This window comes from Larus michahellis, chromosome 11 (assembly GCF_964199755.1).
Source record: "Larus michahellis chromosome 11, bLarMic1.1, whole genome shotgun sequence".
Classification (NCBI taxonomy): domain Eukaryota; kingdom Metazoa; phylum Chordata; class Aves; order Charadriiformes; family Laridae; genus Larus; species Larus michahellis.
The window spans coordinates 3405679-3548431 of NC_133906.1; the positions used below are offsets into that span (position 1 = coordinate 3405679).

General features: G+C 45.3%; 1 protein-coding gene across 5 annotated transcripts; it reads left to right on the forward strand.

Annotated features, from left to right (window-relative positions):
• Nucleotides 1-13180: 13180 nt before the first annotated feature.
• Nucleotides 13181-88292, forward strand: FBXW11 (F-box and WD repeat domain containing 11). 5 transcript variants are annotated; one of them, XM_074603504.1, is made up of 16 exons: nt 13184-13313; nt 21885-21964; nt 24528-24636; nt 30275-30376; nt 52201-52263; nt 53373-53598; nt 63964-64150; nt 64952-65042; nt 77283-77420; nt 77997-78115; nt 79093-79342; nt 80507-80625; nt 81260-81370; nt 82403-82481; nt 83987-84175; nt 87628-88292. In XM_074603504.1, exons 4-15 carry the CDS (start codon nt 30326-30328, stop codon nt 84146-84148), a joined length of 1596 nt encoding a protein of 531 aa, XP_074459605.1. In that variant the 5' UTR covers nt 13184-13313; nt 21885-21964; nt 24528-24636; nt 30275-30325; the 3' UTR covers nt 84149-84175; nt 87628-88292. The 5 variants fall into 5 exon arrangements, with proteins under 5 accessions (XP_074459609.1, XP_074459605.1, XP_074459606.1 ...); XM_074603505.1 differs by lacking the exon at nt 24528-24636; XM_074603508.1 differs by lacking the exons at nt 24528-24636; nt 30275-30376 and having other exon boundaries at nt 13181-13313.
• The last annotated feature ends 54461 nt before the right edge of the window (nt 88293-142753 follow it).

The window sequence follows — 142753 nt, forward strand, 5'->3', positions numbered from 1 at the left end:
CGCTTGCAGAGAGCTACCCCCGCAGTCCCACCAGTTGGTGTAAGCGGGCATGGGGATGTATATTGTTTTCCAAAAAAGAGAAAAAAAAAAAAACCAAAAAACACACCACCCAGAAATATTTCTCAGTTAACCCTTTACCGGCACCAACAGCAAACCTGGTTTCTCGTTTTCGGTTCTGCGTTCCGAGGGGAAAAGGAGGAGCGGCGAAGCCCGGCTGCGGTGGAGGGATGGCCCCGAGCACAAACGCTCCGTGCCAGGTGTGCCTGGAAGCTGCTGCCTCCTCACGGGCTCATCTCCTGGGCTGGTTCCCCTTCGTGTTTCGGTGAGAAAAAACCCAAGTGTGAGAAAACACGGAGCAGCCGCCATCCCCTCTGTGCGCACCTGGCTGCGGGGGTGCTGGATTCCGCCTCCTCCCAGCGGCGCTTCCAGGTCCAGAGAGGTGAGGCTGGTGGAGAGAAACGCGATGAAACTCTTTCCTTCCTTTATAGCTGCTGAAAAATGGTCACCGGGTCCCTTTAACCCTGCAGAAAGCAGCCGCAGGCCAGCTTTTCGTCCCGGTTGCGGGGTCGGTGTCGGCGCTCGGAGCGTCTCTTGCTGATTTACGCTCCTCTTTTCTTCGCTTCAAAGACCGCGGGGCGCTTCGGCGTCGGGTCGGGTGGGTTCTGCCTGGCGCATAAACACCGTCCTCGCTCGCAGCACTTTCCCCCCGGCCACCCTCGGGTTGCAGCAACGTGGAATTTGGAGGGGAGTTTGGCGGGGCCGAGCTTGCGCCGGTGTCGGACGCGAGCGACCGCAGGACGCGGGTCTGCACGTGACGGCTCGGCCGCCTGCCTGCTGCACTGTGGGCCCTTAAATAATTATTTCCCCGGAAGGGACGTGTCTTGATTAGCTCGTAACCAAGAGGATAAACGGTGGCGGTTCCAGTGTGGCGCGTGGAGCTGCTTCTGTGCATCCCGGGGTGGTTTGAGGCGCATCTCGGAGGAGTTTAAGGCGCTGCTGTCGCATTTCACCCCTGAGGCTCTTGTGTGAGCGCTTACAGCGGGCGATCAGCTTCTGCTGGTTGCCCGAAAGAGGTTTTTTTTCCTCATGCCAAAGGGTTTGGCTCTTCTAAATGCTTCAACTGTCTCCCCCTTACCCCTCGCTAATACCCGCCGAATCTTTATTCTATATATACTAAGTCCGTTCCGCTCTTACTGCATTCCCCGCGTTGGTTTCAAGTTGGCGCTGCGCGCGCAGATGTTCTGATAGTGCTTTTTTTTAACCGCTGCTTTTTTTTTTTTTTTTTTTTTTGCATAGCTGTAATTAAAGACAGGATTTGCCCTTTATAACATGTTATTTCAGGAGCTGGAGCCCGGCCTGCGCCGTTGTTGCTCCCAGGCTACAAATGCCATTGTCCTGGGAAGCCCAGCGCAGCCGGCGGCGCTGGGAGGCAGCTCTGGAATTTCGCTCGGCTATTTTTAGTCGGTGGTGAAAAATTGCACTTCCAACACTTTTCCCCCACCCCCACCCCCCCCCACACAATTTTTGTCAGTGCTTGAATAAATCAAAGGGCAAACCCGGCCTTCTCGCTGAGGAGCGGGACGAGGAGGTGACCTGAAGCCGCTGCGGAGGCTGGAGAGGGGAGGAAGAGCCCCGGCTCTGCCCGGCCGGTCGCTGCAGGGGCTGCCGGGGCGGTGGGGCACGGCTGCAGGGCCACCTTGTCCCAGTGGTCCGTGGCCGTTGCTGTGCTGGGGTGGCTCCTGGCTCCCTGCTCTTCTCCCTGTGCCCCTCTCAGGGTCCGTCCCCCCACTTTGCCTCCCTGGGTCTGTCCCGTGGCTCCGCCATCGCCGCGTAGCTCCGTGTGTGTTCCGCAGAGCAGCGGCGGTGGCCACCCTGGACGTGGCAGCTCTTAGAAAGCCGGGACCTGGGGCAGGAGCTCCTGACGGACGCTGTCTGTAAGTCCGGGTGGCTGAACGTCAAGCCCTCGTGCGTTGGGCCATTCCCTTCAACCCCAACCCAGCCGTAAAGCAAAACCAGCTTCTAACCCGCAGTTTCTTCTTCTTAATGCCAGGGCAGGAGTTTTCTGAGCAGCTGCTTCACCTGTTTGGCCACCAAGTCTTCACATTGGCACAAAAAAACCCCCCTTATTTTCTGACAACGGGATCCTCGCGGCCGACTTTCCTTGTCTCGGTGCTCCCTGCCACGTGCTGGGACCAGTCCCAGGTGGCTGCTTTGCTGCTTCCTTTCCCTGGGCTCTGACTTCAGGACTTGGTTGGAATGGGGAGACCTTCGACTGGGCTTGCTTGGGGCTCCCAGTAGCCTCCAGTTACCTGGGAGCTGCTCTGCGCATCGCCCAGGCTCCTGCAGCCCAGCGAAGGTAAGACGGTGCCAAGCAATAGCTCCGGGAGGGACACGTGGAGTGACCCTGACCCTGGAGCGGCCGGAAAATCACAACCCTGCGGTGTCCCCATGGGAGGACACCCAGGGCTGGCTGGGGCTGATGGTTTCCGTGGTGGTGGTGGCTTCCATCATGGTGGTTTCCATCCTGCCACGCTGTTCCCGTGGGCACTGACCCCTCTCCAGGCTCCTCCTCCAGGGTTATCTGTCCTTTTAGGGATTTTCCTGGCTCGGGGCGGGGGATCTGCTCTGAGCACCTGAGCGTGGGCCCCGCGCCATGCTGGGAAGGAGCCGAGCTCCCGCAGCACCACGGGAGCTTCGCCTTGTCCCTGGCGCGGTGCCGTGCAGCCCCTGGGAAGCGGGAAGAGGAGCTTCACCCGGGCTCACCAAACCCCTCTGCTTCTCGGGAGCTGCTTTCAGCCCAGGCTGCCGTAATTTAGTAGAAAAGCCCCCGAATGCTCCCGTGTTGCCGCTCACGCTGCTCCTCAACCCCCCCGCCCCCTCACCCCGGCCGGGAATGCTGGGGACACGTCGGACAGTCACGCTGAGCTGCTCGCCGTCTAAACTCACCGAGGGGTGATTAACCATCCGATTTGGTAAAAGGAATCGCGCTTTCCACACGCGCAACCTTGTGCCTGCGGGTTTTGCACGAGCCATTCTCCCCACGTGCAGCCACGTAAACGCTCCGTCCCGTCCCGTCCCGTCTCGTCCCCTCTCCATCTTTGCTTCTCCAGCTCCTTCGGCCCTTCCCTGGGGATGGGGTCGTGCCGTGGGTCTCTCCCCTGGCACCGCATGCCCGCTCCAGCCCTTCTCGCTGCGAGGGGCCGGGCGCGGGATCTGGCCCAGGCTGCGCAGGTCTCGCACAGTTCTCACCCAAACCGGGTGGTTTTGGGGTTGCAGAGGAGGACGCTGAGTCGGTGTGCGGGAAGGACAGGCCGAGCACAGACCTCGGGGCTACCCCCGATGGGGCGCTTCTGCCTAGTCTAGTCGTGTCTAAATTTACCCGAAATAGCAGAGAAGTTTGTATTGTTTGAGGGCAGGAGGGGATGGAGGCTGGCAACTCGCCTGAAAGCTAAAAACGTGCGAAAAAATTCTTTTCCTAGTGAGGAAAATGGAAAATACAGAGGAAAGGAGTGGCAGAAGAGGGGAGGAAGGGATGGCCGGTAGCGCTGCTGTTGCTGGATGCTGTCTTTCAGGAACGGCTGTGAATGGTCGCCGACGTCCCCGGTGGCGGGGAACACTGGTGGCGGGGTCCCCGGCCGCGCTCTGGCAGCTGGTGCCTGGCTGGGATGGAGGTACCTCCCTCCTGCGTCCTCTGGCTTTGTTCCCTGTTGGCGCGATGTCCCCATCCGGGCGCGGGGAGGGGACGCCGCAGTTCTTATCGCTGGGCGTTTTGCGGGTATCGGCCCTTCAGCACAGCTCCCCCGGCTCCCGGGCTGAGACCTGGGCAGCGCTCAGAGAAACTGGAGCCTGGGAATATCCACGGTTATGTGAGGAAAAAAAAAAAAAAGTATTTTACTAAACAAACGTCATCCTGCAGGTCACAAACGAAATGCTGCTTTCCAGGGAGCGATGCTCCCGGCGCTGTTGGAGGCATCGGTGCCTTTCCCGGGACCATCCCAGGCCAGGACAGACCCAAACCCACGTACCCCAGCGCCGTCCAGCCATCCCCCGCCCTGAGCCAGACACGCTTCTGGGTATCGGCCCCTCCTGTGAGCTTTTAAACGCTGCTCCCTAAATTTGCGGCCCCTGCAAACTGGCTGCCGGCGGGAGGTCAGTCTGCAGCTCTCTCCGCCTCCGTCACCACCCTCTCGCCGGCCCGGTGCTCGGCGGGACATCGGCATTTCTGCAGCTCTGGAGGATCGAAGCCACCGGGGTCAGCAAGCAAGAAGGGGAAAGTTTACTTAGAGATTGTCTCTGTTTAAAGAAAGGGGTTTCTTATCTATTTAAAGAGCGTTTGGCAAGGCTTGCTTAGTGCTTGGCTTACGCGGAGGTATTTCGGAGCTGTCTGCGGGGGCAGGCGATGGACAGAGGGACCACTCGCGCTCCCGGCACCAGCTTTCATTCAGAAAAAAAAAAACCAACTCATTTCTACCCCGCCTGCCAGGAGCGGCCGAGGAGGCTCCCGCTGACTCAGTGCCTGTGGAACGCGGCAGGTAACCAGCCGAAAGGGCCCTGTTCCTGCTTTGCGAACGAGATACAGCGTGGGGACTTCCCCCGCGGAACGCCAGCGTCGGAGGCGCAGCAAGCGCTTGCCGTAAGCTGAAGCCGGCCGCCCTCGCTCAGGCACCGCTTGGGAGCCAAGAACATATTTCGGGAGGGTGGGAAGGGGGAGGGAGGATGCTTCCAACCCGCGTCACGGGTGGCAGCGGGCTGTCCTCCCCCTGTTCCGTCACACATCCGACGTGCCCTCTCTTCCTCACCCTCTGCCTTTCGCCACACCGACTTCTAGACTCAGCGTAACCCGCTGCCTTTCTTATGCTGGGGTGCATTTGGGCTGTGTCTGCGGCTGAGTGGATCTCTAACGCCTCCCTCCCGTGTCCTCTCTGCATCCCGCGTTGGACCAAGGTCCGCACGGTTTTCCCGAGTGCCTTTAGGGATGGTGAAGACGCGCTTCGTGAAGCTGGGAAGGCCGGGGGGTTGCGATTCCACAGCATCCTCCTGGCTGCTCCTGGCTTGGGTGGGCGTACGCTTCGCTGGGTGAAAAACTGGCTGGAGGCCGGGCCCAGAGAGGGGTGGTGAATGGAGTTGAAACCAGTTGGCGGCCGGTCACGTGTGGCGTTCCCCAGGGCTCGGTATTGGGGACAGTTCTCTTTAATGTCTTTATCAATGACCTGGATGAGGGGATCGAGTGCACCCTCAGTCAGTTTGCAGAGGACACCAAGTTAGTGTCGACCTTCTTGAAGGTAGGAAGGCGTTGCAGAGGGATCTGGACAGGCTGGATCGATGGGACAAGGCCAGTGGTGTGAGGTTCAACAAGGCCAAGTGCCGGGTCCTGCACTTGGGTCACACCAACCCCATGGACGCTACAGGCTGGGGGCAGAGCGGCTGGAGAGCTGCCTGGTGGAAAAGGACCTGGGGGTGTTGGTCAACAGCCGGCTGAATATGAGCCCAGTGTGCCCAGGTGGCCAAGGAGGCCAACAGCATCCTGGCTTGTATCAGTCCCAGCAGGACTGGGGTGGTGATTGTCCCCCTGTACTGGGCACTATGAGGCCCCATCTCAAATACTGTGTCCAGTTTTGGGCCCCTCACCACAAAAAAGACACTGAGGGGCTGGAGCGTGTCCAGAGAAGGGCAACGGAGCTGGTGAGGGGTCTGGAGCACAAGTCTGGTGAGGAGCGGCTGAGGGAGCTGGGGGTGTTCAGCCTGGAGAAGAGGAGGCTGAGGGGAGACCTTCGCGCTCTCTACAGCTCCCTGAAAGGAGGGGGCAGCCGAGGGGGGGGGGTCGGTCTCCTCCCAGGGAACAGGCGATGGGACAAGAGGAAACGGCCACGAGTTGCACCAGGGGCGTTTAGGTTGGATATTAGGAGAAATTCCTTCACTGAATGGCTGCCCAGGCAAGCAGCTGAGTCACCATCCCTGGAGGTATTTAAAAGCCGGGCAGACGTGGTGCTGAGGGACATGGGGTAGTGGTGGACTTGGCAGGGCTGGGTTAATGGTCAGGGCCACCTCCCACCAGCCCAGGTTGCTCCAAGCCCCGGCCAACCTGACCTTGAATGGTTCTGGGGATGGTGCATCTTCCACCTCTCTGGGCAACCTGGGCCAGGGGCTCACCACCCTCACAGCAAAGAATTTCTTCCTCAGATCTCATCTAAATCTCCCCTCTTTCAGTTTAAAGCCTCGTCCTTTCACTACATGCCCTCGTAAAAAGTCCCTCCCCAGCTTTCCTGGAGCCCCTTTAGGGACTGGAAGGGGCTCCAGGGTCTCCCCGGAGCCTTCTCTTCTCCAGGCTGAACCCCCCCAGCTCTCTCAGCCTGTCCCCACAGCAGAGGGGCTCCAGCCCTCCCAGCATCTCCGGGGCCTCCTCTGGCCCCGCGTCCTTCTGCTGTTGGTGCCCCAGAGCTGGAGGCAGCCCTGCAGGGGGGTCTCACAGAGCGGAGCAGAGGGGCAGAATCCCCCCCCTCACCCTGCTGCTCACGCTGCCAGGGCATTTGGAGCTTCTCACCCACCAACACCCCCGACTCCTCCTCCCCAGGGCTGCTCTCCATCCCTTCCTCCCCCAGCCTGGACTGATCCTGGGGGCTTCCCTGACCCTGGTGCAGCACCGTGGGGTGCAGAGGGTCAGGCGTTAAAACCACGCTTTGGAATGGGCTCTCCTGGCTCTCTCTAATCTCCAGACCGCAGAATCATGTCCTGCTTTCGCACGTAGGACGTGTCGACCGAAGCAGCACATCCCGCGTTGCTGGAGGGGGCGAGCTGCAGCCCTGACTCGAAATCCCAGCGCCGCAGCTGGCAGCCCGCTGCCCACACCTGCTTCTCCTCCGCCTTGCTCCCTGCCTTATCTCCCCATCTTTCTCGAACGATCAAAGCCCCAGGAAAGAAAAACTGGGAGCCGTGGCCCTGCGAGAAGCAGCCCTGAACCCCCCACTAACCGCGACAGCCACGTGGCTTTTGCTGCTCCACGTCCTCCCTGGTCCTACAGCAAGCGGCACCTCCTCCTCCACCCGAGGATGCATTGATATTTCATGTTCCTTATTTATAAATAAATGGTATTTTAAGCCCCCCTCGCTCCTAACCTCGTTATTTACGTGCTGTAGCAGAGCTGGGTAAGGACAGGCCACGTCTCGCTGGGCGGCGGCAGGGTTCATGCGCCTGTTACTGGGGAGGGGGTGAGAATCGTTACGAATCTGCTCAGTTTTTTCCAGATCTTTTTAAAAAAAAAAAAAAAAAAAAATCATCAAACCTAGTGTGTCACCCCATTTTGGCTACATCATATTTCTTTGAAGGAAGAATAAACGTTTTCATACTTTAAGTGCAATCATCCCTGCCCTAAGGAATTGTTTATTTATATCTTAGTCCTACCAGCGGTAAATTCCATAATTATTCTTCCGGCAGGAGCGTTTGAAATGTACCTGCCCTGGCTTTTCTCGCAGGGTAACTCGGTACCGGCCATTGAGCAACCTCTGATCCCTATCCAAGCAGCCAAATAAACCATCCTTTATCCTGAGATGAGGGGTTTAGCGCGCAGACTGTGTTAGGCAGGGGATTTCGGGAAGGCATCCGAAGTTTGGGGAATGGATACTCATGGAGCTGCCGGAGGATTTGAGCAGGTAGCTCCCGCCGGCTCCGTAGCAAATCCCAGAGATTCTGTCGTTTTGCCACTGCCTGTCTTTTATTTTTCCTTTCTTTTTTTTTTTGTTTTCACCCGTCTGCAGCCTTGCTGGGTCCGCGGTGGGACTGGGGGCAGCGTCCTTGCCTGTCTGGGGGGCACCCGCAGCCGGTCACTTTTAGGCTCATCCAGTGGATTTTTAACACCAAGGGGGATCCCTGAAACGCCGGACACGCTGCCAGGATGGTTGCCATCCGACCGGGCTATTCAAGGGCCCCCCAGAATTGCAGAAAATAGAAACAAGCTTAGAAATAAATCACTTTATCGTACAGAAAATATTCGGGGAGAAAAAAAAAATCGAATCGTGTTGTAAGTGGGAAATATTTCTACACTGCGTCAGTCCTAAATACCCTCCCCCAGGCGCTTCGGGGTGCTGGTCCACGCAGCCTGAGCCGCAGACGGAGCTGCCCGTGTGGAAGGAGAGGTCGGAGGGGTTTGGTGAGCAAATCCTCCGTGGGGCGGGCGGTGTGGCTACCAGCCAGGCTCCCCCCCCGCCCCCCACCGCTCCCGAGGGAGCCTTCGCCCTCTCCGCCTGTCTCTGATGATCACGGGTATTTCAGGGCCCTCTGGAAAACATCTGCTGGAAGAGGAAACGGGTGCATCACGCAATGAACTTACAGAAAATGGGGACTTCGCCTCACCGCCGAGTTTCGGGAGAGGTCTCGGCTCAGGGGCGGTGGTTTGGGTTGGGGCAGCACCCCAGCGCGCCGGGGCGGCCTCTCGCCCCCCTCGCAGAGCGGACACGGCGACTCGGATCCCCACAGCTTTCGGAACGGTGCGTTGGGACCCGCGATCCAAGCTTTTCAGGGTATTTTTAAACACACGATGACTTTTGCTTCAATACGGTGAGCACGACATCAGCCTCAATGAATTCCTGCCCCGTTGCACAAGGGGAAGGTATCTCCGGTTCGTTGGCGCCGGGGCTTTCCCCCTTCCACTTCCCTCTTCCATTTCCTCCTTGTCCTCATCCTCGCTGGAAAACCGGCCGAGGAAAACTGGCAGAGTGAGTCCTCTCAGGCTGAAACTGCCCCGGTGTGCTTCCACCTGAGCAAGGGCATCATCAGAGCTTAACGACGGGCTTTGTCCCTGCTTTGCTGACGTGCAGGTGCGTGACACAGATCTGTCAGCAAAGGGCGATCCGCACACACGCCCCCGGCGCAGTTATAGATACAGCGGCGTGTTCGCCCGCATTCAGAGCACGCGCCCAGAGACGAGCTCCTTGAATGACCCCAGTCGTGCGGTGCGCAGTGGGAATACAGTGCTTGGCTTCATCGGAATCCAACGTTTTTCTATCTCGGAATAAATTTATCAGAAAACGGATATTTTCATCCGTATTATTTGACCTTGCCTTGGACGTTTCGCTCAGTCCTTATGAGCTGCTCAGAAAGAATTTTACTTTAATTTGCAGATACAAAGCTCGATATCCCCTGCCCTTGCTTTTCCTGGTGTTCCACGCTAAAGCCAAAAATTTCATTTTTTTAAATAATGCTTTCCCTAATTATTTTCAACATTCTCCTCTTTCTTTCATACCATAGAAACTGTTTTTTTTCACACCTTTACAAGCAGATTACAGGAACTCAGGTTCCCTCCGACAGCTCACGCTCTGGTTTCAAAGACCCGCGCCCACTTCTGTAACATCCGTCAGTGCCATGCATTAACCGCTCAGGCTGCCACGGATTTACTCTTTCTTCAAATAAATGGAGTAATTTTTGCCTGTTTTTTCTCTTTTTCTTTTTTTCCCCCCTCTTTTACATTTTTTTCGTCTCTTTTCTTTGTCCTGGGCACTCCTTTCCGTAGTCAGAAAACTCTCCTGACTGCCCAGCTGTACTTGGGAAAGCGCCACGTAAAATAGCGTCGTGCTGGTCAGCAAATCTCTTCCCTGCGTGTATTTAGACTGAGAGATGCTGATTTTTCACTTTGGCATCACAAACAAATACCTGCTGCCGGGTTTGATCCCCGGAGCCGGCGGCTGATTGCAGGGGGAGCAAAAGCAAGCTGGATTTTCTCCCACCTCGTTCCCGGTGACCCCTTTGTCAGCTTGCGGAGGTCGGTGGCGTTGCGCAACGCGAAGGACGGGGTGCGGATTTGCCCTGCGAGTCCCGCGTTGTAGGTCGCGGTGTGAAGGTGGAAAGAATTCAGCTCAGCCGTCAGCCGGCTGCCCGGGTTTGAAGGAAAAGGCGCTGGGATGTTTGTTCATGTGGAAACGGAGTGTGTCTGGGGAAGGGTCAGCGGGCGCTTGCGCAGCCCGAGCTGGGGTTAGCACCGGTGTGCGAGTTTGGGTTTTGCAGTCTCAGTTTGAGGGACTTTTGGGGCAACGGCAGGTTTGGTATTCGCTTTGCCCAGAGCCATATAAACGGGGCAGCTCTCGGGGCGCAGCAAAGCTTCACCCCCAAACTCTGAGCAGCAGCAGTTGTTTGATGGGGAAGGAGACCTGCCGCTCTTGGTTTGTGTTTTTAAGTGCTATGAAAAGAGTTTAGACCTCATGATAAGTATTCTTTTAAGCATTTTTCAATGAATAAAATACATCTCTGCTGACATGAATGTCCTGTAAAGCAGGTGCGTTGTCAATAAGAAAGGACTTTGCACCATTCCCATTTGTTCATACTCCATTTTTTAGCCATTTGGCAGAGATTTAAACAGATAATGGGAAAAAATGCTTAGGGTGAAGCTACCGAGCCCATTTTCATCGCAAGCAGAGTCGGTCATGCTGTGCTGTGACACCAGATTGCTGCTTCTGGCAGTTTTGCTTCCAATTTCCACTGCCTTCGGTCCCTGCTGTGTCATCAGACTGCGGCCAGCGTGCCCTTGGTCACCCAGGGCACCTGAGCTCTCAGTGTCACCGATGCGGTGACCCCCACTTGAGGCTCACTCCAGCTGGCTCCCAGCTCCCGGTCCCTCTCGGCCGCGGTGGCGGTGGAGGATGGCAGCAAGCCGCTGTCTGCCAGCAGGACGCAGAGCCGAAGGGCTGGAAAAGCTGCTGGTTGCGAAGGGTTGCGATGTGCTAGGTGGAAATGCCACCACCGCATCCACGTGTCTCCTTGCAAGAGCCGCGCGTCTCCTTTTCCAGCTTTTGGTTTTGGCCCTTTCTGGCTTCGTCTAACCGAGACTGAAAGCTTTCTCCGGCGAGGACTCTCTGTGTTTATTTTCCAAACGCCGTGCCTGCCGTCAGGCAGCAGTCGGGAAATAATCCCATTTCGGTATATCCGGGATGGGTTGGACCTCCGTGTGGCTGGCCCCCGGAGCAGCTGGACTACCAGAGCAAGCAGAAATAGGTACTCAAAAGCACAGACACGATTGCCCGACCGAGCGATGCCAGCAAGGTAAACCCCGAGGCACACGACTGGACAGAATGGGACTTATTAAATAAAACTGTTTATTAAATAAATAGTACGGCATGCAGAATCAGCGCCTGGTTCTGCGTATCGTAATGCTTTCCTAATTCAGTACAATTTGCCGAAGCTGGTATTTTTCATGGATTCCGTTTTCATTTCTTAACGCTACTTAAGGAAGAAAAACAAACAAAAACACTAGGAAAAAAACCACCACCGCTTAATAGTTGGGTAATTCTAAAAAAATCATCACGCTAACAAGTTTCTGTGTATTCACTGTTTTATGAGCGAAAAGGTAAAGATAAATACTGTTGGTGCTTTATTTTGTTAAGTCCCACTCTGCAGCCTCGGGTCCCTACAGACTGATCCGGAGCCCTGCGAAGACTCAAGGCCCGGGCGGCGATGCCACCTCCCTGTCACACCTCGGACCGTGCAGGAGCTCAGGCAGGGACGTTTCTTATTTCCCAAGGCACCGTCACAGGCTGCAACTCCTCTGGGGTTTTTAACGGTCATTTTGAACTCGGCGGGTAACACCCAGCTCTGCCGCCAAGAAGAAACTCGGTCAGAGGTGCTGTAATGGTTTGTGGCAATTAGACACAAAACCAGCCGAAGTATCACTCTTTAGGAAAATGCTACTCTCCATAAACCCTAATATAAACGTTACTGTGACACGGACAAAAGCTTGCCAGTGTAGCACCTGACGTTTCCAATGGCTTTGAGCTCCTCCTCCTTCCTCCCCAAGTGTTTCTGATTTATTAATTGAGAGAACATAGTCCTCAGGTGTGGCACAAAGACAGGGGCCAATTTCCTCTTTGGGCAAGTTAAAAGGATTTTAGAGACACTTCCTTGTGTGTGTTTGGGAGCTGGTGCAGGGATTTTCCTTGGGAGTGGCTGCTGAGAGGCTTTGCTCTCCCTCCCTTGGTCTAGGTATTGGAGTAGAAAAATGAAATTAAGACAACTCCTGGTTCAACAGTAGGATATTAAAACTGTCTGAGATAATTGTGAATGGGATAAAGCTGTCGATTTGTTTGTAGATTTGACAAGCAAGACAGGACAGGGAAAGCAGCATCCTGGCCTGTATCAGCAATACCGTGACCAGCAGGACTGGGGCAGTGACCATCCCAGGCGCGGCTGAGGGAGCTGGGGGTGTTCAGCCTGGAGAAAAGGAGGCTGAGGGGAGACCTTCTCGCTCTCTGCAAGTCTCTTCTCCCAAGAAACAGGTGACTGGACAAGAAGAAATAGCCTCAAGTTGCGCCAGGGGAGATTTAGATTGGGCATCAGGAAAAATTTCTGCACCAAAAGGGTTACCAAGCGTTGGAACACGCTGCCCAGGGCAGTGGCAGGGTCACCATCCCTGGAGGTATTTAAAAGCCGGGCAGATGCGATGCTGAGGGACGTGGGGTAGTGGTGGTGGTGTCAGTGTTGGGTTGATGGATGGACTCAATGATCTCAAAGGCCCCTCCAACCCAGACGATTCTGTAAGGTGGGGGGGGGTCAGGGCAGCAAGACACGGTACTGTGGCAGGAAAGGACGGGGCGAGCGCACAGGGGTTTTCCAGCGCTTCTGACTCCCCCTCGTCCCACGCCGGCCCCACACCATTTCCTCTCCCCGCACAGCCACCGCTAAGGAGCGCAGCAGAGCGGCCTTCACGCTCGTTTCGCTCGATTCTGGGAAAGACCCCGGTCCCCGGGAGCGCGGCCGGAGGCGGTGCCGCCCTGCCGGGCCCGCCGTTAGGCCTCCTCGCTCCTCCCGTCACCCCGCCTTCGGGCCGCGGCTCTTGAGGAGACAGGGCCGCACCAACGACGGGCACCTGGGGGACACCGGTCCCGGCTGAGCCCCGCGGCAGTTGCTATTCATGCCGGGGGTGTTCCCGGGGTCGGCGGGCCCCTTGAGCCGCTCCTGGGCGGCCCGACAGGCCGTGGCGGTACCACTGTCCCCCGTCATGGCGGCTCCGCCGCTCCCAGCACCCGCCGCGCGGGCCGCGGGGCACGCTGGGAGCCGCCGGCAGCCAGTGGCGGCGCGGGGCCGCGGGGGCCGCCGGGAGTTGTGGTCAGCGAGGGCGGGCGGTGCCTCTCCGTCTTCCGGGCGCCGTGACGTCGGGGAGGACGTTGCGTGCGTGCGTGCGTGCGTGCGTGCGTGGGGCGGGGGGGGCGGGCGAGCAGCAGCGGCGGCGGCGGGGCCTGGCGGGCGGCGGGGGCGGGCGGGGCGCCGCGGTGGAGGAGCTGCCCGCCGCTATGGAGCCCGACTCGGTGATCGAGGACAAGACCATCGAGCTGATGGTGAGTGACCCCTCGCCTCCCGCGCTGCCCTCCCCCCCTGGCCCCCGGCCCTCCTCCCCCGGCCCGCCCGCCCGCCCGCCGCCAGGCCCCGCGGCCTGCGGGGGTCCGCCGCCGCCCCGCCGCTGAGGTGACTCCGGCCAGGCCGCCCTCGGGCCCGCTCTTCCCGCCGGGGGAGGGGATCCCCTCCCCACCTCCCCCGCGGCTGCCGGTCGGTCCTCCCGCTGCAGGCCGGGGTGCGACCAGCGCTTTGATTTCATTAAAAAAAAAATAATAAAAAAAAATTAATTAAAAATAATAAAAGCCCTGTTAGGAGGCAGAGCCGGTGTGGGACGCGCGGAAAATCGCGCCTGGTGCCCGGGTGATGCGGGCACGCTGCAAAAAAACCGAAACCAAAATGCCCCCCGGGGCTCCCGCCGCCCCCCGCAGCCGCTTGAACCCGGCCGGGGCCGCCCCGCGCCCCCCCGCGAGCCCTCCCTGGGCCGCCCCGGTGGCGGTTGCGGGAGGCCGGGGATTGAGGGGGCGGATCTGGGGCTCCTCCAGCCGCGGGGGGCAGCTCCCGTCTTCCCGGGGCCGCACCGGTGCTGGAGCTCCCGGCCAGCAAACACGGTATTATTTAACTGGACCTAATTGGTGTGTGTGTTATACCCCCTCATTAACGCTTACGCCGCTAAATTCGGGTGAGTGGAGAGGCGGCCAGATGGAAGCGATAGAAAGAAAAAGTTCAATTTTTAATATGAGCAAATCTTAGGTTTCTGTAGCCAAATATTAGGGGGCCCTAATTTTACTGCCTTTAGGCATGAATAAAATTAAGTTGGGAGTGCAGAGAGAGTAATTATTACTAAGTATTTTCTAACTTATTTGTCATAAGCATAATTTGCTTTCATGTACAAAATTTCATGCAATACTGCGACATTGGGTGGTGAAACACAAAGATTTGCTTTTAAGGCACTCTGAAGGTGAGTTGGGTTCGGTGGAGGCACTCAATGGGATTTTTAGCCAGCAGAGTTCTTGCTAAACTACCTGGTCTGGAAAATACAAACTTTCTTAGGGTGTTACCTGCTCTCAAGAAGCAAAAATTAAAAAAGAAAAAGTAAAAAAAGGCAAGCCCCAAAAAGCTTTGTGATTCTTTCAGTATGTGATCACTGAGGCCAGAAGCTTAAAAGCTGTTCTTAGTGAGCCTCCTTTCCTGATCCCTATCGATTCGGTGATCTTGCACTAAACCATGGGTGACATCAGAAGTGTTTCCGCGTTAGTGGACTGCAGTGTGGAGGGGAAAAGCTGGGGGCAGCTCTGCGGGTATCCGTTACAGGACGAGTCTCCTACAGAAAAGACGTCTGCTAAATTTCCGAGGTGTGACATGAATTGTAATGGCTTTTCTCCTACCTGGAACGGAGGGTTACTAATATTCCTCAGCCTGGGGTTATGGGAGGTGTTAAAATAGCATTTGAGGCTGGAAGGTACGTTTGCCTCACTCAACTTTCTTGCTTGTCTTTTTGTAAATGCTCTCCCTTTTTAGAAGTCCTTTCTGTTTGGGCCCAAATTGTTAGCAAGCAGACGCAAATGTGCCTTCTGCTGATAATTGTGCCCTCTGTTTAGAGAGAAATGGGAAATTTGCTAATGGATGCAAGTATCAATGGGGTTATTCAGATTTTTATTACGTAGTAGGAGATTTAAGAAAGAAGTTTTTCTTTCTTTCACAAGAAATTAATAAATATGAAAATGTAATAAGATGAACAATTCATTCTGTAGTTTCCACTAGAAAATAGTACTCTGTAAAATGGAGTTGGTAGTTGAATTTAATTTCAACCTTAGTGAAGGCTTGCGTAGAAACATTTTGATTTCGGTGTAAATGTTTCACTAAAACCCTTGAAAGTCACTCCTAAACGAAGACATGGCTTGGAGGTTCTGCCTTCTTGTGTGTTGTAGGAGATAAGGTTCTCCAGAAGATTTGTTTAAATACACAAAGCGGAAGCCGTATTGACAGAGTTTCCAGCCAGTGATTTCAGTATTGTATGCAAACTCTGGTATCGGTTGTTAATGCTGATGGCAAACATCCCTAAACCAGGGATCATCGTAGCCTGTCAGAGGTAGTGGGATGCTTTTCTTTGGCAGAGTGTTACTGTTTACTAAAAGCAGGATGTTTTATGCCTCTCTTTGATGCAGGAGGTTGGTTTTGGTGCACTTTGGGTACTCGATTGCTTCCCTCCATTGCCAAGGATAAATCTGTAGGAAATACAGGGGCAAACGTGTGATATAAAAGTTCTGAGGAGCGAATACAGTGTTGTTCTGAGGGGCTGATAAACAAGAGAGAATGTGTCCACATGTTAATTGCATGGAATTTTCAGAACACGATGTTCTAGCCCTCAACTGTGCCTTCACTGGATAGATCATTTGCATTTATGTAAAGAAAAATCAGTCATGGAAATAATACCGATCTATTTTTAAAGCTGGAATCTAAGAGAAGTATTTTAAGTTTCAGAGTGACAACTTTCATTTGCCGTATGAAGTTTTAGCGAGTGTTCTGAAGTCACGGTATCTTTTAGGGCAGCTTAAGGCTTTACATGTCTTGTTCTGGTTTTGTACATCGTGTCATCTAGCTGTTTTAACGGTGATGAGCTATTGATTTAGTTATGACGTTTCATTTGTAGATGGTATCTAACTACAGGGAAGGTACCCGTTGCCTGTAGAGGTGATTCCAAGAGGCATGAAGCCTCGAAGTTTAACTTGTGTTGGCTGTGGGAGGTTCAGATTTAGGCTAGCAGGGAATGTGACGGGGGTTGTTTTTAGTTTAGGTACCTTCGTACTTCACGCTGTCTCAGTTAAATGCTTTGCGTGAGTGGGCAAACTATTAGAAAATGAGTAGTAAGGAAGTAATCCGGAACAGATGGAGGGCTAGCCAAAATGACTGAAAGGGCTCTTTCTTCCCCTGGTTTTGATTTTTCTCTGTGAAATTAGATAACTGTAACCTTTTTGCTCTTTCAAAGAACCAAACTTTTTTTCTTTCTTAAGGTGAAGTACCATGAACAATGCTTTGGGAATTAGTTTTGGTTTTTTTTTTTTTTACCTACAAATTCATAGTTGTGTCTAAAATCCGTATTGTTCAGTTGTAACGAACCTGTTATATGAGTTTGTCTTCAATACCTGCTAAAGGCCATTTTCTGAGAAAGCTTCACTGATGCTATACTTTTGTTTTACCAGCAGACTGTCAAAGTAGGGGGTAATTAGCTGCTTAGTTTGTGTTAAAGTGGTTGTAAAAGAATACGTAAGTATTTGCAAATATGTTTGGTTTTTTTTAATACAGGTTAAAAAGTTATGCGTTCATGGGGTGAACTGCGTGCAGCATAAGATGTGGATAGGATTAAAAAAAAAAAAAGGTCTTTTTGCTCCCAGGCTCCCACCAGACGCCTATGGGACATGGTTGCTGAAGCAGGAAACCAACTGTGTGTAAATTCTCTCACTTACTGAGCTTATTATCCTCGGTCTTTCCGCTGTGTCCTTGGTGCGCATGCTGTCCTCCCAACAGATCCCCCTGCTGCAGAGTTGGCAGTTTAAATTCAATATAACACCGGTCCCTGGTAGTAGCATGAAAGGGTTATGGAAAGACCATGCCTAGGAATAAAACCGGCAAGTGCTTATTTACATTGAATTATCACTTGTATCTTAAAGTTATATATATGGAAAATATTCTTCATAATATACTACCTTTATTGTCTTGAACGTCTCTCTCTCTGTCTTTCATAAAAGTGTCCAGTGTTTAAGTGCCTCTGTAAATAATAAATGAAGAACTCTAATTGAATATCTTGCCAAAAGTCTCTCAGTTTTTCCTGGCAGAACTTTGATGTGAGCTGAAGGTCTTCAAATTCAAAAGGTAACAATCTGAGGATAAAGTGTTTCCCGTAGGCATGCCTTGCCAGCAGCAGCTTCTGTAAATGGTGCCAGCGGTACCTGGTGCCTTGGGTTACTGCAACTGGAGATGGCTGTGCCCCCAAACTATTTAAAGCTTTACAGTGCAAAATAAATCTTAGCATTCTGTTTGGAAACTCAAATACTGCTGCTGTATATATCTCAGTAGGGATACAGTATCCTGGCTTTTTTCTTCCCTTTCTGTCTCAATCTTGCCTGCTAAGCAGGCAGTTACATTTTTGTGATTATTTTTTTTTCTTTTTTCTTTTTTGCTACATGTTCTTAGAGGAATCCCTCAAAGAGTTTACTTTTGTTAGCGGTAGAGATACACAGACTGACCAGGCAAGGGTCATCTTTGCATCTGAAACAAACGAAGTAGTGTTCTAGCTAAAATGTGACGGGTTCTTAATCAAAGGCAGGGAGTAAGTAGATGGAGAGTTAGTAAGATGTTTGTAAACCTGTGCGTAACCTAGTTGTGCTTTCTTCAGTAGGATAACAATCTATTTGCTTTGCAGTTATTTTTTTTTTTTTAATCTTCAATAGCTAAATTAGAGTTGGGAGCTGCGTGTCAGACGTTTAAGCACGCAGTCAATGGCGTACTGGATGGTTTCCTACACGGGGAAGAAAAGCAAATGGCTAGAGCACATCTCTAAAGAGGTGGTGGTTAGGTAGGAAGGCACAAACGAGCCTTTGGGGCAGGGGAGGTGAGATCTGTGCTGCTGCAGAGGCCATTGCAGTGACAGTCACATTTCAGGGAATGCCTGTAAGAGGAAGGGTACAAATATAAAGAGAATAGATTGCTGTGACTTTGGCAGCGGTGCAGAAAATGGGAAGGAAGAGCTGAAGAAAACGAATTAGAGCAAGGCAACTGCATTTAGAGCCAGCAGTGATGATGAAATGAGGGAAGTGGACAAAGAAGGGTGGAAAGCTGTATCTTTTGGGAAGGGTTAGATGAAACAATAGACTGAGTGGGGAAAGGGGGTGGCAAAGGAAAGAAGGAGAATACACAGACGGGCAAAGAGAGGTTACAAAGAAAAAAGTTATCTGAAATTTGTGGTTGTTGAGGCGACAGCCATCAGTTTATACAGGTGAAGGAAAACTGCAGATGCTCCACTTGTAGGGAGAATTCTAAAACTAAATTGCTTTTAGTTCTCAACAGGGGAAACTTTTTGTTGAGTTTCTTGGGGAGGCTAAGTGTTGGTGTTTCATCGAAGGCTTTTTAAATCTCATTCGAGATTCGGAGCCTTTTTTTGCCTCATTTTCTAACGTTACTAAACTTTTTTGACCTTTGCAACAATGCTGAGCAAGTAAGATGCAGCAGAGAAAGTTCCCTTGCTGCCCAAAACATGTGTGTAGCTTCCTGTGTGCGTGAGCACCTCTGGGTAGTTCCCAGGCCGCCCGGTTGCCTGTGAGCTCGGGCTTGGGCCTGGGAGGCCCTGAACTGTGCTCGTAAATCCAGTGTCCAGGTGTCACTGTGGAATGAGATCCCATCTCTGCAGGCACGCTGGTATGCGCGCCAGCTGCCTGCTCTGAAGTGCTATTGGATTGCTCCTTTAAAAAAGTTGTAAAGCACGCGTATGCCATTTCTGCATTTCAGCCCGCGCTGACTGTATCCCTTGGGCAGAGTTGGTGAACGTTGCTAAAAATTTGGGTCGCCGATGAGCGTTGCAGCAGCATCTCAGCAAAACAAACTGTACCCTCAGAGAGACTTGGGAACGTTCTTTGAAGGATGGATGTACCTTTTCATTTCATGTGTGTTTTCTAAAACACCTTCACTACTTGTTAAATCAGCTTGATATATGTCTTTTGATGCGTTATGTTTTATTGCTGTGCAGTTCAGAGGTCACCGTTGCTTTGGCATTTTCAGTTTCATCTTCCCGTGCTGCTTTGAGTGCTTGTGCAGCAGCGTGCAAAGTGAGATTGCTGATGGGTTTAAAATGAAATGGATGTCGCAGCAAACGTGCCAATGCCAGAAGAATGATGTGTGGGAGAGACTAAGAGACCATGGTTATAAGAGGGCTGCTCTGTGACAAGTAATTTTTTTCTTGCAAGGGAGAAAATAAATTGAAGGGAACTGAGAATGTATACTGAGTTGTTTAAACTAATGCTGATTAATAACAATACTTATGTTCCAGTGTTTTTTTTCTCTGGTGATGTCGTCTTTGTACTAATGCTACTGTTTATGTTGTTATATAATCTGATTTCTTGGTTTGATTTTTGTAGTATTGATAGTGCCTCATTATTTGCAGAAAATCCACTTTTTCTGGAAAATCCCTTCCTTCCCCAGTTTATTGGTGTGTTTGTGAGCTCAGCGGTGCGACATCTGACAGACTCCTCCATTTGCCTGTCCTACATCCACACATTTCCCAGTATGAGTAGTGCATGATCGAGACCAGATAATGCAAAAATAACGCAATGCCGTTTGTATTTTAACAACAAAAAAGCACTGACTCTTTTTAGAAACTTAATTTGCCTCTCATGCAGGGTAAATTAACAATGGGAGCGTTTGGCGGCCTGTAGTTTCTTCATTGCTTTGTTAATCCAGGTCCCCTCAGGACTTGCATCTCTGGGCTTCTACCCCAGGAAAGTAACATTTTTATTGGTGACCAAAGAGTATTTCAGCTTCCCAGGCCCATTTTTTGTACGAGTACGGACAGAAATTTGTAAGATGTAGGTAGGTACCTACTTGCTAGGAATAGGGACTGATGCGCTTTCTGGGTAAACTGGTAAAAGCTTTTCGGGTCAACTTTTAGCTGTGTCAGCGCTACAAGACTTTGTTTTGTTCATTGACGTAGAGGAGAAACACAACTATATATTCAGTGTCACGAGTTGCGGGGCTGCGTTCTGAGCGTCATGCTGTTGAGAAGTTCTTGAATATGGAGTTTTGTTACAAAAGAAGTCATGACAACTTGCCTTCTTTGCCCTTTTGTGAGGCCGATGTTTGTATGTCAGGATGCCTCACACGATGATGTCTTCTTCAGATCTTCAGTCATGCCAATTTAAAGTTTTCAGACAAAAATATGTACAGCTTTTTTGAAATCTGTAGTCAGAATCTGTTTGCAAAATCTAAGTTACAATTACAGCTTGTATTTGATAGGAGAATCTTTTAGGCAATTCTGTTTGGGCAACAAAGGACTAGCTAGGGCAACTTGATATTCAGGCTGTCTCCGTCACTCCAGTGCTTCTCGAGACAAAAACTGGACCTGTGCTGTAACACTTGCAAATATTTTTCAGGAATAGCCTCCATGGTGAAGCGCCTCTCCTTCCAACACCCTGCTGGCTCTGTTGTGACTTAGCAGATCAGTACATTTATATAATTTTGATAGCTGGCTTCTTACTGAGCTGTATTGTACTCTTAAAATTCTGAGTCATATGCCTTGACATCTTATCACTTTACTTGGCAGCCTTAAAAATCCTAGATTGGACACAATATCAGGCTTACAGTGCTGCTTTGTCCTTGAAATGTCACCGTATAGTCGACTGTTGCTTTACCAGTGGTAGAAAAGCAGAAAATCACCCTGGGATGAGGATGCCCCTTTCATGGGGTAGCTCTGGGACATCAGGGCCGTGACTGTCCTCATCGACAGCTGGGGAGAGTGGCAGTTTCTCCCACCCTTCTCCAAGCTGCTGGCGCTTTGAGATGTGGGGCACGGTGGCGTAGGCTGAAGAACGCTTGGTTCAGCTCTGCAGAGGGGTTGGACAGCAGAGGAAAGGGTGAGAGACAGAGGTGACATATTCTTCTGTGGATGTGGCAGCATTATGTTCTAGAAAATGTTGCCGTTGCTTCTGGCTGCTGTTAGGGGAAATTCTGTAGGCTGTATCTCAACCTTTTTGAAGATCTGACTGGTAGGTGCGCAGTCTGGTCTCTCTAGGATATACTTTCTGCTACACACGTAGTATGGGTTTTCTTCAGACTCCATCTTCTCTTAGGGGTTATTGTTAAAGCTGCCTTAGATTAGTCACTCTAAACATACTGCTGAAAGTGTTGGATGAAGGCCTTTTATCATCTTGCTCAGTAAGAGGTGACTTTTTCTCGTCTCAGGAGTAGCGTGCCTTGGCTTCCTCTCTCCTAGTTGTAGATTGTTTTCCAGAGACACAGCGATACTGAAAATTTACTGAATTCAGCACTGCCATTCGGATCATAAGCGTCTTGAAGACTCCGTCTTGGTGCTGCAGATAGGTGAGGCAAGTCAGGTCACTTTGAGTCTGGAAACAGGGAAATAAGCATTGCAATAAAACGCTTTAGAGCATGTCTGTGGCAGATTAGGAGAACTGTATTGGACTGTTTTGAAGACCTGCGTATTGCTGTGTTGGCAATTGATGGAGTTGTGAGGTGTGAGCTGGCGGTTGAAGCTTTAGCATTTGCTTTGTTATTTGCGTTGTAGTTTCTTCTCATCTTCCTTAATCTTTGCAAAGTGCAGCCCCAAAACATTGGTTGTGCATTGGGTGAGTCAGGGCAGGGGAAAGAGCAATTTCTTGTCCCTAAATCCATTTCTTTGTCTTAGATCCACCAATCCGATGACCCCACTAACGTAGTTGTTACCGGACTGGTAAGGTGTCTAGGTTGCCTTGTCTCTCTAACAGCATTAGGAGTACGTAATTGGGATTTCGTTCAAGAAAGAAGTAGATACACCAAGCTGAAGATGATTGGCTGCTCTCTTTTAACAGACAAGTCTGAGAAGGAAAACCCATTCGAATCCCCTTTCATTCTGGATTGGTGGATCTGAAGCCCAGAAACAAAGTTTCAGGTAAGAAGTCACCCTGTACTATCTCTTGCTGCTTCTGCTTAGATGAGTTTGTCCGCAAATTCAGTATCTTGCTTTAACTGCTTGATGTCCCTAAAGCGTTAGAACACACCAAGTTAGCTGCTGAGCTCAGAGTAAGAAAGGGCGTATTCAGTAAATGCACATGCAGTTTATTAGGAAGTTGCAAATCTACTGTGGAAAACAGGCCTAGGAACACAAGGTAAACTTGTCTTCTGCGGAGCTGGGAAGCAATATCTACAGGTACAGGGGCACTAAGCCAGTGGCTTCTGAAAGGAGAAAGCAGCCTTACCAGTGACTTCGGTGAACTTCTTACTCAAGTTCAGGGAAGTAACAGCTCTCTGCTCTGACTTCTAGCTGTGTATGAACCTCTCATGAGTTCATCAGAAATGTAGAGAACTCGTCTAGTTGTTCGTAGTACAAATTCCAGTGGCTTTTACCCTGCTAAAATGCAATTTGAAGTTCTGTTGTGGGCAGCACTTGGAGTCAGCCTTTTAAATCCTTCATGAGATTTCAACATAAAGTTCTGTTCCGAGTTGTTTTCAAAGCATAACTGAGCCAGTTGCAAGGCACGGTTTTCAAGTGGAGCTTTACAGTTATAGCAGATTTATTTCAGAGTAAGGGGAGTATGGTCGCACTTTGAGTCACATTCATCTGAGACTTTGAGATGACTGTAAAAGGCTACAACATCTAATCTTAAAGACAAGTTTGGAAGGTATTTGTGTGCGTTAGGAAGGAAAGCCGGGTCCCTGGCTTATAGGGATATAAACTTACGCGAGGTAAATACTTGGTGTGAAGAGGAGACCTGCAGCTCTCGTAACGCCCAGCTTTAGTGTAAGGCAGTGCTTTAATGAACTTGGCAACTTATTTCTAAAGTTAGTAGGAAGCAGTATGCCTCAATTCCTTTTGATATTAATAGCAATAACACTAAGCCGCTTGAGTGTTCTCTTTTATAGACAGCTATTAAAGCGAATGTTAAGGCCTCAATACTTAATCTACTGCAGAAGAAACTCTTGTAGGAGCTGTTGATCTTGTGTATCGTTTTAGCTCTGTGTTTGTTTTGCTGGCGTGGTATTTTGTGCAAAAATTATACTTGAATTTAATTGATGAATACATATATAATGAATTATTTGCGCACAGGGTAGTGTTGTTTCCTGGTTTGATTTTTTTTTTTGAGTACTTTATTTGGTTAGGGTGGAGAAGTCTTGGGCATGCTTTTTTAGGATAATTCTTTAAAAAAATCGGAGGGAAATACTCATTAACCTTAGTCTGACACATTTGGTGCAGTCTTGTCTGATATCAAATTGGATTTGTCCCACGCGTGAACCAGACTCACCTTGGAGTTAACACTGCAAAATAACATCTTCCCGTGCAATATTTGCTGTTCAGGGTGTGCCTTTTTCTAAAATGAGAGAATGGGAAGGCAGAAGTGGACTTGGCATCTTTAATGACGAAAACTGAAAAGGGGAAATAATTTAAAATACACTGGGGGGGTGGGAAGGGGAAGCATAAATGTGTACTCCTGATGATTAAGATCCCCGATGTTATGATATTTAATATTGCTTAACTTTTTGAAACATGAAACAGTCCTATCAAAGGCAGTAGAAAGCTAAGTTGAACTCGAGTGCAAGTATATGCAGGTTGGAGGCTTAGTCCTTGCCCAGGTTTTGAATCTTACATTTCAAAAGGCAAAATGTAAGTCAGGTTTCAAAGGCTATGTAAATGTTCCTCTGCAGCATTTGATGCACAAACCCTGAATGTGAACTTAGCATTTTATTATGTGCTGAGCCCTGACTTCATATGCATTACTCGTTGAGTTAAAGTGTACGCTGCCTTGTCTATGCTAATTTTTAGATGGGGTTAGTATTATTTTTAGATTGTGTTAGGCCTCATCCTTAAAAACTTAACGCAGAAAAAGAGTCTAAGACAACTTTTACCATCTTATACAAGTTTCGGCCACGTTTTTCTAAGTGTTTACCTTATTCACTCAAAGTTTCTATTGCTTCAATTGGCAATGCTAGGTCTTTTTTCAGTACTTCTCTTTTTTTCTCTCTCTTCCCTCCCCCCCCCCCCCCCCCCCCCCCCCCCCCGTTATGATTTACTATGAGCAGGTGTGCTGCTGTCTGTAGATGTCTGTAACACCTCGGTTCCTGCTGCATAAAAGCTTGGGAAAGCCATTTTTCTTTTGAAATGGCCTTTTCTTTTTTTTTTTTTTTTTTTTTTTTTTAAGGATACGTTCATGCAGAAAGGAATATCACACTTCTGGAGTTTCGAAGCAGTGGGAATTGGGATGCATGTACATGACGGAAGCAAGGGTTAATCTAAATACTGTGTGTTTTGGAAAGTTTAGATGATTTCAGTGAACATTCAGAGTGATTTATGTAAACGTATCAGGGTTTTCTTCCTAGTCTTTTGTGTCTTCCTGGAAACGAGCTATTGCATCTCATAAGTATTACCGTGATGAGTAAATTATAACTGAGTAAGATTGTTGTTATATTCAAAGAAAGCATTTAATCTTTTCTCCACTGAATCCGTATTCCTTTTGTAGCATTCATTTTGTTGTAGCAAGCGCGTACTTTGATCTTCAGGAGCAGAGCGGGACTGCATTACCGATCACCCTTCTGTGAATTCATTGTCCTATCTAGAAGAACGGTGTGGTAATGAGGAGAATTCATCTGATAAATTATTTTCCCTTTGTCTTGCTTTAAATTTCCTGATTGCTCACTTAGTATTTTTCCCCAAATGCAAGAAGCTTGCGTGCAGAGCTTGAATGGCTATTGGAAGGTTGTAACATTGAGCGATTTTTATTTTGAATGGCAATCATTTAGCTAAACAGACTTTTCTAATGGAAGTGTGACTCAGCTGTTGGCTACCTATTTTTATTTTTTTTTAGAATGATCTGGTAACAATAAAGGAATAATCAAAAACATTTCACAAGTTAAAATGAGTTTGCCACGCTGTGGATACCTATTTTTGAGAAATTCGCTTTTGCATTCATCGAAGGACAGAAACGCAGGAGTAAATTACATCTAAGACAACTTTCTTGACCTGAGAACGTAGCTGTTCTTAAATTGAAGCAGAACACTGGAATGCGTATGTAAAACTCCGTGGGTTTTGGAAATACCTTGTACGAATGGTACTCAAAAAGCCTTCCAAATCAGACACTCAAGACTGGACGTGAGATTGCATTTTGGACATGGAAAAGGTGGTGATGTGACGGCACCGAATCCAACAAACTTGTATGGAGCATGTGAATACACTGCATCTCTCAAGGGACAACTTGGTTTTGAAATGAGAATAGGAAGAGTACAAAGTGCTACTATTGGTCTGCCGTAAATTGTTTCTTTGTTTTGGGGTACCTCGGCAAAGGTATTAAATGTCGTACCAAAATGCGTTACCGTGCCAAGCCAGGCTGTCGCTTGTGGAACACCCATCTTTGTGTTGTGTGCATGCCCCCACACTTTATTGCTGACTAAGTGCTCACACTTAAGACTGCACTTCGACATTTTTACTTTTTCACCTCTTGCAAATAATCAGCCTGCTCGTTCCGATATCTAGTTGGTTCAACACTGTTCTGCTTGTCACTGTTTTGAATAAAAATCTCTTAAAGTAAAAACAGCAGGTAAGATCTGGATGATATCCCAGCTAGCAAAAGGGGACAGAGTTTGAGTAGTTGGCAACTATTCCCTGCCGAGTGTAAAATAATACTGAAGGCCTTTGAACAGTGTTGCTGCTTTCTGGTTTTTTTAATGTCTGATTATCGTTAATGCTGATTTTTGAGAAACTGAGATCTGAGCTTGATATTAAATTTGATTTGGGAAGCATATAGCTTTCATAAAGGGGCATGCTGCCCTCAAGTCTGAGTTTGCTTTTCAGAAGACCTCTGTCCCACCATTCGTTCTGAGCTACTGGGAAACGTGTCTGGCATTCCCAGCCATAGAGAGTTTTAAGTAACGGCAGTCACCCTATGAATTTATCAATATTAAGTGTTAATGGAAATAAAGAAGTATCGGTTCTGTTAGTCCTGGCCTAAATCACAGGAAACTAAACAGTAAATTAAAATTTCGGATAGCACGCGAGTTTCTTATAGCTTAAAAACCTGTAGAGAATTCAGAATGAAGGTTGGAGTTTTTTGGTTGTACCTTTTTTGCCCATCCAAATCTCTGTTTGTAGCCCTGTGGACACCCAGAACGTGAACTAACCCTACTGAGGAGCTGGTCTGTCGTCAGGAGAACGTTGGGAAAAACATTTCAGACTTTAGGATTTGTACACTTTAATGATTTGTTAGGTTCTAATGTTCAATTTAGTTTTGTAATAAACTGCATAAGAAAAAAGTTGTTGCAGGAGGAGTGAATTAATGTAATTAGTCATGCTCTTTGAAAAAAAATGGAGTCAGTTAGCTCCTTCATTTGTTTTACTGTGTTTTTCTTTGAAATTCCAAAATGCCTCCCCTTGCCAATCTTTTTTGGGCTCTGTCTAGAAACTGATTTTTCAAAAGCAAGGATATTTTTGCCTTAAGAACAGAATTTCCCAAACTGTAAACGTACCAAAAGATTTTGATTCCTTATGTTATCTTGTACAAATGCAGTGAACGCAGTGAAAAGTTCTGAGGCCGTAATTTTAATACTTTATAAAACTTCCAGCATTTAGGCTTGGTTATGTAAGTGCTGTCATTCTTAATTATGACACTGCAGTGTTGCCATCCCTGGATATCAAAGATGTATTAGTTCCATCAGGAGCACAAGCTATAGTCCGTATTCATTTCTTGAGCAATTTAGCGGGCTTTATAGGATAAATGGGTGATTTAATTTTTTTTTTTTTTTTTTAAGGGAAAAGAAAGTGTGAGGATTTCTGGGGGACGTAGCTCCTCATTTCAGATGCCCTGAAATGAACGGTTTCTGGACGTTTTACAGTGCGTTAACAAAACGGCAGTGCTGTACACCTATGAGAAGTCCAAAGTGAATGAAAACTTTGGATTGTTCAGGGGCTGATAGGGGGTTTTTTTTTTTGTTTGGTTTTTATTTGTGTGCCTCTATTCTAAAAGTTACCACCTGCGAAGTTGATTTATTGGAAGAATGCTGTTGCGTACTTTACTATTACTATAAGAAGTTCTTAGCACCTGGCCTTTAAAGGCATTGAAGCATATTCCTTTTTTGCTGATACTACTGAGAATTCATAGTTTTGAGTATAAATGCAAACATTTGCTTGGGTTTCCTAAATTTGAGATTTCGGATTGAAACCTAAATCTCGAAATGTAATTCCTGAGGCTGGACCGCCAAAGGAGTTCTCTGTGTATAGAATTAAAATCAATCATCTGATGGTAAAATTAATGTATTAATCTTCCCAAACATAAGGCATCTAAAAGGTCAGATGAGGGTTTCTCTGTTTGTCTTTACTCTTTCAGCATCATTTGCTCCTTGCCATGAAGCTGTAAAGCTCCTCCCCTGCCCGTAGTGCGTTCAGATGAACACACAGCGATCCTAATGGGAGTCGATTAAAACTCTGCATGGCAAATTAGTACGTTCCTTAAAGTTTGAGTTTTGATTTGCCTTATCTTAGGCTGTACGCTTCTATTGCCTGCCAGCAGGATTGACGCTGTCTTACGTGTGCATTTAATATTCTGCCTGTTGGCCGGGGTCATTTTCCCTTTCCCAAACTTTATTAAATGGCGCTTATTAAAAGGCGGGTGGAAAGTGAAGGCGTAAGTTCAGGCTCTTGTTATGCGAAAATTAAATCTTTAGTACACTATTATGCTTTTATTCATGACAGTTCCTATGCAAGCAGGGTCAAGAAATAACATGTCAGTGAAGCACACAAATATTTGCACATTCCTCTTTCAGTGTGAAGTAGAACGCAATATTTAATTTGTAGCATTGTGCAATATTATTGCTACAGCTAAGTGTCCAGTGATTTTTATAAATCCTTTTATTCAGGGTTTTGTAATAGTGTGGAAAGGTTTTTGTGTGGCTTAAACTTGGCATGGAAATGGCCTCTGTGTCTAATGTATTTTGAACTAAATTAAAAAATTGTTCTCAAGTTACTCATATTTCTCTTAAGTTCTTACAATTTGCCTTACTTGGCCAGAGCAGTTCCTAAAAGAAAACACAGTCTAATAACCTAAACCAGTGATTTTTAGCTTATGATTTGTGGCCTCCTGTAGGTGTAGGTTCGTTATACAGATTATATGCACGCTTTTGTACATCTTACCTGGAAATCTTAGGAGAGAATTTTGTGGTGTTTCTTAATGAATGATTTTTACTAAGTGATGTGAACAGAATTCAAATTTTTTTTTTATTGGGCCTGTATGTTTAAAAATGCAAAAATTTATCGGGTCTTTAACAAATACCTGCAGCAGTGCACTGAATTTCGATGGTTCAGTGTTGCGGAAAGACCATTTGGGTATTGTGTCAAATAAGATTAAATAATGAAACAGATAAGAAAGGAAGTTTTTTGAGTTATATACGCTTGTTTTGAAGCAGAGTTGCAAGCGGTCTATATAAGATCCTGCATCTTCAATATCAGGATCAGTGGGTTTGAACAGTATATCCTAACTTTAAAAGTATATAAATCCTTTTATTTTTTGGTGTCTCGTTGAAATTAAGGTAGTTTCCCTAATGTCACTGGTTGACTGTCTTAGAACAATTCTGGGAACTAAATTTCGAGTGTTTGTGTGAGGACGTGTCAAAGTGAATTACTGCCAAGTAATTATAGCTATGTGGGATTAATTACTCGATAGCTAAGTGAAAAACCATATTTCTCTAAGCTTTTAATAATATAAAACTGTGATTTATTTTGATATTGGAGGAAGAATACGCTGTAGCATAAATATGTTTATTTTTACCTCTGTACATAAGGTATATACACCAAATCATCACATGACAAATGCATAGTACAGAATATCCCTATGGAATTGCAGCCTTCCTGCTGGATTAGAGGAGAGAGAATTCCCGTGTGGCTTGCTGCTGTTAGGGTCATTCTTCTCCTGATTTTGCTTTAATTTCTCTCCCTAGCGCTGAGATGAAAATATTAGGCTTTCTTTTGTTTTATTTCTAAGATACAAACCAAACAAAAATAAGGTTTTTAAACTCTTCACTTGCTCCGGGCTCCCTCCTTCCCCTCGGCGCTGGCACAAACCGCTGTCCCCGACTCTGCACCTCCCGTTATTCCACTTACAGCTTTCATCTCTGTGGGATTTTTCTTTTAAAGCTTTGGTGTTTCTTATAACTAAATTGGAAGCCCGGGTGAAAAATATTGAAAGCTAAGTCTGTGCCAAATTTTAGAGCTGGGTTTGTGCGCTGATAGTGCTTAATTGAATCCTTTTCCCGAACTTTATCTGATGGTTATGTAGTGCATGTACTGTTCTGTCCTTAAAAGGAACTGTGAAATAACATCATTGAGCTATAAAAGGTTTGGGGAGTCTGTCTGCATCAAATTTCTTCAGCTTCAGAAAAGAAACAAAAAGGATTTCCAACCTTTTCCTAACTCCTGGTGTCAGCAATGTGGAGTCTGGTAGTTAAGCTTGGTTCTTTCTGGTTTGGGTGGTGTAGCGAGTAATAAATGTAATTAAGGTATAATTTGGCTTTAGGATACCCTCAACTGAGAATACAATTTATTTTTTTTTCCCAATAACCCATTTAATCAGGGTGCTGTGCATCTCGACTAAGCAGAACTTGGTCTTGCAATTTGAACGTAGCTAGGTGTTGGCCCCCTTTAAAAATACTTAATTTTTTTGGTTGTGTCAGGGTCCCAGGTAACCTCAGACGTTGCTGTCGGCTTTGCTGTCAGAATAAACACGCCCAAATGGGTTGAGAAAGTTGAGACAGTGCGGGCTGCCAAACCTTAATTACCCAAGCTCCTCCGGGTTGTGTTCCAAAGACTTTGCCACCCTGATGACGAGCTCCTGCCCTTCTGTTCCTGGCGGGCGGCTGCAAAGGTAAAAAGGCAATTTTGGCCGGGCGGGTTCGCTGGGGGAGGCGTCTCCCAGGGATGCTCAGCTGATGGACCCCAACTCTAACAACTCCAAAACGACTGGTAGGACGTCACGATGTTGAGCTGGGCACTAAGAGGTTGCAAATGAGGAAAATCAGCTCGTTCTCCTTGGTAGGGCAGAGGGATGGCTTATTTTCTGAAAAGGATCTTCAGTCGTTATTTTACCCTTGGCCTCTAACCTTGTGATTAATGTAGAAATAACATAGATAAGTACCCACGTTAACATACTAATGAGTTGCCTGCCTTGAGTGATTTGTTGTGGCATCTAACTGCTTCTTCTCTTCCTTCCTTTTTGTCACCCTGCAGTGTTCTGTGCCAAGGTCTTTGTGGCTAGGCTGCTCCAACCTGGTAGAGAGCATGTGCGCACTGAGATGCCTGCAGAGCATGCCCAGTGTCAGATGTCTCCAGGTGCCTTTCTTCTTTCTTGTTGTAAATGTTATGCGTATGCTGTTGAACATTTGTTTAAACTCTCAGGACTCTTGTTTAATCAAACTGTTAAGTCTGCTAAATGTTTTTTGTGCATCCTTTTCTGAAATCTTCTACTTAACTGCATTCTAGGAGTGAATCTTAAGAGGGCTTTCTGTACAGTAGGCTCTTGGGGGGGGGGGGGTGGCGAGCTTTTGTGTTTTATTGCCTGTTTACTGAAGTTGTGATATAAGTAGCATAGTTGTGCATGTTGCCTGCTACGTTTTGCTTTCTCATTTAATTTAAAACAAAAATAACGAGCTTTGCCATTTCTTTTAAATTGCAATGAACTGACTGGCCTGTAATATTTGTGTGATTTAATTCAGAGAGGATAAGCTTTTTATTTTCTACTAAGCGGGAACCTGGTTATAGCCTTACCTTACAGTCGTTGCGCATGTTTGAATGCAGAATAGTTAGCATGGAGTCCTGGAGCTCGTTGGGTTACTCTGTCAGCTCAGTTTCTTAACTCTTTAAAAGTGAAGAACAAGGGATGGGGGGCTTACTCTGCATAGAAGACCACTGAATCTCGAGTTCTCTGTTGTTTTTCTTCTAGTAAAGCTGTTGAAGCTGAGCCTGCGTAATTTATAGATGGGGGAACTGCTGCTCTTTCTTCGCTGGTTTGGGAGGGATTGAAAAGTATAAAAAGGGAGATTTTGATACCAGTTAACAATTTTGAACTGCCGGGATATTTACCTTGGAAAGAAAATGCAGAACATGGGTAGTAACTGTGCGGCACTTCCTACAGTGTTTCTGAATGTAACCTTTTTAGCAGAACATAACTATTATTTAATAGTAGTATCTTTTATAACATAATAGCGTTATTCAGTGGTTCAGTCTTTCATGTGTACGAAACGAATACTTAAAAGAAATTGCTTTTGTGAATGAAAACTTAACACGAATGGAGATTTGTTTGCAGTCAGTCCATTGGAGTTCAGACACTGGATAACGCCAATGTCTTGCCTTAAGAGAGTAACCGCCTATTTCAAAACTTCTCTTGCCTGCAGAATGTGGCCGCTTGAGTTCCAGCAAATTTGAGTTTCAGAATTAAAAATGTCTTCAAAATTTCTGTTAAAATACAAACATGTGTTTCTGTTTGAATGCTTTCTGTTTCCGATTTTGCAACACTATTCAAAGGGCTGGGGGGGGGGAACCCCCGTGACCAAGACAGAAATATAGATGGACAATCCAATTTTCCAGAAATTGCCACTACCTCTTGGCTAAACAATGGTTGCAGTAGATGCTTATAGTCATGGCAAGGCAAAGTCACAGAGGTTTGCTGTCTGTCTTGGGAATATTTACAAGCTAGTTTTAATGTAAGATCTTCCTGCTCTCTTTGCCTGATCCTCAGCATTCACCCCCTCACTGGAAAAGTAAAACAAAACTTTTTTTCAGTGAGAATTCTGAATGTTTTTCTCCTTGGACCTAACTTGTCAGTGCCCAAAGAGCATGTTAGAATTTTTCATCAAGCGATCGTAGTTGTTTTTAAGATGGATGGTGATGTTGAGGGTAGTTTGGGTGGAGCGTGGTGGGATGGGCCGGGAATCGTTTCAAGGCTTGTTAATGAACCCTGGCGAGGGACGTGAGCAGGGAGCTGGAAACAACTGCTGCTTTGCTGGCACGAGGCTGTTCTTTGGTGCAGCCCTGGTTGCAATCCTACACTTTCTTGCTTAATTTTTTTACCTTCTCTCTGCCAGGCTTTTGAATTTGTGACTTATGCCTAACTGTATTTAACAGTTTGAGAACTATTTCAGCAAAAGGAGCAGTTGTGCAGTTAATAATTGTCTTTTAAATGGTAGGTGTAGGTCTTGGCTTCATGGGCTACAGGCCTCGGGGAGGGCTGGCTGCTGGACCCCCACGCAGGGAATTCCGAAAAGACTCGTCGGGCTAGGAGTTTCCTTAAGAAGCTCAGGTTCCCTGCTGCAGGCAAGGCAAGCAGCTCTGACATACCTGGTTTGGGAATTGCAAGGACTCCTTAATGACGAATCTGAGAACTTTACGACTACCCCAAGTTTCTTATAAATCAGCTCTTTGGAAATTTCTCATCAGTTAGTACATCATGGCAAATGAAATGTTGTTTGGTTTTTTTTTTTTCCCCAACTGAACTTCTTATTAAAACAATATTACAAACAGCAAAATCTACATATTCAATTGAAACAATAGTGAACCTGTTTCTTGTGAACGCTTTTTTTTCTTTCTGTTACGGTATCTGTCATTAAGTACTTAGTAGTTAACAGTAAACTGAAACAGTGAACACTCAGACCAGGCTGAGCTGTAGGTTAATTGATGCAGAATACATTGTGTTACAAACTTCTGTTGGTAATACTGATTGCAGGATAAAATACAAAACAGTTTGTTCGTGAACGTACTGCTTTATACAGCAGAGTTCTGGAAACCTGTTATCACACAGATGAAGTGTCATATATAATTAAAACCCATAGCTAATGCAGCTGTTATGTCAGAATGTGTCACTGAAAAATTTCTCAAACCTGTATTGTTTTCCGCAATTGTTACAGATCTGTCAGCTTTCATAAAAACCACGTTTGAAGTACTACCCATTAATTTGTGTAGGCTTTTTGCTCCATGTAGCTGTAGCAATTTAACAATCCCAGAACATTTTTAACTGTATGATAGTTACGGCTAATAGGGTTAACAAATTTTAGTAATAGTAAAGCACTTGCAAGGACAACCGCGTTCTTCAGGCTGGTGGGATTGCTTTGAAGCTTTGGGGAGGTCAGGGTTTGGAGAGAACAAATTTTGTGTCTCCAGCCTGTGAGGGATTTCACCAGGGTGTTTGGCCCCTCTGCGTGTTGCTTTTCTGCTGGCTGCACCCTCCTGGTGGGTGGTGTAGAGAATAAGAGGGGTAACTGTCCTGAGCAGGCACTCGTGGGGCACACTGCTTGGTAAGGTGTAGAAAGAGCTTTGTTGATTTAAATTTTGTTCCAAAATAAAGGTGCTTTTTTTTAAAAAAAAAAAAAAATCTGATTTTTGTAGAAGTGCAACCAGGAGTAAGAGGTTTTGAATCTTTTAGAAGCATCTGTGGGAGATACTTTTAAAAAAAAAAAAAAAAAGCTTCTCCTTTCAGGCGTGTGACTCAGTGATGCCCGAAGGGGAATGTGGAAGTGAAAGTGGCACCAGCTGCTTTTCCCCGTTTTGTATTTTTGGTACCATGACTTGCCCTTCATTGTTTCCTGAGCTATAAGCCCACATGTAAAAACAGGTCGGGCATATGTACCAGGAGATCTTTGTTCTGTAGCACACATTCAATTAGCGTCATGATGATTAATAGGAAGTTTAAGAAGGGAAATATAGAAGGCCTTCAGTGATTCACAGAAGTTATCTGGGAGCTGTATCGGTGTGTATTCTATGTCTAGAGTAATTAGTGAATGGACCAGAAAGGCGGGGTGGGGGAAATCCGGAGCCTTGTAGAATTTCTTCAGGAGGCTCTTGTTCAGTCTTAGGGCTTTTTCAAACGTTTAGGCTTCAAGAATAATCTACCATCAGTCTAAAAGAAGAAAGCAGAGATTAGATTTACTCTTGCCTTTCCACCGTGTTGTTAGCAATCATAAAACCTAATTAGGCTCTTCTGAAATCAAGCTGTAACATTTAAGCCACTGATGCCAGCGAATTTGAGGTAGTGTTCCAATTCTCCACAATTAGTCTGGCTTTTGTATTCTGTGCTTTTTCTCAAGCCATAAAATACCTTCATAGCTCCTGTAGTTTACTGCAGAAATACTTACTTTCTGCAGTCCGTGAGCTGTTAGTGAGTGGAGAAAAGAAAGAGATTGTTTATTAAAAAATATTTCCATTTGTGATACTTGAAAGTTTACTCTCATCTATTCTGATTTTCAGCATAATTAATGTTATTTGGAAATAAAGTCCTTGACACTTACTATCACTTGTTATTGTTGTATTGAAAAATATAGGTTGAAAGCCAGTTTATAATACTTGAAACTACTATAGATTCTGAGGCCTCATTTTTAACTCCTTAATTATCTTTAATAATGTTTTTGTACCAAGGAGCTTACCATTATGCACACACTTGGATTCAAATAGCTAGTGTTTTCATCCTCTCTCTGATATGGATTTGACTGCAAGATTAAAAGCATACTGGTCTCTTATTTAGGTCTTTAGACAAACTGGTTCCATTACCAGTTGTGTAACGCAGCCCTATGGGTGCATCACCTTCCGTAGCTTCATCCTCGTGAAGCGTCGCCGTGGTTTTGAAAATATTTTGTCATGCTGATTTGGGAAATAGCTCTAGCAGTGCTGTCACGCAAAGAGAAATGTCTAGGGTTCTCAGTCCTGTGAGTAAACATCTCCAGTGTGAATTAAAGACTAATCATTAAACAGCAGAAGATAAGCACCCAGACGTCGCTTTGAATTATTGCATAATGTAGCATGTGGTGAAATAATGCTTTGGTATAAATTATTAGAGAGATGTAATGAAATTAACCTACTAACCAAGTACTGCTCAACTGACTCTTTCTTCCGTGTATTCACTTACGCTTTTCCTTGACTTTTTTTAGAGACCATCGTATCTCTATTCTTGTATCGTATCTTCTTGCTTATTTAGACCCCACCAATTTGTTGGGGCTTTTTTCTGCACCTTTCCGTTTATTGTCCATAACATTTTCAGCTTAATTGTATGTAAAGTCCCGCTCTTCCTTTTATGTTCACGCGTGGGATGTGTAGCTTGGAAGCTTTACCAGAGCACTGATTCGCTACAGGAACAATGAAATTCTCGCTTCCAGTGTGAGAAGTCGGCTTGTTCCTCCAGAGGTCAGGTCTTACAATTCACGTAGCGGCTTTCTCAGGCTCGGAGCTACCCTGACTCCTCCCAGCCCACTCACCCAGTGCTCCGTAGGCGATAGCGTGCTTCACTTTACCTGTCCTTTATCCTTGACTTCTGCACAATGGGATGTCCAGCTCTAGAGATTTTCCTTGATCTGCATTTTCATTCTTACACCACGTGTCCTGGTGATGGACAAGCAGTAGGAAGGTGACATTGACTTAGTTCTTGCCGGTGTCATTCCTGCTTATAGATTAAGACAGGAGTGTATTGATTTACTCTCCATAACTGGAAGCTGTCTTCACAAAAGTGCGGTCCTAAAAAGCCTTCTGAATTGGCCAATTCATAATTTATTACTGTTCAGAAGAACCAGAAGAACTGACTATTTGCCAGTGGCAAGTGGAGTTCTGGAGCATTAGGGTTGTAATATTTATTCCTTACAATAGCGTTCCCTGCGGAGGAAGTTATTTGTTAGCACTAAGGAATCTCGGTGCTATCACAGCTGAGCTGAGGCGCAAAGGAGGAAGTTTATCTTTCTATTTATTGATAAGATACGATTTAGCATTCACTTGCTTAAGCTTCTGTTTGTTATTCTTGACTAATTTTGAGCTTTGGTTGGTTGATATTTCTATTTAGATACCAGAAGGAAGTACAACAGAAACTATAGTTGGAAAAAATTGTGTTTGAAAGCTGAGAATTCAGATTTATTGACATGAAAACTTCATCGTCCTTTTTTCACAGTACAAATTCGGACACAGACATGATGCGGTCTTCTTAAAAGACAGTGAGTGTAGTAGATGCACTCTGCTAAAACCTTTTCCTATGGTGCATGAAATCACAGATCGGAAAATGATGAAAAGCCTGTCGCTGTGTAGTCCGCATCCTTTTGAAAATGTTATTCTTCTGTGCAGCTGTTGAAATGAGTTGTCATAGCCAGGCAACTGCTTTGCTTTTTCTGTTAGGTTTGAAGTAATTTACAAATACTTCTTTGACATGTTTTCTGTTTTTTTGCCTCAAAACAGAGGGACCGTTAACAATTTCTTTTTGGAAACAGGCCAACAGGTCCATTAGAAAGAAGAGCATATTTGATTCCTTTTCTTTAAAGGAACAGAATGTTCTCTCCAACATCTGAAATATTTGTGCTTGTCCCTCTATTTTAAACAGACTTCTTTCTGAGGCAGAAAGCTTTAAAACTAAGGGTAAGTCTTGTAGAAGCAATTAAAGATGCCCATGCAGTAGGGCTCTTGCCATTTTGTGCCATGAGATGGCCTGGATTTCCCGGTCTATGGATCCGGTGGAAGAAGGTCCACTTCTCCCTCTGTTCCTCAGCAGCTTCCCAGTATTGTTGTTTCTTCTGGCTGAAGCTGGAGCCTCCTCTCAAAATTAATAGCCGTGTGCATTTTGTTTTCAGCAGTTTCTCGTAATAAGTTTTTTCTTTTTATTTTTTCTAGTTCTTACTATGTGTTGCAGACCCTGAGGACTGACGTGACAGCTCAGTTGGGTGTTAGTTGCATGTATTGCAAGTGCTTTGCAAAGGGTCACGTTGCATTTTACCCCCTTCCCTCCCCGCCTCTCCCCCCTCCGGCTCCTTGTGCTCCAGTGCCCGGCCATCCTGGTGGTCTCTGCCAGACCACATTCCAGTATCCCGGTGTGTTTCTTTTAGTGGAGTGCCCGGAACTGGGGCTCCCCAAGAGCCAGGTACGTCTCTGGCTGCACTCTCTTACGGTGACAGCAGCTTCTGGTGGGGCTTCCCGGTGGTGTGGCCGTGGCTCGTCGTTAGGTCTAGGCACCGATAGGATAAGTAAAGGTAAAACGCAGGGATTGTTGTTTTTCTAGGCATGATTTATTGTCTGAAGGAAAGTGTTATGATAAGCCTTTTTTCAGTCATCCTTTGTGTAGCCGAGTGCTTTCAGTTTTATGACTTTAATTATTAACTAAGCCTGTTTTTTCTTAGGGTCAAGAGGAGAGCCCTTCTCTTTATTGGGTCAATTCATACTGTTTATTTTTGAGTAGAAGAGGGTGTTTACTTACTAGACGACTTTAAACTTCAGCCAGCGAGCTAGTATTGAGCTACAAACCAGAGCTCTTCTCTGGTTTCCTTAGCTGAGGAGCAGAAGCGTGTTCCCTGGTGTCAGAAGGCTAGCAAATGGAGTAAATATCTGTAAGTTTTCCTTCCCGGTTTTCCCCAGACGCGCTGCGCATCAGTCACTTGTAGCTGACTCTGGCTTCTGCTGCAGGGGTCCGGCTTCGCAGGAAAGTGCTTTGCAGGTTGGGGTCATCTGCAGTGGCCTCTCCGCAGGGGCTGTTTGAGGGCTGCCAACCTCTAACCTGTCTTTCTTGTGGGTAAAGGGTTTGGCTGGTGTAGGCAACTTAATACATAATGAGTGCTTTTTATGGACTTTGTTGATTTTAGAGAGCACTCAGGATTGTACACTTCATCCCCAAACTTGCTTGAGCAGAAGAGTGATTTTTTTTTCAGGAGCCTGGTTCTCTTTCTGAACAGCTTTCCACCTCTGGCTGTTAGTTGGTGGGCAGTTCTCTCACCTTTGTCTTTTCTTCAGAAGTCGCCGGTATTCAAAAGTTAGTAATTTACTTAATCAATAGTCTTTATCACAGAGATTAGGAGGAAGTGGTGATATGACTCCCTCTTGAGATATGTCACTAAGCCGCTGTCTGCTGCAGAAGGGACTTCCGAATGTAGAAAACGTAACATGAGCTTGGAGATCCGGTCCATATTCCTTTGGGTGACTTGCTTGCCTGCCTTGTGCTAGTGTTTCTCTCTTGTACCATTTAGAGATCACAATCTATCGTCTCTCAGACCGGGAGGGATGTGTCCCTAAGGAGGCAAGTACATTTCTTCCTGATGGATTCATGTATCAACGCAAGATACTAGACCTTGCCTTGGTAAATCCGGACTTGTTGCTTAGACCCGCAACAGATGAGCGTTATTTCAAACATAAATTTATTTTCCTCAGAAAAGCAAACACAGTCACACTAAGCTTAATATATTTCATGCATAGTGGGCAGGAGCTGTTATCCCTGATACCTCTTGCGATGCATCTGCAGAAAACTACATCTTTGAGTGGAGAGATGTTGTTGGCCATACCTTCGTGTGTGTGCTTTCTCAGTTGCCTTTGGAAAAGAGGATTTTTTTTGCTGTCGGATCCTGTTACGGTGCCAAGAAATTTGCTAGGTAACGTGCCTTGCTCTCTGCCTGCCTTCTAGTAGTGCCACGGCTGCGCTGGGAGGGAATGCAGTCTGTCTCAGGAGAGGAGCAGGAAATGCAAGGCAGTCTATCCCAGGTATTTTTGATCTGGTCCTCTTCCTTACAGGTGTTTGGTCGATTTCCCAGGGAAGAATTTTCAACCAAACAGAAAAATATAATCAAATATTTCCCACTAAGGTTGAAATTACATTTCTGCGGTGTCCTCGCACAGCACTGTCAGACTTCTCATTAGAAACATCACAAGTAGGAGGATCGCATCCCTCGCTTGTGGGGAGTTAAGCAGCAATCTTGGTACCAGTGTTAGTAATGATTTTGCTGATATTAATGGTTCCACTCTAAGAATAATCGTCATAAGGACATGTATTCTTTCAGTGTGAAAAGTTCCTGGGGCGCTTAGCAGTCAGGCCGTTCCTAGGTTTGCTGATGAGTTGTTCTGTAGGTCTTCAAGGCTGTGGCACATGAGAGTCTTCACATTAGTGGTTTGGTTTTTGTCATCCCTTGAAATGGTGGCAGAATCCAAATAAATCAAAGGAGGCGTCGGAGTGAAGAGAGGACAGCTGTCTACAAACCCACCAGCAGGACTGAGCGTATCTTGCCAGTGCCCATCTGTCAGGTATGGAAGAAGTGGTACGGCAGAGAAGGAATTACAACCAAAACCTTTTACTTCTTTGCATAATATTTCTGTGCCAAAATAGTCGTGTTTGCAAAGCCCCGCTACAGAAAGGCACAGCTTGGTCTCCCAGTGCTTTGGGCAAGTGGATTTTACAGATCCTTCAGAAGTTTGAGTTGCCTTTGTTGCCCCAGAGAAATAATATAAAAATAAATCAGCTTCATCCCAACCTTCTCACTTACTTTGAGAGTATTGAATTCCATTCAGGGACATTGCACCGGTGGCTTTAGAAACTCTCAGCTGTTGAAGCTGAACTCTTTGCTTTTTAATTCTTACATGATTTTGGCATTCCTCAAGTTCACACACAATTTTTGATGCAATTATTTAGCCAGGCTTTAGGGATGATCCAAACTACACTTCTGACCTGGGGTTTTTTGCATCCATTCCACCTTTTTATATTTTTTTTGAATAAGTAAACTGCTAAATATTTACTATAAAGTGTATGAAAACAAACATCTTTGGGCATGTCTGTGGACACTTCAGCTGGGTTTCCTTGCACATTATAACTGATAAATGCCGAACGTCGTTGTACTAAATGGATTAGGCCCATTAGAATTTAAATTTGATAGAAAATACAAAAAAAATCTAAATTAAATTTTTTAAAAGATTACTAATGAATGAAACGACTTTAAAGTTCTCTCTCTCTGGGTGACTCGGCAGCTAATAATTAAAAGCCCTACTTGAAAAAATCACTTAAACAAGGATCAAGTGAAGATGTCTTTAAAGTTGTATATATGGTTGCAGAATTTGAATGCACGCTTGAACTTTGAAAATCAGAGTGTCTGCTTTTGAAGATCCTTGAACCAGAGAATTTATTCAAGGCATATAATACTGAAAAAATATTTACCATCATGTTGCAGGGATGCATGTACAGTTCTGTACACTTGAGGTCGGGTTGTTAGAGCAAATGTAGTCTGAAAGTCTTAAGCTTATATGTAAGTACGTGTTGTTGGGGAAAAATGATAAGAATTAGGCTAAATGCCTTTGAATTCAGTACCTGAATAGTAAAAAGGTAGGATGCCTGCTGCTAAGTGATTGTCATCGCTCTACTGCAGAGGCTTTTATGTTGTCCTGCAGTATCTATTAAATTCTTTTTGAGCCCTGCTAACTTCAAAGTGGTCCTTCAGCGGATAGATGTTCAGAGGGAGAAGAACCGTACAGCGGTTTTCCTGTTGAAGTGACATCAAAGCCAGCTGCCTTCAGGAAGCGAGGAGCTGGTCGCTGGCACGCCGCGGTGGTCGCAGCTTGGGTTTCAAGGCTTCGTTGCACGATACGTTGGTCTCAGCTGTCCCCTGCCTTTGCCATCCGCTGCCCCGTGCCACCTTTCGTTTACGCCACTACGAGATGGTGTGCTGTAACGTAAAGCCAGGCACTGACGCGGTACAGATTAAAAATAATCTTCCACAAAGAGGAACCCGAGACATTGAGCAACTGTTCCTCCCGCTCTCAAATCCTTTTCTGGAGAGTATTATAACGATGTACTTCTATTAATCAACTGTATCTTGAAGTCACAGGGGGAGAAGTGGTGCTGGCCTTACAGGTCAGGAGCTTTTAGACATCCATTATATAAACCATGTGAAATCTAAATTATGCAATTGCACATTCCTTTTAATACCTAGATAAAACCAGCGCTCGAATGCAGAGTGTCTGGCTAACCCCAGGCAAGGCCGAGTTCGTATTTGAAAAAAAAATCATTTGGGTATTTTTTCCACATTGTGTATTCCTGAAGGGTTCTTTCTTCAGCTGAAGTTAGTCTGCAGCCTTTTTTGAGTTAAGGTTTTTTTTTTTTTCGCCAGGTTTTTGGTTGCTTGGATATCGGCAATTGGAAAAACACAAAATTGAAATTGTGTATAAACAAAAGATTGTGTTTCGGACAATTAATGAGTGATTAGGATTTCCTGAATAGTTGACATGGATTGATATGGTTTCACGAGTTGCCAAATCTGGAATATGTTGCCCTACATCTTTGGAGGAGAAAAATGGACTTACAACAGCATGGGAGTCTCTTGAAGTAGCCGACTGGTTTTAGGCTTTAGTTTTATTGAATATTTTGTTGTGGTGGATTATTTTTCTGTATTTCGTGTGCAAATATCATCTGTTTTGCAAAAGACAAAATGGTTGAGGGATACTGCAATTTTATTATTTTGGATTTCTCAGTGTTTTTTGAATCACCTTTTTATAACTTTTACAAAAAATGTTCGTATAGAAGTCTTCAAAATCTGGTTAAATTTTTGCTGATCCTTGCGGAAGAGTGAAAACTAAAGAATGAGAGGAAATCTTGATGTAGTTCTGGTGGCAAGAAGGGATGTAGAGAAAGGAAGTAGAGATGAAGAAGAAAGACGTAGAGAAAGAAGTGCCAGAATTCTTAGAAAAATTAGAGAAAATACATATGCATGCTTGGAGGAAAGTAATGAATGTTTAATTGAAGCTTAAAACTTCTTTTTGTTCTCCAGTCCTAGTGTATTAGTATTTAATGCCAGGGAATTTGTGGCTGTGGGCTTGTAATCGTTTGGACTCGCTTATTTTTAAATGATTCTTCAGTTATGTGTGCTTTGATATGTGGTGTTTGTTGCTCAGCCACTTTCCTTAAGCTGGAAGTACTTCCATTTTATTGGTTTGCTCAAGGATTAAAGGGCTGCAGATCTTTCCTAGATCTTAGGGGAGGAAAAAGGTAACGAGCGCCAGTGGATGTGTTCAGCAGTGGCGCATATGAGGAAAAAAAAGGCTTAATGATCTGGATCTTTAACTGGCTGCAGTCTCGGTTATTTTTGATGCCCATAAGTGTCCTGTCGCTCAGGGACGTTACAGCTTTGTAGACACTTTGGTGTTGAGGGTTGTGCTTGTCTGCTGGCCGGCACGTCGAGGCAACTAATTTTGGATAGAGCTGGTTTCACGTGGAACCAGCAGCAGAGATCTGAACCTAAATTCCCTCTGGGAATCTAGGAATAACCCTTGAAGTAGTTTAACTTTGCACCAGGCAGCCAATGTAGTTAATCTTAACACAGGCCAATTTATTTTTGATGAATCTGAAGTCATCTAATTACTAGCTTAGCCTAAAATTTGCTTCGGAGATGTTACTTACCCTCCCTTTAATCTGAAATACTGTTAACGGGCTTTTGAATTGTGTAGGGGAAAGTGGTGTGTTTTCCGCCTCGTTTACCCATGCAGAGGAAAACGTAGGACTTCCAGGGCGAAGTGTCATTTGAATTTTGCCGTCCACCTGGCTCGGGGCGTCCACGCAGTGCGAAGAAACGCTTTTGGTGACGATACTCCGCTTGGGCTCCTTGGCTTGTAGGAGGCACGTCAAGCTGGCTGGGGGCTTTGGAACGGGAGCGCTAAGGCAGAAATAGTGCCTCGTAGGGGTGCATCACTTGGCTCCGAAATGTCTCGGCTGCTTCTGGAGTCCCTGAAATCGGCTGCTGTCTGTGTGCTGAAACTCCCTGGCTTGAAGTCGTTCCGATGGATGGACTAACGGGAGCAGTCAGCAGGGAAATGCAACTTTTGAAATAGTTTGTTTTCCTTTTTCCAAGTCCTATAAATGAATAGATGAGTGAAGCTGAAGAGGTATCTTTGCATCTGCTCTGGAAGGAAGAAAAGTTGTTATAATGTTGAGCCAGTATTTTACCTTCAGGTTTTCGTTTGTGATCTTTTTTTTTTTTATATGGGAAATAAAAGCTAAAGGGGCTCTTTACTAGACATTAGGAAAGTTTCTAAGGTAGTAAATACTACTTCACGTTGCCATTATACCAAAAAAAAAAAAAAAAAAAGCTTGACATAGCTAATCCTCCTAACTGCCTAACAAAATCCAGTTATTTAGGGTAGCTTTTGGTATAGTTGTAGATGCAAATGGTCTGAATAAATCTGTAATGTGGGACGAGCGTCTGCGATGCAGCGGGAGCTCTGAAAATTGTTGCGTTTTCTTCAGTAGTTTCAAAGAGTTCGCTGTGTAGGTAACGCCACTTGAAGTTTCCCTCGAGTCTTAAATGTACGGAGGAAAAACTGTTTTACTTCGTGATGGATGGAGATTAGAAGTGCAGATAGGTTCTGCCTAAGCAGGTTTATTTGGAAAATTAGTTAGATGAAGCTTTAGCGATATTGGTAGTGCAAAACCAGTAATAGTAATTGTAGCTGAGAACTTCAGGTAATGTTTCTTAATTAAAAAAAAAAAAAAAAAGGAAAAAAGAAAATCAGTACCTTGCTCCTAGTGTCTGCGAACCTTTCTACGCCCAGTTTGTCATAGCTGTATTTCTGATGTAAACATTTTACCGTTATAATTACTATTTGCAGATGGAGAGGATTTCTCTTTTGGGGTATTCGTACTCTAGAGTTGCGCAAGTTAATTCAGAACTGGTTCAGGACCGTGATCGCAACCGTTTGCAGTGATATCAATGATAAGCCTGGTGCTAAGCTTTATAATAAGCTTTAATATACTATTTAAATATTGAGAATTTTCCGCTCTGGCCAAAAGTGTGGCTTGCTGATGGCCTGCACGCATACCGCATCTGCCAAGAAAGCTGAGCGAGCGGGTAGTTAAAGGCACGAACTGAGACAGCTGAAAACCAAGCAACGCTTGTAAGCTGCAGGTGTAATTAAACCTCCTGTCAGGCTGGGAAAGGCCTGCCGAGTCCAGCTGGTTAGAAAATAAAGCCAGTTTTCATCTGAAGGCAAACAAGATCAATGAGCCTCCGGCGGGGCAGTGCAGGGGGACTTGCTGGCTGCCCCTTACTGCTGGATGCTCTTTTACAACCTCAGAATTATTTTTTTTTTAATTATAATTATTGATTCAGTTTTTGGTTTGTTTGGTTGTTTTTTTTTTTTTTTTTTTTCAGCTCCCAGCTTGAGGGGAGCAAGTAGGCACTGTGGAAAATGTTACAGCAAGGCTTAACGCGGTCCCCGACCACACCTTGCCTAACCGAATTTAAAACGGCAATTGCCATTTTTATTTAGTAAGCTGAGTCTGCGTAAAACCTGGTGCTTTCACTTTTATGGGGCAGGTGGAGAGAAAGTGATTTTTAAAAAAAATAAAAATATATATATATATATATTTGGGGCAGTGTAAATATCTATATTCAGCAAAATAGTTTGCATGATGTGCAAATCCTTCATGCTTCGGTGCTGGGAATGGTGCAGGGATGAGTCATCAAATTGCTACAATTACACAATTCGGTACTCGTCGTCCTTGTAAATACGACATATTAATATAGGATGGATACAGGCAGTTTCTTGATTACTGACTCTTTACTCCAGACACTCGGAAAATTGAATGACGAGTTGGGGTGTGTTGGAAACAGTTACGCAGGGAATATGTTAGGCATGATCCCGCGGTACCTGTTGAGGTAAGCCCTCGCCTAAAAAGTAATAACCTACTGCGTATTTACAAAAAAAAGCCCCAACCACGGAGAACTTAAATAGACTGATGGAACAAAAGCATCCTCCCCATCTAATTTTAGAAACTCTACCTGCTGCTGAAAACACGGGGTGTCTCTTGGGACTGTAATAATTGTATTTTTTTTTCCTAGCGATGTCTGTTTGCCCAGTGGGAATACAGGCGTGCTGGAAGATAGCTGGTAACTCGGGCAAAAGCAGCACTTTTTTTTTTTTTTTATTATTTCTTGTTACATCCTAAATCGACTGCTAGTTTAACCAGTGAATAATTTTATTTTTTTTCTTTATCCTAATCTTGATGAGAATCTGTACTGCGCTATTTCTGAAGTTCTAAAAGCCAGCAGGGTGATTTGCTGTCATGGTCCGTCCTTCATCAGCAGTTGTGCTTCGCAGGTTGGGGTATGAATTACCAAATTAACTGCTCCGCTGGGTAATTTGAGACTGCAGTTTGTGCCTACAACTGCCTATGAAAAGGATGTGCCGTCACCAAAAGCTCTGCGGTGGAGTCGGAGCCCTTCTTTAGAGCTTCGTGGAATTGGATCAGAATAGTAATTCTCAACTTCCCATTGTTTTCATGTATAGTATCATTTTCAAAGCAAGTTACGTAGCTCAGTCCTCTGCGGACTCGGCCCACGCTGGTCTGACTTCTGAGATTAACGTCATGTTAAGTCAGACATACTGAATATTAAGAGACAGGTGGTTACGTATTTACCGAAGACCGGCAAATTAATTTTGTAATGAGGTTAAGGTGAAGACTGGTATTTTAAAAACAAAGTTAAAGTAGTGGTACTAATTGCCAGTCATCAAAGCATTAGCGATTAAACAAGACACCCTGTTTGCTACCTGCTCGTATTCTCTCGAACCTGCAAATATAAGTGTTCTGTAACATTTCGGTGAAGAACGACTTGAGATTTTTTTGTTCTCTGAGCAGAGAGACAGGAGCAGGCAACTGGTGGTTTTGGGGGATTTACTGATCCGGACAAAACTTCCTTAAAAGTAGGCCCTTGAGACGTGTCAAACTGGGTACGTAAAACCATTAGGTATCTTTTAAAAACATGACATTTACAACTTGCGGTCAATCTACGGTGTTTGCTTTTAGAGGCTTTAAACACAAACTGGATAACTGTCTGCTGGTACTAAATTTACCCTGTCTTCCTGTAAACTTCTTGGTGGTTAGTCAGAGGCCAAATAAAAAAGCTGCCTTATTTTCAGGACGAGGGTTTTTTTTTCTAATTTTGCCTTCAGCTGTTAGATCTTGGTAGACTCTTTTAATATTTCAAGTATATTTTTGTTGGAACTTCCAGCAGTAACTCTGCTAAAATAAAACCCGGCAACTGGGAGAAGAGCTAGCTAGGTAAGAAATGAAGCGTTTTAAGCTTAATTTGTGCAGATCCCTAGTGCTTACATAAATAGTTTCATTTAAGCTGAACCAAGCAGTTACCAATATAGATGTCATGTATAGACATGTCCATGGTCAGCAGAGTTAACTTTCAAGTTAGAATCGTAGAATATCTCAAGTTGGAAGGAACGCGTGAGGATCATCGGGTGCAGCTCCCTGCTTGTCGCAGGACTACCTGAAATTAAGTCAAGTTTAACTTGATGAACCTTGGAGCTTTGTTTTCAAAGTGCTTTATAGTGACTGTGGACAGCGGATCGAGTTTATCTTCCATCACGTGTTTTCAGAAACCCTTTATTTGGGAAATCATTTGGCCACGGGCTCTATTTTGTATTTTTCTCGAGGGAAATTTTTTTTTTTTCCCCATAAAGGTATGACTTGATTATTTCAGTAAATTAAGAAAAAAAAACAACCTTATTTTATCTCGTTATGTAATTACTGGAGAAATATTGCAAGGAACCATTTTCTATAGGCAACCCGAGCGAGGTCAGACCCATAGCTGGAGGCGTGTTGTTGCTGGTGATGTCTTCTCTGTTGAAGCCAAGCATCTTTATTGCCCAGATTTAAATAACTGTCCGTACTTTTTTATGCTTACTCCTTTGATACAGGAATCTTTTATGTCGTTCCCTTCATATATAGCCCCTATCTATGCTTCCAAAGGAAATGTTTGAAGCGATGAGTCTTCGCAGTGGTTGGGATAAGCAGGCTTTGTCACTGACCGCCTGTTTCTGACCTGGCTTTCGGAAACGCTCTGGTGGTTTTGCATTTCTTTGCAGGCTGGTGCATACGGATTTTGAGGGGTGCGATGAGTAGGGGATTCGGTCCTTTCTTTGAGAAGAGCTGATTCGCATCTTGTGCAGTTTCAAGTTAGTGGCTCTCCAGCTTCATTTAGTGTTTGTGCTACAGTATATTTATGTTAGAAGTCTCTCAGTAGTTAAAAGGAGAAGATGCCCTCCTGTCCCTGATCAAGTATCAAGATATTGTTAATAAACGCTGTTTAACAGGTTCCTGGATTAGAAAACGGTGACCATTACATCCGAAGGAGAGGCTTGCATTCATTTTGAAATACTTTAAACCATTTGGGGTTTTCTAGCTATATTAAAAGCAGGAAGCCATGAGGGACACATGCTCATTGCTTTTAGATAGTAAAGATGGTTACCCAAGCTCTCTGCCTTCCTGATGTGGTCCAGCTGTCGCTTGGGATGGTGGATTCCTCTCCTCCTCTGGCTGAATCTGTAATTAATACCTTCAGCAGCCCTTGCGCTGGCAGAGCTGGTTTCGGAAGGCAGTTAGAGCGTACAGAGCTCCAGCTTAACCTGCTGTGTGTGACTTCAAGATATCCAAGTATGTATTAGTTATTTTTTATCGTTTCTTCAACTTCTCTAAAGTCAGATGTAGATGCGATTTGTTAAAGGAGATCAGAGCCTGTTTAGCTGAACTGTTTTGCTTATTTTGTAATTTTAACCGAAACTTCCTGCTATCTTTTACAGTGAGTGGGAATTTTGTCAAAAATTACATTTTAAAGACTTAGCTTGGTCTTCAACGCAGGTCAGAATTATTGGTATAGTCTCAAGGGCAGTGGGAAACAGAAGTTCTTGTTTTCTATCACTTTCCCTTTCATTATAGCTGAAAACGTAGTAATTGAAGGCTGCTATTCTGTTTCTCACGGTAGCACAGCTATTGCCTAGTTTTGGCCACCCATCCTTTGTATCCTGTGAACCCGTTCTTTGGAAGGGAAAAGCTTCTCATGGAAGGAACTTAGCAGTGTTGTCTGCCTTGCTAGGTGCTACTGCTGCTACTTGTGTGTCTTGTCCCAGTTCCCAGGATTACTGCTATCGCTCTGTAATTGCTCTCCCGATACTGGAACTAAAACTGGGTTAAAGAACAAAGCTGCACCATGCTGTTTCTCTTCGGAGTCAATTAAGTGACTAAAGGCACTCCCAAGTCCCGAAGCACGGAGCAAACCCAAGCGTTACCTGCCTGTAGCTACCGCAAATCTGGTAGAAATCTGGTTAGCCCGTACAGGTTTGATAGATTTCTGCTAGAAAAGATGCAGCTTTTTTTTTTTTTTTTTTCTTTCCTGTATCTCATGAGTGAGATGAGCCTTGCAGGCCGAGTGCCATTTATTTACGGAAAAAACTAAGGTGCTTTTGCACCTGATGTCATATAATCATACATATGTGGAACTATTATGCTGGAGATGGCGCTTTTAGTTGCTACCAGCTATCTGAGGATCTTAATTGAAACTGCAATTTCTGAAGTTTTGTAATACCTAATTTTTTGCCTTTGGGGGTCATTCATGGTTGTTCTTATTTTGGAAGCTTTTCAGAATCTCTAAAGGAAATGAGCTCTGTGTAGTTACGCTTGTCAATACCTCTTTTTCCCCAAGTAACTTTTGAACCTGTTTGCCGTGTTCATCTGTATCTCACAGAAATTCCAAAGACTTGAGGCCTTGCGTAGCAGAAAGGCTAAAGCAGCCTTGAAGTTACTGCAGAATCAGGCGAGGAATACGGGATGCAAATCTTTGGGAAACAACCTTTTAAAATTCTACAGCTTGTAAAGCAGTTTGTAAATTTTACTGCTGTTGCTGGTTTTACCATTCGGGAAAATAAAGACGAGCTTTTCTCAGTGTAACTTTATTCAGTTGGGTTATAGCAACTATAAGGCAACGGGAAACGTCTCTGCTTAGACCCATTGTTATCACTTCGCTCTCGCTGCCGTTCCCGGTAGGGGATGGAGAGCGCTTATTCCAGGCTGACTAATTAAGGAATGACAGCTGCTTGGAAATATCATCCCACTTTTGCAAGAGCTGTGAGCAACTTAACAAGAATCTCTGGGGGAAAAAAAAACGAACTTATAAACAGGATTAATTGATAATATTTAGAAGCTAGGCTTCCACTGTGAGAAGCTGCTCAGCTCTTGTGGTTGTGGGGGTAAAAAATCGAGCCCGTTATTTCAGAGTCTGCAAGTGCAGGTCAGCCGCAGGGGTTCGTGGCCTTGCCGGAGTCACTGAATGAGGGAGGGGACATCGCTTGCACCGGGTCAAGCTGCAGGAAAACGGAATGAAGTCCGTGTTAATGCCACTTTAAGGCTACTTGGGAAAGCTGTGGAGGCGGCCAGCACGGCAGCTTTATGTAGAGGGTGGGTGGGGTGAACAACAAGGTGGAGGGTGAGAGAAGGGAGCCAGCATGATGAAGGGAAGAGCTGGACTTTTAGATGCCTATCGTCCTTCTTGCTCAAGAGCGGGAGGCCTTCCCCAGCAAGGACTGATGACACCAGCTCTTAGGAATTCTGAAATTATTCTTTTGCCGAGTGCTGTGGATGTATGGGACAGATTAGAGTTGTCTAATTGCTTCTTCCAGACAACACGACAGGATCCACCTAGTCATCTTTTAGGCTTCAGTTAGTAGGCTTCAGTGCTTTAGAGACACGTTAGAGTCTGTGTACAATGTGTAATATCCGTTGAGTTAGGATGTATGCGATGCGGGGAATAACCCCCCAAAATTAATTCAGACAAAAGTAGAGAGAATTTAATAGGAAGAGAAGATATAATAGGGAAAACAATCTGTGAGTAGAAAGAACCCTCAAGCTCTAAAATATAGTGAGAAAATGCAGAGTGAGTTTGGGATGGGAAAAGAGAGGAAAAAATGAATAAACACCGTAGCAGATACAGTTAAATTAACACAGCTGCCTACTTCCCAATTAAACACATGAATACAATAATAAATTTCCAGCCTAAAAATCAATCCATGTAGCCTGCCCTCACATCCGTGGCCCGGATGTTGAGAGGTGATGGAGATGTCTCTCAGCAGCAGCAGCGGCACTGCCAGGTTGCCCAGTAGTGGATCTGAGACCCTGTCCTCTTAGCCGAGGCTGTGCTCTGGTGCTCTGAAGGAGGAGGGACAAGTGGAGAGGGGCGGGAGAAACGCAGTCGTCCTACTTTTCCCTTGTATCGGTGGACATGCCAAGGATGTGGCATCTCCTCAAAGCCTGGTACCCAGTTCCCCTTCCCTAGGCAGCAGCAGAGGCACAGGAGAATTGAGTAGGTGCACACCGAAGACAAAAGCTTGCTCTGCAATCAATAGCCTGGAGTGAAAGTCGGATCACTTTGGTGAAGTTTGTGTTCTTGCACACTTTGCGTTACGGCGCTGTTCTGCTATGGTTTTATTCTGTGTTCCTAGAATGAAAAGACGTAACATTTAGGAGACAGTTCTTAGCCTACGTCCCAGGGAGTTAGCAACGAACTCGGAAGCATTTCCCCATAAAGGAGCAGAAGAAAGCAATGGTAGAGACTCGCCGTGACCTACCGAAGGAAAGTTAGATTGGGGTTAAACTGATGTAATGTGGGATCCCTGCTGAATATATTAACCCAAGCCATCCACGTTTGATATTCCCAGTGAGAGTTGCTGTTCCTTGCTCTTAGCTCACAGGATAAATGCATGTATTTATCCTTCAACTACAAAGGGAGATGAGATACTCCTTACTCATTTAAGCACATAGTAAATTGAAAACGCAGTTAACAACGTGTAATCACTGTAATGAGTATTTCTACACATTCAAATTTAAAACAAAATTAAAAAACCCCTGCGTAATTCCCTGGAGTAGTGTTTGCTGGTGTGGGCCAGTTGGGTACCAGGAACTCTGTTTGTGCTCCCTCTTGTGGCACCGTGCGGTGGGAGAGCATCATTCGCCCATCGTTTGTGCATCAGCGATGGTGCTGGTCGTGAACAGCGTGTAGTTATTCATCACCGGAATGACCCTCGAGACTATAATTTTGAAGATGTCGAAAGGGCGGTTGGCTTTTTCAGTGTTACTGTTCTATGTATGTGAGAAACACTAAGATATGTGTTTCTCTGGAGGAGCACAAAACCTTTACTGCCTTTGTCCGTTTTTGGATTCCTCACTGGCCATCTCCTGGGCTTGTCTTTGTCATTGTTACTTGCGTCATAACCAGATGGACGTGAGTTTTCCCATCACCCAGTGGACATTGTTTTCATGATGCAATCTTCTGTCTGCTTGGCGTGTTTTTTCATACCGAACCACAAGGCAGAAAGGGGTTCAAGGTAAACGTCGGACAAAGCACTGTAGTCAGGCGGTGGAGGAAGGCTTGTCTAGAGGGGTAAAACTATTAATTTTTCAAGTTTTCTGACATCCCTTATGCAAGAAAGAGGAGGAGATGAAGCAGTGAATGCTTTTGAGGTGGAATTGTGTTTTGAATGGGGGTTGGATATAGTTATTCAGGAGTTAATCGGTAATTTGCCACGGCAAGAATAAAGGAATTGTGTGATTTATTCCATCATGTGTTTTACTTGAGCGCGTTGTTCCTCTTTCTGTTGAGACAGCGGATAGAGGGGAAGAAGGCTGGGATAAATACAATGTTTTAAGACATTCGGTTTTTCATCATAGCCCTCTGGCATGTAGCCAGGGTCTCCTGGGCATGAATAATGGGGAGGACAGGGTTGGTGGGAAGCTAAACGAGCAGTAATTGCCTAGGTGTGGGGTACCTTTGAGTAGGTAGACGGTAACTGTGGTACGGGCAGCAAAAGGGAGCAGATAATTCAAAAACAAAAAGGGAAGAAGCGAGTGAAAGATTTTGGAGAAACTGAGGTGAGCTCCAAAACTAACATTTGCAGCAGAACGTTTGTAGAAATTCTTGCATCTTGTTCTTGAACAGAAGGGAAGAAAGCAGCAGGGAGGAGCAGTTATGGTGCGGGGAGGGCGCTGTCATTAAGTCAGGGTGAAGAAAGGTGGGGACTGCCAAGGGCTATAGGGGACAGGCTGTGGCAGGGAATTGCGGAGACGTTCAGCAGAGAACGGTCCCTCTTCCGTGTGGTAAGCTAGAGCTGGAAAAAAAATTCTATTTGGTTGCATGTAAGTAGAGTATAGTGATTTTTTTTTTTGTTTTGTTATTTTTTTTCCAACTAGACATATGCAATTTAACTTTGGCAGAAAGCGCTAGTTGATTACTTTGACAGGTTTAATTACTTTGGCTTGAGTAGGATGAAAGTGCATTTATTTCCCGGTGAGAAAAGCATTGAAAAGCTGCATGAAAACCTGTCAAAGGAAATTGAAGAGGGGTTGGGGAGTTATCTTTACAGTAAATGGAATTGCTAAACATGTCAGTTAAAGGGGGAATTTATTTATAATACCCAGGCTTTGTGGCCAGAAATCTTTGATAATTCCATTCACTGGGAAAAAGAATTTTATCTGTTCGATTGATTTGCTTTTTCATAATGCTTGTAGAACAAGGAATTGCCATAGCATAAAAAAAATTGAAGTCATAATTCTTTTTTTCCCCTAGAACACGTCAGTAATGGAGGATCAGAATGAAGATGAGTCTCCAAAGAAAAATACCCTATGGCAGGTAGGACTACCATTCGCTTAGAGAGACAGCTGGCATGTTTTTATATGTTCCTGCTTTTGAGAAACTTCCAAATCTGGCGTCTGCGTAATCATCTTGTATGTATCTTTACTACGTATGTAATGTATCCTTGACTGTATCATCCTAAAATTAGCTCAGCCTTCAAGTGAAGGATGACGCCGATGAATAATACTTGGGAAATTACTAGATCTTCTCAGATTTTGTGGTTTGTGCCGACCTTGAAAGGAGAATTCTGCGTCAGAGGATACTTGGGAATACAGTTCAACCTTTCTGAGCACATGACTATAATTTAAAAGGAAAAATTCAACACCTTCACATGGCAAGGAGTTGCAACCAATTTGCTTTGAAGAAGTTTGGGAATATTTCAGAGAGCTGTCAGTTCCCCAGCAGCCCACTTGGTCTCCTGAAGGGCTCAGAAGAGCCTGGCATCAGTCTTTGGTTCTATTTACTAATTAGCAGTAACTCCTGGGGTGTTCTACTTGTAGCATCCCTATTTGTAGCGAAAGCTCCCAGGATTTTAATGATGTTTTTAGGTGGATGTCCCAGACATTGACGTGAGCTCTTGTACAAAAACAAAAGAAGCCCTTGATGTCGTGTAATTCTCAGTTTTCGTTTATGGACGAGCAGCTCCACGCTGACATGAGGGTCTTGAATTGTTGTGTTAATTAGATTATTAATACCCAACTTTGGTATGCCTCTAAATGCGTATTATTTTAACTGCTGGAACCTGTGTAAATAATTTGTGGAGCCAGACTGCAACATGCAGCAGAAACCACTGGTTTAATCTGGAAAAGTTTATTCTGAGAAGAATTAAGTTCCTTGCTGTTTAAATGGTAAGAGGTGTAAGGGAATCGAAGTCTTTCAGTGTAAGAAGTAGCTTAAAATTATGAGCAAGGTCCTTTCATTCATCGTTGTCTATGAAAGCAGAAATTTGCATGGCGTAACTCATAGCTTTAAGAATGTATTTTAAAATTTAATTTTGACGATTATTTCTTTGCATCTTCTCACGTTTTCTTCCTCGGGAGAGTTCTTATAAAGCTGTTCCTTTGCTCGTTCGTATTTGAATACTGATACTCCTTTTCTAAAAACAGATAAGTAATGGAACTTCATCTGTGATTGTCTCAAGAAAAAGACCATCGGAAGGAAACTACGAAAAAGAAAAAGACTTGTGTATTAAATATTTTGACCAGTGGTCTGAATCAGATCAAGTTGAATTTGTGGAACACCTTATTTCACGAATGTGTCACTATCAGCATGGACATATTAACTCTTACTTGAAGCCCATGTTACAACGGGACTTCATCACTGCGTTACCAGGTAAATTAATAGTTATTTTACGAGAGGTGCATTTATAAACGCTTTTTTGTTTGTTTGTTTAATACTTCGACTATATGGAAACTTTTGGGAACGTCCTCCAGATTTAGCTTGTCTCCTATGAATAAAGTGATGCTCCCTGGTCACAAGAAGTGCGGGAGGATAGCTGCAGTCATTCACTTCTGTGATTAATTGAATCGGCCACTGGATGCCAGTGTTGTTCCATGTAAAAGCAGTTGCGAGTAGCACATCCTGAAGAATCGCTCACGTTTAAATTAGAACTGAGTCACTGTAAAAGTCGTATCTCTGCCATCTCTGGTCTAAATTCTTTTTTCATACAAACCCCATAGGTGTAGCAAATCCTACAGAGGTGCTTTCTTTTGTGAAGTCTCTATTACATCTTAGTTTTGTTCTAAGTTTTCCTGAATCGTAACTAAAAAGCTGCCTGCTTAGATGAGTGAATCTAGTTTGTCTGGTCTTGTCGCCGACTCAAGCGAAAGCAGTTGTGGATTTTTATTGCATACTCCAGCCATGATTCCTTCCTTCAGTTGCTCAGAAACTCTTCTGCCATCAGTCAGTGTAAACCTGTATCAATAGTTCCAATATGAAGTCTGTTCTTACACTTGCTATATGCATTTCTTAAAAAAAAAAAAAAAAAAAACACAGAGCAGTAATAACTAGGTATATAGAATTTTTAGCTTTCCATCTCCTGGTAAGTTGTATATATTTTTCCATTAATTTCTGGAAGGAGTTGTATCCGTGGATTTTTGCTGCTGGAGAGAATGATTCATTTGATTTTTTTTTTTTTTGAAAGGTAAACGTGTGGACGTTGTTTCCAGAGCGGGAAATAAGCATGAAATAAGCGGTCAAAATGTTCCGCTTGCCACTGGTGGTATGATAGGACAGACTGACACCTGCAGTGAGTCAGTGGATGTTACCCCAAGAATTCCAAGACATGAGAGTGAGAGCTCAGGGCGGATGAGGAGGCGATAGAAATCGTAAAGGGAGTTGGAAACTGGGAATTTTCTGAGCACAGGGACCACTGAAGTAAAGCTCCTTTAAAATTTGGTCACGTTACAAGCTCTGAAGCTTTTGTAGCAGTTGGTGCGCTCGGGTGGTCTCACATCTATGGGCTTTCCTGGCATCTGGGACAGAATGCTGCTTGCATGTTACGGGTTTCTCTTCTCTCTAATGCCGCTATATTTTCATATAACCTGGAGGAATTCGGCTTTTGGAGGTGATGGGAGGATTTTGGCTCATTTGTCAAGCACGGTTGAAAGAAACTTAGTAGTTGGAGGGGAAAGAAGAACATGGGGTAGGACACAGGAAGGGATACGGAATCTCATATGTGCTCTATTTTCTTAAAAAAAACAGGCTTAAAAATGTGGAAGAGGGCTATGAGAGGGAGGGGGTGTCCTTTTCCCCCACACCTCAGTTTCCCGGCAGTTATTTTATAGAAGACTTAGCTCGTCTGGCCACACGCATAAAAATGTGCTCCTCATTTTGACTGGAGAGCTGTCTCCTTTAGCTAGTGTGGGTGTTTCTTCCAGCCTGTTTTCAAAATACCGAATTTTGATTTCTCTAGAGAGTTATCTGGAGTTAACTAAAAAATAAAGTGAAATAGGCGGTCATGGTCATGACTGCAAGTATGAGCCTCAATTATAATTTTTTGTTTGCTTTTATTTCATACCTCAGGGCTGAAACCATGGGGTTATACAGTTCTTTCATATTATATATTTATTTCTAAGGAATTTTGGGGAGCTGCATAAGTTAGTGCTTATTTGCACCACATTTGTGTACATAAAAATATATTTATATTTACGACTCTTTTTGCTTTTGAAGAGGTAAATACTGGGAACTCTCCCCGTACTCAGCCTTTCTTAAAGGTGAAGGGGTGTCTGTATAAATTTACCCAAAAACTTAATCTGAGTTGACGGAAATCAATCCTGCGTTGGACTAACATCGCATTAAAAGATAACAGTAAAATACTACCTCTTAAAAGATAGCTTCACTTGTCTTAAAGAAGTAAAATTCCTTTGTTTTAAATGGAAATAGTTTTTGCTTGCTGCTGTCCCTACTGATTTTACACCTGTGAGAATGCAGGAAAACTGGAAAAAGTTTGTTGTATCTGGCTTCCCTTCGCTTCAGTGGAAAAAAGTGATAATTCGGATGTGCTTTTCTCTAAGCGGTGGCAGAATATTTAGTCTGCAGGGTCTGTTCGTAGAAGCTGGGCTGTGGTTGGGCTCTTTAGTACAAACCACTGGCTGTATCGCCTATAGCTGTATCAGCGATTAGCGCGAGTCCCATCGATCCAGTGGCTCCGAAGCCTGGACTCACTGTTTTTCCACATCTGCCAACAGTGTTTCCGCTAGCGTGTCAAAAACAACTCTCAAAAGACAGTGGTCTATAATGGGCGGCATAACTGCAAGAATAACTTCTGTCACCTCTCTGCTTTTGCTCCTCTTAACTATCTTTAAGATGTTAATATTCCTTGCATGGTCTCGTCCAACTTATGCGCCTTCCTTAAAGGAATTACAGCTTTGATCTTTACGCCCTACCTTGTCACCCTCGATTGGGAAAGAAAGTCCCCATCCCTGTCTATTTTGTGTGTTAAAACTGTAAGAGAACCCTGTGGCAGGCAAGTTAAAACCCTGCCAGGCTTCTTTTAAAATTTGTTTCTAACATAATAAAAGCCTGTGGAGTTCCATGGTCGAAGTGACTGTTTCATATCTAATGTTAGTCAGTTTTATAGAGTTGACATCCCACATTTGGGTTTCATTTTCATACAAAGTGATATTTACACGTCGAGCTTTGAAATCCCCGTGGATTTTAATTGTTTTAATTTATTATTGAAATTCAACCAAACCTTCATCTGGTACCTATAATCAACAGCAGCTGTAATTTTTCACCAGTTTCTATAAAACTGCAAAAGCCTCTTGTAGAGGAGTAAAAGTTGGAAGTAGTGTTTTTCTTTGAAAAGTGTACCAATAAATGCTAGGTGCATTTCACTAAATAAAATTGATAGGTTTTTGTTTCAGAAACTGTTTATAAAACTAAATGCTCGCTGTCTTTTAGTGCAAAATAGGTATATGCAGCTCTTTCAGGCCTTGATATGTCTTAAACTCAGTCCTGCATGTTGTCTGAAATAATTAACAGCGGGCCCATCGAAGTATCCGTGCTTTGGACCGGTTCCTACTATGTTAATCAGGGTGAATATTTTACGTGACATCTTTTTCTAACAATTTAGATCTGTGCGCTTTTGCAAGCAGTAAAAAAAATCTTCAGAACAGACTGGGTGGCAAAGCAAAGCATTTGTGTTTTTTGTGCTCAGTGTGTAATTTCACGGCTTTGTGTATTCATAGAAAATGAGATTGCTGTATTTTAACATCAGAAAACGCTTGAGTTTCCGGCTCCTTAAAAATCTGTTTTTAACTGTGACCAACGTTACGCAGAATTGTGAAAATTATGCATCTTAATAAAGGGCTTCTGCCTAGGAATTCGCAGCTGATCCTTAAAACTCAATGAAATACTGGCTTCATAATGAACAGGCTGTATGTGTTAAAAGTATACAGCCCCAGATTGACACGCCTGTATTTTATCGGTGTTGTGGAGATGTGGTGGCTGATTGCCATTAGCTTTTATTGAAAAACCTTGGTTTAGTGCAATTAAACATTAATGAGCATTTGGTACTAGGATTACACCACAAGCAAGAGCCCGAAAAGGCGTTGGGTTAGTGAAGTGAATAAAAACAAGCTGAGCACTTGTCACTTGGGTTTGGTCTCTCCAGACACTTGGTCTGATAGTTCCATAAAACATCCTTCTGCTGATAGCAGTGAAGTCCGTATCTTCTCCAGAACATTCCTCACCTGTAGAAAACAAAAGGCACCTTAGGGAGGAAGGTTCTCCTTGTACTTTGAGTTTATTTGGAGAGTTAACTCGCCTTAGGAACTATGTTCTAGCCCTGTCTCTAAATGCTTGGTACGTGTGTTACAGTGAAATGAAATGATTTTTTTAAAAAGTTGGATTTTGAGAAGGACCTGGGTCTTAGCCTCATACTTCCAAGTTCTGTACATGCCACAGAAAAGCACCGAACACGTTGTCATTTCCAAGCACAAATCCAGGCTGGGTGGAAAATGGATGGAGAGCAGCCCTGAGGAGGAGGAGTCGGGGGTGTTGGTGGATGAGAAGCTCAAGGCGAGCCGGCAATGTGCACAGGCAGCCCAGAAACCCCCCGCAGCCTAGGCTGCATCCCCAGCAGCGTGGGCAGCAGGGCGAGGGGGGGGGATTCTGCCCCTCTGCTCCGCTCTGGGGAGACCCCCCTGCAGTGCTGCCTCCAGCTCTGGGGCACCAACAGCAGAAGGACACGGAGCTGTTGGAGCGGGGCCAGAGGAGGCCCCGGAGATGCTGGGAGGGCTGGAGCCCCTCTGCTGTGGGGACAGGCTGAGAGAGCTGGGGGGGTTCAGCCTGGAGAAGAGAAGGCTCCGGGGAGACCTTGGAGCCCCTTCCAGTCCCTAAAGGGGCTCCAGGAAAGCTGGGGAGGGACTCTGGATCAGGGAGGGGAGCCATGGGACGAGGGGGAAGGGTTTTCCACGGCAAGAGGGGGGATTTAGATGAGATCTGAGGCAGAAATTGTTTGCTGTGAGGGTGGTGAGCCCCTGGCCCAGGTTGCCCAGAGAAGCTGTGGCTGCCCCGTCCCTGGAGGGGTTCAAGGCCAGGTTGGATGGGGCTTGGAGCACCCTGGGCTGGTGGGAGGTGTCCCTGCCCAGGGCAGGGGGCTGGATCTAGGTGATCTTTAAGGTCCTTTCCAACCCAAACCATTCTGTGATTGCGATACCCAGTCCCACTTGCACTCTGGAGCATGGTCTCTGTCACACTGTTCCCCAAAGTGGTGCAGAGGCTCTGGTTCGCGATGCTGGGCCCAGCTCTCTGGTGGCACTCCGGAGTTTTGTACCTCTCTTTCTCTGAGGAAATAGCACTAATGACTCCTGGTGCCTCAGCAGCAGTTTGCCAACTCTTCACCTGTGCTTCAGATCGCCTTGTCGAGAGCCAGAAATTGCAACATTGATCTCTCCAAGAAAAGGCTTATCTTTTGGATGAATTGGTGGTAGTATCTTCACCAATCCGGTTGCATTTCCAGACTTCAAACATGAAAGGTGGCTTTGGATCCAGATTTTCACAACTGTTTTTCGGACCATCTCTCTTGCTCTTTTAGGTGGAGTTGTGTGAAAAACTGAACAATTGCAAAATGGTCCTGCGTGTCCTGTGTCATTTGTCTTAATCAGTTCTGTGCAGTTTCATCTGGAGAACTATCTTTTTGAAAAATAGTATTTCCCACGGAAAAGAAAACTAAAAGCAATTAAATGTACACTGATGAATGCACACATTGTATTACTCGGACATCACATGCATTTCTAAATTGTCAATCGTAAAACCATGGGCTTCAACAATCCTGTGTTTGCCTCGTGCTGAGAGGTGTTACAAGCCCTGGTGTGTGCTGTGCACTGTCTTGACTGCCATCCAAATGCTTTTGAATAGTCTCAAAATAGTAATCTAAATCAAATTCTTCTGAAACTACTTAAATGACATGTACATCCTTACTCACACAAAGGATGTAAAATGCAACACACGGATTTCCAATAACGGAATGTGCTGTATGCTGCTTAGGGAGCTCCTGAAGTGTTTGATCTTGATTCAAAACCACTTGCCCGCTATCCGAAACCACCTGATGCTGTCGGCCTAGCTCTGAAGGGCAGTTCAAGTTCCACTTTCAAGCTGACCTGGTCAGTGTCTTCTGAGAGATGATACAGGTTTGTTAGAGATGGGGTAAAATACCAACGCCACCTCCAACCAAAAGCCCACAGAACCGTGCGTTTGTTGAGTTCAAGGATGCCTTGCAGTGTTGCCTCTTCACTAGGGTGGTTATTCATAACTTTACAGCTCCTCAGAGTTCTCATCTCTTTTTTTTTTTTTTTTTTTTTCTTTTTTTTAGGGGGAGGATAATTCTTTAGTTTGTTGCCAGGAGATGGCAGTAACAGATAAACTTTTAAAGAATGACTTTGTGCGTGACCATCATTTGAACATCTTCCGTTTCTCTGGCACTTTCTCCCTTGGGAATTCATTTTACGTCGGAACGCGTTCGTGATCTTCACATTTCAAAAATTGCTCGAAGCTGCAAGCAGGGTGTTAGCCGCATATAGTTAGTATACATTTCCTAAGTTAAGCCGATTAGGCAAAATTATACTTCTCGCCTTTGGCATGAGAAGAGCATCCAGTAGATGGGTATCTGTTCAGCGTGGACCCTGCTGTCCCATCTTCACGGCTACTAGACATAAATAGCAGTATTTTGACCAAAATGTGTCTGCCTAGGCCAGCTGTTCCTTTGGCCGTAGGGCCAGTTTATTTGATGAACTTCGCATAATTCATTTGCTCATCCACCTGCAATCTTTCAGCTGCATGAATTAAAGAATTTTACACCTTAAAAATGCAGACATTGAAAGATTTGCCTGTCATCGGTGTCTCTTGTGCTACTGGTTTTTTTTGGAACCCAGATGTAGCCGGAGCATGTTTTTCTTCTAACGAAGAGGAATTAAGGTCATCTGAAAGGTCAGTTTGATGTGTGCCTCTGCTCCTCCGCCTTGCCACCGCTGATTAAAAATGCCTTCCACGCGGAAAGGAGGGGACAGCATCCTTGTGTCACAGGGAGAGCTGGAAGCCAAAAGTCGGTGCTCTTGTCCTTCCGCCACATTGTGCAGAAATACTGTTGCCTTCAGAGTGTCAACGTCTCTCTTTAATAATTTCTGGGTCTGCTGATTTAACTGTAAAATACAGTGGTGTTTACTCTTAGTTTCTTTTAACTTCTTCCAAACTTTGCAATCATTCATTTTGATATTAGATTAGCAAGCTGGAAATATAGTAGCCTGTTATGGGTTGAACTGAATTATCACTTCTGTTATTTCTTAGCGCTGCAGTCTCTTTTATTACCCATTGGTTTGACTAAATACACCTTCAGCCTCCCATCCTCCTAGGGAGAGGAGGATGATCTAAGCTCAGGCACTGTATAATGGCTATTTGAAGAAAAATGGCGCGGTGAAATGGGAGCCTTAAACGCCTTTTCTACAGGAGCCTCAGCGTACTGCTCTGCTGCAGAGTTTGCAATTAGGGTGGTTAATTGCCGTATCGTCGGCACGCTTTCCTTTGGGAACTGCAGTGCTTCATGTTGAAAATTCTTCCTCTTCAAAAGATAACGTGCTCTGTGCAGGGAAAGTATATAGAGGGCTGCCTTGTGTGGTCAGGGCGTTGCAGATGTACTGGACAGTCCTTGCTCCGTAGAAGCTGATCTTACGTTGTTGAACACAACTGCTTTGTACCGAAGTCTAAAATAACTGCTAGATCTGTTCCCGTTAAAACGTGGCGTGTGCCCTGCTCACACCCGTAACCTTCCAAGTCAGAGAAGTGCTTACTCAGCAGACGTGTTTGTTTTCTTTGTTTTTATCCAGCTGTGTCCTTCACTTTGCATAATGACGGAGTTTGTCATCTTGATACCCAAGGATTCCTGATTTTTAAAGTAACTCTAGAAAATGACCTTGCAATGATTATGTTTTCTGGAAAAACCTTGAGAACTGTTTTAAATCGCATAATATGGCAGGAAGATAAATATTTCCTATGTAAACAGCATTTAGAATCTCAAAGTTGTTATTTACTGGAAAGATTGGGATGTGGCAGATGGGGAGACGACTTTTACAATGTATTTAAATGCCCTGGTATTTCCTTCAAACTGCTGATGTAGGAGATGACGCAGCTTAAAGCGGCTCTGAGACGTGGTATTGTTAGGGGAGGATTTGCTGGTTTGGAAGTGGTGAGATTTGAGATCCACCAGTTATTTGGACCTTGTTCCGTTTCAGTTATTTGAAGCTGTTCCGGTGACTGGTATTGAAAAATTTGTATAAACCTAATTTACATGGTGGGAGCATTCCCAATTCTTTAAAGCCTTTTTATCATTCTCTAAATTATGTAGAAGAAATGAACAAATGCGCTTCAACTACGTGTATCAGTTTCTCCTTTCCATTGCTGTTCATTTTTATGAAGGCCGTGGCGAATTTAGTGTGCAGTGGAGGACTACGTGCACACAATTTCTTAATTCTTTAAAAAAATAACAGCCGTTTCTTTGATTTTTTTTTTTTTCAGGACTATTTGAAGCCTAAAGTAGGCTGTCATGAGATAAAGCGGAAAATTAAAACGGTCGTCATCTCCTCGTTTGAAAGATTTTTTTTTTTTTTTTTTTTCATTCTTGGCCAACTGGCACACGTTATTCACGAAAACAAAGTTATTCTAGATCTCTGGTTTAGTGGAGTTTTTGCGCAAGCAAAATTGCAGGTTCTTTGAAATAAGTAACAGACTTAGCAGTGATTTTTGGTGGGACCGATGGCGTTGTAGTTGGAATAGGAACAAGAAAAGTTTTAATGGCTGTTTTAAATTCAGTGCAAGTGTATTGTTGAAGTGGTTTCTGTGTTTGTACCTTTAGTCAACGACAGTCACGTTTTAAAATCTAACACCCTTAGCAGGAGAGAATATCTATCTCGGCAAAGACCACAGGCAAATGCGTGCGGCGTTCCGACCTGTTTTACGTCTTGATAGATCTGTGGTGGCAGCTTGCTGTGTTCATCGTCTTTATTGATGTGCTTATTCTTTCTGCCAGCTTCGGCTTAAGTACCTAGTGCTTTTGGATAAATATTAACTGAGAGTTGCGAAGTAATATATCGTGACACGTTGCCTTACGCCGACCTGGATCAATGGGTAGGACCCCAGTTCTGGTATATTTGAATTTCTGTGGGCAAGTTCGGTGCGTTGAGTATGTAAATCTTACTCTGCCGTGTTAGAAGAGGATCACAGGGGTTAATAAGCTGCTTCTGGTAGCTGGGATCTTCACGATGAAAGTCAATGTTTTCCCAGTCAACTAATTGCTTGTTGACCAACATACCTTATGCTGCAGGTGCAATTGGAGCATGAGAGTCGCCCAGGTCAGTGTTGTTTCAGGGATGTCTAAGTACTGCCAAAGGGCTTTCATTTGGAGTAATGTTGTTTTCCTCGGATGTTCTCTCGTGGTACGTTGCCGAACTCATTCTTTGACCCAGCAGAGCTAGCATCCCCACGTCAGCAGTACCCAAACGCACACATCGCTCCTTTGCGGTAGAAGGTAGCGTGCCCCGAGGGTGGGGGAGCAGCAGATGCAGGAAAGGTGCTAAGATAATATCTGTTCATAGGGCTATCGTAAATACATTGGGAAATCTTTCTGCAGCTAAACTAAATTCACTTTGCACTGGAATTTACGGTGCAGAAGCTGAGCTGTCGCCCCTCGTTATTTGAGAGCTGCTTGAGTCCCGCAGATCCCAAGGTTTCTCAGCTGATTCTCATTCTGGAAACAATTGTGTCCATTGGGCACAAAATAAATGCTGTATCGAACATTACAGCCTGATTTACTCCACTTGAGCTGTTGCAAAAGCTCTAGCTGAAGAGAAGCCTCAAAGCCCCCAGCTTCTGGTGTAAGTCGTTCAGTTAGTAGTTTCTCTGAGTGTGGAGACTAGTGACGGTAAACCCTGAATGGGGATAACTGCCTTAGATGTTAAAGCACCGTTTGCAATTAACGAGTTACGGTCAAACTCATTCTCATTGATTTCGCCTTGCTACGCCGGGCTGCAGGGCATGGTGTCTGGTGTCTCTGGCGTATGCTCTACCACCAGAGTTCTGAACAAAACTCAGGAGTGGGCTTGGCACCTGCAGGTTCTAGAAAGAGCTTAAATACAAAAAAACCAGCCTTGTGTTTGATGCTTGAATGTTTTTGCAGAATCTTTGCTCGCGCTTCTACTGGATATGTCTATACTTGTTCCCGTGGAGCCCTGTCTTTGCCGAGTTGAATTGTTTATTGTTATACGTAAGGGAGTAGTAAAAGAGTCAATATTTTAATTTGGCATTACTGCTGCTTAGTGAAGCAGCTGCTTGAAGACGATGATCTTTTTGAACTCTGGAGCCCAACGCATTATGTGCTCAAAACGTCCAGGATTCTGTGCCCAGGAGCAGCAAAAGGTTTTCTACTGCTTGCCTATTATGCAGAATTTTGGTTTGTGCTCATTCTCGCTCTGTGGGAAGGGGACCGTCCAGTAGGCAGACTGTACCAGAAAAGGAGTAGAGTGTTCGAGACATTTTGGTGTACCTGTTTGGATTCGTAACTGGTGCTTCTACGTATGATAATTTAATGATCATGTTGCTCCGGTGCCTTAAAGCTGCGTTGGCTTTCTCTGTATGTATTGCAAAGCTTGTTTACAAGTATCCTGTGAACTGATTGACGTTTTGCTTGCCTTTATTTCTTTGTAGAGCAAGGCTTAGATCACATAGCAGAAAACATCCTTTCCTATCTTGATGCCAGATCGCTCTGTGCAGCGGAGCTGGTGTGTAAGGAATGGCAGAGAGTCATCTCTGAGGGAATGCTATGGAAAAAATTGATTGAAAGAATGGTACGCACAGATCCGCTATGGAAGGGACTGTCAGAAAGAAGGGGTTGGTAAGTACCTTGACAATAATTCACCTTTTACAGTGTTTTCCTTCACAAACTTCCCTAACCCGTGAGCTCTGCCAAAAAGAAAGTTTATGGTAAATAGGTATCACCGAGATCCTTATCTCTGCCGCGGACTAGTGGGGCGAAAGCTGTCGGCTCCCGTTTCTGCTTTGGCTTTGTCCCCTCTCCTTTTCTGCACCAGTGTCATTTAACACTTGCTTTCTTGCAGTACGTCCGTCTGCAAGCTTATGATTTCTGTTTTGCAGGGAGAACCAACGTGTAGGATCAGCTCACAAAAACTAGCAGCAACATGTTCTGCAGGGCTTTTTCTCCAGTGAATTATTTCCAATGAAACTTTTTTAAGCTTAAAATGTGCAATAGCTGACTGGGCTGCAGAAGCCTCCCTCAAAAAGAAAACATTTCTGTTTGGGGCAATGGAGTTTTTCTATCCTTTAAGAGTATAGTGTTCTGCTTTAGAAACCTGCGTTTCTGTGCTCTCTAGTGGCGTGCCTAAGAAAACGCAAGGGGTATTGTAAAGAGCAAGAGGACAACACCCTGCTGGCTAAAATCCCTTATGAAGCACTGAACCCTGATTTGAAAAACCATAAGGAAAACACCTGTTATCTTTTTTTAGCCTTGGACATTTTAAATACAGCTGTCAAACTGTAAAGTCACAAGGGTTTTCGTGGCAATACTGAAAAATTCTTACAGGAATTCTGTGAGAATATGTCATGAGGTTTTGTTCTGTGCAGATTTGAAATTCCTTTAAAGTGGTAAATTGAAAAATGTCTTTCTGGTTCTTTCCAGGGATCAGTACCTGTTTAAAAACAGACCAACAGATGGCCCCCCAAATTCATTTTACAGGTCCTTATACCCAAAGATAATACAGGATATAGAGGTACGTTTTCTGATATTATATGTCTGTAGTGGAAATAATGTTGCATAGAGTTAGTGTTTCGAAGATGGTGCATGTTGGAGCAGTGAAGCATATCGTATGTATCTGTATGGCTACTATTTTGTGAGCTCTGGCTCGTCAGACAATGGAAAAAAATACCCTCAGCAACTTCCTGTTGCAGTATGTGCGTTAACGGCTTGCTTCAAGTGTTAGCAGCATCTCTTCCGCATTTAAAGATTTTTTTGGAACTCTTTCTGGGACTATGGATTTTAATAAAATAGCTGGTTTAGGAAACTTACTACCAAGACAATTCCACGTATTGCGCAATGTTCCACTATATTGGTGACGCTCCCTTAGACAGTGAGGGTTAACGCCTTAAGCACCCATCATTTAAAACATTGCTCGTTTAGTGACTTAGTACTTCTAAAGCAGTCACTGTTGGAAATACAGCTTTCTCTGGGGTGCGGGATTCTTTTTGCCCCATGAGTGCTTCGATGAGAACAATCAGTCCTACAGTGATAAACACGGTAAGGATATTGCTGGGAAAAAGACTAGAAATGACTGTTCTTTTCTTTGGTATAAAATTGTGCTTATCTTGTTTAAAAGTTACAAAGCTGGGCGTGCTCGCTTTTTAAAATTGTTTCTGATAAATGGGGATCATCGTGGTATTCTACCAGCAGAAAATCCGTCTTGCTCAGTTTGCTGTGTACTCACCACAGAACTCTTTAAGTTATACCACAGCCTGTAACGGATTTGTTTCAACCACGTGATGGATGTGAAATTATTGGTCTGAAATTCATCAGTGGGGAAACAAGTGTTTTGCTGTTTCAGACAGATGTGAACTAATGGAATCGTTCTGCTGTGGCAAATGTGAGTTTGCGTCGCTTGGCACTCGGTAAACAAAATTACTCAGAACTCTTAACCTATCTGTAAAATGTATCTGCTGGAAAACATAATCCAGTTTTCAAAGACTTTTTTATTTTTTTGTAACCCTTGCTACACAATTTATAAACATTTAAAGGTAAAGAACGAAGCATGAAATGTAGCTTAGGCAAAATAAGGTTAAACTTGATATTTACTTGAGAGCTGAGTGATGCACATTTTATTATTTGAAGGGAGACGGCTGCTCTCCGTAAGGAATGACAGAGTGATGTTGCAAAGAGGAGGAGCCCATGGGATTAAGGAGAACTCTGAATGTGATATTTTCTTGCTTTCTGCAAAATTCGGGCACTGTTCAGTAAGAAAAATGGGTGAAAAGCGGTGTGAAAAGATGACCTTTGAGATGACATAGGACACTGAAAGGAGTACGGCGTTATTATAACTCAGTTATTTTTCTGAAACTCATTTGTTTAGGTGTAAGCGGAACATTTGTGTAGGAATAATTATTATTGGAGACGTGAGTGTTCCTTAGAGGTGTTCTGAGGCCATTCAGCCTGTCACAATCTGCTATTTAATACTTTCATTATTTAATTACTGTAGATGTGCTAGTACAGTGCGCAGAAATTAAGTTCCTGAATTAGACAGTTTTTGCGAGTATGAAATAGCAGGAAAAACCCCAAACCCTCAGGCTTTGCTTGTTGCTAATATATTAAATGTAAAAGTGGTCAGTCTCTAAAAATCTGGGAGTGGGGAATGACTGTACCACTAAAAATATATCATGGTCACGAAAGTGCTTCTTGAAAAATTTCATTAAGATAATAGTTAAGTGTATTAGACCTTCAAATTAGGAGAAAAATCTACACTGCGCTGCCTGAAAAGTAGGGGCTCCTGTGTTTCAATATGGGTAGAAAATACACCAGTGGTGGGAAGTGCTTAAAAATAGGAACGCGAGTAACGAGCATGGGAAAAGAATTGTCTTTTCTGCGGTGTACAGAGAATAAAGTGGAAGCTGTTTCCATAGTTTCTGCCCATTCCAGACTGCCTGGCAATCCAGGCTACTTTTCCATGTGATCTCTGTCGTTTCTATCTAATGCTTCTGTCCTTAACGATGTTAAAAATGGTACTGGGGCGCACGGGAAAACTCCCGTGCGTCTCAAACTCGGATGGAGGGAGGCAAGAATAGAGAAGCAGAATCAGGGCTGTTCAGGGAAGATCTCCTGGAATTCTGTACTTTCCAATCCATGCATGTGTCTATAAACTTATGGAGAACCTTTGGTCGTTAGTAGTTGTTGATCACTTGGGGTAGAATTTAAGGTATTGGCAACTAACCTCAACGCTGCCCGTGGATACTTTGGTAGAGCAGAAGAGGTGAAAGGAGCCAGGGCCTGTCGTGTGGGCTCTTGCATCTGAACTTCACTTTAGCAAAAGCGTAAGCCTCCGTTTGCCCACGTTCTGGAAATAGATGCGTCTTTGTCCAGTTTCCTACAGTGGTGAAGTCTCTCTTTAAAAACTACTGGCTACTTCCAGAATCGTCACTGCTCAGTTTATACAGGCAGCGCCTTTCCCGCCCCTGGTTCTTCGAAATTGCAGAACTGGAAGGGGAAGGCAGAAGGATATTGGCGGGTATTGTGCCACGTCAGATTTTTTCCCTGTTTATGTATTTCCTTCAAGCCTCCTGAAATATCGCTGTTTTCCAGGTTTCCAACCTGGAGTGGGGTTAGTGTTTCTGCTAACAGCCAAGGGTCCAATAATTCTTCCCCTTCCAAAAGTCTATTATAATTTTTATAATATTAAATATAATAAATCACCCTTTAAAGCACTTTTCACAAATTGCTTCCCTAAAGGACTGTCAAAAGAAGCTTTTAACACTGTTTAGAAGCGTAGATGGTGAGTAACAATAACAACAAAACTTAGCTGTAAGATTGGGAGCACTTCTTAACTTTCTCCTCCCCTTAATCCGTTTTTAAGGCTAAAGTCACGCTCTCCCTCCATTTCGTACTTTTCCCATTCCTTCATTATTTCAAAGCAACGTGCAGAAGCTCTTAAATAAGACTTTCATCTTAGCTGTCGTGAAGAATGTTGTATCTCTGAATACCAAAATGTTTTTTCTTCAAATATTTGCCTGGACCTTTAATAAGATCTTCCTGTTTCTGTCAGAGGGTCAGAGTTTTAGGGAGCTAGTGATGAGCCAAAGGCTACCGTATTAGCATTTTATATAATTATAGAAGTATTTTTATAAGACATTTATCTTGTGTCCGAACGACTTGATTTTTTTAATACAGTAAAATACGTTTGATGGAACACAAAAAAAAAAAATCTCGTCATTCGGTATTTTACCTGTGGAGCACAAAGATTGAGCAAATTCTGCTAGACTGTTTCTAATGATAAGAGTTATTAATTTACTGCAACTGGCACTGAACTGGGTTGTGGGTAGAGATAAGCTCGAAGGAGAATGCGCTCTCTCCTTTGGATTGACTGACAGAATGTGAAAAGTAATCCAAAACCTGAATTAACAATTGGAAGGAAAAAAATGAGGAATTGATAAACAGCAAATTTGAATTCTTTCTCGTGGGCTCTATTTGCATTTTGGGTCAAAAGTCCACGCAACCGCAAAGTGGTGCGAGCTGCAAGGTACTGCCGGCGGTGATTTGGCAAAGCGAGGTTCCTTTGCCTCTCTGAAAATGTATTAGTGCCAGGGTCTCTTTCATGCCAGACACATTTTAGGAACATAATGTCACTTCTGAAATCACTGGATTTGAAAAGAAGAGGACATTTAGAGATCTGAAAGCAAATTCTTGGAAAGAAGTAGTTCTTCTCCACCTCCACTGTGAAGCCAAATATTTAATTAGGTTTCATTTCACAAGAGGTGGTCCAGTAATTTTAAATGTCTCCAAGTCAGATGTTGACTTGCCAAGCTTCTTGAGGAGCTTTTTAAAGGGAAAACCTGATTTGGGGCTTATCCTAGAAAACCGAACCTAGGTGTGCAAGACCTTCTTTATGGAGAAGATCTGGTTGGTGGGGGGTATCCTGTGCCTGGGTGCAGTCCCAAAGCCTCCTGGAGAAGGTCACCTCTTTTAACGGGATTGTGTTCATCGGCACGTTGCCAGGATGGGAAGTTTAATACCGCTGATTCCAGAACCCCAAGTCCCTGGATTTTTTCCATATTATTTGTGAAGCTTGGCCAACTATTCTGTTTTCCCCTCAGGATTAGCACAAGTATCTGTTTCTTGTGATGAGTTGAGAAGACTTATTTCATAAACGTTCCCCTTATCTTTAGGCACATGGCGAGTGCCCTCATCTTGTTTCCATGGAGACTTAGGTCCACCTAATTAAGATGGGAATTAAAATGTGATTTTTGCTGAAGACTTTAGGAAAACGTGGCGCCAGGCCATCAGATAAACACCATGTGTTCCTCTGAATTTTGAGAAAAGTTGGGATTTTAGGACTGGAACTGAAATTTTAAAGCCTTGGGAAAATTTGAAAAGGGGAAAATGTCAACTCTCGCCCTAAGTCGCTGCCAGCACTGGGCGATCTTTGTTTATGAAAAATGCTTTGTGTAATTTCTGAGGGGAAGTGGATTTGTTTAGTACTGTTCTAATTATGATGCTGGAGAAATTTTATGTGTGTGTGCGGGGAGAATCTGGTCAGCATTACATGCCTAGAAATTTTTTCAGCCGGCTTTGAAATCTCTACTCCACAAGCACTTTCCAAAAGGCCTTTCTTAAGATTAAGAGGGACGCATCCCTACCTTGGCTTTTTTATTCGCTTTGCCCACATCACACCTACTTTTTTCCACAACTGGGCAAACCAAGACTGCTGTTTTTCTTCTGTAGGCTTGAAAGAGGGATTTGTTGTTCCTGTTTGAGTACTTCGAATGACCCTATGCTCTGAGAGGGGCCGATAACTACCTGTTTAAATAGAACTTTGTATTTTTACGGTGTCGTGCATGAACTTAGTTATTGTCTCCCATGGAACCTAAAAGGTGCAATAATTTTGTTTTTCAGCGGCATTGTTCATTGTCAGGTGTTGTGTGTAGTCCAGATGCAGGTGTCATTGACGTGCCTCAGAGGACCTCTCTCTCTTTTCATTGCCGTTGGCTTGTATTTTTAAGATTTCCTCTGCAGACCTGCAAGTTCCAGCAGTACTCACCCCGCTATCGCTTTGGTGTAAGCAGGTGTCCGTTTAAAGTTAGTATATTTTGATGTTGCGTCCGTAACCGGAAAGCTTGAAATTTTACTCTTATGTTAGACCTAGTTGATGGAAGTTGGTGGAAATGGGGATCCTTTAAGAGAAAACCAGCGAAGACCCATCAGTGGGTGTTACTGTGATCATTGCAGCTGCGGAGATGAAGAAAGGTTTTGTTCATCAGACACTGCCCTTGAACCTCTTCTGGGATCTTGTGCTTGGTGGCTGCGTTTGCAGAGGTGCTTGATGGACAAGACGGAGCTTTCAGGGAAGAGAAACCGCTTTGTTCATCTGCGTCCTCCTGTTGCAGGTTCTCCTGAGTAGGAGTTGAGAGGATTCTTTACTCCCACCCTGGGGAAACAGAGCAACTGTACCGGTCAGATCAAAGGTGGGCTTGCACAGCATCCTGGCTCTTGACAGCATCCAGTAACTGATGTGCAGGACAGAGCTCGGGGATGTGATGCAGCAGCCTGGAGAAGAAAAGGCTTCAGGGAGACCTTAAAGCCCCTTCCAGTCCCTAAAGGGGCTCCAGGAAAGCTGGGGAGGGACTCTGGATCAGGGAGGGGAGCCATGGGACGAGGGGGAACGGTTTTAAACTGGAAGAGGGGAGATTGAGATGAGATGTGAGGCAGAAATTGTTTGCTGTGAGGGTGGTGAGCCCCTGGCCCAGGTTGCCCAGAGCAGCTGTGGCTGCCCCATCCCTGGAGGGGTTCAAGGGCAGGTTGGACGGGGCTTGGAGCAACCTGGGCTGGTGGGAGGTGTCCCTGCCCAGGGCAGGGGACTGGATCTGGATGACCTTTAAGGTCCCTTCCAACCCAAACCATTCTATGATACACTTGATTGACGTGGGAGTAATCAAAGTCTCTCGTGTCCTGCTGCTGTGGTGTGTTCTGGCTCCCCCAACAAGCCAGGCCCTGCCCCCATCCTGGGCAGTAAGATAGTCCTAATGCTGAATGACTCTTCTTTAATTCTGAAACTGCAGTTCATGTTGCCTTTTTTAGCCGATTTGCCTAAGCTTTCTCTGGTGTATAACCCCGTTTGGACACTTGGCGAACATGCTGTCTTCTCTTCATGCTCGAGGAAATGGTCGGCGTTACACTGTCAGCTTTTTCCCAGAGGGATTTCCAATATTCCTTGTATGTCAGTGGCCTCCAATGCAATTCCTGCAAGTCTTCTCTTCCTCCATAAAACACTAGCATATTCCACTGGCCAGATTTATCTCGCTTAGTATCATAAGGTCGATCTGTTCTTTTTAAATGTGGCTTCTAAAAGGGTTCAGCGAAGCCGCAGCGAGACTCGGGAACAGTTTTACTTGGTGGACCTTTGAGCAGCTTCATACATGTTGGATCGATCGCGTGCAGAAAGAGTCAACACTTCATCAATTTACATTGTCCACATTTGGATCTTATCTAAGCAGCTGTTAACATTAGGACCTTAAGTTTTAGGTCTCAAATTCTGCCAAGAAATCACGATTTAATTGTAACACTTGCTAGGAAAAGCTTCCCATTCCTTTTTCTCTAAAGTTGTTTAGATTTTTGGACTTGACTGTTTATGGCTTTTCTTCTGGTCTTGGAGTTCATACTGAAAGTGATATTTTACCCCAACCTGAACAGAAAGCCCACGTAGTAGACGTGGAGCGTCCCTCAGCAGAACGCTCCTAGCTTTTTGGCCTTGCTTTAATTTCAGACTGTTCTTCAAAACATAGCCTGAGTATCCTGGGATTTTTGTAAATCAAGCCAGAAGCCCGCTTTTCAGCTATTGAAAGTTTTTTCCCTTTTTTTTTTTTTTTTTTTTTTTTGCAAAAGTGGGCCTTTCTGCTTGTATTAAACAAATGTATGCTTTAAGTGCACGCTTTAAGTGTATCCATACATACGTATAAAAATCAGCACGTGCTACGTGTTAGTGGGGTGTAGTGAATACCTATTTCCCTATTTGTTAGGCTTGCTTCAGTTATTCTTCATTAAGGCCGTTTTTATTCTTTCTTGACTCTTCTGTTTGCATGAAATGAGCTAAATGCCAAAAATCAGTTGATCAAATGAATTATTCTTTGTTGTCTTTAGGTTTACTTCCTTGCATTTGTTTACTGTGTTACTGTTTATTACCTCTTCCGTGTAACCTGGCAACAATTTCTTCTTCTTCTTTAATTGTGAATAATCTAAAATATGAAGAATTCTTCGTAGCGGAAAGCGCACATTCTTGTGAGGACTAGTGTATAAATTTTAAGTTAAACGTTAAACAGCTCTCATGTGAGGGCCGCGGTGTCGTGCAGTTTTATAGCTGCTGCCTTCTGCGTTTCAAAGCCTTTTGAGAGTAAAATCCAAATGTAGGCACTCTTCTGAGTCCTGTGGTGTAGCGTGAATCACGCTGGTTCAGCTTTTTCATGGAACCAGGGTAAGAGAATCAAGAGGGAAAGACAATAATATGCTTAATGGTAAAAGTAGGCTAATAAATGGCAAGGTGCGGTGGTGGCTGGTTTGCAGCACTTGGTGTTCTCTCTTCTAACAGCGGTGCCAATTTCTGTTGAAGATGTTGGTAGGGACATCTGTATACCCTGCTGCTCGCTTCCAAAGACGTGTTTACTGGCTCCGGTGACAATATGCTCGAGTCTCAGTGAATGTGTAATGAGGCATATCGTGCCTGCAGCCAAAACTCCTCAGCTGCTCCCTTGAGATGGCAGCTCCGTAGACCTCGCTGACCGCATAATTTTCTCGTTCATCACTTCCATTCTGCAGCTGGTCTGAGGAGGAGGTGTTTTGTGAAGGGGATGTTGGATACCGTGCAAGTCCTTTTTCTGCCGTGCTGCTTTGGCACGGGGATTTCACTGCTCTCCGTGTGCGATACCTGCCCCAGTGCTGATCCAGTTCCTGTGGTCTGGGAGTTTTTACTTGTCTTTGCTGCTACGTGCTCACCACCGGCACTTACCTCCTCAACAGTGGTTTATAAAAGTGATGACACTCACAAGAAAGATGGTGATGCTCTTTACTTGCAGGGTTTTTATCCCCCTGCGGGCTGCTTTGGAAGCAGGCTTTGCTGCTGGCACGTTTTGCCATCTGTTGCTGTGAGGCGGTCATCCCTGCGCGGTCAGAAATCTCGCGGTTTCGGCCGCTGCGGTAACGACAGGACAGCTAGCTCTCTGCAGATTCCTCTTGAGGACCAGTTGAAGCCTTCTAGGTAATTATCGTCACGTAGCCTTTCTTCTTCAGGCTGCTACAGAGCCTACAAACGCTCTTTGGCTGCCCTCGCTGTCTAACAGCAGCTTGGAGACCCCACAGTGAATTCCAGACACAAGCCAGGCTCTAGGGGATCCTTCAAGAGTTCGATACAGCTTTTTTTTCCCCTAATGGTTGTAGCATCTTCAGAGAGCCCGAGAGGAAAGACCTCAGAGAGTCAGGGAGCATGGTGCTGTGGCCAAGCTGTCATTTTGTCTTTGCTTATGAAACCCCCTTAACTTCATAATGAATGAAATATTAAACCCTCTCTACCCTGATGACACGAGTTCATTTGCTTCTGCCTTTCCTCTGCCACAGCCAGGAGGGATTTTATCTTTGAAGAAAGCATGCGAAGAATAAGGGTTTGGATTTTTAATTGCCCCTGGTGGAAATGCCTAATACTTCAGGAGAAATCCTTACATATATAACAAATGTGTATGTTCCTTTTTCTTTTTTCTGCCCCGTTTGTCCTGCAGGAGAACTGTGTATTCAGAAGGAACAGAAACTCCTTGGTTCATGGGATTAAGATAAACCCACTTACTCTGCAATAACATTCACAAGGATAAAAATGCAATTTTTAGCCAAGGAGCTGAACACAGTGTACATTATCAAATGGGGAAAAAAAACCCTGTTCCTAGTAGATTATCCTTAACACTTCCAATGTAGAGTTAATGGTCCAACTGTTAATCCAGATGAATTGCATCTTTTTTTACTGTGCATCTTTGTACCAGCGAACACATTCTGGCATGGTCGAGGCTTGGCTATACCTCTCCATCTTGGACTATTTTCTGTGTGTACTTTTCTCTCTAAATGCCTTTTTTTTTTTTTATCTATTTCTGCATTTCTTCAGCTGCCAAATGGCTCTCCTGCTGTGGCAGATGCTTTGGCTTCGTGCTTGGTCTTTATCCCTTGTACGTCCAGATTGTGTTGGTTATAGAGCATGTGTCAGCTACTTGCTGCTGTTGCTCTAGTGAGCTTTTTTTAGGAAAGTGGGAGGAATTTCTTTTCTGGGTATCTAAGGAGATAGCATTCTGCAATATCTTGCTTTTAATTGTGAAACCCACGTTTAGAGGCGGTTCTCGTGGAGACTGCGAGGGGATCTGTGGAAAATACAGTAGTGGGTCTGTAGAAAATACAGTAGTGGGTGTTGCATGTATTGGTATTAGGTTTGGCACCATAAATACGCGGATAAATTTATATTTCTCTCTTCAGCGTTGACTCTCAATGCTTGTTACAGTCCGTAAAACACAGCAACTTCTTCCTCGCCCCTGGCAAATTCATGGCTACTCGGCGTATAGGCGCTTTATTAAGATATCTCCTGGAAGGAGGTTGCGGGTGAAGGCTTTTACTGACTGCGCTCTTCAGGCATAAGCAGAAATTTCCTACAGCAAAGCGCTTTAATGTGGTTGCCAGTATTGTATTAAACATGTTCCTTTTCAGAGGGTCCTCCAGGTTGCCCACCCACTTGGCCGTATTTAGTCATCTAAAATAATGTTATTTCTCTATACGTCCACATCTGTTTTCACTCTATGGCCAATTGCAATGCTGCTGTATATTCTCTGTGTATTGTGGCTACTTTCCCAGCATATTGAAAATTTACGCAGTGTAAGGGGATTTTACAAGTTCTCGAAAAACATGAAGTATTTTCCCACAGTAGCCACACCGTATAATGCCTAAATGAAATGACATCTATTCGCAGGATTAAAATGTGCACCTGCATATGACTTACTGCTTTATCGTGCCTTCGCAGAGATATAAATAATACTTCAGAACCTTTTATTTGAAGCCAGCATTTTCTTATAGGGAACTTATTAAGTAGCTTCCTATGGTGAACTTCTAAGAATCGAGCCAGCTAGCGTCCCAGATGTCTGCTGAGCGCGCTTTTACTGACTGCTGTTTTGTTTAGGAAACTGGTGGAAGCAAAATTTCAGATTTGTGGTGCCCTTAATGTATTCTCTAGCTATCGGTAATCGCTGTCGCAGGAAGCCGAGGCGCGAAAAGTGCTCAAAGGGTGTTTGAGCACTCGGCAGCTAGAGTGATCCGGCGCGTGTGATGTACGACCGCTTGTTTTCAAACCTTTCCAAGAGCGTTGCTTTAGGGAGACTCTCCCTTAAAATTTCTTAAAATTGAATATTTGCATGTGTATGATTTCTACAACTATTTAAATCGGCCGACTCAAATCTGTGATGCTTCATCTCCTCTGCCCTTCAGTGTCAGATATTGCATTTTTAAATATCTTGCCGTCGGATCTGTAATTGTAGTGGTTCGTGCTGTTAATGTCTGCGGTCCTCCCCTGTTTCCGAGGGACACCTCTGTAGCAGCGAAGGAGTCAATGAGTTGCCGTTCTGCCCTCCTAGCACAGGTGATAAATCTTCTGGTGAAGCTCGAGAATTGCCTGTCCTTCCTCTGGAAACCTCCATCCCATGCTGAGCAAGCAGCGTAATGAGCATTTTGCTACCTTCGAGGCAGGAGGCCAAGGCTGAGCCGACGCAGGGTCAGATTTGAACGTTTTTAAGCCCAGTTCCCCATCCGACAATCAGCGGTACATTACCTGGCCAGAAAAGCTCATCCCAAATGGACAGATGACTTGCTCTCTTAATTTCATTAGCTTCCCCACCAAATTGGAAGAGAATGAGGTGGGATGAATAACTTCTCAGCACGCTCCTCTACAAGCGTCTCTTAGTACTTATGATTTAGACAAATTCTTGTGGCACGTCAGGTTTGGATTATGACTACGGATACTTCCCTCCAAATTGCATAATGGGAGACAACTGAAGGAGGAACTGCGTGGAAAACAAAGTGGTAGGTTAGTTTTCCCTCGGAGCAGACGTGTGTTCCGAGAATTGGGACGTCACAGTTGCGCTGCGCTTTTGTCTTTAATGAGCGTTTCGGTTGTTTTCCAGTCTTGGAGGAGCTGCAGAGGTGCCTGCTCCTGCTTTGAAAGTTTATAACTAAATAGGATTTTAGTTATAAAGACACTTTTACAAAGAAGCTGGCAGTCCATCAGCTTCTCCCCAGGTTTCCATGAAGTGTCTGGGGGGGATCCCAGGGAAATAGCTAAATAAATGGGCTGTTCTGGCGCCTATACTGGAGGACGGAAAGCATCCCAGCCGGTCTAGGTACTGCAGGTGTTGGCCTGGAGTTCTGGGCACAGATTCTCTTACGATTGTTGTTCCGAACTTCCTATCCAAGATGCCACATTTCTTTGAAACCAACGTTGGTTGTCTTACAAGTAATAAAGCTGATTAAAACACGGAAATCATCCTGGTTCTGCTGTGGACTACTTTGTGGCTTTTTAAGGTGTGACGGGTCTTTTTCCTTAAAAAATATCTCTCAGAATGAAAATGTGGAGGATTAACACTTCCACGGATTTTAAGGGGGGTGGGGGGGAGGAGTAAGTTTGAATTATTTGACATCCTACAGTCCCTGTTCAGTTTTATTTTTATCAGGTTTTAAGGTGTTTAGAGGAGGCTTCCGTATCTCAAAATCCCTTTCTAAGATGTGTAGCGACAGTTAATAGGTGAAATGACGGGGAAGGAAAGGTCTGGGAACTCCCATGACCACCTCCCTGTTGGACTCAGCAGCTCTGTAATGGAGTTAGTGGAGGCTGAACATGGCAGTACGTGAACTTCTGGTTTAATCTTTGCTGCTTGTGTCAGAGGGTCGTGTAAATGGCGGGGGGGGGAACCGAATTGTGCCGAAATGTAGCTCTCTAATGGCTCCTTTGCAAATTCTCGCTGTGAGTTGACCGTAATCTTCACCGCTAAATACAGCTTCTGTCAGGACAAATTATAAAAGTCCTAATTCTAATTCATTGTGTCTTGTGTGTTTGTGTTAGGTGGGGAGAAAAGATACATGTAAGTTTTATATACTTACGTAAAAATGGAAAGATTGCTGTGCGTGTGCTGGAGTAGTCCGGCTCAAGCCTGCAGCCTCGTGCCTAACTCCCGGTTGTTTCCCCTCTTGTTAGACTATAGAATCTAACTGGCGATGCGGGCGACATAATTTGCAAAGGATTCAGTGCCGCTCGGAAAACAGCAAAGGTGTCTACTGTTTACAGTACGATGACGAAAAGATTATCAGTGGCCTACGAGATAACTCCATCAAGGTAAACGCTTTTTTCAGTCTTTTTCCCTAGAGATAATTCTGCCTTGGAAAGCTAGCCGCTTGTGTTTCCTTGGTTTCTCTTGTCTCTTCACGGGACGGGATTTATCTGTGCAGGGTTTATGGGGATGGGATGTCTTCTGTAGCCTGGGCAAAGGTCTCACCTGCGCTTTGCTCTGGAAGCTTTGGGGGTTGCCAGCCAGAGAGCAATAGTATTGACCCCAAAGAAACGCTTGTGAAATCAGAGGTCACGTAACGTGAATGAAGACTGTGTGTCTTTTGTCATCGCTAGGAGTTGGCTTTCATGCGAGCAGCTTGCTTTCACGCTAATCATCCATGGCATTTCCTTTTGCAAAACAGGCTTTTATCTCTTCATGATCATGGGTTATTTGACCGTTCTCCTGTCAAGAACTTGCATCAAGACTTCCTTAAGCTACTGATTAGACAGACCAACTGCCTGTGGATTCTTCTGGCTCTCCCTAGGTTTCTTCCTTCCTTCCTTCGCAGTTGTGGCAACGTTCAAGTCTTGGATACATGTTCTTGATCTTGATAAGCCGTTTATGCTTATTCTTTTTAACAGATTTGGGACAAAACAAGCTTGGAATGTTTGAAAGTATTAACAGGACATACTGGCTCGGTTCTTTGTCTGCAGTATGATGAAAGAGTCATTGTAACTGGATCTTCAGATTCTACAGTGAGGTGAGCGTTAAGCTTTTGCACAAAAATCGGTTGAGTATCAGGGCTTGGAAATATTTACAAGAATCTCTAAATATCAGAAAGCATCCCTAATATGAACGTGGTACTAATATTCCAAACCCAAGGTATTCATACTTGGCAAAGCATCACATTCAATCCAATTTTTTCCAAATCTGACGCGCTTTTTTTTTCTTTTGGTGTTAAGAATTTTGAAGGAATATGACCTGAGTGATTCAAGGCGTATCCTGAGGGGTTTCTTGTAGTGCCTTCTGACGTCTCTTAATTCTGTGATTAATTATGTCTGTTAATGAAAGGGTATTTGGTGAATACGGAGCACTTCTCTGACTGCAGTTTTCATTCTTCTATGAATTCAGTGGTCAATAGATGTCCAATATAAAGACGCTCAGGTAGAGTTTACAGTTCAGTGGAAGGGCCTTGTCTCCTCCTGGTGTCTTGAACTGGTACACCAATGTCAATCTCTGTAAAACTTCTCAAAAGTTGAGAGCTGATCTTAGCATGCTTCAGATATCGTAAATTAAGTAGTGATTTTTCACAGGTAGTAGGTAGCCCTGGAGGGTGCTACATCCGGATTGCTACTGGCACGTGCGAAACCTGAATGAATGGTGTAAAGCTGAAAAAAACCCATATTTGGATAGTCTTTGTTTTGGTCTGTTCCATCAATTTATACATCATACAAGCTTTAGTCATCCTGGAAGAGTTGTAGAATTGTTAAGCAGCTCTTGCTCTTAGCAGTGGTGCCAGCTTAGGCGTTTTCTGGCTTAATTGTTCACTGCTGTTAATTGTTGCTGAGTTAGGATACTTCCCCAGCACCCATCTTCCTGCCCTCCCCAAGCCCTAAGAGATGTTAAACAACAGGAGAGCTCTCCGTTAGAGACAGCAGCAGACTTGTGCGTGTTTAGGCCTTATACCACGAATAGCCGTCATCCTTCATTTGGAATAAAACTCTTTGTCTTTTGCAGGGTTTGGGATGTAAATACAGGTGAAGTTCTGAACACGTTGATTCATCACAATGAGGCAGTGCTTCATTTGAGGTTCAGTAACGGCTTAATGGTGACGTGCTCCAAGGACAGATCGATTGCTGTTTGGGATATGGCATCACCTACGGACATCACCCTGCGCCGTGTCTTAGTTGGCCATCGTGCTGCCGTTAACGTGGTCGACTTCGATGACAAATATATTGTGTCAGCGTCAGGTGACAGGACCATTAAAGTAAGTTGGCAGAGCTCTAATCTAGGCCCACACGCTCACCGCGCCAGAAAAGCTTCTGAGCGTACTCAACCCAAGTAGCCAAGGTGTTCCTAAGCCGTTCGGTGCCTTTTCCTTTAGCGTTCAGCTCGCTGCTTCCTCTCGCTAGCCGTTAATGTCTTTACGCGCGTAACCAGGCTCGTAACATTTTTGTGGCTTCTGTCGTGCAATTGCAAAAAAGTAAAGCCCATTCGCTGTTTGAACTCTAGTCTCAAGATCCGTTTGTTTGTTAAATGTGGCACGCTTTGTGCCTTTTTCCAAGCGGTATTTTTTATTTCAATTGGCAGTCCCGTTCCAGACGTGCAATTTATCAGCAGTTGCCTTTCCTCACCACGCCTTCGCGGCAACTCAACCAGACTCTGCCATGTTTGAAGAATTAAGAGGCTGTATTTGAAGACTATTGCATACCAGAAGATTTGAGTTACCCAGAGTGTATTAATATAACAAAGGCGTTTCCACCCTTCCCTCTCTAGAACCAGAGCTACCTTAGACTGTGCCAAAAAGCTCTTGGCAGTTTAATGTCCAAATATCTGCCAGAGATCCTGCTGCACTCTGCGTTGGAAAACGAGCCACTGGATACTCTACGTAACAGCTTCAATTACAGTTCATTAAAAACGGGCAAAGTTGGTCAAATCATTTAATACTAAGAAAGAAGCAGCCACCAAACTTTTATAGGTCACGGTTTTGGCCTTCTCTTACTAGTAACCTGCTAGCAATGCCTTTGGTAAAAAAACGTGGGGGTTTTGTGTATGTGCTAACTTCCACTTTTAAAAATGCGGACTAAATTAGCAAGGTTCAAGTGTAATCAAGTTTTTGAAATTGTTTGGGACTGTCTCCACCACCTGAAAATGTTTTATAGACAACCCCTCCCAACTTTTCTTATTGACCCAGCGTGCAATAGCAGCGCCCGTGGCGCTTGTGACGGCTAGGTCCCCACGGCGCCGGTCTTCCATTAATGCCAGGTTCCCGCTCTTTGCCCAGAAAAATACTATGCAACTTTCCATTCCGCTCTCCGGCAAAGGTCAGCCTCAGACCTCTTCTGTTTGTGAGCTCACGACAGCTTCTGTGGAAATCCAAAAGTCTCGTTTGGGCTAATTCTCAGAGGAGCGTTTGTCTTGTGTTTCACAGGTCTGGAGTACAAGTACGTGCGAGTTTGTTCGTACTCTAAATGGGCACAAGCGTGGCATCGCATGTCTCCAGTACAGGGATCGGCTGGTTGTCAGTGGATCTTCAGACAACACCATTAGGTGGGTGCCCACGAGCTGCTGTCGGTATGTAACTGTACGTTTGCACGTGTGAAAGTAAGATTTCCTCTGACTTTTGATGCTGTCCTACACTTCCGCGCATGCAAAACATCTTTGGTATGTCTTGCTATCGGAGCGGGTGATGTATGACCAAAACTTAATTCGGTGTGAGCGTAAACACGTCACAGCCCTGTGAAAAAGAGGGACGCTGAGATTTATGTCAAAGGTAAACGAAACTTCTTATCTTTTGGCTGTAGTTTATCACCTTCTCTTCTGCTTGGAGAGGGGAGGAAGACGTTGGTCACTGGTTTTCTTAATTACTTTCTGAGCCTCTAATCATTGGTTTATGCAGAATAGAAAACGGCGTATTAAAGTTTCCCAAGATAACTTAACACCTGTCCAGCCTTTAGTTGTACGTAATTTGAATGACTCAATTTGGATACACTGCAGCTGCAACACAAACTTATTTCCGAGTTGCGTGCAAGGAACATCTCGTGGTTCTCCTGCCTTTTTAAGCACGGCGTGTGGTATCTTCCACAGCAAAGCATCCGGTAGCGTGCTTAAATCGCCGCACGCGGGGCTGAGGGACAGCGCTGAACCTGAAATAATCAAAGACTTTCTCCTCTGTTTTCTTAAGGCTATGGGACATTGAGTGCGGTGCCTGTTTAAGAGTATTAGAAGGTCATGAAGAACTGGTTCGATGCATCAGGTTCGACAACAAGAGGATTGTTAGCGGAGCCTATGACGGGTATGTTTTTGAAAGGAATTTCCAAAAATTTTGCTTTTCTTAGCAAAGCGTCTGTTGAGAGCCATTGAGCCTTGTGTCCCCTTGTGGAAGGGTTCTCTTCTCATCTGACCAATGGATCGACAGTTAACCCAGTGGCTGCTGCTTGAGCGTTTCGACACAGCAGGCTGCAGTTTTAAGTAGCCAAGAAACTGTTTTTCTGGTGCTCTTTAGCACGCTCCTAAATTGTGTTATCACTCAAGTTTGACCGTCCGTAGAAAGTAAACTTTTGTTTGGCTGAAGTGACAGCCACTCTAAATGCATTCCGTTGTTTCTTCCCTCAGGAATTGTTCCTTGCCAAGCCCTGCGTGCTCAGAGTAGTTTAGGCTTTCTATTTTTATAAGGCAGCAGCACTGAAAATGTTTATTGTGAGTGTAAATATATCTTGTGGGGCTCTCGGAACTCTTTAGTGGCCATCTCTGGTAGGTTGAAGGCAGGACCCCCACTGTTAGCGCTTCTGACTTGCTTTTCAGTGTGTCCCGAATTCAGGACAACTTATATCTGTGTCCAGATTCTCAGTTTCTTTCTCCGCCTGATTTATACTTCAAGCGAACAGTAGAGTTATTGAAAACAATTCTTGAGCTGTGTTTGTCTCTAGCCTTTTATTTGGGTTTAGCATCTCGCTGGGGTTGGCAGCCCCAGCTTTAATTCCCCTTGGAACTTCGCACCTCATCAGTAGTGCTGTGAGTTTTTGAGATCATCCGCGGTTCCAGAATGGCTTGTGCATACGTAGTCCATTTGTCTTTCGTGGAACCATCCCACTTGGCCCATCGCAAAGATGTCGCTGTATTTCCCGCGAAAAGGAAATACAAAACTATCTGTGTTTTAGAAATTTAGCGTTAGTATTTTAGTGAAGATAGATTCTAACATTTAGCTTGACCCCGGTGAACTTAGCCGCAGGGAGAATCTGGCCTGCTTTCCATTGCTTCAGATGTTTCCTCTATGCTTGTATTTGAAACGACGCTTTCGTAATGACCTTCTCATTTTGCTTTACAGCAAAATAAAAGTTTGGGACTTGCAAGCTGCTCTTGACCCTCGTGCCCCAGCAAGTACATTATGCTTGCGTACGTTAGTGGTATGTAAAACTCATTCATTTGGGGTTATCTGCAATCTTTTCTTTGTAAGTGAGAGGCTTTTTATCACATTATAGGGGGACAGGTGAGAAACTCAGGGTGTTTTATCAAGCAAGCCTGTGGTTCTTCTTATTCTAAGAATAAAGAAAATATATATATATTGTTATATCCTGAATGAATTGGATCTGAGCTTAAAAGAAAGATCAGGTTTTTCTAGTTTGACATTCTCAGGTACTCTTAAAAAAAATAATAAATCAACATGATGCTGTATCAAATAATTCTAGTTATTGGTGTGTTTCTCTAATATCATCGTAGCGCTGGCTTTAAATTTCTTAGTAAGAAGAGGGGAGGAATCTTGTCAGCCTTTCCCAAACCTTTCTGCTCACCCTTCAGTTTGGGAGGAAGAGATGGGAAGAGGGGAAGGGATGTTGAGTTGCACGGATTACCGCAGGAACTCGAGTCGCTTCAGGGAATTATATGATTTAAGGCTGTTGCTTAAGTTAGACTTTTCTTTGTCATGAGGTTTTTGGTTTATGACAGTAGACTTAATGAAAAATAAATTGGGGAAATGAGTTTGTTGTTCTTTTCACTGAAATGTGCATGAAATTTTACTTGAGGAGTCAGTTTGACAAGCTGGTGGCAACCCAAAGTTATTGTCTGTGTGTGATGGTAGCTGGCTTATTCAGCATGTGCTTGGCCTTTCCAACCCCTAAAGAAGTGCTTTTGTGGCCAGAAATGTTTCTCATTTTTCCTTCTTTTCAGTAGACTTCGCATCGAGATGAGATTTAACAATTCTTTTATTGCATATGAATGCGGCGTGTTTAGTTTTCCCAACAAAGTCGATTCTTTCCCTTCTGTGGGTATACTGTAGCTCAGGTTATAATTTGGAGATCAGTCCGACAGCTTCGGTCAGCTCTCTAAAAAACGTAGTGTGCTCCTTTTAAAATGATTAGAAATGGGTAAGCAGGACAAAGGGGAGAACCTTTTCTGGGCCTCTTAGTGCCGTTTGGAGATTTCTTGAAAGAGCTGATGGAGGTCCTCCACCTCCCTCCCTTACGGCAGCCTTTGAACGCCGTCGTCTCGACTCGTAACTGAGCCCTGACGACGCTTTCAGCAGCGTGTCCTCACCGGAGCTGGGATGTGGCGTGGTAGGGCTGTACAAAACCGGAGGCAGCGACGTGGAGCGCAAGCGGCATGGAAGAGAAGGAGCCCTGGCAGGTTGGCAGTGCCAGCCAGTCTCCGCAGGTGCTGCCGCTCCATCCGTAGGCTGCTTCTGTCTTCAGCAGTCTCAGCCTCTGCGGCTGGCCCTGTGGAGGCTGAGATTGGTGGGTTTGGAAGCTGGGGGTTTTGCCGAAAAAAGCTTACGTACAAAATCAGCTGCTCTTCAACTTGGGTGTAATCATAACTGTTTCTGTACCAGAGCACACCCTGCTGTGTCCAGATAACACGGACGCAGTGAAATGTTACCCTCTTCTTGCCTTGCTAACCGATTCCGTATTGCTCACAGGAACATTCGGGACGTGTCTTTAGACTCCAGTTTGACGAATTTCAGATCATTAGTAGTTCCCATGACGATACAATTCTCATTTGGGATTTCTTAAATGTGCCACCCAGTGCCCAGAACGAGACCCGCTCTCCGTCTAGAACATACACGTACATCTCCAGATAACAGTCTGCACTTTACTACCCTCAGAAGGTAAGTCGCCCTCTTTTTACCGGGTGGATTATAAACATCTGAGATTATCACTCAGGTTGACTCAGTCAAAGCAACAGGCTGATATTTTCCTTAAGAAAATAGTACTTATTGATGCCACTTCTTTCACTCTTTAGTCTTTTTACGTGCCTGCTTCGCTGATAAAACGTGTCATGTTATCTTACCCCCTTCTGTAATCCCTCCTGTTTGTCACTGGGCGCTTCAGGTGTTTCATGGAAAGTTATTACGTATTCATAATATTCCTGGAAATGGAGGAGACTTGGCGTATCGCACAAGAATTCCAGATGCCCTGTGAAATTGGAGCCTGTGAGAGTTCTTGATGCGCCCGTTCACTACCTGAATGTTTTCAGTGAGCATTGTAATGCATTGCCGGTAAACGGCGCGTACACGTGTGATCTGTGGACAAATGCTCATCGCAAACGAGCAGTTCCGAGATAAGCACGAATAGTACGGAAAGCTTTCAGAACTAAAAATTACATTGTGTTAGGCAGCACGACAGCTCGGAGCTGTCAGAAATGACGCACGTGAACTTTGCCGGGTTTGTTTCCGTTTTTCTGCAAGTTGCCTTGGTTTATTCTCGAAGCACGGTGGGCGAAAGCTCCGCTGTAGATCTGTTTGTTAGGACAGTGGATTCTTTTCCTTATGTCATCTATATTCCTGCCAACAATTGCACTTCAAACTATAAATAGCTGGACTTGGCAAGACAGAAATTGCCTGAGCAGAGCAGTCGCCCCTCTCTGCAAGTGCCGAGACCGGATGCTTCCAAGGAAGCGGAGACACCGCAGCAAGAGCAGTTAGGAGTGACATTGCCCCAACGGGAAGGATTTATTTTATTTGAAGTAGATAATTAATGGTTTGCTTAAACATCGTGGGGAAAACCCTGTCTTCGTGTAAGCAGGGATTTTTGTTACCTACCTGTGTGTGTTTATCCCTGCTGTGGCAGTGAGCGCCTCAGGGTTTTTCACTCCTTCTGTAGGATCTGGGCTTCTGGCTGGGAAGTACCTTCCCTTGTGAAGACAGGCTTTGCTGCTTTGAGATGCTGGTCTTCAAAATTAGTTTTCTTTCACCTGTGAGCATTCCTCAGGGAAGTGCTGGCCGCTCTTCCTAATAAATGAACTCCGACGCGTTTTTAAAATAGCCAAGATAATGTCCTCGCTGGATGTGACGCTTGGCTCCTTACGTTTCATGGAGGCTCAAAGCAAAAAGCCGGCCGTTGCTGGCCCGAGTCGCCCATCTGTCTGAAACTGTAATTGCTTCATATAATTAAGCCCATAATCAAGGAAGAAGTCTTACGCTACGATGATGAGCCAGTGTGCGGAATCGGCAGTTAATGGAACTTCCCCTTAAAACCCGCGTTTTAAGAACAGTGCCGCCAGGGTAGTTTAGTGGAACTCACGCAGGTCCTCGTCCATGAGGGACAGAAATCTCAAAAGGCGGAACTGCCACGTTTGGTCAGGGGGGGGAAGTGACTAAAAGGCGCAACTTTCTGGGAGGTAAATCCTGAAACTGGGCAAAGTTTCCTCCAGCGCTGCTTTACCTCTGACTTCCGCTTCAAAATGGTTTTCTTTGATCTGGGATAACACAGTTGTATCCTTGTCGGGGAAAGCTTGTCGCTGATAGTAATGTCGTAGGGACTTTGTCCTGCTCCTGGGTCCGTACCGAAGCGGAGTTCTGCTGTGGAACCTCCAAAGCTTGTTGAGCTGAATGGTTTTCCCTCTCTACGGAAAACTTTTTTCCTCTTTTCTGAATAATTCTATTTTTTTTTTTTTTTTTCCCCTCCTTGCCTTTTCAGGCAGATAGAACAGGCTGCGTGAGAAGAGAACAGTTACAGGAACCAACTCCATGTATCCAGTTCATACACCAGCGCTTTCTTCCGCTAACTTATGATTTGAGATTGACAAATGCTGGGTTTGGTTTTCGAAAAAAAAATTACAGAAGTATATTTGGCAGGCTGCTTATTTTAGTTTCGATTCATGGAAAAACTATACGGAGCGTGTCTTAAGCACAAAAGAAATTAGGAGTTGAATAAAACAAACTTATCTCAATTGGCTTGAGCAGCAGCGCGCTGGTGTCTTGCTTTCCTCCCGGTGCCGCCTGTGGCCCGCGAGACCCACTGTCGCCGAGATTTGTCAGCGAAATACGAAATGCCTTTGGCAGCGCGTTCTTCCGTCCAAATTCTGCACGCTTGACGCTTGCGCACAGCTTATGTCTGACATGACGCGCAGCCGAAACCACGCAGACCTCCGTATCCCGGGAGCTGTTGGCGTTGGTAATGACAGTCCCTTGACAATCATTTCCCACGTAGGAGAGATGCCGTGATGTCACTTTTTGACAGGTTTGTCCGACTTCAGAGTCCCAAAAACATAAATCTACATGAAATTATGGTCAAAGAGCTAATATTTCATTATGACGTTTAATGAAACAGTTCTATACGCTTTCAGACGTTATAGTTTTCTGAATTTTGAAGCAGCCCGGTACGCGTTTCTTACAAGGCCTGCAATGTTATGCCTCTTCAAAGCGGATCATTTTTGACAGTCCTGGCAGTTGGCTGTGAGAGTTTTATTGCTTTCTGTTGAATTCCTGTTGTTTATTGTAACATGATAAAAATTGTTACCATACGATAGTCGAATATTCTTATATTAAGCACTAGGCCTTGGGCTGGGGGAAGGGAAGCCAAGGGGAAGCGCCCAAAAATGTTTGAACCTTCCACGGGAATTTCGTATCAGAAGATGGAAGTTCTCCCTCGTCCCTAAAAATGGTTTTGGGACGTGGCAGGTAAAAATCAAAGTTCGGATTTAATTACACTAAGAACTTGCCCTGGCTCCACGCTAATAATGGAGCTGTGGGGCTGGAACAGGTAACGGAAATTGAGCTTTTTGTCTGTTTTCTTAAAAACTGGTGTATTAAAGCAACTGAGCTCGCGTCCTGTGCAAGACTTGCTCCTCTGCAGCGTGGAGAAGGAGGGAAAATCTTCTCGTGGTTGCACGCAGGGCAGTGTTTCAGTAAATAGCGTTCGGCATTTAGCGAGGCTGGCTGGTGGGGCACCTCTTGGGCCCCGAGAGGGTTTTTGATTCTTAACTACACGTAAGAAAACTGCCAAGCTGCAGGTGACCCCCAAGGACTAGTGCCGTTGAGTCACGCTTCTACTTCAACTGAGTTAGAGCGTGTCCTGCGAGGCAGAGGGTGTCCTGGGGAGGTGCAGCTCTCCTCCAAGGAAGGACGTCTGGCACAGAGGGAGGTATTTCACGGCGAGCGCCCCGCGATGTCCGGCACAAGGCTTGCGTTCCTCGCAGGTATTTTCCCCCCCTCTTAGTTTCAGCCTGGAGCGCGAAAGATAGTGTGGGGCCTCACCTCCTCCAGATGTCTTCACACGTTGCTTTTTGATTTGTGTCTTCTGCCGGTTCAGCTTGTCTTTTGTCTTTTGTCTTTTTCAGGGTTTCACAGTCTTGAACTACTGGATTTTTGGCTACTACATGCCTGAAGATGTCGATTGACAGCTAAAGTCAGAATTGGTTCTAGATGCTGTGTAGATGCAAAGCAGCACAAGTCTATATCTAAATTTCTTAATCTTTCCTGCTCTCAGTGGTCGTCTTTGAATTTACTACAAATTCACTGACTTCGAGTAGCTGAATTTGAGAAGCCTGTCCTTCCCTGCAATGAGAAATCCAAAGCTTCACACGTAAATTGTCCATAGAAACTGAACTCTGGTGGCTTGTTTTTCAGAAATAAATCCGACGTCAAGAAAGGACTTGGCCTAATTTATATTGCTTTGCACTTTTGTCTGACTTTAAAGGAAAGGAAAAAAAAAAAAAAAAGAAAGAAAACAACCAACCAACAAACATTCTCCAATGAAATTTGGGTGCCAAACACATACCCAGAATGTACAGAGCTTTGCTTTCAAAGTCACCGTTGTCCTTTAGACTTCACTCTCATGACAGATTCAGAGCCTGTTCCGTTTGGTAGGAGTGTACGTTGGACTCTTAAAGAAATATTTCTGAATTGCTCAGTAATATTTTTTTGGATTACAGTTTACTTGTTTCTGCACCGATAATTTCTTTTAAATTAAAGATTACCTGTAATTCGGGCTAGGTTAACTAAACTAGTTGTATAGCACTGTCTTTTTCCTTTTCCCTGTGCTCCGTACTCCAGCCGTCCTGCGCTTCCTAATGTTTGGTAGAGTAAAACCTTTCCGTGTGTGCTTGCCCTGTTTCCGATACTGTATAAGCATGTAGATATAATGTACATAACGTGGAGCCTCCGGGTGCTGGCAGTCAGGATTTCCTGACAACTACGACGAAAACGTGGTAGCACTTGGCAGCAGGATGTTCTGACTACTGGCACTGGAGGGGTTAATAGGAGTTACCGAGATGTTTTTCTCTGCAAAAGGAGGTTTTCAGTATTCGTTAGGATTTTATTTTTTTTTTTTTTTTTAACGGGAACTACATATTTTAAAATGTAATTTCTAAACTTTTTAAAAATTAAAAAAAAAAAAAAGTTTTAATTTATGTTCTGTATCTGCTATTTTTGTGCCGCAGTATTTCCAGATGTCTTTCTCTGTCGTAACGCCGGCAGGTCCTCGCAGCCGCCTGCTGCTGTCCTTCGTTAGCGGTAGTTTGGCTGCTCGATGGAGAAGATGCCGTGGGCCAAAGTTAAATTTATTTATGTCTGATTTGTAACCCTTCCTTACGGTGGAGCGGCGGTCCCTTCCGGTCGACGCCCTGGTTCCCGTGCTGATGACCGTGCTAATTACCGTGCTGGTGTTTCTTTCCCGTAGCTGTGACCACGTTACGATGCCCAGGTCACGGTTCCTCTTCGTTAGCGTGCTTTTAGTAGGGAGCCTCACGCCTTTCTTACGTTGGCGTAGTCTCCTCTCTAATTGACGTGGTCGTCTGAACGCTGCTGCGTTTTTCTTGTGTCGGAACAAGACGCGGCTGAACGCAGACGTGAATGTTTGAGCTGCGTTAGCCCCGTGTGACTACGCCTCTGGGGGCTTTTCTTGCCCGCTTCCGTCCAGCTCAGCGGGAATTCCCCCCCGTTTTCCCGGGGAAGACGCGTGCTGGCTCCCAAATGTATTGCCATTCCTGTCATCCTTTGTATGTCGCGTGGGGTGTTTTGGTGTTTTTGGTTTTTTTTGTTGTTTTTTTTTGTCCTCTGGCAGCACTTTGGGTTTGCGTTTTTTCCCTTTTACGATCAGGAGGGGTAGGGGATGTCCGGCGGCCGAGGGATCGCTCCCGAGTGACCGGCGCAACGTCCGTGGTTTCAGAGCAAAGCCTACGTCAAGGCGTTCCCGAACCGTTACAGGAGCGCGACTGAAGGTTTTCTCCTCTTCGCCCTTCCCGTCGAGAGAGGTGTCGGGATCAGTGGTTTAAGTTAAACTCCCGTTTACCTGTTACTACAACGATATTTATTTCATCGAGATGACCGGATGTGACGAAGTACAGAAGATTAAAAACACGCTCCCAAGCGTCCGTAAGATCATTTTTTGGTAAGCTTGACAGTAGTTTGTGAAAAGTGTCTTACTTTACCCTTCTCATCTAACGGCTTTAATATTAAACTGTTTAAAAAGGAAAAAATCTGTTGCAGCCCTGAAGAAAAAAAAAGGTATTTGCTTCCGAAGAACGGAGTCATCCCCCCCCCCCTTTTTTTTTTTTTTTTTTTTTCCCTAAAACTGCATGTGTAAGATTTAAATTCCTCTTTTTCCTTGGGAGATAATGGTATTTGAACATGCGGTCTAAACTTCTTTGTGCTTTGTGTAACATAGCAGTGGACTTTTGTGATTGGCACCTGAGGAACTCGACTCCTGGGATTCATGGCAGTGATCCTGGCTGCGCTCTGGACTGTGTTTTTTTGCTAACCATAATTGAGCAACTGTACATTACTGCGATATTAATGTTTCAAAGCACTGGGATAGTCTAATTCTAACTTGTAATTATGTTTGCCAATTATCTGTTTGGAAAGTTGGTGTATGAACAGCTTCTTGGAACTGTTAAATTGTACAGATATCGTTCATGATCTAAAGCTTTGTACTGTGGAATGTGCTTAATAAAAAAAAAAAAAAAAAAAGTTTGAACTTAAATTTGTCAAATAAATGGATAAGTAACGTCGTCCAACCCCCCCCCGTGGGTGTTACACGCCTTAGTTGATGTTGGTCGGTCAGTGTTGGCCCCGTTGGGCGCTGGTGCCCCTCCCCGCTGGTTCGGCGGCGGCCCCCGGGGCCGTAGGCCCTTAAATGCCAGCGGTGCCTGCGGTGGCCCGGTCCTGGGGCCGGTTAGATCACAAAAGACCTCAACAGTACCGATGTTTTTCTGCATTCCTTCCCGTGGCCTGCTTAACGCTACCAGATCGTCCGCAAGAAGCCGTAGTTGTTGCACTTCTCAAACGGTGTGGGAAACCGTCTCCCTCCGGCCCCCGCGGCAGGGGATCCACAGGCGAGTTGAATAGGGTTGGAGACACCGGATCGCCTGGTTTAACGCCAGTCCCGATCCCCGTAGGATCCGACTGCTCATTCCTCGGGTCAATAGGAGGATTGATATTACGATAAAGGTTTGTAATTAGGGCAATTAGGTGATCGTCCGCACGCCCTGGCGCGGGCTGAGGTGGTTTTGTTCCCCTCCCTCTGCTCCAGCGCGTACCTGGGGAGGACGCGGTGACAGCGGGACCCGGGCCGGGTCAGCCGTCGCAGAGGAGCGTTGCTGCAGCGCTGCAGGAGCATCACGAGAAGAATTTTCTCTGGCTTTATCAAGAACGCAGACAGAGCGTTTGAAATTTTACCGTTTCTTTGGCTGCTGAAGCAACGTGTGTTCGTGCCCTGAGCCCTTAAGGGATCCGCCAGTGGGAGCTCTGCCTCAAGAAAAACTTTTTCTTGGTTTTTCTTTAGCTACCGTGCAGCGGCGGGCGAGAAGGAGCGATTCCAAGTTCTCCTCTTTGCCCTCCGTCCCCTGGTCTTCTGTCAGGAGTTTGATTCGTGAGTTCAGTTCGCTTTTAAACAATTTCAGAGGCCGCTGCCGCCGCGAGGTCGATGAGTTGCTCCGGTTCGTTTCTGAAGGGTCAGGCCACGAGCGGTTGCTCGTGCAGACGACGCCGTCGGCGCAGGGACTGGCCAGGAGCTTGGTGGCTTCCCGAGGTCCAGGTACGAGGGCAGTGTGTGTGTGTGGGGGGGTGTGTGTGTGTGACAAAATCTTGTTAAATCATCACGCTCCGGCCTCTCTGCCCTGCTCGAGCCGCCTTTGGGTGCCAACCGTGGGGCTCACAGGGATCTTCTCTTCAAAGTGATATTTTTGGTACGGTGCACGTTGGAACCACTGACCCGAAATGTTTTTAAAGGTGCTGTAAAGCGTGCTGAGAATGTGAACAAAGTTCTGGCTAAGTATTGGCAAAAATCCAGTCTTCGAGATTTCTCTCTCACGTAGATTACTTTTTATTCTTCCCGGCCCGCTCCGAGGCTGGATAGTGGTTTTCCAAGGGACGTTGCTGCCGCTCCGTTTGTAGCTGCGCGTCAGGGAGAGGGAAAGGAAGTTAAAATCCCGTGTAATTTCTGCTGGAAGCGCGTTGGAAAACGCGAAGCCTCACTGAACTCTTTAAAGGGGTTGTGAACGTCCTGCCGAATCTCGTTACCCAAATTAAGCCGTAAAAGCTCTGTGATCTGCCTGCTTAAATCTGGAGTGTAAACTTTGAGGTCAAAACTTTTAAAATTCCGTCTTACCTGGGTGGCCTTTGGTTTTGGTCGTTTTGTTGGTGGTTTTTGTTTTGTTTTTTTTCCCCCCCCCCTTGCAGTTGTCGGCTATTTAACAGTCCTCGGTTAATTCCCACCGGAGAACTTCGCTGTGGAGCTGTGGAGGCACCTCGGCGGGGTGCTCCCACCCAGCCCGCTGTGGTCTGGGACCCCTTGTTGGCTCTTCCCCCCCACCTTGGCAAAGGCCGGGAGGGACGGGCTGGCCCGATGGCGGCGGGCGAGGAGGGGTCCGGGACCATCTGGCCCTGGTTAAGGAGAGGCCGCGGGGCGTTCCCGGGCTGCGGGGCTTGAGGTCGCACTGGCCACTCGCCGCAGGGTGGGCTGGGGGGGACCCCGGGCTGCTGTGGGTCCTGGCTGCTGGTGGCTCCTGGTGACCGCTTTTGGGCAAGGGTTTGCGCTTAGGAACGAGGGGAAGGGGGTGCGAGGCCCGGCAGTGCTGGGGGGAGCGATGCTTTTATCGGGAATTGTCCCGGTCTGTGCTAGTTTCTCTGGGCAGCAGCGGGCTTCCCTGCTGCGGCACGGCCGCGGGCATCCTTTGGCAAGAGGATCGGAGGGGACGAGCGCTCAACAGGGAGCGACAAATTACTTTCTGTGAGGTTTCTGTCTGAAGATGCGCTGCAGCGGGCTGTTGTGCTCGAGCGGTGACTCCCTGGCAAGAAGGTTTGGTGTCGGTGACTCCCGGCTCTGGTTTTCCCTCCGGAGCGCGGTTCTCCACCTCGTCCGTCACCCCGAGGCGGCGGCTGCCGGGACGGGTGGCTATGGCCTGTCAGCACCTGCAGGGAACTCGCCCTCGGCTCTTCCAGCGTGCGAGGTACCAGCCCCACGGCCACCTGCCGAGGGAGGAAGGCGCCTCTGCAATGGGCTGCGGCCCAGCCTGGGCCGGCTGTCGAGGATGGAGCCGTGGTGATGAGCTTAATTGGGTCCAAATGCACTTAATCAGTGGGAGGTGTGATTGAAGGAGGCGGTGGGAGGGAGAGCAGCCGGTTGGGTGTTCGCGGGCTCAGCAGATGTTTAGGCCCCACGTTACAAACTGTCCAGCCCGGGGCTTCCTCCTCGGCGGCGCAGAGCTGAGCACGCCGGGGCTGAGCTTTTGCTTCACTTTGAACTTCTCCTCCGCTGCAGAGGGTTTTTTCCTTCCCGGACGGCTGCTCTTCATTTCCCTCCGCTTCTCACCGTTTCCAGAAGCATTTTTTTTTTTCATTTTTTCCTGAGCCAGCCGTGAGAAGGAGAAGGCCCGAGGGGGGACGCGAGCGCGGGACTGCCGGGCTGTGGGAAAGGAGGGTGATGGGAACCTTGCAGAGACGGGCCCAGGGAGCGCTGGGACGGGGAGGAGCACCTCGCTTTCCTCTCCTGTCTGTGCCCAGCCGTATTTCTGCGAGGCTGATGGTGCCAGGTCTCCTGCCGGGACGGGGGGCAGCAGTTCCAGGGAATGGGGGTTCAGGGATCTGCTCGTGTCCGGCTCAGAGGCTGCCCAGCCCCATCCTGTGGCTGGACGGACACCAAACCTCTCCGCTAGGCTGGAACTGGGAGCTTTTCATCTGGTGTGAAGGTTACAGGCCTGGTCCAGCGCCTTTGCGGTTCCTCACGGGAGCTGGAGGGCGGTAACACGTTGTTTCTGGGACGGATCTTCCCGGCTGTGTGCGTACGGATGGCTCCTGAAGCTGCCCGCTCCTAACAGGTAAGTCTTCGGGAAAACCTCCAGAAGATGAAGAAACGACACATGAGCTGCAGGACCAAATAAAGGACGCTCGGTTGGGAAACATTTTTGGTAAAACAGGATGGGTATTTACTGGGTGGATAACTAACTCGTTGCAAACGTTGATCGTTATCGTAATTTGCGTTATTAAAGTGTGCATTGCCGTTAGGTGTGTTAAGAGAAGTGCTGTAAAATCTCTCTCTCAGGTAAGGGGTCACCCGGAAACTGGGGAATACCTGGCTCGGCTTCGGCACCCGGATGAAAATTATACAGACGCACTGGCCAAGGAGGAGGCGTCTGGTGGAACTGTGGCTGGGGTGGAATGAACGGGGTCGCCCGGCCCAACCGGTTTCAGAGCACAAAAGGTGAAATGGGGGGAGCCGTCATTTGACGCGGCTCCGTCTCGCCTTGACGGTGAGGTGCGAGGTACAGCCTTGTCCTGAGTGGCGCAAGGACTCTCGTAACTCCTAACAGAGTTTGGCTAGCTAAATATTTTCTTAAAAATACTGTTTACAGCTAATGGTTTCCTGCAGGGTCACCCGTTGGCCAAGCTCTGCGCCCCTGCCCCCTTCACCGGGGGCCGCACACCCCGGGAGCTCAGCCCAGTGTCCGCCGGTGCCGCCTTTCTCCCCTGCCCAGAGGTTTTGCTCCCGGTTACCTCAGTGCCGTCGGTACCGGCTGTACAAATGCCACTCCTAACAGAGCAGGAGTTGATTGTCAGCAGCGAGGTGACGCCGGAAGCACTCGCCCAACTACGAACAACCATTTTGAAGGGTCTGTCTGCTCACAGGCTGAATTAAGGAAGGACCTGGAATGACCTTTCGGCCTTTCTTCCCCGAAGCTTGACAGCAAAGCGTGCGGACACGCGTGCAGGGCGCACTGCAGAACCTTCCCGTGGCAGAAGCACCAGCAGATCTTCTCCCTCTGCCCTTCGGGGGAGCCGGGACGAGCCTTTGGGGCTGGAAGTGCCCTGGTGAGAGCAGAACGATTTGGGGCAGGGTAGAGCAAACTTCCAGCAGCTCCCGTGGAGCCCTCCCGTCTGCAGGCGCAACGTGCTTCAAACGTGGCTGTAACCGCAGGCTGCCCAGGCGGGGCTTTGGTGGCTCTTTTCTTACTTATTTCTATTTTTCGAGCTCACGCATGCACCGTTTCGCTGGTTGAAGTCCTCCCCCTAGGTCGGAGGGGCTGCGACTTTCAGAGCCCGGGGGCTGGCGCGGGTGAGGGCAGCAGCGCGGGGGAGGCCGTGGGGACAGAGGTGCTCAGGGTGACCTTCCCTCGGGAAGGCCGAGCGGGAACTGAGCGTGGGGAACGACGTGCTCCCGCTCCTCCCTGCTGCTGTGCGAGGCCGCTGCTGAGTTTGAGGCCAGTCTGGGGGTTTTTGAGGTTTCACGGTGCGGTTTGCAGCGATGGAGGCTGGGCGCTGTGGGCGCTCTGCGTCCGGCCCAACATCTGCTGCAGAAAACCCTTCCCACCTGCCCGGGATGGTGCTGGGGACTCGTCCCTTCCCCGCTGCCGCGATGGCCCTGCTGCTGTCGGGGAAGGGCACCGAGCACCGGTGCCCCCGCACCCGAGTCTGTGCCTCCCTCGAAGCCGCTGGGGGCGGTGGGGAGGAGGCTCGGGCTGCAGGGTGTCATTTAGGGATTCCCTGGCTCTGCTGGGGCTCTGCACCTCCAAACCCCCCGCGCCGGCCACGCCGTGCAGAGGCTGTGTGCCATTGGGTGCTCCCTTCTTAATGACAGAGACAAGAACACGGCAAGGTGACGGACTAAAAGGATGTGGCGCTGGAGCCCCAGCGAGCGGCACAGGGGGCTTGGGGAGCAGCGGGGGGATGCGGCGGGCGTCCTCCCAGAGCCACGGCTCAACGTGGCCCCGCTCCTAGGAGGGAATCTCGGATCTGTCACTTGCACAGGCCGCGTGAGGAGAGCTTGAGAAACTGTTCCGGGGAGTGGGTGGGAGCAATCCGGGAGGTGCTCAGGGCCAGCAGCGTGCCGGGGAAGGGGAAGGAGGTGGCAGCACGTGTCCCCTCCTACCCATGCCCACAAACCAGGCCTACTGGGGGCAAAACGTTGTTTCACCCTCAGCCGCCTCACGGCTGGGGCAGTGTGTGGCTGTTGGCTGGTAACTAGGACCTAAACAGGCCAGGGGATGGCAACGGGAAGGCTGTGCTGGGTCCTTGCACACTCATGACGTGCTCAGGAGGCCACAGGGGACCAGGACCTGCGACCGGCTGGTTTGCAGCTCTCTGGTCCAGCAAAGGCTTTGGTGTCCCCAAGCTTTGAGCCGCTTTCCAAGCGTGGGTGCTCCCTGCTGGCTGCGCGGGGCCGTCGGTCGTGTCAGGGGCCATCTTGTCCTGGCCCCTTAGCGGGAGCTTTCCTGTCACTTTTCCAAGGGACGTCCCTTTTGTCCCCACGGGCCGGGGTTTCCCTCTGTCTTTCTGAGCTCCTTCACCCCTGCGGCAGCTGCTGCTCTCCCCTTCCAAGAGCTGCTCGGCTGCAACGCAGAGCCGCTGCTTGCGCAGGTCGGAAGCACCCGGGAGGGTCAGAAACAGCAACTTTCCCTTCTGGAGAAGCGCGAGGGGTGTATATTTTTGGAGGTTTATTCTTGGTACTTGCTGGAACGGCTCCACAAACAGCAGCGGCGGCGCGTGCCAACAGGAGGAGAAGAGGGATGGGGATGAGCGCCTGCTCCGGGGAGACATTTTCCCTCTGGACGTGGAGAACAAGCTGCGACACGTTCCTGGGGCGTGTTTACGGGTGCACCGGGCAGGTGGCTGTCGCTCAGCTCTGGCACACGCGTGTGAGACGTGTGGGTGCGGGAAGGGCTGCCCCGGCCAGGAGCTGCCCTGGGGGGTTGAGGCAACCCCGGTGCGGTGGCCCCTTTTCGTCTGTGGCCCCTTTTCGTCTGTGGCCCCTTTCTATCAGCCAAGACGGGTCTTGGGCTGAAGTAGAAACAGCTTTCCTTGCCTGAACGATTTAAAGAATCGCAATTTCATCTTTTCCTTGGCACAGGCCAGTGCAAACAAAGCGAGATGCATTTGTATCTCTTGACTACTTTTTTTTCCACAGTCGAAAAATTTTGTATTTTCTTTTCCTCTTCCCCCCCCACCCCCTGCCTTTGAAGGAGCCCTTTGAAGGTTTTACTTTTAATTTCCGAACACGTCGTGCTCGGAAGAAAAGCTTGCTTTTTTTTTCCTGTAAGTCTTCCACCGAGACGGGCTGGCACTTCCATGTCAGAGAGCGGCTGAGCTGGGGACCGGGGGCTTTGGCAAAAGAGGAAGGTGATGGGCAAAGAGGCCGGAGGGGACCACGGGCTGCCCATGGAGCCACCTCGGTAGCAAAGGCTGCCCCGGAGCTGGCGCATCCCTCCAGCAAAGCCTCCGCTGAAAGGAAAGGTGCCTCCTCCATAGCCAAATCTCTGCCTTGAAGAGAGGAGACCAGAGGTAAACTGAGGCACCTGCTGCACCCCTGATCTGGGGATAACTCCTGAGTCGTGCTATAGCAAAGAGTTGCAAACGAAGAAGAGGAGCGTTGTGCTCGGCTGTGGGGTGTTTTCCAGGGTTATCTCTCCTTCTGCCACCAGATTTACCTTCTTCATGTTTAATTAAGAACACTCACCTCGCGTCCTTGCGTTTCTCCTTTGAAACGTGAGGGTGTAGAGCACCTCTGGAAAGCAGGTATGGAGCTGTGGGATGCACAGCGCCCAGCCCCGCTGGTGGTCGGTCCTAGGACGGAGTCTCCTCAGGCTCAGGGTTTTGGGGCGCTCTGAGCAGCAGCTCTTTTAAACAGTAGCGGGAGCTTGGCAGGTCCCAAAGGGGGCTGGCCGCCGGCTTCCCCCAGCTCTCGGTGGGGAGGCATGGCTGCTCCGATGTGGAAATCGATGAGCAGTCCCTTGTGCCAGTTCATTAAATCTTGCAAACGGGAGCGTTTTTGAAGGATATGTGTGTGTTCGTGATAAAAAAGCAAAGGAAAAAAGGCTGGGGCAATTCAGTCTCGTAGGGTTTCATGAGCAATTCAGTCCCGTAAGGTTTCAGGAGCGCGTGTACTCGTTTATTTTTTGAATAAGTGAGCTGCTATTCACAAGAGGTGGGTAAGAAGCTGCTGTGGACGCTTACACCGTGTTTTTTAATGACAGAACAGTCTGTTTAAGAAGCCCCACGTGGAGTTTTGTGATGCAGTTCCTTGTTCTCTCCCGCTCTCAGCAGCGTGGATCCCTGCGGCCACCACCCCCAGCAGCAGCCGCTGGGGCTTGGACTGGGAGCTTTGGAGGGATTTGTCTCCGGGATGTCTGTCGCCTTCTCTGGGAAAGGGCTGACGCGTGCCGTGCCGGTCACCTGGCTCGCAGCCGGAGAAGCCGATCTGTTGGCCCGGGCTCCATCTTACCTGCGTCCATGGGGAGATGCTCCTCCAGTTGCTGCCTGACCCTTGCTGTGCGGTGCTCACTTGCATCCTGCAGGTGAAGAGAAATAGGGACAAATCGTCACAAAAAAGATTCAAAATGGTATCTTCTGGGTTGTTTTTTTTCCCCTCGTTGTTTTTTAATAGCTTTATTGAAATTAATCTGTTGCTAAGGAAGTTAACTTATGGGAAATTTGTTTCAATTGGGGGTTGGACTAGATGATCTCCAGAGGTCCCTTCCAACCCTATGATTCTATGATTCTATGATTCTCTAATATGGCTGGTGAAATTAGGGTGTATTTTGTAAAAAAACAACAAACGAAAAAAAAAAAAGCCAAACCCCAAACAAACGAAAGCTGTCGAGAGAATGCGAATCTCCGAGCTGGAAGGAAACCCCGGGGCCGGCGGGGCCAGCGCCTTCATGCAACTCCTCGTGCTGCCCATTGGAGCCTAGTCCTGAGGGACACTGAGTTTCCCACGGGAGCCGCCTGCTTCACCTGGAGAGCGAGTTACAGCACTGAGTTCCCGGCGCTTTTCCAAGAGAGAGAAGTCCAGATTCATGCCCTCGGCATCTGTATTTTGACAGCAGCAACCACAATATCCCATTGGATCAAGATCAAGGCCTCAGTCCTTATTTTCAAGGTGCGTGACGTTCTGGGCTATGGGTTTCTGACAGCCAGAAGGTTCCAGCCCGAGTTAAACAGCACGGCGTCGCTGGCAGTGGGGATGGGCAGAGCACCTCCGTGCAGGACACGGACCTCCCTCTGCGCTGCGCCGAGAGCCGCGGGGATGCCAGGAGTGGAGGGACATAGTATCCTAGAATGTGTTGGGTTGGAAGGGACCTCTAAAGGCCGTCTAGCCCAACCCCCTGCAGTCAGCAGGGACATCTTCAACTAGATCAGGTTGCTCAGAGCCTCATCCAGCCTGGCCTTGGATGTCTCCAGGGATGGGGCCCCCACCCCCTCTCTGGGCAACCTGGGCCAGTGTCTCACCACCCTCAGTGGAAAGAAGTTCTTCCTCATGTCTGATCTCACCCTGCCCTGCTCTAGTTTAAACCATTGCCCCTCGGCCTGTCGCTACATGCCCTTGCAAACAGCCCCTCCCCTGCTTTCCTGGAGCCCCTTCAGGGCCTGGAAGGGGCTCCAAGGTCTCCCTGGAGCCTTCTCTTCTCCAGGCTGAACCCCCCCAGCTCTCTCAGCCTGTCCCCACAGCAGAGGGGCTCCAGCCCTCGGATCATCTTTGTGGCCTCCTCTGGCCCCGCTCCAACAGGTCCATGTCCTTCTTGTGCTGAGGGCTCCAGAGCTGGACACAGCACTCCAGGTAGACATGGTAGACACCGCTCTACCTTCCTGAGTGCCGCAGCAAGCCTCAGCGACAACTTCTCCTAAAGAAAGAGCATAGGTATCATGCAAAAAATAAATTCCGGAAAGATCCTCTTCTCCACCTCACCCCAACCGTGTTTTTCCTAAAAATCCCAAGCCAGAACCAACCTCTACAGGGAGGCAGCCCTCCCTGGGATGCGCTGCTCTGCTGGGAGAGGTGGAGAGAAGCAGAGCCATGCACCAGACACCGGCTGCATCGCTCGCAGCACCGCTGGGACAGGCTGTGACCATCGGCGCAGGTTACGCCCCACCCTGGGGGATGCTGAAATTGCCTTTTGGTTGCTCTGTGGTGGATTGATGTTGGTTTTTTTCTTGTGACCCGGGCCCAGCCCGCCGAGCGAATGCCATGCTCTGTGTCAGTGGCAGGTTTTATGGCCGCCCTGCGCCGTGTCGCACCCCTCATCCCACCGGCCACCGCTCGGGAGCGCAGTGGGATGGAGCATTCCCAAGCTCCAGCTTTTCCCTGGACGCTGTCAAAGCATTTGTGCTGTGGAGTACCAGGATGCAGGTCAGTTGTTAATCGCTCCCACGCCAGGAAAAAATACTGCTGTGGGAAGGTGTCTTCATGGTTGCGCTGTGTGCCTGCTGCAGAAATGCTTTTTATTTTCCATATAACCAGAATCCAGCACATAAGAAGACAAAAATCAGCAGTAATTACCCAAACCTACAGCTAACATCCCCCTTTGAAGACCTAGCCGGGGCTGAGTCCGGGTACTGCAGCAGGATGAAGGACTTATTTCAATCTAGATGTCTCTAGATATAGTTGTTTGAGCTCCCTCGCTTTCCCTGGATGTTTTGGCTGTCAGTAAATATGTGGTATGTGCCCGCTAAAAGCTGTTAGCACTGGTTGAAATAGTTATTTCTTATCCTTAGAAGATTTTCCTTTAATTCTAGCATTTAGACTTTTTTTTTTTTTTTTAATATTCTAAGTGGTAATTTAGCGAGTCAAAATTACAACTGAACCAAAGAGAGATTCCACAGAATTTTCAACGTGGTTTATGCATCTCGGCACAGCACAATTGGATGTGCCCGATTAAGTGATAGAAATAAACCCATTTTGTCTTCTCCTGGCTAGTGACCTGAGGCTGCTCCACTGCCTTGCCTGAGCACCATCGGCGCTGTGGGAACGGCATTTAGTTACGGCTGCATCTGGAAAGGTTTGGAGCCCGACCACCCTCTCTCCCCGGATCGCTTTTCCCGCAGTCTGATGGCGGCTGTAAACCCGGAGCAGCCCTCGCGCTCGGGTAATCCGGCCCCGTCCGAGGAATGCAGGTTCTTCTTGTCTGTGGGATTTCTGGTGTCAGCCCAAGGAAGCTGCTCGCCAGCAGATGAACCTGATGATCTCGCAGGTCTTTCCTGTCTAAACACGGCATCTGCTGATGAGTTCTGCGTCTGCCTGCACGCCTCACCCTGCAGCCCGCTCGTCGCGGGCAATCGGTTGAGAAAACGCGCTTGGAGTTCTCCACACAGGCGTCGCCAGCTTCAAATGCCTCCTGGGTTGGTTTGGCAAGCGATGGGCAAAGACACCCTGCCGGCTCCTCCCCAGCACCCGTAGGCACCCCTTTATCTCGGCACATGCCCCTGGCGAGCTCGCCAAACCCTTGTCGCGCTTCGCAGCAGATGCCACGAGACTCAAGCGGTGAAAGGAGAAGTCCAAACCACCAGCGTTGCAAACGTTTACCTCTTGAATGCGGTTGCGCTGAGTGAGGGAGAGAGGCATGGGGAAGTGGCCAGGGTGGTGTTGCCCCAAACGTCTTCTTCCCCTTGGGCAGGAGAGAAAATGGCTTACTGGTTTTAGCGTGGACATGTCCTGCAGAGACGGAGGGGCACGGGGATGGGAAGAGCAGCACAGCGGCAGGTCACCCTTGTGCTCCGTCGCAAGCGATGGTGGCAGGGAAAGATTGCTTTGCGGAGATGCCTCCTCTGTCCGGGTTGCACCCATTTCGTAGAGAAAACGATACGGATCTTGCTCAGTACCTCCTGGATGGAGAAGGCAACGGACAGTCACTGGTGGGGGTCAGCCCTTTGCCTTGTGAGCTAAATCTAATCTGTGGGGCACCTACCTGGTGGTCCCAGAGCAGGGATGGATGTACAACAGCCAGCAGGTCCCTAAGGTTCAAAGCCCACCATGGGCTGCTGCGGACACTGGCTTTGTGGCCGTGGGGCTCACAGCCTACATGGAGCCTGTCCATCACTGGGACCTCATTTCAAACACTGGGCCTCAGCTGTAGCTACGTTGACAGCGAGGTGTAAGAAGTGAGCTGTTGTTGCAAGGGAAGGGTGGAGAAATCTACTGCCTCCTGGAGTGATGGCCCTGGTGACAGATGGGACAGCACAGAGTTGAAAATGCTGTCCCTGGGCTCTCTGTTATTGCTAGTGTGTGGAGCTGAGCTGGCACTCCTGGTGCTCCCCATCTCCTCATGACTGTCTTGGGAAATGGAAGTCAGCAGGAGTCGGTGGAGAGACAGCAGCAAAGAGCGAAGGGACCCTTCAGCCCTCCTCTGCCCTACTATTTTGGCTCTGGTACCTGTTGGCATGGGGCAGGGGAGGGGCCACCGTCCTGGTGCACGAGGTGCACAATCTGTTGGAGCCTCGGCTGTGTCCTCGGGGAGGAGGTAACCCCTGAACGGACAAGCTGTCTTCAGCTGCGAGCCGAGGGCACAGCTCTCCCTGCAGGTGGGTCTCCTCCCACCACGTGTCCAGACCCCGTGCCAGCAGCCCGTGCGGACCAGGCAGTCATGACTCTCCCTGGGAGAGCCACGGGGGGACGTGTTCAAGGGGAGGCTGAGCCATCACACCCACCTCTGCCGCGGCGGCGGGAAGCTGCTGAACACCAAACCCTCCCCCAGGATCAGCTTCTGCCCGCACATGACAGGAGTGATGCTCCGCAGCACCTTGAACCCTCTAGAACCTGCACGCTGCCACGAGCATCCACTGGGATGGACACGAATGAGTATGAAGCAGTGGAGGGCAGTGAAGAGACAGCCTTCTCTTCAGTGACGGCTCCTGCCTCTCTGCCTGGGCGATGGATGTGCTTCAGAAGTGAAGTTCAGCCCAAAAGCCAGGCGTCCTGGGAGCCACCTGAGCGCAGCCACCTCCGTATCGCCGGTCCAGAGAGACCCCGTCGAGGACAGACGATGCTTTGCTCGCTAATCGCGTTTCAGGACATATAATCCTTACTTCACACTTTTTCCCAGACAATATCTTTCCATATAATCTTAATGATTCCTGCTGCAATAACAAATAGGCAGCCCTGAGAATAACTTCACACTTAATTGCTCGTGCCAAGAATCTCACCACTTGGCCCTTCTTTGGGTGTTTTCCCTCCAATCCATCTGCACAAACAGAAGTGGGCCAGCTCTGCGCCTCAGGAATGAGGAGATAAAAAGGCAATAATTTATTTTTCCACCAAAGCTAGAAGTATTTTATAGAATTTGCTAAAGTTTTTGTTTCAGGAAATTTCATCATGTCTCCAGGAAAAAAAAAAAAAAAAAAAAAGCGCCTAATTGGCCTCAGATTTTCTAACTCCCTTTTCATTTTTGTAATATGAGGAGGTCTAGGTCATCTCAAGGTCACTGCAGTTAGTGTTGCTTTAGTGCACCTCTGTGGATACCTCGTTTCTGCAGCAGTTTTTTCCTTTAAAAACAGCCCCAGCCTGCTGCTGTAACAGCCACTTTCTTTGGCAACCATTTGCATTCCTTTAGCATATGGAAATATTTTTTAAAACACATACCAGTGTATGCTGCTTATAGGTGAAACTCTCCATCAGAAACGGAGCAAATGCTTCTAAGCTATGTGAATGTTATAAAAAATATATATATATATATAAAAGAATAAATCCCTCAGCTTTTAACAGAAAGCTGCCATTTCCCATTATCTAGATTGGAATCTTAGTTAATGTCAAAATAAAACGCTGGTGGTTATCAAATTAATAAAAAATGTTTTGCTTGGGAAAAATTTAATTTTACCACCCTCCCAAGACTTCCTGCTGTCTTGATGTGCTGGCTTACAGAGCTTCGGCCGGGGAGTTCATTCCAGCCTGGGGTTAGCTTGATTTTTCTGATCTGTCTCAGCAAAGCTGTGGACTCCAAATCTTTCACCTTAGAAAAAAAATATCGTTATGTGGTATCCTGAAAACGGAACAAATGCTGAGGCTGTATCTGCTGTAGAAATGTATATATATTTTTCTAAAATATTATCTATTCTGGACAGATAAGGCCAAAAAAGGATGGGAGAAAGGAGGCACTATCCCTATGTATTTCTAAGGAGCTGCAGCGTGGAGGGAAAAAGCAGTTTACCCCTTGGATAAAGCCTGTGGCTGGATCGGTGCGTTGCATTAACCTCCGTGCCAACGCTGTCCGCGGCAAGGCTTTCCTTCGGACGTGATCATCCCAGGCTGGAGTTACCGGCTGTTTCAGCCTACGTTTACAGCAAAGCTCATGCACCCTACATGTACCCCCACGTTATGTCCATCTGATTTTGTCTTTTCGCGATGCTCATGTCAAAAACTGTCAAAATACTGCAAATTCACGAATGAAAGGCCCAAAAGCAAGCGAGAATCGGAGGGGAGAGCCTGGGCAGGCAGAGTGAGGGGGAGGATGCTGCCACACAGATGTGCTTCCTGATCCCGTTCTCGACACACTACGCAATCTTGTAAATCTTCTATTAATGTTGAGAAAAGACAAACTGGCTCGGGGAGAGAGGAGAGAAACGGAGAGGATGGCGCAGCGTGTTCCTTAGCGCGGTCTGCCCCGGCAACAGCCATGGAGCATCTTCCGAAGCACAGGAGAGGCTCGGTGGGAACGCGGAGCAGCTCAAAGAGCAGGGCACAGCAGCAGGCAGCTGCCGAGCGGCTGGGATGGTGAGCTTCATCACCGCGTACCTCTGCCAAATTCATGGGGACAGCCGCCGGGTTAAAGGCTGGGACGGGACCTCGGAAGACGATGATACTACGCCAGGGAGTTTAATTATAAGCAGGACTTGGAAAAAGATTGGTGTGGAAGTGCTTGTGTTCACATGGGAGAATTTTTGGACTTTTTTTTTTTTTTTTAAAGCGAGCATGTGGTTAACAGAGTGCCAGGCTGGGCCTCAGTAATGAGGTATCTGTGTATTTATTTGTTAAAACAAAACAAAAAAAGGGGGGGAAAAAGGATGTATAAGAGTGACCGTGCTGCAGTTTGAATCTCTTGCTTGCCAGAGATGCACTGATGGTCCTCACGTCCTCCTGTGGGATTTCGGGTCGCACCAGCAGTCCCTCTGGAAATGTGACAAAGGCACGGGTTTGGGTGCGTGTGCGCTGTGAGTTTGCGTTGTTCACCTCGCAAAAATGTTGTCTTTTCACTCAGCAGCATCCTCGCTGCTCCGCGAAAAAGCCGCTGCGTGCCCACTGCCAGTGCCACCTTAAGAGGAAGCTGCGCCGGCCTGAAAGGCGAGAGAGGTCAGACTTTGCTTTACTAAAGATCGCATTTCAGCAAACGGAAAGGCCATAAATGCCTGCACTGGTTGTCTTGACAGGGCTTGGAAAGCAAACTGGAACGGAAGGAGAGAAATCATATATTCGGGGCAAGAGCAGCAATGAAAGCAATACCAAAATGAGCCCTGCGTGACCAGCAAGGCAAATAGCGACGCTGAAGAATGAATTAATTTTTCCTTCAAGGCCACGCTGGCGGGGCCGGGTTGGCTGCAGAGGCGCGGGATTAGCAGGTGTTCGAGATGATTTTCTCACCGTGACCAGCACGTTAATGCTGTCAGGTGCAAGCATGTGCTGGCTCACGTGTCCTCCTCGTAGCACCTTGCGCTTTGAGGTCGCTTGGGAAGATCTCGGTGAGCTCTCCAGAGCAGAGAAAACAGGCATCCGGTTTTATTTCTGTAAGAGGAACACTCTCAGTACTGTTGCTGGGCAAGAAAACAGACTGGGTGCCCCCTTGGTGTATTTGCCAGGATGCACGCCATCCCGAAACGTGGATATTCGCCGTTTTGAGCCTGCATATACGAACTGGTTTCTTGTACTGCATCTGTCTCGTCTGTACTGCCCCTTCTGATTATCTACATACTTGAGGTCTTTTTACTTTGCATGATCTGTGGGGAAAATGCTAAGCCTGCAGGCATTTTGCACTAGAATTTTTGTGTTTTGGATACAGCGGGGCCCTGTTTAACACAGCGGCAGGGTGTAAACGCGTGGGCAAAATGCCCTAAACTGCCCAGTGATGTTTTGTTGCAATGACAAGTAATACCATCAAACAGGTCCCACAAAGACCTGCCTGTGCTGGTGGTTTGGTATTTTTCCTGTGGTTCTTTTGGAGTGCAGTTATTTTGCATGGATGCAAGAGGGAAAGCGAATATAGATACTGTATTTGGGTAAGAAACCTTAGAGCAGCCTAATTTCTGGGGGAACCACGCCTTAGAGCAGAACTTCTCCCTTTTCTGTGTTTCTTTTTTGCTGATTTTCTGGTTGCTGTTGGTCTGAAATGTACCTGTGTCAGTAATAGTGGGTTTGGGTTCTCTGCGTGCAAAGAAAGAATAAAAAGGGAAGAAAGAAAGTAATATGCTGTGAGCAGAACCTCACAGAAATAGAAGTAGCCTGAAATGTCATGATTATTTCTCTGTTCTTAATTCCAATGTTAGTATAAATTGCCCCAGTAGATCACTGTATGGTTTAGGACTTCGTAAATCCTGATCCTAATGTTCAAGCCAGTTTTTATCCCTAGTGGTTTGACGTCGAAACTTCTTCTTCTGCCTACCTGAGTCATAATTGGAGAGAATGTATTCCTGGTTTAGTGATGGCAAGCATCTCTTCTTTGAAAGCCTTTACAAGTGAAAGCCTTTTACTAAGTCTGGCTTTGCCAGATTATTTCCTTGGTATAAACCCTGCCCGGATACCGTTTCAGATGGTATTTGAAGTGGTGGGGTGGATACCCGAGCTGGGAGGAAGAGCTGAAGCAGGGGCAGAGCTGCTGAGCAGCATGTGCCGGTGGGTACCATCCCGCGTGCGGCGATGGGGGCTCCTCTTCGCTTCAGGTGCTTCATGGCTTGACGCGAATCGTTTCACTCGGCCACAACAGGACCTTGATCTCGCTTAGGGGCCCTTATTCCACAGCCATATACAAAGGAAAATTTTGTAGCTATTATTCCAGGGCTTAAGTTCTCTCTCTCACGACCAGACACATGGCCTAATATCTGTTGGCAAGCTGGGAATACAAAATGAAACACCATTATATATGATCTATTTACAGCTGCGTATGTGCTGGTGCCGATCCATCTGTGTTTCAGGCCGTGCGCCACCTGGGCTACAGCGGGAGGGAAGCCCAGCTAGAAAACAAGTTTGCAGAGCAACTCGTTTCTACTGATGATCTTGGGTAAGATCTTTCACCCTTCACTTCTCTCCTGCATCTGATGACCACTGTGAGACAATAGCAAGCCCAAAGCCAGGTTATTAGCTTTGAACGGTTAGTTCCAACAGAGTTCAGCCCTCGTTTAGGGACCAAGGTGGGTGGCTGAGCTTTCAAAAGGGCTCTCTGCATCTGGTATCACATGCTTTTGAAAACCTGAGCCCTGTACAGGGCTGAATTTAAACAAAGCTTTTGAAAATTGTGCCGCACTTGTGGTTGCTGAAAGGTGTGGATCCCGCATGGCGATAAAGTCAAGTGTCCTTCCAGCTGGTATGGGACCCTCGTACCCAGCTGGTGTTCTGATGCTTTGTTTGCACCTTCTGCTTCATCCTTACCATGTTTTGCCATATTAGGCAAATAACAGAACTGACCTAGAAGCCTGTAATAAATGCTGTATTTTTCTTCTGTTGATGAGTTTCCTGCAAATACCCATTTCTAAGAGGCTGCTAGTCAGAACTGGCTGAACACTCCATACAAATGTATTTCAGCTTGCAGAGTGCTGGTGAATTATTTGCCGTGACTAGCCTTTGGCTATTTACTGCGAGTTATGCAGAGCGAGTGATTAATCATGTACGTTGGGTGCTTTTGTTTTGTTTTGCTTTTTCGCTCCACGACCGGATAACTGAAACAAGAGGAGTGAAATGAGGAAATTCAAGTTGCCACATAAAGACTTCCAGCATGAATGCTGGAGCCAACACACATTCATGTGAGAGCTGGCGAGACTTTTACTTCTTCCACTACCTCTATGACATTTTGGCAATTCCTGAGCCCATTGCTGAGCTTTTAACTTGTCCCATGTGACACAATCCAAGTATGCTGGGCCATGCTCCTTCTCAGTTACTGCAGTGATAGAACCGGGTGTCCAGATGATACTCCTCTTTAAGGAAAATCAATATTTTTTTGTGCAGGAGCTTCCCGGACTGGATATGTGTCTTTTTTGCTCAGCCAACGCTGCGGTGCGGTGTGAGAAGAGCATCAGCGTTCATGTGAACAACAAGGCCACGAGAGTTCAAGGGAAATGGGGACACAGCCCTAAGGCAAGTTTTATTTTAGCTTATTTTGAGATAGTTCAAGCTCACCTGTGCCAAACCAGTGGCTTTAATTCCCCGTCTTTGAGGAGAGCTCGGCATAAATCCAACACAATTCCCAATAATAAACTCCCCAGTGGGAGCAGGATCACGTTGGTTAGGAAGTGTACGTGGTGTTGTATGGGCTGACAGCATGAGGACTCTTCTCAGCTGAGACCTTCTGCTTGTCCCAGTCACGTACAGGCTGGTGCACGCTCTGCTTTGGCTGAGTTTGGGGTAAGCAAAGTGGCTTGTCAAACGGGAAAATTTGGGCACTAGGTGGGGACTAGTTTGAACCGAAATGTTACTTGCGCATGCAATATGAAAACTATTGATTTAAAGCATGTGGTGCGGTGACCTCAAGCCCACAGTTAGCTTAAACTAGCAGATGTATACAGCTGAAGTAGCTACTGTGCTCTTCCCCCTCCCCCACCCCACCCCGTATAATCAGGTTATTATTACTTATGTGTATATCATTACCTAGCTCCTTCTTAGCAGCATCCCAGAAGCTATTTCTTGTAAATAGTTTGTGAGCACCTTCAAGAAGAACCTCTTCCCAAATGCATACCCTCCAACTTTGCCTGGGGATAAAGATTCCCTGCCTCCTGGAGTAGGTGGGTTGGGGTTTTTTTGTCCTCATTTTGAACTCATAGGCAAAGGTTTTGGAAAATGTCATATGATTTTGGAAATCAGAGTGGTTGAAGATTAATTTAGAGGCATTGTTGAACTGCTTTGCAACCCAGGTATTGAATTTCCAGCAGCTCAAGTCATACCCCAGAATAAAAATGTTTAAAATAATGAGCTGTTCTTTGAAATTTTTACTTAAGCTATCATCTATTATCTTTTCATACTTTCATTCACAGAATGAAAACCACATTCAACTGCAACTGTGATTTGGGGCAGAAGGTACAAAATGGAAGACAGAAAGAGCCAGCCAGTGCTTTGTCAAACCTGGAACCCACGTGCGAGGCAAAACGAGGGTAAGAAAAGGAGCAGAGAAGCTGGCACGTGCAAATTCATTTACTTGTTCTTCCGGGATGTTCAAGTTAATTTATACCTGGATCTTTGACCACATCTTTAATCTAGGTTAGTTTGTTACACGTTCTCATTGCACAGTTGTTAGCCGTGTGTGGGTTTGTTTTGTGCTTCCTTCCTTGGACTACTTGTCTGGATTGTTTCCTTCATAGGGAGGAAGAGTGGAGTCTACTTTCAAAATCTCTCTTATTCTTAAGTTATTTACACCCTTGGACAGGATTTTGATGGCAAAGCTGACGCTAATAGCAGGTGCAGATCTATTTTCAGAGCTACAGCAAGATCAGCACTGTCTCTCAGCACCTCCAGCCAACAGCAGTCGGTTCACTGCCCAAAGCGTCCCATGACACTTCGATTCGGAGTCCTAACTCTTCCCAGCACAAAATGGGGCCCCACTGCAGAGAACATGAGCTTGCCACGCAACTTGGAAATGCTTTCTCTCCCACCTGGCTCAGCTGTCGATTAAGTAGGTTGTTCTCCTCACTTATTTTTGGGGCCCAGACCAACTGGGGTTGTCTCGCTGACGAAGAGAGTTGAAGGGGTCCCTATCTGCTTATCGCGCTTGAAGGGAACGGCTAGCAGTTAGGCAGACCAGGCGCATCTCCCCTCTCCCCGGTGAAGCCACTCACTCGCTTCTAAAGAGCATCTGAGTGCTCAAATAAAAGCACTTTCAAATAAAGCTGCTTTCAAAACTATACAGGGAAATGAAAAGTTGTGTAAAATCCCAAAGGAAGCAGAAAGTATTACTTTTTTTTCTTCAAAATGAAATAAAACTTCAGAGCTTACCTCGTATCTTTTTGGCTAGTCCTGCTCCACTGCTTTATCATGTTGGCTTATGCACATCCATTGCTATTGTTCCATCTGCTATTATCAAGAATGTGAGCCTTTCTTTTGGGAAATGGGCTTTATTTGCTAACTTGTCTTCTCCCTTTTGGCTTGGCCGTGAAATCGTATAATAAAAAATCACACACAAAACCAGTATCTTTAAAATTTCATTTGCTGCACGAAATAAGGAGTTTGGTGATATTGCTGATGAAAAGGGAGGGGCAGATAGCTCTGAAAATATACTGTAGCTATTTCAAGCAGCTGGTGAAATGTGAAAGTTTACCAGGATGAACCATTTTATAGCGCTTTAGTTTCTCCAGTTTGGCCCCAAAGACAACCAGAAATAGAGCAAAATATTAAATTATAAATGGATTCTTAAGGTACATATAAAGAATAAAACTGGCGAGATGAAATCGGGCACCTCCAGGGAGTATATCCTATCCCATCCCTTGTCTAATTCCAGTGATTTGCGTGAAGCAAAGTTCCTTATGTTGGGGATTGCACAACTTTTGTGGTGTTACATGCAATTACCTTTTACTGCCTAGACAAACTGTCAGAGCATTAACCTGAGGTTTTCCATGTAATGTTCCAGATGCACATCCCCCTTGAAAAAAGCCCATAATTCAGCTTATTTATAGCTGAATAAAAAACAATGCCTCCAAATAGAAGTCAAAGTTCAGAGGGATCAGCTAGTACAGCATTTTAAAGCCTAGTTCTCAGCAGGTTATAGGGCTGGGGAGAGGCCATAATAGGATATTGAAATGTTTTTCTTTTTCAGACTTGGCAATAAATTCCTTGACATCCCGTTATAATTTTATGAGCTGGTTGAGATTGTCGTATTGCGTTAGCTCCTGAGAAGCCTCCATGCAGGGAGGAGCACAAGCCTGTGCCTGCTGTCCACCTACGCGCAATGCCGGAGATAAGTGGGTAGGTTTTTGATTCATCTACCTGTGTGGAAGGAGATAATTGAAGCGAACTGCCCAACCGGTGTGGAATTTTAGTGCCACAAGGGGCTATCTCAGATCCTTTGGAAATCCTGGTCTGAATCTTGAATGCCGGTGCCAGTTCACACATGGAAACACGGCTGTGGAAGCCAAAACCAAAGGAATGAATATGTGAGCAGGAGCTAGCTGTCCAGGCCGCGGCAGTTGTCCCGTGTGCGGACTCGTATCAGATGATATTGCAGCCCGTGGTGATCTGCAAACAGGCCCACTGCAAACTGATTTTGCATCTGTTTGGTTAAAAAAAAGCATTAGCAGTCCACCTTCCATGCCTTCTCTGAGTGTTTTATGTGCTGCTTCCCTTCATGCAAAGTAAACAAGTAAATGGGCTGAAGGGAATTTTCTATGTGGTAGTTATATACATGACAAAAATGCACATACGACCTGTCATCTGTTTCTTTTTCCCAATGAACTGCAAAATCAACACACACAAATATGTTTATATGAACAGGCCAGAAAAACAGCTGGTTCATCAAATAAAAAGCGGCATGCTTGGCACTGCTAGGCCAAGTGTTCAACTGGATCCCATGTATTTATAAAGTGAGAAAGTAGAGCATATTTGAAAATGCAGGTGTATAAATATTTCTGCCAGACCTTTTGGAGCATTTGAAGTCTCCCTCAAGCCGCTGCTCTGACTCACCACTTTCCAGCATGTGGGGAATGCTGCCTGGTGGGCAGCAGCAGGCCAGATCCTGGAGACAACCTTGGCTGGGGCTGCGTTGCCCCAAGGGGGCTTTGCCCGAGGAGGACACTGGAGGACACCCCTGACCTCAGCCTGGCTGGAGGATCACGATGGAGGGGGGGCCAAGCAGCAATCAAAGGCCGGGGTGGAAGCCTCATCCAGGGTGGAAGCAGTAGGTTGAATCTCTGGAGGTGCTTCGGGCAGATGTGGAGCTGAGCGTTTGTTTCCTTGGCCTGCCATCCGTGGAAGAAGGCTGCGACTTAACTGCCAACATGGAAAAACCGTCTCAGTTCTTCAGTCTAAACTTCAAAGACAGTCGTTATATTTAATGCTACAAACCCCCTAATAATCCCAAGGAGGGAGAGCGGAGCAACAACGTTGGCACGCGGACACAAGCTGCCGGCGCAGTGCAAATATTACATTAGATACTTCCCAGCTATGACTTCCTCTGGGGTGCTGTCACTGCCGCGCATGGAAAAGTAAATCCTTTCATAATAAAACACATGCAGGCACATGTACACGCACACGCCCAGGCACGCACCTGCAGAGCCATAACCCAGCAGCTGCATAACGCCGGCTTTCTCAGCAAAGCTCATGTGAGATCTCTGTCCGCTATAGAACGATCCTGCGGTTTATCTAAGCTGCAGCCAGCCAACGCAGGGTAATACGCTTATACAAAATACGTTTTCCAATATTTCATCTCCTTTTCTGTATGTAGCTAGAGTGTCCACGACTAAATAAAACAATTATTAGCAGCTTTTTCTCAGTTATAGCCTTTTTTTGGTTAAACGGGCCTTCTACATGGAAAGTTTGACCAGGTAATGAAGAACTTTTGATTCGAAGGGACAGAAAGAAGTGTAAGATCTACGGTAGAATTTGAAATCACAGCAATGTTCAGTAGCCTGAAGCTCCAAAGCCGCTTGAGCATTGTCAGACAAGCAGAGCCAACCCTGTCTTCAGAGGACATCTGGCAATTTTTGTGCCCAACTAAATTTCGCAGGCAAACACATTGAGAGGGAGAAAGGGAACCCAGAAGTTGGTTGTAATATTAATGCTATTCCATAGTTAACAAAAAAAAGATATTTTAAGCTACAGAGCTGATGATAAACTTTCATGCCAGCAGTGGAAGCGTTACAGTTCTACCAAACTCTGGTGTCAGTTTTACTTCAGGAGCCCTGTGAGCGTGTCCTGCCTCTGCCAGTCTGGCGATTGCACTGCCTCAATCCTGTTACTAAAAGGCCAAATCTTGATCTATTTTTGGTATTCCTGAGTGTAAAGTTAAGTCTGCATGCAAACGTGTCCTGGGTCAAGGCCTGAGAAGGATCTTCAGCTTTGAAAAAAAATAATGTTGAAGACATGATCTTGCTTTATGGAAAATTGTGGCACAACTCCTGATTCTTTCAAAAGGAGCTGGGCTGTGCCCGTGGCATTTAGGCTATGTGGTCTGTAAATTGCCTTGGACCGAAGATTGATTTAGAAATTTGAGAATATTGTTTCTTTAGCTCACGGTGAAGGAGCTCTCTAATCTGACCAATGAGATATTTCAGCTGGGATAAAGGACGTCATGAATTTTACCTTGTTACAAAGGTGATCTGAAGAAATCACACATGGGTGCTATGCTATTAGAAGTTAATCTCTTAGAGTTTATTTTCATTATATTATTAGAATTTTCTAATTTTTGTAAACTCTACAGAAGAGCTCATCTAGCTTCCACTGACTCTCAACAAAGGCATAATAAACCCCTGAACTGGATCTGTTCCCACGAGTCCTGCCAGTTGCACCTCTCCCTTGCTCATCGTGACGCTCATGAAAGCCACTAGATGTCACTACTATATTGCACTGACAAAGTTAAAATAATATTTTTCTGGCAGTAAATGTCCTGACTCATAAGGAAGTTGGGTTATAAAAGCCGTGGATAGTTTGGATTCCTTCCAGTTAAAAAACAAAACAAAACTTTTTTTTTTTTTCTAAAAATATTGGATCCAAGTTCAAAACAGTCATTTAACAAATAACATTGACTTGTATTTTAAGAGGAAAAATACTTTGAAGTTAATACCAAGTAAAGAAACATGGTCTGTGGCTCTGTGAGCTGAGATGATGGGAAAAAATTATATCTGAAGGTCTACAGTGCTAAAGACGAGGCTTGACTAAATGCAGGGTTGGGGACATTTAGGAATACTCATATTCTCTTGCTCAACCAGAAAGCGAGGCAAAAGGCCAGTGAAATAATAGTAATAGCAGTAATAATATTGTATATTTATATGGTGCCTTTCATCTCCCAGGTTTCCACGCTGCAGTGTCTAGCTGACTGCAGATACAATAATCACTTCACTCACCACTGAGAAGGAACCACCCTTGGCAAGGCCGCGGCAGCTGTCAAACAGCACATTAGGCATCGCTGCCCCAATTCAAAAGATCACGAGGGCATTTTTGAAGCAGGTAAAGCGTATTTTCACGGGCCAGCTCTGCATTTGTCCTTATTGCTGGGGCTAATTCAAGTTCTCTCCTATGTTTCTCTCTGCTGGAGGGGGATGTGTGTGTGTGTGTGTGTTTTGGCTTTCTTTTGTTTGGTTTAAGACTTTGGTTATTGAAAAATTGGCAGGTGAACTCTCAACTTTTTAACCCTTCCTGGGAAGAAATTTAATGTGTCTCAAGTGGCCACCCAATTATACCTTACTGTTACCTAACTGAATCCTTATGTTTTTCTCCTGATGTCACCTAGGCAAGAACCAGCCAGCTCAGACTTACACTGCCACAGGTAACAAACATGCTCAGCTCTTGATGGTAGAAGGCACAGAGAATGTCCTAAATTCTAATAAGAAAATGCTCAGCTGAGGTAGGGCCTCCCTTCTCTGTCTTAAGGAAGCTCTTTTTCGAAGATGAAGAATGCAAGGTTCTTTTGAGATGAGATGGGATGGGAAGGGAGGGGAGGGGTATTTTTGCCCCATGTGAACCCTTTGCCTTTTGTCTACCAGTAAGTGATCCGGACATCTTCATGCAGTTTGGCAACCAGCATTTTGGTATGGATGTGAGAGCGCATGTTAGAAGGGCAGCCATTTTTGTCAGTGTAGGATCCTTTCCCCACCCATTCTTGATTTTGTTATCAAGTAGAATTAGCTGAAGTTATTGGTATTTTACAGAGGAGCATTTTACACTGGGTCATGCTGCACAACATGAGGGGGGTCTCATGGACCTTTCACTCCCGCTAAACATAGCTGGCCTGTGAGTCCTTGCCCAGGAAGATGGAGAAGAACCATTCTGTACTACTACTGGCACATGTGCTCACTGAGAGAAAGCAATCAGGTTCTCTGTCAGGACTTGAGGAGTTTTAGTCTGTGTCTGCTGTGTAACACGAGTGGGCTATTGCATAAAACGAGTGTAATCTGTGCTCTGGCTTTCAGCCACAAGGGAGGAACTAGTTAACTGGCATCAAAGGTAGGTGAGATGTTTTTTGAAGTGTCCGGAGCTGGGCTGGACACAATGCCTGAGGAAAAAGCCCACTACACAGGGGCTACACTTTGCAGGGAAAGCGCCTACTGCGTGCCTGCTCTTCTCCAATAATGCCTCTGTTTTAACGTTAGGATAACTGCGGTGGATAAATCTATGGTTTGGAAAGCACTTTGGGGCTAATGGTGCTGTATCACTGTAGGCTTCTATTAAATAGCCGGTATTAAGCAAAAAACTCTTCCAAAGATACTCACAGACACATACTGTAACTAAAACTGGAGGGAAAGCTAATCGGTCTCTCTCCTGATGGGTAGTACTACAGAGTTTGTATGTTCTAGGTCTAGCTAAACTCCCAGACGGAGAAGGAATGAGACAGAGAAACAAGGCAAAGGCAAGAATAACTCACTTCCCTGGCTCAAGTTACCGACAAAGGCATGAAAGCCTCAGCCTGTAGTATAAATTATGACCTATCAACTCAACCAGAGTCATAATAAGAAGGGAGGAATCAGATGAGTAAGGCAATAGGGGAAAAGCAAATACTGTGAGTAATGGCAACAAGAGGTTAGTTCCCTAGAAGTTGTCTAACCACATTAGATAGCACAGCTTAGTGACTGAGTCTGGGCCCAGTGTCTAGAGAATAAATCAAATGGGTTTTTTGTTGTTGATAAAACATTTTCTCCACAGCAGATGGATTTAATATTTCCTGGATCCATACAGTTCAAGACTTCGAGTGGGGATGCTTTTCCAGGAGTGCATTATTGATGGCTTCGTTTCCAAGGGATGCAAACTCAGAGAGTTCTCCTAGGACTTGTTGCTATAAACTGCTAAGTGAGGATTTTTGTCTCTCTCTTCTTTGTTTCCTCCCTCCATTTGTTGACTTAAGTGTTTGCTCCTGATCCACTTCACTTCTCTGGGACCAGTTAATTCCTCTTACTTCTTTTACTTGCTTCTCTCCTTTGCTCCTCCTTCAGCGTCACTTCTGCACCTCTCATCTGCCTGGGTTGTGGGGACTAGCCTAGATTTCGCCAGGCTGACAGCGGTAGCAGGCAGTGCTGGTGTCGGTGTGCCATGGAGCTCCCCCTCACTCCATGTCCCGGCTCCCTTCCTCCCCAATAGCTCCCAAGTCACTCTTTGCCCAGAGCAGTGTGAACGGTGGAGCATTCCCAAAGTGCAGCGCAAGGAAGCAGAATGACTCTGATGGGCGATGTTCTCTTGGCTGAATGGCAAAGCCGAGGTGCGTACCGTCTCCTATGGCACAGGTGTATTCCTTTAAAGTGATAACCTTCAAGGGTATTTTTCTGAAAGGTACCTCCCAAAATAAACCTCTTTAAACCTCTAGGTTCTGTGCATAAATACATCCAGCTGGTGCATAAATACATGCAGTTGCCACAAGATCATGTAAATTCATAGGTATGAAGTGGTACACTGCCAGCTTCTTCAGGTGAGTTGTGACCAGAGCTCTTGAACGAAAGAGATGTGACCAGAGCTCTTGAACGAAAAAGATGTAACGTATCTGGGCTAACTCACCACCAAAACACTTTTTCACATGTGAATTTTCATTCTGACATATCTCATCTTTCACCTTTGTCAGATGGTACTGGAGTTGCAATAAACTTGAACAGCGTAACCTTCCAGTCCTCTAAATACGTTGTGGGGAGCTCTCCCTTCCATACTGTCAGGCTGTTAATTTCGTCTTCTTGCTGACCAGTTTACAGTCTAACCAAACCTGAAATTCTGACTGTCTGGGTCAAAGAAGGTGGTGTTTGGCAAGTCTGGATGGATAGTAGACCAGCCCCTACAGAAACCTAGCGGTATTTATATCTGTATGTATTTGTTCTCAGATAGACCAAATTTTAACTCCCGGAAAATTGTGGGGCCTGGGCCACCCTGGGGTTGGCTGTGTGCATGAGAGCTGCCCTGCCCTCCCAAAGAGAACTGCACCATTCCCATTACTACCAGCTCTGATTTGGCAAGCAGGTCTTTGCTATAGCAGGACTGAGTGTCTGGGAAGAAAAGCCAGCTTTGAATGTGAAGAAAATACCTTTCCAAAATGGTCCGTGACTGGCTGTTAATCCTTCAAAGCCCATCTTTACACATAAAATACACTGACTACACATAAGTCAAGAGGACAGCAGCCTCTTTATAGACCAAGTACCCCAACAGTTGATGTAGAACATATACTGCCCCCCATCTGAGACAAAGTTTGGATGATATTTTTTTCATCAAAAAATATATATACAATTAAGAACAAAGTTTTTCCCGCCGTGCTTTTGCTGTCCTTCAATTATATGAAAGGGGAGTCACTGCAAAATCTTCTGAATAACAAAAAAATTTAGCTGTCAGTGATCAATGCATTGTTGTTTTTTAAAAACTAATTAATTAAGAGTAGCTGAATTTAATTTCTTACTCAGCCTGTAAATCCTTCCTCTTTGTCTGTCTCTAGCCCCCTTCCTTTTACTTCAGCACTTCCTGCTAGGTATACGTGATTCTCACAAGACAGTGTTATTCCACAATGACTAAGTCGTCCTGAAGTGTGTTATGGTTTAATAACAACAGGAATTAGGTTTGCTGCTACCAAAACCATTTTATTATGACACGTCCAAAGACAGAAAACCCTCTTGTGCAATAACAAGGGGAAAAAATCTCTTTCCATCCACTTGTACAAAAGAAGCCTCAAGAGATTAGCACCATAATAAGAAGAAAACAAACATGATTCAGTTTAGAAGAATGTAGCTAATATGTCTAAAGGAAACTGCAAGTACTTAATCAGACAGAGAGAGATTTAGGAAGCAGTATTATTGGACATGACCTGTGAGTTATAGGGAGACAGCAAATCAGATATTAAATAGATAATTATGCTTTATGCTGAGATGGCACTGGCATCATGGGATTTGGGATATTGTGTTCAGTTGCGTGTGTCCCAACTGGATGGAAAATATGAGTGAGTTGGTGGGGATTAAGTACCTATGAAAATAATTAGGTGAGGGAGAAAATAAAATTTGGGGGAAATAATTAAAAAGAAAGCAAGTATTGAGATTTTGACTAAGTGATGGCACAAGGAAGCGTGAAGGAATTCAAATATATGAAAGCCCTAAGTGGGAAGAGGAACCACACAATGAAACACATGAGATGGGATCTGTGGGGTGAGAGGAAAGAAAATTTTAGATTGACTAGCAAGAGAGGACTGTGGAACCTCTTAAGACTCTTAATGGCTACTCCATCCTTTCATTTTATTTAAAATAAATACGTGAAAGTACTACGAAATACCAGACTAAACAACTTGGTCAGGAATGGGAAGAAGGGCTAAGAAAGGAAAAATGAGGTCAGTCTTTTGCATGTCTAATTTCAGGGCTGATTCAGTGTCATCTCACTAATGTACTTTGGGGTTACCTTGTCTGAACTTCAGTGGATCAAAAGGTTAGGTCAAGTTTAACAAGACTTATCTGAGTTCTCTCGCAGAAGTGCTGTGAACTTCTCAATTGGGAGACGTAAGGGGTGGTTGCTTCTGGAAAGCTCCCTATTTACTCAAAAGTTTGAAATAGAGGGTATGACCTGCTCTCCTCATCAGCCCTTCCAGTCTTGGACAACTAAGAGCTATGCCCTCAGGGCTACTGCTCATACTCAGGTAAGTTTATCGTATTTGATTAACCAAGGTAAAACTGTAACCTAAAATATCAAATGTGAGCACAGTGTTTCTTCTGTTTTGGCACTGCACCTGCTCTGGCTAGATACCAGAGAGGAAAAGACAATCGAAAGTTACATATTCTTGGTAATAAAAAGTTAATGGGACCTTTTCAGACCTTACAGTGAAAGGTTCACTTTGGTTCACTTATTTTCTCCAGCCTATTTGTGCAGCTTTCTATATTACAGAGGATATCAGATTAAAAAATAAAAATGCTAATACTTGAGAAGTTTTCTGGTTGGTTGTGACCTCTGTTTCACCTGAGTAGGAGCCACGGAGATACACAACTGAAAGTTTTCAAGAGCCTACGGTGCACGGGAACGGAGCCACATGACCCGCAAGTCTCCTGTTTGGTGGCTTTCGTACAGGCCGACAGCGAAGCAGACGGGAAGTGAGAGTTCACTGAGAAACAACACATCCTCATCGGTGCGCCGAGCCGCAGGATGCCAATCTGAATTCCTGACATATTAGCAGTTGAGCCATAGGCTACTGCCAATGGCTCTCTGGCCAAGCCAGGCCAAACAAAAAGTTCCTCTTGAATGTTAAAATTAGAAATAAGATATTACTCAGTTGGACATCACAAGAACAGCAGTTGCTCACACTTGCTCGGAATTGTTCTAACAGGTTTAGGGCTAACTCTCACCCCTCCTTTCCGGAGGCTGCAGGTACATGACCCTATTTTGACCTGTCACACCTCTCCTCGTGCTGTTGCTGTAGTACTGCACAGCTCAGAGCCTGCAACTATGAAACAGCAATGCCTTGTTTTCTTGGACTTTGTAAAAAAACAAGAGGTAATTTTATTTCTACTTAAGAGCCTTTCAGTAGTGTTTTGATGAAGCACTGAAGCTCTCAGGAAGTGGTGTCTATTTATTTATATCTGTTTGGGGACAGGGGTGTAAAGAAAGGAGCCTGGAGGGGACCAACCAGCAGAGCCCGGTGTCCTGTGGAGCTGCCTAGTCTAACAAACAAATAAATGCCTTGGAGAAGACTAAGTACTGAAGCTTAATACTGTTTGGAGCACAGAAAGGGTGTCTGTTCCGTAACTCTTATCAGTACAATGAAAAAGTTCTCTGCGTGACTGAAATTCACTGCTGTCCTCACACACAGGACTATGAGAAGAGGCAGGCACGTAGATGGGCAGGCATATACCCGTGGAGCGCCTGGTGCCTTGTCTTTGTTTTCTTGTTCTACCTTGGTTTCAGAGTTCTTTGCTTCTCTAGCACTGCTTACCACCTACCTAACACCACAGGTCTTTGATGTAGAAAGCGTGGGGCTCTGCAGCCTGAAATAAAAAGCCAGCCTTGACTGGCTTTTGTGTTGATGTAATGTAATGTCCTGTAATGACTTTGTGTTGTAGATGGACTTGTCCTGGTGGGAGAACTGTGACATGCAGCAAAAGCAAAATTTGTTCTTGCAGAGTTCAAGCCTTTTAGTTTAAATCAATAAAAAAAAAGGGCAGTGCATCCCAACAGAGCTTGATTTCTCTGTCACTGTGGAACAATGAGCAGTTAAAGCTACATTAGCATCTGAACCTGGCTTGGCGGGGGCTCTCTGCAGCTGCAGATTTGAGAGCAGAGTTAGAACTGGCTCTACTGGATACGACTGCAGTGGGAGTTTATGGGGTAGGGAGGGGTGATTGTTAACTTGAATTGCATACTTCTGGGTTATTTTTTCTTTTATTATTGGTAATGAAGTGTTCTTTTCTTGCTCAAACTTAGGACTGCTCCGGCCAGCAGCATGGGTGTGTAGTGGGGACTGCGCTGCCTGCCCGCCGTGATAATAGCTCTCTCATGTCATGGCTGGCACACTTCTGTGCATGCACGATCATCAGTTTTTTGCCATTGGGTGAGACTTCTAGATCAAAGAGGTTTATGAGCAGAACCTCCAATGTGTTTGAGGTTTGCCCATCCACTGCATGATACTTCCCAAGAGCATATTTCCTCATTAAAAAGTAGCCAGACTTGTTCCTGACTGCATTATGGTTAGTTTTGATTCAAGGCTGCCTCCAGAATCAATGGGAGTGTGCTCTTGGAAAGTACTATACAGAGATGGGGAAACCTCAAACATTTTGGAGGTTCAGTTTGGAAACCTCTTTGGTTTGGAAGTCCACCAAAACCATGTCATGAGATGGTTAGAAGGCTGGGTGGGGTTTACATCTGAGGATAGAGTGCAAAAGTGAGAATTGTTTAGCTTGGAAGAAGAAAGGGTTGGAGAGTATGTGAGTGAGGTGTTTAAGAAAGATACCATGAAAACTAATCCACTCCTCAAATTAACGTTGCTCCCTAATATGAGAGCAAGGGGTCAGTTACCAAAAACGAAACAGGGAAAATATTTTAGCATGGGCCATTTAGCTAGACTATTTAGGAGTCCCGATCCCCAAAAGCTGTAGAAAAGCAATTGGTATGAACAGCGCAATTTAACAGAAATGACACTGATTTTGAGACTTTGCTGTGTGGCCCTAAGCGAAGTTTTCTCTCCTCTGTATGCCCCGCTGTCTCCTCTGTATGCCCCCATCTTGCCTGTGAACATTTTAAAAAAAATAGAGTGGAGAATCAGTCCTAATTGTGTGCTTTTAAAGCAGTTCCCTTAACAGGGCTTCAATCTGTAGCTTTGATAGAAACAGTCGGGGCAGTCTTTGGACTGCGTAGACACTTAACTATGACACTTGGCACCTGATGGGATTTTTGAAAGTATCTACATGACAAAATCCTGTTAGAAATCCAATATCCAGCCTCTTTTGAAAAGTCTACCAGGTAGGTGTTTTCAACCCAAGAGCTTATACACAAAAAATTCTGGTTGTCTTGCACTAAGCCTCCCAGTAATACAACAGGTATATGAGCGCCACCTCCTCTTAAGGGTACCTTGTGGTGGTAGATATGTCGATCTGTGAGATGCCTAGATGGTAGAAAAGAAATAAAGCTTAGAAGATTGGATTCTGGACAAATTTAGGAAAGAAATTGTCCCAGTTCTGGAGAGCGGCTGTTCATCCAGACCATTCAGACTAGTGGTGGTGTAACAGTTTACTCCAAGAACACTTCTGGATAAAGTACCTTGCTGCTGAGTGCGTCACCTGTCAGTTCATCTAAGTGCCCCTTCTGTTCTCCTCAGAAAGCTCATGATGCACTTGAATCATAGGAAGGGATCAATTGAATGTAATTTTTTTAAAATGTAAAACACAGATGACAAGATACAGTACAAATCCAAAAAGGAGCTGAAAATGCCAGTCAGACTGAATAGACAGAGGCTGAGGGGTTAGTCCCTGAAGTAGCAGCAGGAGACAAGCTGAATTCAAATAAAAGCAACAAACCAAAGGTCATCTGGCTCCATGGGGGTGGTGGACAAACCAAAGCAGTGTAAACAGGCAGTTTTGTGGTGCCTACAGCCTGGCACTACTGATCATGGTCCAGATCTGTACTGACCTCTTTAGAGAGGCAGAGGGGAAGAAGAGGAGGAGAATTTTGTGCAAGAAGCAGATTATCATGAGGGTAAGAAGTAGGGGTTTATGAGAGGCTGTATTCTTAATCACCTTTTCCCTCTACCTTCCGGCTGCTTGTCAGTCTGTGACCCAGGTGAGGCAGGGGGTAAGGTAGTCACCACTGGCATGGGGAGGGTTGTGCCAGGCAGTAACCTGCTCTGCTGGGACTGCAAACTCTGTGTTGCCTGCCCTGGTGAGAAGCCTTCAGTTGCTCATGGAGATAATATTGCAGTCACCTGGAGATATTTCTCTTTGAAACTATCAAGTCCCTGTTAGACTGTGAGGACCTAGAGCAGGGCTTCACAACTGCAGCTGACAGAAAAATGCAGAGGCACTCGGCTGATCAGAAAAGAAAGCAGCAAGGACGGTTTTAAAGTCCCCAAGGTCTGGAATAGAACTGCACATGGGTCCCTTCCCAGGAACAGCTATGAGCTGTGATTTCTTGAGGTAGGGTTAATGTAAAGCCCCTGTGATTAATGTAGCTCACCACTGGATGTCATTGTTTCTCTATAGGAAAGCATCAGGGACACTTTTATTTGGCCGTGAAATTGTTTTTATTGTCTTTTTTTTTTTTTCCTCCCCCAAATAAAGAGCCTCACATATGGGATATTCAGGTGTTTGGCACCTTTTCCACTTGGCTACAGCAAGCTCAGGAACCAGATTACGCTTCTTGTTTTCCTAGGGTGGGGAAGGTTTACAGCCTTGTGATGAATATGGTCTATCCTCAAACTTGCAGCTATCAGGCCAGATCGTCAGCTGGTGTAAATTGTACTGCTCTGTTGAGTTCAAAGAAGCAATGCCAATTTAAACAGGCTGAGGATCTAGCCCGTTATGCCTGCTTCTTTCAAGTCTCACTTGACTACAGCCAATCATTCCTGCTTCCTCATGCACCTCCTTCATGCCCCCATGTCCCACCTTTTTCTTAGTGTTCTCTTACAGGAGACCTAGTCTTTTGTTCTCCTTTCTAGCTCAGTCCACCGTTTGAAAATGTCATCCAAATTTTGGTACCAGTCATTTTCCCAGGTTCTTTCTGCTTTTGTTTGTATTTTCTTCAAGATGCTCCTTCCAGATACAAATCTGGAAAGACAGCCTGAGGGAGATGTGGTCAGCTGGAAAAGGAAATAAGCCATACAAACTTGGCCCAGAATCTTGTCCATTCAACTTAACATCTACCTTGGCTTTTGGTTGTTCAGAATTTGCTTCTGATCCCATCTCAGTGTTAATTTTCCACACCCCTCCCCTCCATTTTTTAAAAAATCTCAAAATATATGTTTGGGTAGGTGTAACTGTAACATGGAAAATTAAAACTCTTTAGTATCAAACAAGTAGCATGGGATTTTACCTTGTTAGTTCCTGACACAGACACATAGAAGGCCTTGGGAATAGGTCAATTTTAAAGTAATCAGTGGCTATTCTGCTGATAAGGCTACCGTGCTTCCTGCCAATTGCTCCGTTTTCTTCCCGTGAGTAGTTTCCTTAGCATCCTTCTGCCAAAGTTTAGGATCACCAGGAGGCTCTCGGGCTTGATGGCGTAACAGTGCTCTTACCATCTTTCCACTGCATTTCCTTACCTAAAATGAAAAGGTAATTAAATCAGCTAGTTATTCATACAGCAACAAACAAGGAAAAAACTCTTTCAGCATCACAATGATAGAGCAGACCAATTCTTTTTATTTTCTTTATATATACCATATGTCCCTCAGCCTGGGTAGAATATTATGTGAGGGATCTTGAAGACCGCTTTTCTGATCACAGGTGTGAGGGGCTGCAGGAGAATGAGAGCCTGCTCAGTCAAATGAGCTATCCTTTGTTTTCTAATAGATCTGCCGCCCACCTTGCACATATGCAGTGATAGATATAATGCCACTTTACACTCTGCATTATCTTTCTCAGAAAAGCTGTACCCCTAGGGCCAGGGTCATGCGCCTTGAAGTTAGTGATGAATCTGTGCCCTTCGTTCTACACCAAACCAGCTGGCTGTTCTGCTAGTAAAAGCACCGAACCGGGGTTAGAGAAATTAATTCAAACATCTTGTTTCACTCAGGGTTCTGGAAGAGATGAAGAGGAGACACTGCTGCTTGAAAAGAGGGCATAGAAAATAGCAAAACAGTTCTGTGAGGCAGCCTTCATCCAATTCATGATAGATTTTTGGTGTAAGTGAAACTAAATTGTAACTAAATAGATGATGGAGCTGTTTGTGGTCTACAAGGATCTAGGAGATCCATGATGTAATGAAATCATGGAACTTTAGAATGTAAGGACAGATCTTGCTCTTATTAAATACAATTAAATTCTTAGTTTCACTGCCAAAAAAAAAAAAAAAAGACTTAGCATCTCCCACAGAGAGTCTTTTGGGATAGATAAACTGAAATCTTACTGAGTTTTAATGTCAAAGTGTGTTATAATCTCAAATGTGGTGGTAAAAACAACACTGTCTTACCAGTTAAATAGGTAGCCTGTGTGGGTTTAGGGTCTTACTCACTGGGTTAAAACCAAATTAAAAAATAGTCCTAACTTATACTCCTGTTACCTAGTCATCGGGGCTGCAGCAGAGGGGGGTGTATTCTGCTCATGTTTCGCAATGGTAGTTCATTTTGTATCTATTTTATATTTTTCATGTTTTATACGGATAAAAGGTGTCTCTGGCAATGAGATGACTAGTGAACAAGGCCCTTCCAGGGGCCAGTAGTAACTTCTAAATCCTCGATGGCTAATGTAGAGGCCTCAAGTCTCTACCTCAGAGGTCACCTTGTTTAACAAAGGAGCACTATGAGCAGGTGACGCCCTTGATGTGACGTATTAGATAGAGTGCCATCTGTATCGGGCAGCTGAAGAAAATTCATGGTCAGAACCTCCAGGATGTCTGACTTTGAGCGCAGTAGGTTTGGATTTATTGTTTATTTATCAACACACCACGGGAAATATTTAAAATAGCTTTGCAGATCTGAAATCATTAGTGAAATATGTTCTAAAATGGATACAGGAGGGTCTGGATAAGATGAATCATATTTTCAGAAAAAAACCATCTAAACAGATTCAGCAATACGAAACCACCTAACTGAGAACATTCAAAAAGGAAGTAATTTAACCAAAAGCAGGACCTGTATTATAAAGGTTTCTCTTGGTCTCCGACATGTTGTGATTTTCAAATCTGATGCCAAAATCAGTTATTTTACGCTGAGAGAGTTCATTTCCTTATTTATTTTGCCAGCTGCTCTCTTTTCTCATCTGCATACATTCTTTGGTTATTATATCAGTATCTTTTGACGTAACGTGTTCAGGTCCTTGCTCATTAGTATGTTTAGGGATCATAACTGAATAAATAATTGATAAGAGTGCTGAAAAGAGAAGACAAGATATTAAAAATGCAATAGGATATAATCTGGTCTTCGTCATGGAAGACAATTTGCATCTCAGCTCTATCACTGCTTAGGTTACATACTCAGAGATATCTGAATAAATATTTATACAAATTTCTTTATACAAATATGTCAGTTGAAAACGATAAGACAGCTTGTGTGGATATAGGTCAAAGTAATTACTTTTTTCCCCCTGGAGTTTCTAGTTTGTCAACTAACTAAACCACCATCAACTAAAGTTGATTGCTTTATGGTTCCGTGTCCTCAATGAAGCAGTTTTTAAGGACACTAAAATGAAAAGAATGAAACTTTATTTATTCACTTTTGGTCTGAACATTGTCATTATTTGTTTTGGGATCAATTCAAAATTTTGTACCTACAACGATTCTTCCCCTGTTCCTAACCACATTGGCATTGCAAATCACATGGCAGTTAGCATTATTGCTCAACAATCGGTACCTTGTAGAACTGACATTCCTGCAACACACAGCTACCAGTATCATAGGTAATAAGATGCACTGCTGAGGGGCTTTAGCAGAATGTAAATGGTTTAGATATTTAACTCCAGTGAAATAAATAAGGCTTAGGCTTCTTTATAAATCTTAGCTATCGTGCCTGTACATTCAATTTGATGACTCACTGCTGTAATCCGTCTGCCCAGGCTGGAACGTGGCAGCCATTCTGCGCTAACAACTCAACACAGCGGTTTATTTTTCTGAAGAGGAGATGTGAGGAATAATTTGGCCAATTGAAACTGCAAGGTGAGTCACAAAGGTGATGACAAGGATTAACTTCCCACAGCCTGGGCTCATGACTGCAGAAACATTTCAGTGAGTCTTGCAGGAGACAACTTCACACAGAGCTGGAACACGTCTGGATAACTGTCCATCAGGAATGCCCTTTGAGTACAGCTAGCGGCGTGGGCTTTTTCTCCCCGACTATAAAGATGAAACTTTACAGGCTTTTGTCTGCGGCTGTGAATATTTTCAAATGACTGGCCAGGATTGAGAGCTCTCATCGATGACTTTGAAAGCAGCCTGGTGTTCATTTAAACACTATTTGTTTAGTGTTCCTGTCTGCTCCTCCAAAGTGCAAAGGAGGAGTTCATTACTTAAATACTTGTGGTCTTTCAACAGGAGTGCGATACCCAACTCCTTTTGGGTGCCTTGAAAAATGTCCCTTTACAGTCCTGCTGAAACCTGCTGTGCTAGTTGAAAGCCATTTGTCTCATTTCCCATCCTGAACTCTCATGTAGCAGAGCTACCCTTGCACCAGAAACCGGCTCCAGAAGCGCCAGTCCTTACTGCAGGCTTCAAGACAATGTCTGGTGGCAGGAATATGCTGACAAAGGGAACAACATCTCAGAGTCCCAGGTTGTTTGGGTAACAAATTAAACTTCTACTTGTTTCCCCAAATTGTAGCTGTGACCCGGACGTTGTGCAGCTGCTACACCATTAACTAGAAGTTCATAGTATTGCCAATAAAAGATATGAAAGAAGTAGTTTTCAAGTGGTAGATTTGACTTATCTTCTTGTTCTAGGGGCTCTAAAGTGGATTTCAACCACGTTCAGTCACAGCCATGTCAAACTTAACCGCTCAAATGAAGCCTGTTCCCAACTGCCTACAACTGTTTTTGTGTCAGGAGGTCTATGTAATGCTTCTCAGAGCTCTGACCTGGTAAATTTGCCCTCTGGAGCGGCTCTTTTGATTTTTTCCAACGCCTAAAAATCCAGTTCCTTGAACCAAGTATTCAGTAAAAGACTCAATGACCGGCAGTACTGCACAGTGTGTATCATGGAAGGAGAGGCCAGAACAAACAAAATACTGCAAGATATTGACTTGGACAAAACTGAAAGTCGCCCAAATTATGTTAAACTGTAAAAATGACTGTGCCACACTCAGGGCTTAAAAACAGATTTTGATAACAACCGCAAAGGGCAGCGATGCATTTCTCTTAGACAAAAAAGAAACCAACATGCAATGTTCTCTCTGGCTTCTTTGGAAAAGCATTTAGGAGCTCTCACGTTATATGAAGAAAGGGGAGAAGCAATCAGCACCGAGGCCAAACTGCAACTCTCAGTCTGAAGAGTGCTTCGGGCAAACAGACCTGCTAACCCCCCTGGTTTTATTCAAGTAATGAAGTGTTGCTCAGTGTAATTAGGGATTGCCAGCATTGGACCCTGAAAGTATAATAACAGCTTTCATCATGTAGGATCTTAAAGCATGATGAAGGCTACAAATGAAGTTCTCTGCACTCTCCTTTCAAACCGAAATCAGGCACATTTTCTGCTCTTCTAGGCCCAGTCTCCCATTTAGAAAATGTACTTTCTTTGTGGACCCAAGCAGCAACTGCTGTACTGGCAGTAGTTAATATCATAACACTAAGGAGGGTACCTTCAACAGTTTGTATCCTCCTCTCAGCTTATTCATAGCTTTGGTGAAGGTTATCCTACGAGCTCTTACTGCAGAGGCTGTCTCCTGCCAACCTCTGACAGCCTGGAGCCTGTTTTGCAGAGCTCACTGACAGCCTGAAAACTACGACTGTGACCACGAATGTCAAGACTGGCAGTGACGTACTTCTTCATGGATGAGATCTATTTTTCTTTCCAACATGATCCCATGCGATGATGCTACCCCGATTTGTCATTTTGGACCTCCTAGGTTATCTTGATGACAAATAAACTGCAGGTGCTTTGAAGGGCCACCTGCTGTGTCAGGTGGGATTGATGTAAATGTCTGAAGTACTTGCAAGTTTTATCCTTTTGTTAAATCTAATGTTACATATGTGGCTGAATGTGCTATTGCAGTGTGTGTGTTGAGAAGCAACAGACCTGAATAGCATAGATGAGAAATGATGCACAAAGCCTGTGAGTTTATATACTCCTTTTTGGGCCAAATGCTTGACTGAGGGGGATTATTGTGAGTTTTAATTCTGCAGCTGTTTCTCTGTGTTCATAAAAATTCAAAGTTCAGTCTCATGTTACACCAGGGTAAACCAGACGTGCTTCATGTTTCAGGTACTGCCCACTGAAAATTACTCTCAGTTCACAGCAGCAGAAGCATAGTGCAACCGGGATGAATTTGTCTTTCACTGAAGCTCTTTGTCCTTATCTGAATAACCGGTCCAAAACTCCTCTGAACAGTAGATCTTCTGTGATACCAATTCGTCCCAGTATTGACAATTTTTACAGTTTAGTCGTATATCTGCTGGAGCTGGATTTGCATTAAGATGAAATACATCAGTTGTCATACTCTGTTCTTGCCTGCCTGAGGGAAAACACAGTTTGGGTTGGGTACTTTTCCTGCTTCCTTCTTCCAGCAAAATAGACGGGTGCTGGGGAGAGCAAGCAATGCTCTGTCCTTCCCCTGGGGAGCTGAAAGGAGTTGTGAGATAGAAGAAGAGGACAAGAGGAAAAGAAACCAGTCTTACGGATGATAAAATATCTTCACCCTTCTTTCAACAACAGGTCATTCTGCTGTGTGTTCCTCTCAGCAGCAAAGCCAGGACGGTGTGCAGGAAAACAAACGGCTTCGCAGCTGCAGAGGGACAGTGGCTGGAGAACAGAAGCACAAAGGCAAAATATTGGCAAAAGATGGAAGATATTTATGCAACTGTGAGTTTTGGGGACAGCTAGCAGTCTTGTATCATCAGACAGCGCCTTATGCCAAACCATAATCTTTATTTTGTTCCAATGAGAGATTCTGTGAGCCTGGGAGTGCTGCTAACAGACTGTCAAACTAGAGAGGAAACTAGGAGGGAATTTTAAATGTCAAAGAGTAGGGTAAAAGCTATTTTTAAGATGTCTGCTGGTTTTTGAGGCTGAGCAGCCAGGTGGGAGCAGCCAGGGGACATCACCCGGAGGCTGTGTGAGGCCTCTGGGACTGCCCTGCCACCGGGCCTCTCCTGTCAGCAGGGCCGGCTTTCCCCCATCAGCTTGGGCTGACTGGGAAGGACCGTGACAGTCCCAAAAGCGAGGTTTTCAGGCTGTTTTTAACACTCTGATACACAAGTGCATAGTTTGCGTGAGGGGCACTGTATTACTTTTGTTACTTTACCTTCAAGAGCACAGAGTCCTTTGGGAGGCACCCCTTTCTCTCCTGTTCTGAGAGGAGGCAGCTCTTTCCTGAGGGAAATCTTCCCCTCCACTCACTCAACTGCTTGCTCCCAGCCACATCTGCTTTATTACCAGCTTGAACTGATGAACAGCCAACTAAAATCACCCCAGATAAGCCAGCCACTGTCACCGCTGCCCGGGCTCTGCCCGCACCGCCCACAGGGCTCTGCGGGGCGAGCAGCTGGAGCGAACCATTGTGCGGGAAACGACGGATCGCTGGTTCTGGAGAAGCAGTGAGTTAAATGCCTGGTCTGCTTAATCCCCCCGGCTCAGCCTTGGTGTTTCAGCGTGAGTGATGGAGAGGGCTCTTCTGTAGTGCCGGCTCCCTGCCATCTCGACCCTCCGCTGCCCCCCCCCCCCCGCGCTGGAGCGGATGGTACGTTCCAGCGCGGCGGGCACAGGTGCGGGCAGGGCGGCGCGGAACGTTCTGGAGGGTGCGCGCGGCGGCACCACGTGACCGCGAGGGCGGTAACAGCGGGGCGTCGAGGGCGATGATGGCGGTTGCAGGCCTCGGCCTCGGCAGCGGCTGCAGGGCCCGGGAGCTGGCGGTGAGGGTCAGCAGCAGCCCCCGGGAGCCGGCGGTGAGGGTCAGCAGCAGACCCCGGGAGTCGGTGACAAGTCCCGGGAGTCGGTGACAAGTCCTGGGAGTCGGTGGCGGTGGGCCCTGGGAGTGGTCTGAAATAGTATGCCGGTTATAATTAACTTCTGAAGTGCGTCTCTCCCTTTTTCCTTTGATCTTAAAACCAAAAAAAACCCAAAATGACTTCAGCATCAGCCATATGGCTAGGATAGCTGCAGGTAGCCTGCACTTTCTTCTTGAAGCTGTGCAAGAGTACAGGGGAGAGTGCAGGATTTTGAGAGGCTTAAGAACAATAGAATAATTCCTTTGTTAATGTGCAGTGATCAGTAGGGGCTGTCAACAGCTACTGCAAAATTTTGGAGCATCCTTATGGAAGATAAGAGGAAATGCAGGGTTAAACCCCATTGCAGAAGGCTGACGAGGGTTATGAAGCCAGGTCTCCCATTTACTTTGCAGTGCAATGAAAATTAGTTATAACTTCACTGGAAGTTTGGTAATGGACGCTTGAGGTTATGCATTTCTTAAACTTTTCTAACTGAGTTGACAACAGTGTGTTTGTCTGTGGCTTTTACACTAATCAGGTCAGGACGTCACTGTAAGCAAGTATAACTTCGGGTGATCTATGTTAATTGCAAGCTGAGGATGTTGTTGTTTGGCTGTAATAGTGTTTGTGAGGCAAACTTGCATGGGAGAGAAGAAGCTGTTAGTTGCAGCCAGGATTTGTCTGGAGTTAAGTAAATAATCAAAGACATTCGTGGGGAATGTTTCCCTTGAATAGAAACAAAGTGGCAGAACTGGACTTAACTGTATCTGGTACATGACCTTTTGGGTGGGTGAAAGGAAGGCATGCAGTTTTCACAGCTACATGCTCCACCTATGCAGAACTAGGAAAAGATACAAAATTATCTCCTTATCACAATGTAATCATAAATTAATAATTCCCATTAATTTGTACCTGCCTTTATATATAATTCATATGCACTGGAAGACATTATTTACAGTCTATGGAATAATCTCTAAGAAGGAAGGCATAAAAATGACACAATAACACTGGCTGGGACCAGGCACTAAGGGGAATTGGTCTGACTTGATTTTTAAAGTAGATTTATTAGACGAGGTGTTTTTCAGAATTAAACTCTGATTTCACGTGGTTTATTTTGTGACAGGAGTTTTTTGCTTGTTGGTTTGTGGTTTGTTTTTTTTTTTTTTTAAATTTCATCTGTGGTTTGGTCTTTCAAGGTTGGCTTGTACGAAGTAGATGAACTTAAAAAGGTTTCTTCTGAGATCTGTAAAAATGCTGATGTTATGAGCTCAGGTGCTTTTTGGAGCAGCAGAATAACAGACCCTTAAGGATTGCTCCACATGTGTAAGCGTATATTTTAAGCCCACTAGAGTAAGCAGTATCAATATAAGATTTAGCAGGTGCACTGTAAATAGTACCTAAGTCCTCAGTGTCTTTATCAGGTTTCTCCTCCTTGCTGTTCCCGGGGATGGGCACCCTACCACAGTCCCAGAATGATAGAAAGGGTAAGCCAGTTTCCCCCTCCCGCCGATATGTCCTGAAATTATCCAAGGGATGCAAACCAAGACCTTGGCTAAGAGATTCAGTTCAGTATGAGATTACCGGCTGATTGCTGAGCGTGGTGGTGTCTCCTGTGACGTCTTCAGAGACTGAAGCCATTTAAAGGACGCTCTGAGCGGAAGACTGAATAAACTGGACTTGTGGCTGTTTGAGGAAAAATAAAGCAAACTTTCAAGTTTTTGTTTGGGTTGGAGTTGTTCATGAAAGACAGGATATTGTTCTAATTTGGAAGAAAGCAATCTTTTAGCATATGAGGAGGTGTTTCCAAATGATTTGGGCTTTGATTTGGTTTTTTTATTATTTTTTTTTTTTTCAAGATGCTTGGTTCTTTATGAGTTAGCCTGTGGGGTTTTATTATGGGAAATGGAGATGCTTCCTAAGACTTGTCTTGGGTAGGGAATATCATTTTGAGGTCCCAGAAGTGGATCTCCAGTTGGTCATCCTTGTGAGACAGGGTGCTAAAGGGGGGGATGGCAGAGTAGTTTCCATGGCTGTTGTCAGGATTTGAAGGTCCCAGGTGGAAAGTTCATCAGGTCAGAAGGCAGCTTTCTACAACATGTATTTTAAAAAAAAAAAAAAAAGAAGAAAAAGTCTGTGTATGTGGGGAAGTGGTTGTCTACATTTGTTTTTGCACTGAAATACTGTGAAAAAAGAAACAAGATACTGGCTTTTCTCCCTTGTTCCTTTGCTTGCTGCTTGTTTTTTCCTAACACCCTAATGGGCTCTAATTCTTCTTATTTGATTATACATGGAAATCATTAGTAAAGACTAACTGTCTTATTTGCTCATATTTTACTCTTTAAGCTCTTGGGATGTCACCGTTGCCATAGCTCTTCAGAGCGGCTTCTTCTCTAGGCCTGCATTTCTGAAAGCGAGTTTACTTGTCTCCGTGTGCTTTTGAAACAGTGGTTTAGGGTAGTGAGGAACTATCGGACTGGGAGCTGGTGTCACTACATAATGGTAAAATGGTTTGCCTCTCCGCTCTGATTAGAGTGAGAAACCAGCGTTCATGGGAGAGCAGACTTCAGTGGTGATAGTTCTAGCTGAAGACCAATAAAGTGCTTGGGGAAGTAATTTAACAATGAAGTAATTTTATGATAGAGTGTTATAACATGACATTAATAAACAGCATGAGCTTGCCGTACAGTAGCAGAAAAACAATTGATTTGTAATGCTCTTATGTATTACGAGTTTAAGGATATGTCAAAATAGTGGGTTTTGGCAGGAAAACTCACAAAGATCTCCTGTAGTTCACGATGTAAGTAAAAAGATAATGTTCATAGCAGAAAACTGTATGAGGCAATAAACAGTTTTTCTGGGACATTAAATGAGGAAGTGAAGTTATGAACACCTGTCTATGAATATGACTCCTACTGGAGGAGTAGCACAATCTAAATGAATAAACTTGAACGTAATCAAAATACTTCTCCATTTTCAAGCATGTCTGAAAGTTCAGAACTGCTGATGCCTTGGATTTTTCATTGAAAATATTTAAGGTGGTATGTTTTTAGGGAAGAAACAGTTGAAGGCAAGTAATTGAGGGAGAGGGGTGACGAAGTGAGTGGAAGAGAGATATGACATGATTGAACACATTAGGGGTTGGTTCTCTTTTGCTGTCTCCATGGAGCACAAAGCTTTCAACTCAGGTCTCTGTAACCATATAAAACTCTTGTCCCTCTTACAAAAAAAAAAGTAATCGAATTATGTGCTGCGTGTAGTCCTAATAAATTTGGAAATGTAAATTTTTATGTACGCACAATTTTCTAGACTAGGTCTTAGACTGTAAATTCTTACTGATTACACCTGCTGAAGTGTCTATAACATCAGAAATTACTGTTCTTTCTATGTAGTGAAGGTTGTAAGGCTGTGTTATGTTATACTTATCAATAGCAAATTAGTATCGTGGGCAAATTTAGTATCATTACCCTGTTTATGGGTAATAACATCTGCCTGTATAGACCTACTGCAGATCCTGTTTTATAGAAATGGCACACACCTTTCCTCTCAGGCATAAGTGTTTTCCTGTTGTATTTTATAGCAGGTGCTATTTCCTTGTCCTCATGTCAATGTAGCATTGGCCTTACAGCAATCCTTTGTGTTTACCCTCTCTCTTGATATTTGTATGTTCACAAAAGTCTTTACTGCTGGCTGCGTTTGGCTTGTTTTCAAGAAGGAAGCTCGTAATGCTCTCCAGGCTTCTGCTTAAGAAATAAGTAGATATAAGGCCTGCCTTGGTTTTTCTTTTGCTTCCTGACGTGCTTTATATATAAAACAATGCCCTGTCTGGGCTTAAAGTGTTTCAGCCTCTTTCAATTCCCCCCTCTTCATTTTTTTTCCTTCTTTATTTAGTCCAAGTGGCCTCTGAGGTGTCAACAAAACCTGCTATTTTTAAAAATCTTTTCTGATGTAATGTTTCTTTTTCCCATCTTGCCAACTATTTCTGCTTTGTTGCCTCCATCCCTTCTACGAATTTGACACCTTCATAATTTAATCTCCCAGTCAGTGTCTTACTTTACTCACGTCTTGAGCATGCCAATTACATTATGTTTCTCCCTTAGCACATGTGCTTCTAATTCGCTGTATTGTCACATACCAACTCCCAGCATTGCTACGGATCATGTGTGTGGTTCAATCCTTCCTTGCCTGCTGTAAGGAGGGGGAAGTTTTAAGGTGTAGTTCATTCACCCTCCCTCTGTTACCAGTGTGGGATGCTTCCTGCTGAACTGAAGGGGGTCGTATGACAAATATTTCTTTGCTAAAGACTTTTGCTGGGGAAAACAGCCTTCCTTCTAGGAGTCTTTAATAATGGGATCATATGTGCTACCTTATTTAGGTGCAAAAATATAATCCTAAATTGAAGGTTGTATTTTTTTCTATGCTGACTTCTGCCATTACACTATTACATTCTACTGTTTGCACCAGTGAGATTCCATAAAACAGCAGGCTGTGCTGTTTTCAATAAGGGGAAGTGCAAGAAGCGAGGCTGCCTCTCCTGTCCTTGTTCTTAATGCAAGTTGTTCCATGTGTAGCAGACCTGGCAAACCAGGTTCTTAAGGATTTGTTTCCAATAGCTGGGATCTGTGGTATGTAAGAGTGAACTGTGAGAGGTGTGTAATAAAGGCTACAGTACAAGTTCATCCTTCTGTCATGAAAATAATCTCTCTCTTCTAGCTGGCCATGTGTTTTCAGGACTTTTGCAGGACAACCAGTTTCAAATAAATTTGATAGAGATGTAATAACGAATGACACAGGTTGTTGGGTGGAGCAAACAGACTTTGTGGTTACTTAAGCCTTGTTTCCCTAAGAAAACAAGGCTAAAATCAAATGCCTCCTGGTGTGGGAGGACATATGAAAAAATATTTGCATAAGGAATCTACAGTCCCCTAATTGTGGCATTTTCCATGTCTCTCGGAACCATTTAAAAGCTCTGTAACCACCAGCGCTGTGGCATACCAGCTGGTATTTCTGGCCAGCAGTGCTGCTCTGGCTGACGTGGAGGTCTGGTTTCATTCACACAGCAGGATTACCCATCTCTGATAGGCTCCAGAATGATCCTGACTCTAGAAGCCTCTTTTGACTTCTGAGCTTTAGACAATACCCGTGTGGAGCCGAGGCCAAATGCGTATCACTGTTCAGTTGGTGTGACTGCTAATGTCTTGAATAACAGCTTTCTTGAGGTCAGTCCAGTCTCCATGAACTAGAAATGGAGAAGAGTAACTTGGGGTGCAGGACTTGACCACAAAGACCACAAAACATATTGCGTAAATACTAGAGAGCTAGTCAGTGTGTTCTTCGTGAGTAGTAGTATGTTAATAATACATACTGCACATTAATAAAACATTTTTGTAGCTTACAGCATAGATGAATATGGCACTACCTCAGCTTTCTTCAGAGTTACAAGGTATTAAGAGTCTTCTGTGAAATGCTGTCCCATTAAAGCTGTTGGTAGTGTTGGATGTACCTTATAGGATGTATTTATTTTCTTACATAATTAGCACTCTCTCTCCTTGTCCTTCAGCAGTTGATTGCGTTCAGCCCAGGGACTTTGCCTGTTAGGCTTGGGAGAATTCCCAGTGTTGTGTGTGTAAGAATATGGTTATAAGAAGTCATATTAGTTTTTGAGAGTGGATTTTTTTTTACTGCAGTAATAAATCTTGAGAGATAGCAGACGATGCTGATTTATATGCAACCAGATTAAATAAGAACATAATTACTGGCATGCCTGTCTTTTTTGATCGTATACAGTGTTCAGTTTAGGTAATGACAGACTTATCTCTGTACTTGAAAGCTAATGCCATGTTGCATTTACAGCTTAATACAAATAAGCAGAATTCTTTTGTGCTTCAGTGAGTGAGTGTAATTGCTGGCAGATGTGAGTTTTAGGTTAAAATCCCAAATTGCTCACCATTTACAGAGTTCCCCTGAAACCACACTGCAGCACAAGCCTCTGGTTCAGTGACGGGAGGCTGAAGACTGCACCACTATAATACGAATGGACAGTGGAGGCAAGAGTTCTCCCTAAAAAAGCCAACACTGCAGTACCCCTAATGCCTCACAACACCGGCAGGGATCCTAGATGTTCCTTATGGAAAAATGCAGCTTTGGCAGTTTCTTACATGACTTGATCATCCAGAGTGTTAGACTGGCTTACTCTCGATGCCATGCTGGTGTATTTTTGGTAGATCAGGATTACAGTAAAGTTTACAGCCTGTCTGTCTGTTGTTCCACAAACCCTTTTCTCTTCTGTGATGTTGCATCTTACATTAAAGTCTGACTGTAAGAAAATCTTGTCATTTTCACTAAAACACTGCACAGGAAGAGGTCTGATTTACTGGCTTCAGTAAAGACATTGTTCCCCCACCACGTACTCGGTAGAGAAGTCTGAAGAAATCTATGTATACACCAGAGATCTGGGATAAGTACTGTAAAAATGCCTCACTTGAGTTGAATACTATCAGATCCCTCTCAAAGTTTTGACAAAATTGGATGCTATAGTTCTTGCACGTCTAAAACTGCTCAAACATCTTTTTCCCCATCCTTCAGTCCTTCTGAGCCTTCTAGCTCTCGATGGGAACACAACTGGGGGTGCCAGAGTACTGATACTGAAAAGGAAGACTAGGTCTATGGTGTAAGATAGCTTAACCCTTTTCTGGACTGCCTAAAGTGCCCCTATGTCCCTGTGGGGAAAAAAAAACACCAATTCTTTAATACTTGAGACCCCAATTTGAACCTGAGCTCCCAGGGAGCACGGGCAATACAGAGGCAAAACTGCATCATGAGTCTAGTTTTGAGGGTTGAAGGCATTCTCATCAGGCTGGGTTCGTATGAAGTCAATATATAACTACTGCTAGTTCATTTCTAAGACAGTCGGTGGAAGTAGTCTCAATTAGGACAATTTCACAAATGAAACGGTGTTCTGTAACCAAGCTGTAGAAGCTCTCCTGCTTAGCTTGCAGCTTCCTCAGGTGTAGCCATATCAAAGCTGGGTCAAGTCTCGTTCCTTTAGAAACCTTCCCTGCAATATAGCTGGAGAAAAAACATCACTGAATTTTCAGAGCAATACCTTGAGCAAAAAACATGCTGGGGTTCTGCAGTACAAACAGGATTAGCTGGGTTCAAAGCACAGATTTTTAGGAGATGTGGTAACAGATGTAAGTGTCAATCAAGGAAAGATCCATATTTATTGATCTTGTATGTAAATAAGCAAGCTGGAAGAGTACTAAGAAGAACTTGTTGAATATATTTGTATTAGAGATGAAATGAAATACTCTGAGCTTTGAGATAAATTGCATGTAGCTCTTATAACAGTGTATCAAACTGGCTCTGAAAGCCCAGCTTTTCTGTGAGGAATTTCTTGCATTTCTCTAATGTTGGCCTGTGGTGATGCAAATATCCCAAAGAAATACAGAATTATTCTGTAATCTTTCATACAAAGCAGAGGATTTTCTTTATTATGAAGAGCAGCGCACCTTCTGTCAGCTGCTGAAGCTGAACCCCTCAATGTCATGTACAAATCTGAAACAAATTTTTACGGTTGAATTGCAAACTGCAGGAGATGTTTACATGCTTCTGATCACAGCGGCACGCTCTGGTTTAGGCAAACACAATGTGAAATTTGCTGCTATAAATAAAGTTCTTCCACGCTTGTTTTCATAAGGATTGTGTTGCATACAAAGCTTAAAACCTCAGCATCAGTTTTGAAAATAAATAAATAAATAAAAAAATAACTGCAGTGCTTAGCTGCTGAGGGCAACTTTAGCTTTTTTACAGTTGATAGTTGTTTCCCAGCTTTCTTGCGTCACCTCCATTTGTGCTGCAAGACTGATGTAGGAAATTTTGTGTAAATACACTGAATCAAGAAGCCATTGTGTCACCGTGAGCTCTTAAAGATGTTTGTTGCAATGTAGCGTAATTGGCAGGTCACCATGGAACAAACCTCTGTGATTTATAAGTTACAAATACGAAGTCTTTAGGAAAGTTGGAGAAGTGCTTTACAGGTCACCTTTATTTTTCCTACCATAGATGCCTTGCCTCACAGGATTCCTTTTTGTCACTATGGTATTATTGAAGTGAATAAAGAAGTAACTGTACATTTAGCTGAGTAGAATATTTGATAAAATCTGGGGGGGGGGGAGTTGCCTTAAAAGAGGCAAATTGAAGAAGCATCAAATAAAATATGAATGTTTGATTAAAGTGAATGGGTGTGTAAAGTTTACTGGAAAGAAAGCATTTAACTGACAGCATAGAGGGCTGGGATTTATTTCTATTGTAGCAGTGCCTTTAAATCCCTCCTGAGATGTGTTGGCGTTGCAGGTGGTAGTATACAATGTACTTGCCTAGAAGAGCCTACTGTCTACCTAGAAAAGAGCAGGTGAACAGAGGTGGTCTGGAAGAGGCAAAGGAATTAGCTGAAGTTAAAGAGTTTGTAGTCAGTGAGTGAACTGGAAGCAAGTCTCTTGCATCTCAGACAAGACTTCGGCCAAAAGCTCCTTCTCCCTCTTCATAAATGCATTTTGATTGCTCATAGAACTTAACATAACTTGACATTTACGTAAGGTATATTTTCATTGTTTTTAGGAATTGAGCAAACCAGAATTTAATAGAGAGAGCACAGATGTTCATCCTGTGTACTTGCAAATTTTTCTTTCAGTCCCCTCACTACCATATTCAGTTTCTGAGTTCTTATAAATCATGCTTGGAACTGCTGGTCAGTAGAAGTGGGGTGGGAAGCCTACCGCTGTCATCTTCATGTTGTAAGAGAAACAGCCCCTACTGATTTTCTACTTTTGGGGATTGTTTTACGTTCACAGAGAAAGCCGTGATCCTCTAAATCCCTAACTGCGGTGGGCAGCGTAGCGTTAGACAGGAAGCTAGTTGTATATAGTAATGCTGCCTCCTCCCTCGAAAAGAAACCAACCCCAAACCAAAAAGGAAATATGTTAAGGTCTGGTGCTGCCCTTAACGTTTCTTTGTAGTCCTCGCTCTGGGTTTGGATTTTAAGAATCATTTACTATAGATATGTGCTAATGTATAGCTGTACAAATGTTGGAATGTTTTGATATATTACCTGATGGAGAATTAATCCAGTGTTGCAAGATAATGTTGAAATTTGTGGATTCCATCAAGAGTGGAAGATGAATGCAGAATACATGCTGCAGGAGCCCATGGAGAAAGCTGGGACAGTGAGAACTGAGCACAGTGACGATGCCGGCCAACTCCTTAGACAGCAGCATATCTAACCACCTATTTAGAACTTTGTTTATTTCCTATTTAAATTCCAGGTACTAATTATTAAGCAGATCTGCTCATTTCAAATATGCTGAAAATTCTGTATTAATAATTTGGTTTTATCTGGAAGCCAGCTTCTCACAAAAAAGCATCACTGTTTGACCTGCTCTAGAGTGGATTGAAATAAACAAACTAAAAAATACCCATGTTAAAACTTGTGGAAACTTGAAACTTATCTGAGTATTGAGATCCTTTAGAAATCTTGTGGCTTCTACTTCATATCACTTAAGTGAGATTTTTATTTTTTTTTAAGTAATGACTTCTGTGTCTGATGGCTAATGCAAATAACTGTGTTGTAGTTTTGGCCAAGTTTGTCAAAGACCCCAGACTTACAAACACAGTCTGAAATTTAAACGTATGTAAGAAGGTTCAAATACTTCTGTACAGTATTCCTAGAAAAACAGACCTAGCAAAGCCAGTATGAAATTTTAGTCCTAAATATATTATAAGTGCTGCTGGTAGTGCTGCTTGTAATTAAGGTTGCCTCACATTTCCCATTATAAGACCCTGTTTTCAGTGGCATATAACTTTGCCAAATTTTAACTGTTTGGGCTGAAACTTTCCATGCTGAATGTCTGCCTCAGATGAATTGTTTGGAAAGCTTCAACAAAAAATGGTTTCACCATTTCTGGGAATGAAATTAAGAGAAAAATATTTTCTTTTGCCCATGCAAACTTAATTCTGGCATTTCCTAAGTTTTGAGTGTTCGGGTCTGTAGCCTTGATGTTTTTGTATATGTATGTTTACATTTCCTTCAGAAAAGGAAAGTTTATAAAATAATGCCTACATGGATATATTTGCACAGCTAGAGAACTTTTAACTCAACGTAAAAACTGTAAATAACGTGCTTAGTTTGGAAACAATCTAATTACATTGATTTATTTGTCTATCCTTGGGCAAATTTCTTGAGACCTGATTTCAACAGGCCCATCTTTCATAAGGGACTGGACTACAGGTTAGTCTTAAGATTGGTCTCTTAACTAACTTTTACTTCAGTTGTTAATATGAAGTATGGCTAATGCTCTCCTCCTCCACAGTTTGCTGCCAGGCTGAATTAAAGTTTACTGGGCATTTTGCTTCGAGTTGTTGGAATACACCCCGATATCAGCCAAATCTATTTCAGTAGCAGGTTTGATCTTTAGCTGTTTGAAGTGAGGTTGTCTTCTGCACCAGATACTAAGACGATCCAGAAACCTGATTTTACTTGGATCCTGATGAATTCTACTAGCCAAAGTTTGACTTGCTATTCCCTTAATCTCTCGCTCTTCCAGAGAAAGAAGTTAAAGGAATACCCCAAAGCTTGGATTTAGAAAAATGGAAAGGAAAGAGAAACTGTAATAGGCACTCAAAATGCTTTGGAAAAAGATTGGGTTTTGTAGATGCACGTAAAATGGAGAGGAGAGGTGAGATCAGCCGCCATTATTGTGTGTACAATAGTGCAGTTTTGTCCCACTGGCTGCAAACTCCTTAAACAGGGAGGGATGAACTCTCTTGCTTTTGGAAGAGGGCTCAGCTGTTGTTTCTGCTTATCGTGCTGGCTAGAATGATTTCTTTTGCTTGTGCTGCCCCTGCATTGAACTGTTCCCTGTAGCTGCGTGTTTCAGTCCAAGCTGGTACATGGGATCTTGAGGGAAATGATGTTGATATCCATCCTGAATAAAGGAGATGCTATTGGGAAATACTGCCTGTATCAAAGGCAGACCCATGCTTCAGAAACTGCCATGTGATGCCAGAGTCCTCAAAAACTGTGGTTCCATATGCAGGTTATTTGAATACACAGCTAACAGTGATGGACATTTCTGGATATCTTCACGTTTCCTGGCTTTTACCATAGATGCTTATTTATTGTTTGTCATTGTTCGCTTATCCAAAATATTTCAGGGGATTGTGTCTTCCACCAAAGCAAAGTTTGTAGTTGAGGCTTGGTTGGATTCCTTCATATTTTAAAACAAGAGTTTTGCTGGCTTACGTTTGGGAAACGGCAAAAATCCCAGGAGTATTTTGTATCGTGGTTCCTAGGAACCACAGCAGACTTATGGAACCATTTCCATGAGCCTGGACTACAGAAGAAGTGTCTTTGGAGTTCTTACAGTTTAGGGAGGGATGCAAAGGGTGAAGATAGTGAGACACAGGAGTGAGGAGCCTTGTTGAATGCGATGTTAACTGGTCAAGCAGGGTGGTGGGGAGCATACCCTCCCCACCGCCCTGCTTGTGGTGTGGACCGAAGAGACCTAGCTGGCACACAGAGGGTGTTTGCAGGTAGCTGTTCAACTTGTTGAACAAATTGAAACAAAACCACAGTCTGTTAGTTTCACTAACAACAGGGGAAAACAAAAAAATAGCTTGGAGAATGCAGGTGAATGTGTGTATGGCTTCATCCTGCTGAGCAGAGGGATGCTCGGGCTCCTGGGGGTTGTTCTGGAAACTGTTCAGAGACTGACAGTGTAACTTGCAACTTTGGGCCCCTGACAGGTCAGATGATCTAGTTTTGTGTGGACACGGTTATTTTAGTGGTACCCTCAAGGTAACCTCTGTTTTTGTCGCACAAAATGACTTGAATTACTGGATAGAATTTTTTTACGGGAAAACAAGAGGTTTCTGGTTGAAACATTTGTGAAGTAATTAAGATGGATTTTTTTTTGAGGAGGAGGAGAGTTGTTGGGGAATCAGACAGGTGTGTAAATTATATCATTTGTTGTGTTAACATTATTATTGCCAGGCGTTCTTAGTTGCACTGCCCAGGAAATTCTTTTGGAAAAAAAAATGGTGCCAGCTTGATACATTTTTCTGTATTATTGGCAAGAGCTGTCCCAACAATGAAATCATTTCTGTCTCTGTGCTGCAGGCCCAAGGCAAGGCTTTCTTCCTTTCGCAGCTTCTTGTGTACTTAGCTCGAAGTAAAATTAACTCTAAATAAATGTAGTTTGATCAAAAGAACATGCATCTCTATAAATCACCTTAACTCCCTCCTGAGGCTAATAACGACTGCCCTCAGACAGAATCGGTGCAGTCCTCCATCTTCTAATGGTGGCCATTTTCCATTAAAAGAAGAAGAGAAAAAAAAAAAAAGACTTTGCTCCAGCCTATCAAGGAAGGAATAACCAGAGGACTATAAACTGCATTCCCACTTCAAAGAACTTTGAGCTAACTTGGATTAGACTCCTGTCTTGAATGCTCTCCTGTGGAAGGGCTCTATCCAGCAGCTAACAAGCTTGGCCCCGATATGTCTCTGAACTCGGTCCCTCAAAGATGGGAGTGGTGGTATATACCGAAGGGGAAGTTGTTTGCATAGTGTTTCTCTTGAAATGTTGTCTCCTTCTAGCTCTGTTCCTA

Coding starts and splice junctions, on each gene's coding strand:
- FBXW11 (XM_074603503.1), top strand. CDS start 13,269: ATGGAGCCCGACTCGGTGATCGAGGACAAGACCATCGAGCTGATG. Junction 52,264..53,372: donor AGAAAAATACCCTATGGCAG/GTAGGACTACCA, acceptor TTCTAAAAACAG/ATAAGTAATGGAACTTCATC. Junction 80,626..81,259: donor TCTTCAGACAACACCATTAG/GTGGGTGCCCAC, acceptor TGTTTTCTTAAG/GCTATGGGACATTGAGTGCG.